Source organism: Salmo salar, chromosome 02 (genome assembly GCF_965601325.2).
Source record: "Salmo salar chromosome 02, fSalSal1, whole genome shotgun sequence".
Taxonomy (NCBI): Eukaryota; Metazoa; Chordata; class Actinopteri; order Salmoniformes; family Salmonidae; genus Salmo; species Salmo salar.
In genome coordinates, this window is record NC_138292.1 from 91444669 (window position 1) to 91572525 (window position 127857).

At 41.9% G+C, this 127857-nt stretch overlaps 6 protein-coding genes across 6 annotated transcripts; 1 reads left to right on the forward strand and 5 right to left on the reverse strand.

Moving 5' to 3' along the window:
• Window positions 1-6049: 6049 nt before the first annotated feature.
• Window positions 6050-26025, reverse strand: LOC123738754 (uncharacterized). Its single transcript, XM_082968156.1, has 2 exons — window positions 25403-26025; window positions 6050-15526 (listed from the first exon to the last, which is right to left on the reverse strand). The coding sequence occupies exons 1-2, from the start codon at window positions 25797-25799 to the stop codon at window positions 14643-14645; spliced, it is 1281 nt and encodes a 426-aa protein (XP_082824282.1). The 5' UTR covers window positions 25800-26025; the 3' UTR covers window positions 6050-14642.
• A 21696-nt stretch (window positions 26026-47721) lies between these two features.
• LOC106566132 (uncharacterized) lies at window positions 47722-56767 on the reverse strand. Its single transcript, XM_082968157.1, has 2 exons — window positions 56123-56767; window positions 47722-50319 (listed from the first exon to the last, which is right to left on the reverse strand). Exons 1-2 carry the CDS (start codon window positions 56523-56525, stop codon window positions 49514-49516), a joined length of 1209 nt encoding a protein of 402 aa, XP_082824283.1. The 5' UTR covers window positions 56526-56767; the 3' UTR covers window positions 47722-49513.
• Window positions 56768-59084: 2317 nt separating this feature from the next.
• LOC106566134 (uncharacterized) lies at window positions 59085-64685 on the reverse strand. Its single transcript, XM_082968180.1, has 2 exons — window positions 61436-64685; window positions 59085-59910 (listed from the first exon to the last, which is right to left on the reverse strand). The coding sequence occupies exons 1-2, from the start codon at window positions 61554-61556 to the stop codon at window positions 59303-59305; spliced, it is 729 nt and encodes a 242-aa protein (XP_082824306.1). The 5' UTR covers window positions 61557-64685; the 3' UTR covers window positions 59085-59302.
• A 95-nt stretch (window positions 64686-64780) lies between these two features.
• On the reverse strand, window positions 64781-68908 carry LOC145863026 (uncharacterized). The gene is made up of 2 exons (XM_082968148.1): window positions 68389-68908; window positions 64781-66419 (listed from the first exon to the last, which is right to left on the reverse strand). Exons 1-2 carry the CDS (start codon window positions 68666-68668, stop codon window positions 65152-65154), a joined length of 1548 nt encoding a protein of 515 aa, XP_082824274.1. The 5' UTR covers window positions 68669-68908; the 3' UTR covers window positions 64781-65151.
• A 12330-nt stretch (window positions 68909-81238) lies between these two features.
• On the forward strand, window positions 81239-95359 carry LOC123732701 (uncharacterized). Its single transcript, XM_082968153.1, has 2 exons — window positions 81239-82056; window positions 92427-95359. Exons 1-2 carry the CDS (start codon window positions 81663-81665, stop codon window positions 93551-93553), a joined length of 1521 nt encoding a protein of 506 aa, XP_082824279.1. The 5' UTR covers window positions 81239-81662; the 3' UTR covers window positions 93554-95359.
• Window positions 95360-110649: 15290 nt separating this feature from the next.
• On the reverse strand, window positions 110650-111619 carry LOC145863030 (uncharacterized). The gene is made up of 2 exons (XM_082968181.1): window positions 110927-111619; window positions 110650-110747 (listed from the first exon to the last, which is right to left on the reverse strand). The coding sequence occupies exons 1-2, from the start codon at window positions 111327-111329 to the stop codon at window positions 110719-110721; spliced, it is 432 nt and encodes a 143-aa protein (XP_082824307.1). The 5' UTR covers window positions 111330-111619; the 3' UTR covers window positions 110650-110718.
• Window positions 111620-127857: the final 16238 nt, after the last annotated feature.

Consider the following 127857-nt stretch of genomic DNA (forward strand, 5'->3'; position numbering starts at 1 on the left):
CTTCGCGTTCAATGATATAATTTACTTAGCTGCAGACTAATAATTAATATCAAAGACTTGTTCTTATTCTGTCAGTATCAATAGTCTAAAAGTTAACCACGTGGTATAGTTCACTTTCAGTAGAGTACTTGGATGGTCAAACCTATGGGCCAACTCGCAATGGAGTGGAGGCCTGGTCTAAAGAAATGTAGCTCAGGGTATAGTTTTATAGTGACCCTAGAACAGGCTTGTCAAATGACGCCTGGTCCTGTCTGTGTCCCTGGGGGGCGTGCCGATGGCTGAGTTAGAATTGGATTTCTGTACCAAGCTTATCACATTACATCAGTACAAAGCATCTCAATGTATTACAAATAGCTTTATCCTTATTAATACATTTTATACAACCATTATGATGCAAGTCTCATCGCTGAGGCTATTATATAAACAGTTTTATGGTAATATGGCTATATTGTCTCTTCTGAGTATCACAAAATTGTACCAAGCGGACCAGTTCGTAGCTGGATTCTTCACCAATCTTCCATACCTTCTCCAGAACACACCTGTCGCTCGGTTCTCCAATTCTATGAGTTGGAAGAATGTCCTTTGTCTCTCTATGAAACATGTGGTAGGAGACGCTCCTCTTAGAGTTTTTACAACCCTTTCACACAGGGCCTGGGTTGGGGGGAAGGTAGGTTGGGGGATGGTACAAAGGGGAGGGGGTCAACTGTCCTCCCTGTACCAAAAGAGGCCAACGTCATGACACTTCCTAAGTGGACAGTTTGATTTCACAGAAGTGTGATTGACTTGGAGTTACATTGTGTTGTTTAAGTGTTCCCTTTATTTTTTTGAGCAGTGTAGTATAAGATAGTAAGGTGTAGCTGTAATTGTTGTAAACCTGGACCCCATTTTAGAAGTATTGAAAGATGTAAATGTATTTGTTTCATTATCCTAGGAACTAACTATGAGATAGAAATGAGAAAATATTCCTGCAGGTTAAAATATTGTTGAAAAACATCTAATTGATTAGGTATGTTTGGGAATAGCATTGTGTGACTGTGATATGAGAGTTGTGTGACTGTGATATGAGAGTTATGTGACTGTGTCTTAATCTGAAGTTTGGATAGTAACAGAGATCTATAGTTCCTCACATATCTATAGTTCCTCCTAGAGATCTATAGTTCCTCACATAGATCTATAGTTCCTCCTAGAGATCTATAGTTCCTCCTAGAGATCTATAGTTCCTCCTAGAGATCTATAGTTCCTCACAGAGATCTATAGTTCCTCACAGAGATCTATAGTTCCTCATAGAGGTCTATAGTTCCTCATATAGAAATATGCTTAATCAGATGATTGACATGTAGATAATAAGCTTTCATATAACGTTATCTTGGGGTTCCTTCACTGCCCATCATAGAAGATCACGGGGTGGTATTGAGATATATGTATGATCATTTAGAAAGCAGCGGAAGGTCTATAGTTCCTGGGAGGCTTGATTTTGCCGTGGTCTCTGGGAGGTTAGAGAACCGTTGACGATCCGGTCATTATCCGGGAAACAAACGTATATGTTTTGGTTCCGCTGGGAGTATGTTTGGAGAGCTGCTTCGTAGCTATGGAGAGTCCTTGAAAAAAGCAAATGGAATGGTTGTCGTGTGTACCTGAGAATTTCTTACGTTTTATATGGATTCTGTGAATATATGAAAATATGATGAATTGTATGTTTGTATAATCGATTACTAGAGATTTTATGAAGTAATACAATTAGATACAATTTAAACAACCCATATGTAGACGAACGTAGGTTTTGAGTTGGTATCTTTAATGGATCATTTGATAAAGATGAGGTTTAAGCATTATTAAACAGTCTACAAAGTCTGGGCAGTTGGATGAAACTATAAAACGCTTATTGGACTTTCTCCATCCGGGTACTACATTTGAAATAAAACTGCCCTTAAGGTCGATTTATTGAATAAACTTTTTTCCATAAAGTTAGAGTGAGCCAAGGTAACTATTTAAATGTCTCTCAGACAAGGTGACTTTTATCAATATACACTCTAAAAAGTCAAGGTTCCTGGAGTATCCTGTAGGGGTTCTTCAAATTGAAACTGTGGGGGAACCCCTAAAAGTTATTTGAAGAACATTTTGTGGGAACCTCTAAGTTCTTTGAAGAACCCCTTATCATGGTTCCTCAAAGAACCTTTTGGGGTTCATTTTTTAACTCCCTGTCCACGCTCCCTCCGTTATAAAAACATATTTTAATAATAACAATATTGACAATATTGATTTAAATAATTCATTGTTTATTTAGTGGCACCACAAATGTGAATTAATATTTACAAACAAAACACATTACAATATTGCACCATTTCTGCAGACATGTCAGACCATAATAAATAATACATTTACTTTGTATAGTGATTTTCATGACATATAAAAAATATATAAATAATGATGTACAATAAAAACAACATTAAAAATGAATCATAGGTCAACTAACAATATTGTAGACTTGATGCTAAATACAGATTTTTCAGCTTTAGTGTGTATATCGTATCCCCTTAGTTATGTTAGGAAGTTTTCCATCTTTATGACCGGCCCTGGTAACTTCACCCCAACTTCTCTTATCCCCAGAACACAGTAACTTAACAACATAACTGTTTTTCTGACATTTTGGGGAAATTTAAGGGATACAGACCTAGCAGAGCCCCAAGTCCCATGGGCACGTCCTTGAGGGAGTGGATGTTCTCCCCATCAAAGGCCAGCGGGATTTCACTCTCATGATGAAATGGATTTCCACCGATGTGCAGTAAAGGAGTGAAGAGCGGTGAAATCTGTGTCAACAAAAGTAAGAAAAGATTACTACACATACAATTAACAAAGAACAGAACAAATGTTCAGCTGTAGTTTTATATAAGCATGCACACCTATGTTTATGAAGAAACACATGATTGGTGTATAGACATACCTTGTCATGGACATAAAGGCCACTCGGGTCCTCATTGAAGAGGTTGGGCAAGAGCAGAATCGCTGCTGTGGTCTCCAGTCCTAGTAAAGTAAAGCAATGATCTTACTACACTTGCTAATTTTTACAAAATACATTAGAGTAAGGGAAGGAATAAGAGCTGTTGTTGGCTTTATGGAAACGATATACAATATATGGGAAAGAATATAGTTGAGGAAATAATCCAAACCTAGTTGTGCCTAGTTAGGACATAACGTTAGCTAGCTAGCTAACGGTACTGTACTGTAGCTCATACAACGCCGACGGTCAAACGCGGCTTTCTAATATTTACGTTCATTAACTATAGTAACGTTATGGAAGATATTCACAGAAAACCAGCATTGTCTTTGTTATTCATTATTAGTATGTTATATTATTATAATAAATGATTTCGAGACATATTCAGAGCCAAACATCAACCCAACTTAACCTTTTTAACTTTTGTCGCATTCAAACTTGTCACCATCGTTTTCAGTTGTAATTGCGAAGTTCCCGGAAGAAGTCCAGCAACAACGGAGGTTCCTCGATGAACCCACCTTCTAACAAGTTCTTTGAAGTACCTTTTGGGGCTGTTTTTCATTGACCAAGAACCCTACGGTTCTTAGGGGATCTGAGAACAACTCCAGTTGAACCCTTCATTTTTAGAGTGTAGTCGGCTCTATTTACTCTCAGATTCAAACATGATGATTAGCATCAACGATCAAGTCAGCTGCTGCTGCTCCAATACAGTATGAGGTGAGACGGTGAACTGATGTTGAACTGGGCAGTCAGCTGCTGCTGCTCCAATACAGTATGAGGTAAAACGGTGAACTGACGTTGAATCATAATGACTAAGTTAATTAAAATGAATTACGGAAACTTAAAAAAAAATAGTATATGTCATATTAAATATATTACTCTATTGTTATCATATAGAAACATCATGGAATATTGTACATCATATTAGCATCAACATACATTATTGTTTCATTCAATTTCACATAAGGATATTTCATATTTTCAAGTTCAGAAGTCAGAACTCATCACCTGCTATGTAAAAGAGACAGAAGAATGCACAATGGTCAATGCTATCCGGGATCCTTGGAACATCCCTACCCTAAACCCTAACCTTAACCCCCTACCTTAACCATTTTAAATGTCAACTTCAACGGGCTAGGGACGTCCCAAGGATGTATCTCTACCTGAAAATACATGATCTAAGTGATTGATAGTTGGTATTCAGCAGTCATAAAGCCTTATTTACTTTAATAAACTACTAAAATAGTGATTTTGTCAGACAGCATAGACAGCAGCTCTACACTTTATTGACTGACTGATCCATTCATCCTTCCATCCCTCCTCAGCCTTCCTCTCCTCTGAAGACCCAGTGGTGGAGCTCAGTCAGAGAGCTGTTGAGGGACTGGTTAGGAAGAACACTTCTACAGCCAGAGAGGTGAGAGGTCACACATGGTTTAGATGGTAAATATTTATGTCCCCTTAGTGGTTCATCACGTCAGCAAAAGGGAATATGTTCCATTTATGTTTATTTAGTGCAAATTGTCCACTGGTATTGGTGTAATTTCTCACCACTTTTGGCTGTATGAAAGTGAATTTCCCCCCAGGCATACATACATGTTCTTTGTTATTACCCGAGCCACTGCCTGTTCACCCGCTATCATTCAGAAGGTGAGATCAGTACAGGTGCATCAAAGCTGGGACCGAAAGACTGAAAAACAGCTTCTATCTCAAGGCCATCAAACTGTTAAATAGCACAGAGAGGCTGCAGCCTACATATAGACTTGACATCATTGGCCACTTTAATAAATGGAACACTAGTCACTTTAATGTTTACATATCATTTCTCATCTCATATGTATAAACTGTATCTCAGTCTATGCTGCTCTGACATTGTATATCCATATATTCCTAATTCCATTCCTTTACTTAGATTTGTGTGTATTAGGTATTTGTTGTGAAATTGTTAGATATTAATTGTTAGATATTCCTGCACTGTGGGAACTAGAAGGACAAGCATTTCACTACACCTGCAATAACATCTGCTGAACACCTGTATGTGACCAATAACATTTGATTTATTATGAAGGTAATTTGTGTAAAATGTATTTTTCCCCACTCATTCACCCCATCTCTTTACATTGCTTATGCATAATCAGTGGCCTGACTGCATCCAGACTGTCAAAGGCCCATCCTGGTAGATCTGAACCTAATGCAGCTTGGAGTGATCAGATGACAGAAATCACATTTGGGTACCAGGTGTAACTGAGGCCATAGATGCTCCATATCCATTAGTTTGAGTGTTTTATATAATATTACTAAATGTGTTGCAGGGGCAGTCAAGAAATGGAACAGCAAGGCCACAGAACATGACATAATCAGAGCTGTGGGAGACCACCTCAAGCCCCTGGTAGAGCCGGGGGTGGTGTTTACCACTCCACCACGCCTTCAGCAGGCTGGAAAGGTGGGATTGATACTGTTTTCATGCTAAGATCGACCAAGATACATGTTGCTTTTACACGTTTGACAAGAGTCTTGATTGGTTGGTCATTGGGTTCATTTGTCTCACAATATGTTCAAATCAAATCAAGCTTTGTTTATACAGTACATTTAAGACATGGATGCAACACAATGGCTTCACAGGAGAAAAAAAAATGATAAATTCTTCTATGTTAAAGTATTCCACCCTGAAACTGTAGAATTGTGTGACATGTGTTAAGACTATAATCTGATGATGATGTATGTTTCAAAGTAGGTCAGAGAAATATTGACGGTTATGAGGGAACATGTCTGTGGGTTTGAAACAAGTTGATCTATTTCTCTGAAGACTGAGCTCTGAGAAGGGAAGTAAGCCAGGCGTTGCGAAAACCAGAGGTTTCCTGTTTTGAGCCAGACTTGTCAGTTGCAGACATGAAGATAGAGGAACCCGGTTAGACAGAAAGAGCTATCAAAGTAGAACATTGTGACAGTTAGTGAGGAGGGGCATTTATAAAGTGTATGATATGACCAAATGTGAGGTATAAAAGGCTATATACATTGTATGATTTTTAGAATAAAGGACTAATCTATTGCAGAATCTGAGACTTTGTCTAATTCTTTATTAATTGAAGCCTTACAACCTTCTGGAAATAGACAAAGCTTTGAGTAGTAGTTGAGTTCAACCATTGAGATAGCAAAATTCCCATGACAAATAAACAGATATTTAGTACACAAACATAAGATAACAGATGACTAAACTGAAAGACTAATGAGCATTGATTAAAATATTAATTGGATGCAATATCCAATGCAAAAATATAGGCTTGTTTTTTAGGAGGGGCTCTGAAAGTCACTTTGGGGGTGTCCACAGGAAGTTGACTAGTAACAACAACTGGGACCTAAAAGACACCCGCCAAATCTGCCCAAGAAGAGGCAAACAAAAGAAAAACCCACACAAAACTTACAGACAGGACGCAAACCAAAAAGGTGGAGCAACTAAAGGTGTTGACTCTCCACATGTATCAAGACAACTGGAGCACTGGGCCAGACACTCTTAAATAGAACCTGGACCAGCTCAGGTGAAACACCTTCCCACTAACGAGATGGACAAGCCAGCACAGGTGTAACACATACTGACTAACGAGGTGACACCAATCAGTGCGTCCTACGTGCTAACGAGCTAGACGTGCTAACGAGCTAGACGTGCTAAAGTCCAACCTCAAAACATAAATGGAAAAACCAAAGAATGTAACACCTTCCCCCTGTTAGGGTTGAACTGGCTATTTGTTTGCATAACCTACAGGGAGGGAAAACAATAGGATGTGACGCTCTCTTCTCTGTCTGCCCTGCGTGGTGTCACAGCGAGACCGTATATATACTACCAACCTATTTACCATACACGTGTTTGCAATAATTAAAGAACTGTAACGACCCGGTATTGTGTTCTGTGTTTGTGGGTGTGTTATGGTTCTCATGGCTACTAGCAGGGGTTAAATATGTCAGGACAGAGGGAAAGGTTGGGGGGGTATGATGGGTAATCCCGCGGGATTTGGAAATGCATAAATAGGGATTACTGTCTCATCTTCTTTCTTTTTCTGTTCGGGGCCTTGATCTGTTCCTATGGGAGTGACCCTTAACTCGACATGGTATAATTGTGTACGTTCGGCATTTAGTGGCGTGGGCTGTGGCCTGAACAATAGCCCAGTTTAGGAATACACCTGTGTTCTGACCTGCACACCTAGAGTCCGTCTCTTTTCCCTTTATGACCCAGCCGGGTCATTACATTGGCGTCAGAAGTGCTTTCGAACTAGGGGATCGAGACTAGGCGAGTTAGCTGTTCAGTATAGGGCGGGTTGGCTTTAGCGTGACTCGCATCTACGGTCATGATGCTTAGGGCGAGGCGGAAAATTAAGGAAGAGTCGGACAATGTGTCCGTTGTGGGCTCGGGGGTACCCGGTCGGGAGGGTCGGGCGGCGACTGCCGTAGAAGAGCTGGAGGGCCACATGGTGGGAGTTAAATTGTCAGTCAGCAAGATGGCAGAACTGGCGGGTTTTCCTTCACACCGCTCGAGAGCAGACGTCACGGCGACGGGGATATCGACGTCACCGGGTGCGGAAATGGCGGGGCCTGCTTATGTAAACAGAGATGGCAGCGGCCTATTGCCATTAGCCACGGTAGCGGCTAAACTACCAAAGTTCAATGGACAAGGTAAATGGGAAGTTTTTTTCACTCAATTCGAGTTGTTGACTAGAGCCGGGAGGTGGTCTGACGAGACGAAAGCGTTACAGCTTGCCCTGAGCCTGGCAGAGGAGGCGTCGGAATGCCTGTTAACGCTAGCCCCGGACGAGAGGGGCGACTACGGTGCGCTAGTGGAGGCATTGGGGGGTTGTTTCGGCAGCGACGCGCAGCCCAACATGCTGCGGATTGAACTGAGTAACAAAAAGAGACTTCAGGGGGAATCATTAAAGGCGTTTGCAAGTGGTATTCTGAGCCTGACCAGGCGGGCTTATGCAACTATGCCGATTGGGGTGCAAGACGAGCTGGCACGGGACAGTTTTATTAGAGCGCTCTCTTCCACCGAACTGGGTAAGCATGTTCAGATGGCGGACCCACCATCTCTGCGGGCTGCAGTGGAGATAGCCAGGAAGAGGGAGCTGATCTGGGGTGAGGGAGTGAGAGTGGAAGTCGCCAGTCAACCAGAGGTGAGAGCAGCGGTGGCTGGGGTGCCAGGGGTCACGAAACCAGAGTGGGTCGACGAGTTGGGCGGGCTAGTCAAGACTGCTTCGCTTGTCATGGAGAGGGGCTCCAGGCAGCGTCGCAGTGTCAGCTCAACTCCTATTGTCTGCTGGGGTTGTGGCCAGCCTGGCCACATTCAGCGGGAGTGTGGCAGATTCCCCCGTCACCAGGGAAACGACGGCGGGTTCTCGCGCAGGGGGCAGCGCAGACCCACCCCCCCACCCCCGAACCCACTGTAAGCAAAAGAGGTACCCAGCAGCGCAGACAAGAGGGTGGGGACCTGCTCCCCCAGGGTGTAGCTGCCGCCGTGTTTCCTAGTCCGGTAGTTGTGGTGGGACGTACCACCGTTGGGGACTTCTGCAATGTCATCGTCAAGGTAGAGAGGGTGGAATGTTTGGCCCTGGTCGACACGGGCTCTACAGTAACCCTGGTGAGACCAGACATACTACCTGTTGGGGTGCGGGTGGAGCCGACCCTTGTCCAGCTACGGACTGTCACGGGGGAGCTAGCCCCCATGTTAGGGAAGTGTCAGCTATCTGTGACTGTGGGGGGGAGAACTGTGGGGTGTCTGGCGTGGGTAGAAGCGGCGCAGGACCCCTGTATACTGGGAATGGACTTTTTGAAAAACTGTGGGGCTCAGTTGGACTTAGCGTCGGGCACTTTGAGGCTGTCGGGGGGGCCCACAGTGGGAATGTCGCCTTCGGGAGGGCCAGCAGGGGGCAGGGCTGTCCCTCCGTCTTCCTCCAAGCTTGCAGAAACTCCACCGGTCATCCCGGCTGCTCCCTTGGTCGTTGTGCCATTCCAGCAGCTGTCTCCGGCGGCGACGGCCTTCACTCCCCATCATGGTGCAAGCACAGGCAGCTCAGTAGCCCAAAACACACTGGCTCCTTCACCCCATCAGCCCGACGGGGGGAAGGAGGAAGCTATCGACGCCGTCGAGGCTGTGTGGCTGAAGAACTGTCAGGGTCTGGATGAGAGACAACAGAGACAGTTAAAGCAGCTGCTGTTGGACTTTAAAGATAGCTTTGCTTGGGGGGAAGATGAGGTAGGACAAACGCACCTAGTTCATCACGAAATAGACACTGGGGACGCCCGACCCATTAAAATTCGGCCCCGTCGTATTCCCCTTGCCAGGAGGGAAGCAGCAGACACAGCTATTGTTGACATGTTGCGGGCTGATTTCATTGAGCCATCAGATAGCCCATGGTCCGCGCCGGTCATCATGGTGCCTAAGAAAGGGGGTAAACTTAGGTTTTGTGTTGACTACAGGGGCCTAAATTCTGTCACCACTAAAGACTCTTATCCCCTACCGAGGATTGATGAGTCGCTAGACCACGTGAGAGGGTCCTCGTGGTTCTCCTCCCTTGATCTGCGCAGTGGCTACTGGCAGGTGCCCCTCTCGCCAGGGGCACGTGAAAAAACGGCCTTCTCCACAGATAGGGGCCATTGGCAGTTCAAGGTGCTGTGCTTCGGGCTCTGTAATGCTCCTGCCACCTTTGAGAGGCTCATGGACAGAGTGCTGGCGGGGGTTCCGAGAGATGAGTGTGTTGTGTACCTAGACGACATATTGGTGCACGTCACATCGTTTGAGGGGGCACTGGGGGCAATTAGGCGAGTGTTGGAGAGGATCTCGGGGGCGTGGCTAAAATTACATCCGGGAAAGTGCCATTTCATGCAAAGGGAGGTGGCGTTCCTGGGGCATCAGCTGGGTGGTGAGGGCATCAGCACGATGCCAGACAAAGTAGAGGCTGTGAGGGGGTGGCCAGTTCCAGGGGGGAAAAAGAGGTTAAGAGCTTCCTGGGGCTGGCATCCTACTATCGTAGGTTTGTGAAGGAGTTTGCGGGGGTAGCGAGGACACTGTTTTTCAGTGGACCGAAGAGCACCAGCGGGCGTTTGAGGCCCTCAAACGTGCCCTGATGGAGGACCCTGTCCTGGCCTCACCAGACCCGAACCGTCCGTTCATCCTGGACACCGACGCAAGCAATGAGGGTTTGGGGGCTGTGCTGGCTCAGCGTGGTCCTGATGGGGAACACGTAGTAGCTTAATACAGCAGAACTTTTGATAAGGCTGAAAAACGCTACTGCGTGACAAGGAGAGAGCTTTTGGCTGTCGTGGCAGCAGTACGCCATTTCAAGTACTACCTGGGGGGCCTGCCGTTTGTGGTCCGGACGGATCACTCCGCCCTGCAGTGGCTTCTCTCCTTCAAGGAGCCAGAGGGTCAGATTGCCCGCTGGCTGGAGGAGCTGCAACCCTACGACTTCCAGGTGGAGCACAGAGCCGGCCTTCGCCACAGCAATGCAGACGCCTTGTCCCGCCGCCCGTGCGCTGAGGATGGCTGTGGGTACTGCGCCAAATGGGTGGAGCGAGAGAGAGAACTGTGCAGGAAGGAGGGAGTCACCGCCACGGTGAGTCAGCTGAGTGTGACAGAGTGCCGGGAGCTTGAGGCTGTGGACGTTGGGGAGTGGAGGCGTCGCCAGGAGGAGGACGCAGAGCTGCGTCCTGTGCTGCGGTGGGTGGAAGAGAGAAGACGACCGCCGTGGGGGGAAGTAGCCCCTCTATCACCAGTCACCAAGGGACTGTGGGCTAAATTCACAGTCCTTAGAGTGGCTGAGGGAGTGCTCCAGAGGGGGTGGAAAAAGCCAGCGACTGGAGAAATTACGTGGCAGGTAGTGGTGCCCAAAAGGCTGCAGGGGAGCGTGTTACAGCAGCTTCATGGGGAAGTTGGCGCAGGGCATTTTGGGGTCTCCAAAACGTTAAAGCGCGTGCGTAAAGGCTTCTATTGGGCCAGGCACAGGAGGGATGTTGAGGACTTTTGTAGGCAGTGCGACGAGTGTGCTGCTAAAAAAGGACCTCCAGGTCAGTCACACGCCCTCCTACAACAATTCCCAGTAGGGGAGCCCATGGAGAGACTGGGGGTAGACATAGTGGGGCCGTTTCCAACCACAGACAGCGGTACAGGTGGATTCTAACCGCTATGGACTACTTCACCAAGTGGCCGGAGGCTTACGCTCTCCCAGACCAGGAGGCAGAGACAGTAGCTGATGCGTTGGTGGGGGGAATAATCAGTCGGTTTGGGGTGCCACAGTCTATTCACAGCGACCAGGGGAGAAACTTTGAGTCACGGGTGTTCTCAGAGTTGTGTAGACGGTTAGGCGCGGAGAAGACGCGCACTACTCCGCTTCACCCCCAGAGTGATGGGCTGGTGGAAAGATTTAACAGAACATTAGCACAGCAGCTGGCCATCGTTACCTCAAAACACCAGAGAGATTGGGACACCCACTTACCGTTTATTCTTATGGCATGTAGGTCGGCTGTTCAAGAATCGACTGCGTGCTCCCCAGCGCTACTAATGTTAGGTCGTGAGTTGCGCACCCCAGCCGAACTGACGTTTGGCCACCCTCCTGATAATGACGACGGGGTTTTGCCTGGCCCGAACTATGTGTGTCGTCTGCAGAACCGGTTAGAAGCGGCTCACACCTTCGCACGAGAGCAACTCGAGAACGCAGGGGTGCGCCAAAAGCGCCACTACGACTCGCGCGCTAGGGGGAGGCACTTCGGAGCGGGAGAATGTGTGTGGCTTCACAACCCCACGCGCAAGAAGGGGCGGTGCCCAAAGCTGGACAGTGCATGGGTGGGGCCGTGTCTGGTGATAGAGTGGGGGAGGTGACGTACCGGGTGGAGGTCCCCCCACGGAGCAGGAAGGTGGTGGTCCACCGGGACCGATTGGTACCCTACAGAGGGAGGAAAACGGTAGGAAATAGGAGTGAGGTCTCTGATGTGAGCCCACGAGAACAGTCTAACGAGGAGACTCTAGTGCAACCTGAGCCTGGGATGGGGGCTGCTTCTTCGGAGGGCGCTGGAAATGACATTGGGGCAGATGAGTGTTCTGGGGGTTCACCGGTGAGAGCCACGGGGAGGCCCAAGAGACTGATGCGACCTCCGGGTCGTTTTAAGGATTTTGTTGTGTAACCCTAGGGGCTAGGGTTTAGAAAGGGGGGGGGGCTATGTAACGACCCGGTATTGTGTTCTGTGTTTGTGGGTGTGTTATGGTTCTCATGGCTACTAGCAGGGGTTAAATATGTCAGGACAGAGGGAAAGGTTGGGGGGGTATGATGGGTAATCCCGCGGGATTTGGAAATGCATAAATAGGGATTACTGTCTCATCTTCTCTCTTTTTTCTGTTCGGGGCCTTGATCTGTTCCTATGGGAGTGACCCTTAACTCGACATGGTATAATTGTGTACGTTCGGCATTTAGTGGCGTGGGCTGTGGCCTGAACAATAGCCCAGTTTAGGAATAAACCTGTGTTCTGACCTGCACACCTAGAGTCCGTCTCTTTTCCCTTTATGATCCAGCCGGGTCATTATAGAACAAAGAAAACTTGAGTTACTCTTTGCCAAATAATTTGTTCTAATACCAGATTTGAATTGACGCGACTCGACACCCCTTAAGAGAATGCTTACCACCACAACTTCCATTCCTCATTATAATCAACTACAATGCTTCACCTTCTACAATATAAACATGTTGTCTACTGGATGTCAACAGTTAAAAACAAGAAAAAACACATTTCTAAGTATATATATTTTTTTGAAAATTTCACTAGCTTCTAGAACTCTCGTCTTCCTAAAACTCACTGGCTTCTAGAACTCTCGTCCCCTTGGAACGAGCCCAAACAAAACTCATCTCCAATACGGAAAAACGTGCAGTCAAAATAAATTGTGATCCATGGCAACGCACTGGCTAAACGCAAATATTTTTGACTGCCCACCCCTGAGACAATCAGCAACCAAGTTGTCCTTGCCACAGACATGTCTGATTTCAAGAGTTAACTCCTGCAATATCCGTAGTAACTTTCCACCTCACTGCAGAGCTTCTCTCACTTTTCAGGGTTCACTAGATAGGCATGTTGTTGGATCGGGGCCCAGTCCCCAATGTCATGCTCTAGTACATTTGGGTTGACACATCTGAGAATGAACCCTGATATTCTAAAAGCAGGGCAACAATGTCAATATAATTGTACCCAAAAATTGTCAGTTGGTTGGATAAATAATTATGATTACTAAATATTTCATGAATTGTAAATATGAAATATAAAAACCAAATGTACACCCCTTTGTTAATATGTATTGACAATAATGAACTTAATGGTGAGGCATGAAATAATAAAACATGTATATTTTGTCAGGCTGAATGTTTGAAATATGAGGTGATTTGAGTCATGATTCTTCAGTAGTGGAATAAAGACAATTAGCACTTGAGTGTTGTAAATAAATACTGGAGTGATGTAGGATTGTTGATAAAATTGATTATAGACCAAGTTATTATACTGCGTTCATGTGTATAGGCTGCAAGTACGTTGAAATGAAGTTGTTTTAAAGTCATTGAAAAAAAACGACCCAAAACAACATTTTCAACTTTCACATTCAACTAAACCGAACGCATATTGGATGTTGGGCATAGCCTTCTTTTCAATGTCTTTCCAATCACATTTTTTTTTTACAAGTTTCCAAATCAATAACCAATATGCAGAAACAGTTTGGGATAAATTGAAAACCTAAACATAAAATGTGCAATAAACACAAACATCTGCCACAATAATCATATTACCTGTATTTTTTTTAAACAAGCACCTTCTAAAACTGCAGAAACGCTGTTGTTTTGACAAGTAGCAATAAATCACTGATATCGATTAGGGGGGGGGGGGGGAAATCAGGTTGTACGTGATGTTGAAACTAACACAACTAAAAAACACATGGAAATGGGAGATATCTTTCACCTCACTGGTTAGAGGACAACCTGCAGAAGTCAATCAGCTACCATTTGGAGTGATGCATTTCAATTTAGGGGTCACTAAACAAAGGAATGCAACACTTATTTGTCATTACTCATCAATATCATGTTGAAATCAATTGTGCGAGAGGAGGGAGATGAGGTTGCACGTCCTGTTAAAACTAACGCAGCAAAAACCACTGGTTAGAGGACAATTTGTAAAAAACAGCTAGCTATATTTTGAAGTGCTGCATTTTGATTCAAGTGGGTCACCAACATGGTAAGCTGAACACAACTTTTTAAATGTTTTATTAGTCACTCTTTGTTAATCTCATATATAGTAACTCTTCCATTTCAGAGCCTGGATTTTGCCCCTGAGGCTAATATCCATATCATGCTGAAATCAATAGAACAGGGTTCAAACATTTAGGGTTCTACATTGTGACATCATTAAAATACTCCTACTACCATGTTAAAAACATTCTACATTGTGACATTATTGTGAGATTTCATTTCATTGATATCATGAAACGATTCCATGTATTTTTTTATGTTTAATCAGACATCTTTTATCAGAGTATTTCTTCCCACATTGATGACAGCTATAAGGTTTCTCTCCTGTGTGTATTCTCTGGTGTAAAGTCAGATGGCCAGATCTACTAAAACTCTTCCCACATTGATCACAGCTAGAAGATTTCTCTCCTGTGTGTGTTCTCTGGTGTAAAGTCAGATCTAGCAAAACTCTTCCCACATTGATCACAGCAATAAGGTTTCTCTCCTGTGTGTGTTCTCTGGTGTAAAGTCAGCTGGCTAGATGTAGTAAAACTTTTCCCACATTGATCACAGCTATAAGGTTTCTCTCCTGTGTGTATTCTCTGGTGTAAAGTCAGCTGGCCAGATGAAATAAAACTCTTCCCACATTGATCACAGCTATAAGGTTTCTCTCCTGTGTGCATTCTCTGGTGTAAAGTCAGCTGGCCAGATGTAGTAAAACTCTTCCCACATTGATCACAGCTATAAGGTTTCTCTCCTGTGTGCATTCTCTGGTGTAAAGTCAGCGGGCCAGATGTAGTAAAACTCTTCCCACATTGATCACAGCTATAAGGTTTCTCTCCTGTGTGCACTCTCTGGTGTAAAGTAAGCTGGCCAGATGTATAAAAACCCTTCCCACATTGTTCACAGCTATAAGATTTCTCTCCTGTGTGTGTCCGCTGGTGTACCATCAGGCTGTCTGGCCGAGAAAAACTCTTCCCACATTGATCACAGCTATGAGGTTTCTCTCCTGTGTGTGTTCTCTGGTGTATAGTCAGATGGCTAGATGCAGTAAAACTCTTCCCACATTGATCACAGCCAAAAGATTTCTCTCCAGTGTGAATTCTTTTATGTATTTTAAGTTTTACTGCAGAGTTGAATCTTTTCCCACAGTCAGAGCAGCAGTGAGGTTTCTTTCCTGTGGGTCTCTGCTGGTGTTTCTTGAGGAGTTCTGATCTGGAGAGACTCTTCTCTGCCTCATCAGCATCATGATGTTGTTGAGGCTCCCCAGAGGATCCACGATAGTCACGTCTCTCTCCTGTGTGAACGACAAAGTCAGACAGATGGTTAAAGGCCCACAACAGCAGTAATCCACTGTTTATTTGAGGTAAAAGGTGATGCCCAGAGCGTACCCATGAAGTTGTACAACAATTGATGTCTGTTAAATTATTTGACAATTATTTGCCGCCGTATGAAAATCAACCCAGAGGACCTCCAGGTGACTATACACAGATCTACCCTCTCATACCACTGACAGAAGAAAATGGAGATGCTACCACAATTATCCTCAAGGGGACTCCGATGAAGGAGGTGGAAGACACAACAGCAGCAACAAGCAGCATGAGAACATTAAAATTGGATGAAAAAAGAAAGCACAGTTCCTGGAGGGAGTTTCCCTCGCCACCCCAACTCACTCCACACAAAGGAACAGACTGGAAGATCCTAGACATATGGCCGCCTGTAGAAAACAGTCAGAGCCAGAGGAGAAACGGGGAAGACCACAGCCAGAGGAGAAACGGGGAAGATCACAGCCAGAGGAGAAACGGGGAAGACCACAGCCAGAGGAGAAACGGGGAAGACCACAGCCAGAGGGGAAACGGGGAAGACCACAGCCAGAGGAGAAACGGGGAAGACCACAGCCAGAGGGGAAACGGGGAAGACCACAGCCAGAGGAGAAACGGGGAAGACCACAGCCAGAGGAGAAACGGGGAAGACCACAGCCAGAGGAGAAACGGGGAAGACCACAGCCAGAGGGGAAACGGGGAAGACCACAGCCAGAGGAGAAACGGGGAAGACCACAGCCAGAGGAGAAACGGGGAAGACCACAGCCAGAGGAGAAACGTGGAAGACCACAGCCAGAGGAGAAACGGGGAAGACCACAGCCAGAGGAGAAACGGGGAAGACCACAGCCAGAGGAGAAACGGGGAAGACCACAGCCAGAGGAGAAACGGGGAAGACCACAGCCAGAGGAGAAACGGGGAAGACCACAGCCAGAGGAGAAACGGGGAAGACCACAGCCAGAGGAGAAACGGGGAAGACCACAGCCAGAGGAGAAACGGGGAAGACCACAGCCAGAGGAGAAACGGGGAAGACCACAGCCAGAGGAGAAACGGGGAAGACCACAGCCAGAGGAGAAACGGGGAAGACCACAGCCAGAGGAGAAACGGGGAAGACCACAGCCAGAGGGCCGAGACCAAAGGCCAGAAGAACCAACAGAGGGTTCAGCCACAGAACCAGAAGAGTCATCAGATGTCGAGGACACCATCACACACTATGGTTGTGAAACAAGAAAATCACAACCATAGAAACACATGCAGGGTATTTATTGCTCTCCAAATCCTACTGGTTCCCTTTGTGGACGGGGATGTGGACAATAATAAATGGGTGAAAGCAGTGACATACATAGGATTAAAGGGGAACACATCTGGCACATGGGTAATGCAACAGGTGACAGGTGTAAACTTTTCCAGGATGGAGGAAGGCATGGGAGCACATTTTGGATGGATGTGGGTATGCAGTGACAGGGGATACCTCACTTTACCTCCTGGATGGGGGGGGATGTTGTTATTTGGGGAGAACAGAAATGTACATGTTAAGAATTCTGGTCACCGACCTTTTCAATGAGACAGGTAAAACCAACTCTGGGGAACTGAAACGTGCCAAACGACTCATCCCAGACAATCAGGAAGACTATGGTCATGTCCTACGCCCAGGGGAGATTTTTGGTATGTCAGTCATACCCTCCTGGGGTGTGGCTGTCCTGGGAAAGTGGGTGAATAATTGAACCTATTATTTACAGGCCCATATGAGTTTAACGATCCCAGGATTTAGCCAACTCTCATTAGATGTCCAAAATCCGAAAGCTGTCGTCGGCTGCCATGAGTTGGCTTTAGATTATATTTTGGAGAAGGAAGGAGGACACTGTAACGTACTAGGTATTATTGATCCTGGTAATTGTGTTCTGCTCCTCCCTGACTCCTGAGAATATGACTGCCAAAATGGATCAGACCTCTGATCTTAGTAAAACTCACCCCACCCCCATTCCAGGACTCAGGAGGAATGGGAATATAGACAGACTCACCCCACCACCATTCCAGGACTCAGGAGGAATGGGAGTATAGACAGACTCACCCCACCACCATTCCAGGACTCAGGTGGAATGGGAATATAGACAGACTTACCCCACCACCATTCCAGGACTCAGGAGGAATGGGAGTATAGACAGACTCACCCCACCACCATTCCAGGACTCAGGAGGAATGGGAGTATAGACAGACTCACCCCACCACCATTCCAGGACTCAGGAGGAATGGGAGTATAGACAGACTCACCCCACCACCATTCCAGGACTCAGGAGGAATGGGAATATAGACAGACTCACCCCACCACCATTCCAGGACTCAGGAGGAATGGGAGTATAGACAGACTCACCCCACCACCATTCCAGGACTCAGGAGGAATGGGAGTATAGACAGACTCACCCCACCACCATTCCAGGACTCAGGAGGAATGGGACTATAGACAGACTCACCCCACCACCATTCCAGGAACCTCAGGAGTTGTTTCTCCCTTTAGCAGACCATCCCTGGGATCAAATGGATCCTGGGGTTTTGCCAACTCTGTTTGATTTCAGAGGAGAATATTATGATTGAACCTGTGAGACGTATTAGTCTCAGAGAGGGGAATGTAGGGGGTGGGTCCCAAAGACCCTCTCCATTATTGATTAAGGGGACTTTAAGATCCATATGTTTTGCTGCAGGCCTTATAATAAGATACTGTTGCTATGTGCCTAAACTCTGCCACTATACGTTGCACAAGCCATCTATATTAGTCTTTGTGGTTAAGCTCTGGCTGTTGTGAGAGTGTGCTGCAGGCTGGGTCTGAGTCAGACTGAAACTAGATAAAGAGAAGTAACCACTGTCTGGTTTTGACAGTTTGATCTTGTGTGACAGTTTACAATTCTAAGAAATTCAGAGAAGCTACTGTACTAGGTTGCCTTATAAGGTAACCTCAGCTTATTGATACACACATACATTGACATAGGTGATCATTCCACTAGGGAGTGATCACATGTATAAAATCAGCTGGGCCTTTAGGTGGGGAGCAGAACTTACTCAGAAACATGCCTTATGTTCCTGTTGTCAACATCTGTCTGCAATTACATTAAATAAAGGTTTGATTGGTTTACTTAAAGAAGATATTGTCTGACTGCTGATTTCACCAATAAGCTGGGGCGGCAGCGTAGTGGTTAGAGCGTTGGACTTGTAACCGAAAGGTTGCAAGTTGGAATCCCTGAGCTGACAAGGTACAAAATACGTCGTTCTGCCCCTGAACAAGGCAGTTAACCCACTGTTCCTAGGCAGTCATTGAAAATAAGAATTTGTACTTATCTGACTTGTTAAATAAAGGTACAACAAACAAAAAAAGCCAAAGAGGGACAAGGAACTTACCCCGACAACGTTAATGAGGAAACCGCTAGTTTTGGACGAAGGTTCTGGTTTTTACACAATGTGTTCTGAATATTACAACTTTGGATTATAATTGTAAGGCTCGTTTGAATCTCCTGCTTAATATAATGTTTGTGTTATTGCCGCAAATCAACTGCTTTATACATCAAGAAGTAAAATGCTCTTTGGCTAGCTTTTCCATCGGCCTTACAAGGAGTGTTTGTACACTTTGTGTATGCCAAATTGACCCATAACTTCACCTAACAACAACATAGACCTACTGTAGGACCCATAACTTCACCTAACAACAATATAGACATACCTGTCCTGATGACTCCTTGCTGTCCCCAGTCCACCTGGTTGTGCTGCTGCTCCAGTTTCAACTGTTCTGCCTGCGGCTATGGAACCCTGACCTGTTCACCGGACGTGCTACCTTGTCCCGGACCTGCTGTTTTCAACTCTCTCTCTACCGCACCTGCGGTCTCTAACTCTGAATGCTCAGCTATGAAAAGCCAACTGACATTTACTACTGAGGTGCTGACCTGTTGCACCCTCTACAACCACTGTGATATTATTATTATTTGACCCTGCTGGTCATCTATGAACGTTTGAACATCTTGGCCATGTACTGTTATAATCTCATCCCGGCACAGTCAGAAGAGGACTGGCCACCCGTCATAGCCTGGTTCCTCTCTAGGTTTCTTCCTAGGTTCCTGCCTTTCTAGGGAGTTTTTAGGCTGGATTTCTGTATAGCATTTTATGATATCAGCTGATGTAAAAAGGGCTTTATAAAAACATTTGTTGATTGACCTACTGTAGGACCAATAACTTCACCTAACAACAACATAGACCTAGGACTAATTTAATATTTCAGGTGAAACAAGGAAACTAAAATGTATTTGTCATGACATTTCATAACCTGATCACCAGATAATTTTGTGAATAATCCCACTAGGCTACTCTGTAATGTGTTGTCATTCTAAATGTCCTGAATAAAGGAAAATAGCTCTGTGTGTTGAACAATAGTTTATACATCAAGGAACAATTCTCTACATATTATGAGCTAAGTATCTCTGTGTTCAAACAGACTAACGAGACCCTACTGGAAATCAAGTAGACACTAACACATTATAAACATCAATTTGTTTAGGGAGGTTGGATCCAACGTGGCGCACGGCATAACTGTCTTTAAGATGGCGCCAGAGAGCAAGGCTGACTTTTTACTTATTCCCAACCAATTGTGTGTTTTTTTTTTTATCGTTTCTTTGCATTGTTAGGAACTTATTTATTTTTTGCTTATTTTGTACATAATGTTGTCGCTACCGTCTCTTATGACCGAAAAGAACTTCAAGACATCAGAACTGCGATTACTCACCACGGACTGGCAGAATCCTTTTTTTCCTTTAACGAGTCCGACGTGAACGATGTACTGCTTTCTCGGGAACAGGCCCAGATCCCCGTCAATTGCGTGAAGCGAAGGTGGAGAAATAGGGGCCAAAGGACAGGCTGCCTTCTGAGAATTCGTAGGCGATTGAATAAACCCCCACTTCCTTCCATTCTGCTTGCAAACGTGCAATCTTTGGAAAATAAAATTGATGACCTACTCGGAAGACTAAACTACCAACGGAACATTCAAAACTGTAATATCTTATGCTTCACGGAGTCGTGGCTAAACGATGACATTATCAACATACAGCTGGCTGGTTATACGCTGCACAGGCAGGATAGAACAGCGGCGTCTGGTAAGACAAGGGACGGCGCACTATGTATTTTGTAAATAACAGCTGGTGCACGATATCTAAGGAAGTCTCGAGCTATTGCTCGCCTGAGGTAGAGTATCTCATGATAAGCTGTAGACCACACTATCTACCTAGAAAGTTTATCTGTATTTTTCGTAGCTGTTTACATACCAACACAGACTGAGGCTGGCACTAAGACCGCATTGAATGAGCTGTATTCCGCCAAAAACAAACAGGAAAACGCTCACCCAGAGGCAGTGTTCCTATTAGCTGGGGACTTTAATGCATGGAAACTTAAATCCGTCTTACCAAATTTCTATCAGCATGTTAAATGTGCAACCAGAGGGAAAACAACTCTGGACCACCTTTACTCCACACACAGAGACACATAGAAAGCTCTCCCTCGCCCTCCATTTGGCAAATCTGACCATAATTCTATCCTCCTGAACCCTGCATACAAGCAAAAATTAAAGCAGGAAGCACCAGTGACTTGATCAATAAGAAAGTGGTCAGATGAAGCAGATGCTAAGCTACAGGACTGCTAGCAGACTGGAATATGTTCCGGGATTCCTCCGATGGCATTCAGGAGTACACCACAACAGTCATTGGCTTCATCAATAAGTGCATCGATGACATCGTCCCCACAGTGACCGTACGTACATACGCCAACCAGAAGCCATGGATTACAGGCAACATCCACACTGAGCTAAAGGCTAGAGCTGCCGCTTTCAAGGACCGGGACTCTAACCCGGAAGCTTATAAGAAATCCCGCTATGCCCTCCGACGAACCATCAAACAGGCAAAGTGTCAATACAGGACTAAGATCAAATCGTATTACAAAGGCTCTGACACTCATTGGATGTGGCAGGGCTTGCAAACCATTACAGACTACAAAGGGAAGCACAGCCGATAGATGCCCAGTGACACGAGCCTACAAGATGAGATAAACTAAGGCAAATAACACTAAAACATGCATGAGAGAACCAGCTGTTCCAGAAGACTGTGTGATCACGCCCTACGCAGCCGATGTGAGTAAGACCTTTAAACAGGTCAACATTCACAAGGCCGCAGGGCCAGACGGATTACCAGGATGTGTACTGCGAGCATGCGCTGACCAACCTGCAAGTGTCTTCACTGATATTTTCAACCACTCCCTGTCTGAGTCTGTAATACCAACATGTTTTAAGCAGACCACCATAGTCCCTGTGCCCAAGAACACTAAGGTAACCTGCCTAAATGACTACCGACCCGTAGCACTCACGTCTGTAGCCATGAAGTGCTTTGAAAGGCTGGCCACGGCTAACATCAACACCATTATCCCAGAAACCCGAGACCCACTCCAATTTGCATACCGCCCTAACAGATCCACAGATGATGCAATCTCTATTGCACTCCACACTGCCTTTTCCCACGTGGACAAAAGGAACACCTATGTCAGAATGCAAAAAAAATAAAAATGCATGAAATGAAATGTATGAAATGTATGTTTCAACTGTGTAACCCCATCAGAAACCAAAACATGAGCACGTATAAGGCCACTGTTTGTAAACAAATACTATATGGCTGAGGAGTAGGGTCGAGCCAAGCGTTCTGACCTCACAATGACAGTAAAGCACCCAAGCTAACTGGCTAAGGTTGGATAGCTTGCTAGACACAAATGAGAGAGAACCTCACTCTTACCATTTTACTTGCCCTAGCAGAGCTGGTTAGGCGGTTTTCATGTTATCCAGAACGTTGGTGAATAACTGTGCTGCTGGCAACAATTTAAATTGAGCTTTTTTGCAGACGTTTACTGACACCGGCCATATTCAACGGGTGTTGAGCGTCAGTAAATTCATCAGTTATTCTGCGCTCTGGTACTCAGACAAGAGTGCTCTGAAATCGGAGTAGAGAGCCAGAGCGAATTTATGAACGCACCCAAATTAACAATGTCCATTGAGAATGCACACGACCCCTTGGCTAAGAATGACGTTAATAATCAAGTCAAGTTGGGTAGTTAGTTAGAATATAGTTAATATACTGGCAAGTTTGATGTATAAGTAGCTGATAAGAGAATTATCTAATAAAGGTAAATGAATCAATAATCCATTATGAATTAGTAGTTATCCTCTCTGGGCTAGGCGGGACTAATTCGTCCCACCTACGTAACAGCCAGTTGAATCCTGTGGCGCGATTTTCAAAACCTTTGAAATGCTATTACTTCAATTTCTCAAAGATATGACTATTTTACAGCTATTTAAAGACAAGACTCTCGTTAATCTAACCACACTGTCCGATTTCAAAAAGGCTTTACAACGAAAGCAAAACATTAGATTATGTCAGCAGAGTACCAAGCCAGAAATAATCAGACACCCATTTTTCAAGCTAGCATATAATGTCAAAAAAACCCAGAAGACAGCTAAATGCAGCACTAACCTTTGATGATCTTCATCAGATGACAACCCTAGGACATTATGTTATACAATACATGCATGTTTTGTTCAATCAAGTTCATATTTATATAAAAAAACAGCTTTTTACATTAGCATGTGACGTTCAGAACTAGCATACCCCCCGCAAACTTCCGGGGAATTCGCTAACAATTTACTAAATTACTCACGATAAACGTTCACAAAAAGCATAACAATTATTTTAAGAATTATAGATACAGAACTCCTCTATGCACTCGATATGTCCGATTTTAAAATAGCTTTTTGGTGAAAGCACATTTTGCAATATTCTAAGTACATAGCCCAGGCATCACGGGCTAGCTATTTAGACACCCGGCAAGTTTAGCACTCACCAATATCAGATTTACTATTATAAAAGTTTGATTACCTTTTGTTGTCTTCGTCAGAATGCACTCCCAGGACTGCTACTTCAATAACAAATGTTGGTTTGGTCCAAAATAATCCATCGTTATATCCGAATAGCGGCGTTTTGTTCGTGCATCCCAGACACTATCTGAAATGGTAAATCAGGGTCGCGCGCATGGCGCAATTCGTGACAAAGAAAAATCTAAATATTCCATTACCGTACTTCGAAGCATGTCAACCGCTGTTTAAAATCCATTTTTATGCCATTTTTCTCGTAAAAAAGCGATAATATTCCGACCGGGAATGTCCATTTAGCTAAACAGAGGAAAGAAAACACAGCTTTCGGTCGACGCGGGCACGAGCCTGAGTCTCACAGTACTGTAACCAGCCACTACCCAAACGCGCTACTTTTTTTCAGCCAGAGCCTGCAAAGCCACGATTCTGAGAGCCTATGGCAGCCGTAGGAAGTGTCACGGGACAGCTAAGATCCTCACTCTTCAATAAACAGAGACAAGAAGAACGACACCTTGTCAGACAGGCCACTTCCTGCATGAAACCTTCTCAGGTTTTTGCCTGCCAAATGAGTTCTGTTATACTCACAGACACCATTCAAACAGTTTTAGAAACTTTAGGGTGTTTTCTATCCATTTGTAATAAGTATATGCATATTCTAGTTACTGGGTAGGAGTGGTAACCAGATTAAATCGGGTACGTTTTTTATCCGGCGGTGTAAATACTGCCCCCTAGCCCTAACAGGTTATGTAGCATGGATAATGAATAATTAAGGTACTGAATGGTTAGTCACATAAGGTCTAGTAGAGGGCCAGGACAAAATGTGTGCGTGTGTGGTTATAGCAGGGACATAAGAGAACAGTAGGCATCTGTTTTACCCGACCTAGAAACTTGGAGAGACTTTGGAGAAAACCGGGAGGTACTTCCAAGGTTTCTCTAATCTCGGGGGGAGAGCACAGACAGCGCTGGATAGTGATTAACGGTTGTGAGAAATCCGAGGAGTGTTTCATATATCTAGTGTTTGTGAAAATGTATGTGCGTTAGCAGGGAGGGAACTATAAAATGTCTTTGTTATTTGGACCTCAGAACTTTCTCTGAATAAAGCCGAATTAACCTTTTGCAGATGCTGAGTCTTTGCCTAATTATTAACCCATTGTCTTACAAACCTTGGGAATTAGTCAAGGCTTATTGATTGTTAATTATTATCATTGGGATAGAAAATTCCTTTGACAGTAGCCAACTAGGTAGCTAGCTGACATACTGGTACATACTGCTGTAAAGATATGCTATGCGGTTTGTAAGGATAGCGTAGCTAACGTAATGTGTAACGTAACTTATTTGAAAAGTCATTACATTGCTCAACATTTTCTTAACATTTGTCATAATTAGTTAAAGCAATGAATTCATTTGTATCCGCTCTCTCGTCGGATTTTGGCTGCATATTTTCCGCCATTTTCTTCAAATCTGAAAATAGTTGAAGCCACGCCCATTTCCAGAAGAATTGCATTATGGGCCCTAAAAGCACAGAAATAGTGTCCTCTGCATATATACTTTGTATTTTGTTGAATGTAGTACGACATCCGGGAACTTTTGGCATACTAACTATATCCATACTATGACCAATAAGCATACTATATACTCAACTCACAATTCACATCACAAATAGTGCGGTTAGTATGAGTATTCTAACACAGCTCAGGTCTCTGGGCTGCCATTTTGTTTCTGTTTCTTATTGATCAAGTCACTGGTGCTTTCTGCTTTCATTTTTGCTTGTAAGCAGGATTCAGGAGGATATCAATGTCTATAAATAAATAATAAAACATTTAAATATTGATGTAGCAATTGCAGATTTCCCCTTTAACACCACACATCAGTTCAACAACTGCAGAGTTTGTGCCTCTGTTTTTAAGACAGTACTTACTAGTATTAACCAGGGTCCGTTCATAGTTAGAACCATTGGACGCCTTAACATGCCTTTGGGAAACCGAGCCCAGATATCCAGTTTCCTCCTCTTCTTCCTTTTTCGATGCGACAGTCCCCCTCTCCCTCTCTTTCACTCCAAAAAATGCATCCTCCTCTTGTTTCACTGTAACATCCTCCTCTTCCTTCACTCTGAAGGCCTCTTCTTCCTCTTTTACTGTAACATCCTCTTCTTTCACTCTGAACGCGTCTTTTTCTTCTTTCACAGTAATGGCCTCACCCTCTACTTCTTGTTTTACTGTGATATCCTCCTCTTCCTTCTCCTCTTTGACGAGAGCTTCTTTCTCCGTCCAGCAGATCTTCACTTCTTTATCAGGAGAGTAGTTTAGTGTACTCATGGTCGGAGATGTTAGCTAGTTAGGCTAATGCTATCTTAACCAGCCCGCTACCTGACTAATAACGACAACACCGTAAATATGAAATTAAATCTGATGACTAACTAGACGACCGAAGTGGGTTTAAAACACAGTAGCTAATATACACTAAAGAGTTTAATTGGTTCGGCTATTTTGTCTAGCAAGCTACCGAGGTGGCTGAATAACTGTTGTTGCTGTTGAAAGAAGCGTTCCGTCCACTACATTATACGTCACACCAACAGCATTACCTTAAATTCCCACACCGCCATCTGCTGACTGGAATGGGTAACGCAGTTGAGTAAAATGTTTATTTTATTTTCAGACAACAAGTTAAAGTGTAGGAAGCGTTAGTTTTTACTCACCAGTGTAACAACACAGTGTGGTTAAAGACTTAGTAACGTAGTTGTATTCACGATCTGGTTACCTGTAAGTACAAACAGTTATGTTTTTGTGTTATTACATATTTATTAATTTATTTTGGGATACCTTCTAAACTACCCACAATGCAATATTCCCAAGTCATATGAAGTATCTACTCTGTACTACCGAGTTTGTATGCTAGTGTAACGGTGTAATTATGTTGTTACATTCCTGCATAAAATGGGTATTATTCCTCCTGGTCTATTAGTGTGTTTACATTGTCTAATACAATCAAATCAAAGTGCATTTGTCACGTGCGCCGAATACAACAGGTGTAGACCTTACAGTGAAATGCTTACTTACAGGCTCTAACCAACAGTGCAATTTTTTAAGTAAAAAATAGCTATTAGGTGAACAATACATAAGTAAAGAAATAAAAACAACAGTAAAAAGACAGTGAAAAATAACAGTAGAGAGACTATATACAGTAGAGAGGCTATATACAGTAGAGATGCTATAACAGTAGAGAGGCTATATACAGTAGCGAGGCTATATACAGAAGAGAGGCTATATACATGGGAGAGGCTACAACAGTAGAGAGGCTATAACAGTAGAGAGGCTATAAACAGTAGAGAGGCTATAACAGTAGCGAGGCTATAACAGTAGGGAGGCTATATACAGGCACCGGTTAGTCGGGCTAATTGAGGTAGTATATACATACATGAATGTGTAGTTAAAGTGACATACATATATGATAAACAGAGAGTAGCAGCAGCGTAAAAGAGGGGTTGGGGGGGGGCACAATGCAAATACTCCGGGTAGCCATTTGATTACCTGTTCGGGAGTCTTATGGCTTGGGGGTAAAAGCCCCCCTTCGCGTGAACGCGCACGCACTCAATTCTTCTTCCGCCATCTGCTGACTGGAGTGGGTAACGCAGTGTAGTAAAATTTATTTTCTATTTTGGCTTCGGTGTTGTGCCGAATTCTTCATTGCTGCGACTTGCTTGCTAGTTGAAGTTTCTGATCACGTCAGGCTGCGTTTCATTTTATTTTTCATGACGGTTTGATCGTGGGGAGGCACTAGTAATGTCTGCAGTTTTCGGTTTGGCTATTTGTTTCAAGTGTATTAGTCTATTAATTATTCATTTCGGTTGCCTATCCTGATGTGAAGTTTGTTCTATAGAAAGTATTTGACTCTAGCCACAAAATTAAGGAAATTAGAAGGGGGGGGGGGGGGATTTCAGCAAGGCTATTTTACATTTTAGTCATTTAGCAGATGCTCATATCCAGAGCGACTTACAGTAGTGAATGCATACATTTCAAACATTTCATGTAATTTAATTTTTTTCGTACTGGCCCCCTGTGGCAATCGAACCCACAAACCTGGCATTGCACACACCATGCTGGCGTAGCACACACCATGCTGGCGTAGCAAATACCATGCTCTACCAACTGAGCCACAGGGAAGGGCCTGTTGGAATTCTATCTTGGGACTGCAAGGCCTGGCACACGTCATAATCATTTTTGGTGACCTATCATGCCCTCTGATGTGCCACAGGAAGTATTAGAGTCTAGTCACATTAGGAAGTGGTTATTTCAGAAATAATAGTTTTCAGAGCCCTCTACTGTTCTCTCTACCCATCCCTCAATCCCCCATCCCATCCTGCTTTTCCCTCTTATGGCTTTTCCAACAACAACAAAAAGTACACTTTTTCTGTCTTAGGTATTAAGAATGTAGGTACAGTAGTAATAATAAAATAATAATAACAATAATAAATCTAAAATGTGTACTCTGGGCGAAAAAGAACGTTCAAATATATAAGTCAACATGAGTGCATATCCATAATCACAGTAAACGGTTATAATAATAGACAAACAACAATAAATAAATGTATAATAATATCATAAACAAAACTATGACTGAATGTGCCTCCATGAAGAATCCCCTCCCCAATAGGTCCCTTCACCTCCACCATCCCATCAGCCCACAATAGGACACGCCCAGCACCTCCATCATCCCCATCAACCTCCCCCCACCCCTCAACCACAAAACACTATAATGACAATAATAATAGAAATTAAAATACAAAAAAATATATGTAACAGTGTAGGTTCCGTCCCTCTCTTCGCCCCAACCTGGGCTTGAACCAGGGACCCTCTGCACACATCAACAACTCACACCCCACGAAGCATCGCACTATTGTAAAGTGGTTGTTCCACTGGATATTATAAGGTGAATGCACCAATTTGTAAGTCGCTCTGGATAAGAGCGTCTGCTAAATGACTTAAATGTAAATGTAAATCATTATCCATCGCGCCACAAAAGCCACAGCCCTTGCAGAGCAAGGGGAACAACTACTTCAGGTCTCAGAGCGAGTGACGTCACCCGCTTGAAACGCTATTAGCGCGCACCACCGCTAACTAACTAGCCATTTCACATCGGTTACATATAGACCAAGATATATATACACATCAATGTACAGTACATATAGATCAACATATTGACAGGACACTCAACATGTACAGTACATATAGATCAACATATTGACAGGACACTCAACATGTACAGTACATATAGATCAACATATTGACAGGACACTCAACTTATCTCTTTTCCTCCATCAGATATGCAGCTGACATTTCCACCTGGATGACATCACATAATCAGCAACACGGAGATGCTCTTCATCCGAGGGAATGCCCACCCATTCTCATTGTTACATTATTTACATTCCAGCCCTAAGGAATGCCCACCCATTCTCATTGTTACATCATTTACATTCCAGCCCTAAGGAATACCTGCCCATTCTCATTGTTACATCATTTACATTCCAGCCCTAAGGAATACCTGCCCATTCTCATTGTTACATTATTTACATTCCAGCCCTAAGGAATACCTGCCCATTCTCATTGTTACATCATTTACATTCCAGCCCTAAGGAATGCCCACCCATTCTCATTGTTACATCATTTACATTCCAGCCCTAAGGAATACCTGCCCATTCTCATTGTTACATCATTTACATTCCAGCCCTAAGGAATACCTGCCCATTCTCATTGTTACATTATTTATATTCCAGCCCTAAGGAATACCTGCCCATTCTCATTGTTACATCATTTACATTCCAGCCCTAAGGAATACCTGCCCATTCTCATTGTTACATCATCCCAGATGATCACATGTCATATACATTCCAGCCCTTGTCAGCTCCAGATTTGACTATTTCAACTCCCACCCTGCATTCTCAGATTCCCCTCCACTGATTAGCACCCTGGACAGGCTCCCTACTGCACCTCACATTATGTTCAGGATTCTAATTCTAGCCTACAGGGCCAGAAAATGACCAGCTCTTTCATAACTCTCGGCCTGGATAAAGTGCTGTACTGTTGTTCTTTCTCTGTGATCTACAGTTGCGTCATTCTTGAAGTCGTCTTCTCTTTCAGGATTCAGTGGACAACCACCAAGACTTGGCTGTGTGCTGTTGCCTAATTGGTTGAATGAGTTGAGCTGCAGGCATCATAACTGCAAAGTCCCTTGTTGTTTGTAAATGCTGATTATATAACTACCTATTCAAAAAGCACTTTGATACTGATTTACTTTTGTACTAGGAATACATTTCTCCCTGTTGCTCTATGTTTATAATACAAACATGTTGTTGTGCTTTTACTCTCGCAGTGAACAGGTTAGGTAGCAGTTTTCTACTGATCATACTGCATATAATATACTGTATATGTTACATTTTAGAATATGGTCGATTCCATCATGTAATACAACATCTACCATAACATGTATTTATGGTTTCAGCATATACTGTACAAATTGATAACTTTAAAATCAATCTGATTTGCTAAAGGTACATTTATTCTCCCCTGATCCTCTTTATTCTCCCCTGATCCTCTTTATTCTCCCCTGATCCTCTTTATTCTCCCCTGATCCTCTTTATTCTCCCCTGATCCTCTTTATCCTCCCCTGTCCCTCTATTCTCCCCTGATCCTCTTTATTCTCCCCTGATCCTCTTTATTCTCCCCTGGTCCTCTTTATTCTCCCCTGATCCTCTTTATTCTCCCCTGACCCTCTTTATTCTCCCCTGTCCTTTTTATTCTCCCCTGTCCCTCTATTCTCCCCTGATCCTCTTTATTCTCCCCTGTCTTCTTTATTCTCCCCTGATCCTCTTTATTCTCCCCTGTCCTCTTTATTCTCCCCTGATCCTCTTTATTCTCCCCTGTCCTCATTATTCTCCCCTGTCCTCTTTATTCTCCCCTGTCCTCTTTATTCTCCCCTGATCCTCTTTATTCTCCCCTGTCCTCTTTATTCTCCCCTGTCCTCTATTCTCCCCTGTCCTCTTTATTCTCCCCTGATCGTCTTTATCCTCCCCTGACCCTCTATTCTCCCCTGATCCTCTTTATTCTCCCCTGATCCTCTTTATTCTCCCCTGACCCTCTTTATTCTCCCCTGATCCTCTTTATCCTCCCCTGTCCCTCTATTCTCCCCTGATCCTCTTTATTCTCCCCTGATCCTCTTTATTCTCCCCTGATCCTCTTTATTCTCCCCTGAACCTCATTATTCTCCCCTGATCCTCTTTGTTCTCCCCTGAGCCTCTTTATTCTCCCCTGATCCTCTTTATTCTCCCCTGATCCTCTTTATTCTCCCCTGTCCTCTTTATTCTCCCCTGTCCTCTTTATTCTCCCCTGATCCTCTTTATTCTCCCCTGATCCTCTTTATTCTCCCCTGTCCTCTTTATTCTCCCCTGATCCTCTTTATTCTCCCCTGATCCTCTTTATCCTCCCCTGTCCCTCTATTCTCCCCTGATCCTCTTTATTCTCCCCTGTCCTCTTTATCCTCCCCTGTCCCTCTATTCTCCCCTGATCCTCTTTATTCTCCCCTGATCCTCTTTATTCTCCCCGATCCTCTTTATTCTCCCCTGATCCTCTTTATTCTCCCCTGAACCTCATTATTCTCCCCTGATCCTCTTTATTCTCCCCTGACCCTCTTCCTTATTTCTACATTTAGTTAACCTCAAATAACACAACAGGTTTGGTTTGTCTTTTTTAATCATAACATATGGTATTGTCTTGCCTCACAGATATCATGATATACAATAAAGACAGAATGAAGTGATTTATTTTCCATCACTGTGGCTTGTCCAAGATCCAACGTATTCCACATCCAGACACACTCATTGTTCTTCTGACTATAAGGTGATATGGCTCCACTGCTATGGAAAACACACTGTATATTATCAGCATCACAGATGATAAAGATTGTAATGATAAGTTTGTATTTACACGTCACCATGTATTTTCCAAAACAATATATAAACGTGGGCGTCTTTCTGTGGGTTGCTGAAGACTCTTTTTTTGTGAAAGAGTGCTTCGTTTTACTGTTAATGGCTTTTATACTGTGGAGTATTTTTATTTTTTGAAGTGTCACAACATATCATGGAAGACGTCAGGCCTACCTACACTACGCCATACTTCTCATTTGACCTTTCAGTAAAGCAACAACAAGAAGCTTCATTGATGACTGACATTAGGCAAGGTAATCCAAATTACACAACTGGCAGAAATGTCACAACGTTGCAGATTATTACAACACAGTTGATTGATTTAATTTGGAAAACTGATGTTTTCAGAAGAATGGATCCTGCAACTGATAGTAACTTTGTCAATTACAAAAGCAATGGTGGCTGTCCTGTGGGCTTGACCAAGGAGGAAAAAAAAAACATTTTTTTCTGAAAAATGCCATTGATTTTGTTGTTGAAGGCGAGATTTACAAGTCCACTTTATCTGTGGATTGTTCCGTTATTAATTGGTCTAAAACTATCAACCCGTTGTCTTATCTACCGCCATGACTATAATATTTATTATATCGTCTTATAGCAATTTGAAACTGTTATGACACAAGGCCGAGTTGAGTCGTTTACACCCAATCTTCCTCAGAGATCAGCCTTTTAATAGCAAATCTCGTGTCAATTCGATGTTGTTTTGTTAATTTGTAGTTGGCAAAACGTTTTTGTGACGTCAGATCTACTAGTGTTCAACCTAAAACATCATTTAATTTAACATTGGGATTAATAATGCATCGTTTACACTCACCTGTGCATATGACTAAATAGCGGACTATCAAATCCAAACGGCTGAGAGATTTATCTCAATGTCATAGTTTCATAGATTCTAACCTTTATCAAAATATATACAGACGTCACCGGCCGTCTAGCCACCGCCGATCCACTTTTCATTTGTTTTGTCTTTGTTTTACACACCTGATTTCTCTCCCACAATTACTGTTTCATTATTTAACCCTCTGTTTCCCCATGGTTTTTTTGTGAGTGATTGTTTATTGTATTTTGGATCTGTCATGGTGTGCGTGTATTTTTTACTTTGGATTTTTGACATTTTGAGTAAAAGTACATTGAGTACTCATATCTGCTGTCCTGCGCCTGACTCTCTACACCAGCTACACATAGGACCCGTTACAGCTATAGTACAGCAGGTACAAAGACACCTCCCGTGCCTTCTGGACAAAGGTAGTCTGTGCTGCTGAGGAGGCCAACAACATCTCTGTTGAGTTTCATGCAAGCATAGGGGCTCATTGTGGACAAAAAAAAACAAGAGATGCAATCTCAAAAATATTTTATTGGCCAGGGCTGACATAGACAAATGGGTAATTATAAATCTAACGTCCTCTTATCTGAATAAAACTGGCTATTCTAATTTGATACTTCTTGTGAAAAAATATGCTAATGTTTTTGTGTTTGTTTTAATAGTTGGCAATTGCTATTGAGAACTATTGAAACACTTCTGAAAACTATAGCTCTATCAGTCCTAATATTTTTCCTCCTTCAATCAGGTGTCACAATGTGTACCTTGTCAGGCCAGCATGACATCTATAAAACAGGAGGTGGAGTATACTCCAATAATGCTATGTGGCTTTACGATTACATTCCTCCTTTTACAAAATGTAATATATTTATTTTGAGAATATAAAGTCATAATGTTAACATTTACATTTAGTGTTACTATGTTATTACATAACTTTAGCTTAGCTGTCAAAACAACATTGCAGTTACACAGTAACAGCTATGTAATTGTAGTTTATCAGTATAGGTTATAGGTGGATACACGGTATAGGACTGAGTATAATCTGATTGGTCCCATTGGGAGCTGCCTCACATGTATTCAAATTGGACATGGATAGTTTTCCAGGTGCTACTGTCTGGACCTGGGGGCGACCAATCATGTGTACTTTCTGGAGTAATAGACTCAAACACTATTGTGAAGGTGTGAGGTTTCACAGTAGACCTGTGGGGGATTGTGTGAGTGTGGAGACCTCTCCCCCAGTCACTCTTCTGATTTATTGCCCTGGTTACCTGGAGAGCCACAAAAGCCAGTTGTTTTTCTGTAGTTCAATAGTAATATCCTCTAAAACTATCTGATGACAAACAAACTTTGCTGCCCTGTTTCCAATTATCCACATGGCTAGGAGAACCTATTCAAGTAAGTAAGTAAATAGATTATGAAAATGTAAAAAAAACAACGATGTATTATTAGCTAACTAGCTACAGTGCAGGCTAACTCAAATGAGCTGCTAAGTGAGCTAGCTATCTAGCCAACTTCAAATACTGTATAGATAGATAGCTAATTGAATGAAATATCACCATCTACCTAACTTCATATTAGCTATCTTGATGTATTTATCACTGTAAAAAACAAACTCCAAATGCATTTGTAGGTAGCAGCCATGGAGGAGGGTGAAAGGATAGCAGCCCCAACTGTCAGTGAGAGAGGAGGCTATTCTGGATAGGGCAGGTACTTTTGTGTAGTTCCTGTCCCTAGAAGTGAGGATGGAGATAATAGTAACATAATATTCAGTGTGGTGTAATTTGACTATAATGAAGTCTGTTTCTTGTGAGGTTTTCTGTCCTCAGATAAAGAGCTCTATGAAAGCCAGTCTACATATGAAGAGGTCCCAATGAAGAGCAGTGGTTCTCTGTCCTGGGGACTCAAAGATGGGCACATTTTTGTTTTTGCCTTCACACTGCACAGCTGATTCAAATGATCAACTCATCATCAAGCTTCAAGTGGTATTTATGTATTCATTTGTGATGCTATCCTTGATATGATCCTGTTATTGTCACATGCTACACATGTACATATGTGTGCCCATGCATCTATCAATCCAATGTTATCATGATTTGTTATCAGGGATATTATACTTTAGTAATCCACAATGACCTGGTGATGTAACAGTCTAATAATTACATTGTCTTCCATATTCCTACAGAGACCTTGTAACTGTAGATTCCTTCAAAACGATTGCCTACAGTTACCGTGGACACTGCAAGGTTGGGTGACCAGGGTCATCTGGGACTGCCTCCTGGAGGAATTCAGGTGTGTGAAGGCTACCTGTGTCCTGCGTAACTTCATGAGGATGGACATGAGGACCAGGAGGGGATCTGCAGCTCGCCGCCGTGTACCAGAGGAGAAGTCTGCTGCTCTGCAGGATGTTTCAAGGATGGGGTCCAACAACGCAGCAAGAGAGACAATCCGTGTGCAGGAGATCTTCACCTCCTACTTCTTCAAAGAGGGTGCTGTTCCCTGGCAACACCATAGACGTCACTATGCACAACCAAAGGCTCTTTTAAGAGCCATTCACATTGCAATAAGAGTATTCTTCCATTTACTGAGCTATGTCAACTGCAGTTATTCAATTCACAGTTTCTCTCCCTTTGATTTCTACTTCTCAGGTGAGGATGCTGTTTAGGTAAGGGTGTGATGTCTGTACAAAAACAAAACAGGCTATTTTAAATCACCCATATTGAAAAAATGTAGAACAATTAGACACCCTATAACCCACACCTACACACTCATGTATCAATCTGATTGATGGATTGTGTTGCGCAGTAAACATGCTCAGGTGTATAACTGTGGCTCCTTCCATCTTCAAAGAATAGGCAAGAGGGCCAACCATGGAGAATAGTAAGACACTTCATTATTTCTATAACTACACTGTATTGTTTGTCCTTGTGGGTCCGTTCATGTTTTTCAGCATAAAGTACTCTGCAGCCACTTAATGTGGTGTGGACACCAGGTGAGGCCACACACAGATTCCTGTTGAACACTGTCGCTTTAAGTACCTTATTTTCTCAATAACAGTCTCTCTCCTTCACTTCATCTCTCTCTCCCCTTCTCCCTAAATCCTCTAGGTTATATCAGCTGTGTCGGTGAACCCCTCCTGCATCTGAACTGGCTACATAGAGGGCACAGCATGATCAGAGGTGAGAGGTCACTTGGTCAGGTCAACAGGAAGTATTATTAAAGAGATGCTTTACATTGAAATACAGATAGAGATGCAGTAGTCCCAGAGTTAATGATCCCAGGTCAGTTTATATTATACAGGAAGTATTATTAAAGAGATGCTTTACATTGAAATACAGACAGAGATGCAGTAGTCCCAGAGTTAATGATCCAAGGTCAGTTTATATTATACAGGAAGTATTATTAAAGAGATGCTTTACATTGAAATACAGACAGAGATGCAGTAGTCCCAGAGTTAATGATCCAAGGTCAGTTTTACATTTCACCTCCTGATTGATGACTAACAATGTTAGAATAAAAAATAAAAACACAAGGTTTAAACATGCTCTCTCCTTCTGTCTCTCGTCTGCAGGTATGTTTTGATGTGAGAGGATGCCAACCCCCAGTCCCATCATCGCCACCTCACCTGCTTTTAAGAACCTTTGGGCCGACGAGAGACACTATTATGTAATTGTGATGAACTGAGAGAATATTTAGGTAGCACTGTGATTCATTAATCATGTGCTGCCTTCCCTGCTCCTATGTGCTTACCTCTTTCCCTTTCTGTCTTTTACACCTCTCTCACCACCTCCTCTTTCTTCCTCTGTTTTTATATAATGCACAACAGATGTGCATTGAAGTACAGAATAAACTTGTATTTATAACACTTGGATAATGAGCTTTTCAATAAAGCATTTCACATTCTCTACTGGTTGAAATGAAGTGTAATGTGATGAAATACTCCACCTATCCTGTGTTTATCAGATCAATGCAGATGAAGAGCATTAGATGTTGAGATGAACCAGTGTTAGAGTATTTACATGATGCATAGGAAGTGTAGTGTTCTGTTTTTTAACATTATATTTCTGTATATATGAATTAACTAGTTAAATCCTGTTTCTAGTCTATTAGTTACAATGTGTAACCATTGATGTCCCAGGACCAAGATTGGTAAACACTGTTGAAGGGTATAATTGTAATACATACATGCAGACACAGCGTCATTCAAAGACTGGAATTTGATACTCCTGGTATTGGATATGACTGAAAAATAATCTCAAAGACATTCATACCTAAACTGCACCTTTATTTGCCAAGGTAGAGTACATGATCAGTGAATATATTAAATGTACAGGCTACAATGTGGGGATCTCATGCATGGTAATAACTACATGTATATACGACTTGCATCCTTGGCACAACATGATATTATATTCTACTCAATCCATAGGCTTCATTAATGTCATTCAGGCTGTTTTGAAGTTGATACAACTGGCTATGATAGCTGAGGTTCATAGCTAGGTTCTGAACTAATATGTATACCAAACGTTTGGGTCCATACACAGATCGGCTAGATAGCTAGCTACACATCCATAGGCATACAGGTATTTTAAATAATCCACTGTACAATAAGCAAGAACATAGCTAGCTACGTTATTTCATCTAGCTGAATGGCAAATATCAGCAAGGCAAGCTTACGAAATTGTACATTCAATTTACAGTAAATTCTTCAGCTAGCTAGATTATATACATCCACTGTTTCACAAAACTACCGCCTGGTTTGCTGGTTGTTTCAGGAGTCCCTAAAACAACCAGAATGACAATTTCATACTCATGTCACAACACCCATAAAGCTAGTCAGCTAGCTGGCTAATGTTAGCTAGTCAGCTAGCTGGCTAATGTTAGCTAGTCAGCTAGCTGGCTAATGTTAGTTAGTCAGCTAGTTGGTTAATGTTAGCTAGTCAGCTAGTTGGTTAATGTTAGCTAGTCAGCTAGTTGGTTAATGTTAGCTAGTCAGCTAGTTGGTTAATGTTAGCTAGTCAGCTAGCTCGTTAATGTTAGCCAGTCAGCCAGCTGGCCAATGTTAGTCAGCTAGTTGGTTAATGTTAGCTAGTCAGCTAGTTGGTTAATGTTAGCTAGTCAGCTAGCTGGTTAATGTTAGCTAGTCAGCTAGCTGGTTAATGTTAGCTAGTCAGCTAGCTGGTTAATGTGTCACCCCCTTTGAAGAGGGGGATGACCGTGGAAGCGTTTGCATAAAGGAGTTCTGTATCTATAATTCTTAAAATAATTTATGTTTTTTGCGAACGTTTATCGTAATTTAGTAAATTCACTGGAAGTTTGCGGTGGGTATGCTAGTTCTGAACGTCACATGCTAATGTAAAAAGCAGTTTTTTTATATAAATATGAACTTGATTGAACAAAACATGCATGTATTGTATAACATAATGTCCTAGGAGTGTCATCTGATGAAGATCATCAAAGGTTAGTGCTGCATTTAGCTGTGGTTTGGGTTTATGTGACATTATATGCTAGCTTGAAAAATGGGTGTCTGATTATTTCTGGCTGGGTACTCTGCTGACATAATCTAATGTTTTGTTTTTGATGTAAACGCCTTTTTGAAATCGGACTGTGTGGTTAGATTAACGAGAGTCTTGTCTTTAAAATGGTGTAAAATAATCATATGTTTGAGAAATTGAAGTAATAGCATTTCTAAGGTATTTGAATATCGCGCCACGGGATTCCAATGGCTGTTGAGTAGGTGGGACGATTTCGTCCCACATACCCTAGAGAGGTTAAACACTCTGGATATGTTAGCGAGTTATTGCATTTAAATGACTCTGTTTTATCATCAATAACGTACCTGAAAAAGGGGAGAAATAATCACGAGTGTGATACGGTATTGTTTCCTCACTGAGAACTTTTACTGCAATAAGGAAAAGACCGCGATTTCCCCGCGAACTTGGGTGGAGACCAGAGCAATCGATCTCAGGCTCATAGATTAAGAGCATTTAGTAGATCACAGATTAACACTTTTCCCCTTCAATTAGGCACCACAAAATAAAGTAATCAATATAACGTTTACACATTCCTTTTACAATTCTTACCCTTTGTACGCTTGATGGATTTTAACACAATTATATGAATGTTATCCATCTCTATCAACTAATACAGAATGCATGATCTTTTTAACATTAGATGTTTTAAGATCCTCACATACTATGAACTTACTAATACTTTTTAATGTATAACAGGCTATGAGTATTTCCTTTAACCTGTCACAATAGCTAGAACCTCCATCAGAAGCTAACCATCAGAAGCTAACCAGCTAATTAGCTACTAGCTATTTAGTCATTGTTAGCCACTGCTAGAGGTCTTTACCTTTTTAGCTCAGACACCAGCCGCTTTTAGCCTGGATAATACCTGCCAGTCTGCACAGCGCGATATCAACACTGAGCATATCGGACTGTTTTTCTCCACTACATCACCGTATTCCTGCCGTAAGCTCTGGACCATTACACCGGATAATCGCAACTAGCTGGCTGCTACCGAGTGGTCCAGCCCCGAAGCTAGCCTTGAGCCAGGCCCATCTCCCGGCCTGCTCAATGGACCCTATGATCACTCGGCAACACAGCTGACGCCTCCCGGACTCTTCACGAAGACGACTAGAAGCCACTACATCACCGGATTCCTGCCGTAAGCTCTGGGCCTTTGCACCGGAGTGGCTATAGTGGCTAATGCCCTTGTCCTGAAGCTAGCACCAGTTAGCCTCGAGCCGGGTGTATCTCCCGGCTAGCAAACAAAATTACTCCAGCTACAATACCTCTTTTGCCAATTGGCCTGGACCCTTTGTCGACACAGAGCACCGCCGATCCATCACGACTGGTCTGCCGACGCAATTCCGTCTGATGTGCCTTCAACTGGCCTTTGCCAGACGTCGGGGATGCCCTTGTCCCGAAGCTAGCACCAGTTAGCCTCGAGCCAGGCGCATCTCCCGGCTAGCGTAGTAACGACTACCTAACGGCTTCCCTGGTTCATATATTCCTGTTCACTGGACCATATGATCACTTGGCTACATAGCTGATGCCTGCTGGACTGTTCATGAATCACGGTACTCTATTTTGTTTATCTGTCGGCCCCAGCCTCGAACTCAGGCCCTGTGTGTAGTTAACTGACCCTCTCTGCCCATTCATCACCATTTTACCTGTTATTGTTGTCTTAGCTGATTAACTGTTGTCTTACCCGTTGTTGTCTTAGCTAGCTCTCCCAATCAACACTTGTGATTGCTTTATGCCTCACTTTATGTCTCTCTAATGTCAATATGCCTTGTATACTGTTGTTTAGGGTAGTTATCATTGTTTTATTTTACTGCGGAGTCCCTAGTCCCACTCAGCATGCCTCAGAGAACTATTTTGTCCGACCTCCCACACATGCGGTGACCTCACCTAGCATAACTAGTGCCTCCAGAGATGCAACCTCTCTTATCGTCACTCAATGCCTAGGTTTACCTCCACTGTACTCGCACCCTACCATACCCCTGTCTGTACATTATGCCTTGAATCTATCCTACCACGCCCAGAAATCTGCTCCTTTTGTTCTCTGTCCCCAACTCACTAGATGACCAGTTCTGATAGCCTTTAGCCGTACCCTCATCCTACTCCTCTGTTCCTCAGGTGATGTAGAGGTTAACCCAGGCCCTGTGTGTCGCCAGGCACTCTCATTTGCTGACTTCTGTAACCGCAAAAGCCTTGGTTTCATGCATGTTAACATCAGAAGCCTCCTCCCTAAGTTTGTTTTACTCACTGCTTTAGCACACTCCGCCAACCTTGATGTCCTTGCCGTGTCTGAATCCTGGCTTTGGAAGGCCACCAAAAATTCTGAAATTTCCATCCCCAACTACAACATTTTCCGTCAAAATGAGAGGAGTTGCAGAGATGGCCTGCAAAGTTGTATCATACTTTCCAGGTCTAAGCCCAAACAGTTCAAGCTTCTAATTTTAAAAATGTATCTCTCCAGAAATAAGTCTCTCACTGTTGCCGCCTGTTATAGACCCCCCTCAGCTCCCAGCTGTGCCTTGGACACCATATGTGAATTGATTGCCCCCCATCTATCTTCAGAGTTCGTTCTGTTAGGTGACCTAAACTGGGATATGCTTAACACCCCGGCCGTCCTACAATCCAAGCTAGATGCCCTCAATCTCACACAAATTTTCAAGGAACCCACCAGGTACAACCCTAAATCCGTAAACATGGGCACCCTCACAGATATTATCCTGACCAACTTGCCCTCCAAATACACCTCTGCTGTTTTCAATCAGGATCTCAGCCTGCATCCGTTATGGGTCCGCGGTCAATCGACCAACCCTCATCACTGTCAAACGCTCCCTAAAACACTTCTGCAAGCAGGCCTTTCTAATCGACCTGGCCCGTGTATCCTGGAAGGATATTGACCTCATCCCGTCAGTAGAGTATGCCTGGTTGTTTTTTAAAAAGTAATTTCCTCACCACCTTAAATAAGCATGCCCCTTTCAAAAAATGTAGAACTAAGAACAGATATAGCCCTTGGTTCACTCCATACCTGACTGCCCTCGACCAGCACAAAAACATCCTGTGGCGTACTGCACTAGCATTGAATAGTCCCCGCGATATGCAACTTTTCAGAGAAGTCAGGAACCAATACACACAGTCAGTTAGGAAATACAATGCCCATTTCAGAATACAAAAAAGAACTGTCGGACAGCAAGATCCCGTATTTAAGTTGAAGTTCATCACATGACAAGCGTAATGTTATGACTATAACTACTGTTCCATTTCAGTCGGTCAACTTCGGTACAACATACTATGGGAAAATACAATCATTCCCCATGCCGACCCAAACAGATACTAAATGAAACGGCCCCTGGCAGACCACCCAGACCTGACCCGCAATTTGCGTCAGTTTTGCCAATTTATTCATTGTCTTTGTTTGAAACACTCCTGTCAATGTTGAGTAAGGACGCACACCTAATTACGCATATAGAAGTAGGACTAGTCTACCTGTCCTGTGTGCAAATGTAGGCCTGTAAATGTGCCCATTTGGGGATGTCTGATAGTATTTCTGATTGTCTTAATGCAACACCACTAATGAGTTGTGGAGCTTCTCAAAGCAAATTTCTCTTCACCTCAAACAGCAAGTAAACAAAGTCTAATCAAAATCAATTGCGAATGACAATAGTTCCTCAAAGTATTTTTGTAAAATATTTCCAGCTCTCGCCCTTTCGATAACCACTCGGCATAAAAGGGAAAAATGTAATGCTCTGATCCAGTGGAAATGTCATAAAATACCTGATTACATCTCATTCTTTTCACAAATAGCCGACAGCTGTGTCTGTCCCAAACTCACTGGCGCCGGGAAACTGAGGGGCCAGAATATTTTATACAATGTTGCAAGCTTGCTATCTGGAGTTTTGGGCCGGCCCAGTTGATAGTTGTTTACATTTACATTTTAGTCATTTAGCAGACGCTCTTATCCAGAGCGACTTACAGTAGTGAATGCATACATTTCATACATTTTTTTCTTCTTCAAGTTCATTGTAGACAGGTCGTGTGCAGCCAATGTGATTTATAGAATATTTATTTTTAAATCAGGATATTTTCCACCTGCAGGCTGCAATGTTTTTATTTGTTGGCTTTATGTCGGCTATTTTTACATAGTTGGCAATGGCAATAAAAGTTACTTTTAGATTTGCATAATTTTCATTTAGATAGAATGTAGATTAATCATAGACAATGATTTTGAGATACTATTATAAATTAAATGAAACTGTTCCACAAAAATGAGCAGATGAAAATCATACCATTTCTACCAATCTGCGTGCAAGTTAAGATAAATTGGCACACCAAATGGAAAAAGTTGGACGACCGCTGGTGTAGTCAATTACTGAAATCTTCAGGAGCATAACGGCAGAATTTACGAAGTTCAGCAGCAGCGGGAGGAGGGAAGAGTTTTCCCCCTTCTGGTTAGGTTATATTGATGACTGGCTCCCTCTAGTAACTTGTGTATCTGTAATTATTTAATCAAAGAGCGTGCTTAAAGCATCAGACAAATTACGCACATATAGTTGATTTTATTAAAACACATGGGGTGATTGGTAGAAAGAACAGATGACTCTTGGTTGACCAAGATGTATTTTAGTTGGGGACAGCACTAGAACATGATTTAAGGGATCCCGAGTGGCGCAGCGGTCTAAGACACTGCATCTCAGTGCTTGAGGCGTCACTACCGGCCTTGATTGGGAGTTCCATAGGGCGGCGCACAATTGGCCCAGCGTCGTCCGGGGTAAGCAGTCATTGTAAATAAGAATTTGTTCTTAACTGACTTGCCTAGTTAAATAAAGGTTACATTTAAATAAATAAAAAGTGTTTTATGACAAACTGTTTTCTACAAATCCGTCAAGGCACCAACTTTGAGAAGGTTTTTAAACAAAGGTTTCAAACGAATTAATGAATGTAATTGAATCTAGGTATGTTTCGCCTTTAATGTAATGGCATGAAAAAAATTGGCTGAATATTATACAATGACTTATCAACAGCTCTAATAATTTGCCCCCCACAGGAAATCTTCACTGGCAATTCTAGAATATACTATATAGCCTAGAAACCTGGTTAAACTATCATTATGACATCATGGATGAATTCTAGAATATACTATATAGCCCAGAAACCTGGTTAAACTATCATTATGACATCATGGATGAATTCTAGAATATACTACATATCCTAGAAACCTGGTTAAACTATCATTATGACATCATGGATGAATTCTAGAATATACTATATAGCCTAGAAACCTGGTTAAACTATCATTATGACATCATGGATGAATTCTAGAATATACTATATAGCCTAGAAACCTGGTTAAACTATCATTATGACATCATGGATGGCCAGTCTTTGTATTCATAGTGTAGTGAATTCAGGGGGTAGCCCTGAGCTGGACTCAAACCTGGGTCCACTGACTGTCAAGTCAACACCTTATAACTGTTATGTCAAGATGTTGGGAACTTCTTGACGAGGTCCCTAGGTTTTGGGTTACGGTTGCTATAATAGCTTTCTCTATGAATGTGAGAGTGGTTACAATTCTCCAGCCCCCATCCCTCAGCTGCTTACCAAACCAAGTCTCTGGGCAGCCATTTTGTTTCTGTTTAAAACCTAGGTTGTCCCTTTAAACAAGCCACACAATCAACCAATCAATCTGCAGTTCAAACAATAACAAAGTTGTAATTCCACCACTGTTTTGGTAACAAGATGATGGATGGGTCTGGATTAATGTAACTACAGACAGACCTATGGATGCAAGGACTGACCATCCATGATATCAACATTATAGTTTTAACCATGTTGAGGCTATACAGTGTTGATTTACATTGTTTCCTAACATTGGAGCAAGAAAATTTGGGGTTCTGATGGGGTACAACAGTTGAACTAAGCTCATGAGGCATGTGTTATATTCTTCAAGAATCAATGGCTATAAATAAATAATTTAAAAGTCAAAATATGGATGTAGCAATTGCAGATTTCCCCTTTAACACCAAACATCAGTTCAACAACTGCAGAGTTTGTGCCTCTGTTTTTAAGGCAGTACTTACTAGTGTTAATCAGGGAACGGTTTCTCAAAACCATCTTATGGCTAAGTTCACCGTTAGAACCATTGGATGCCTTAAGATGCGTTTGGGAAACCGGGACCAGATATCCAGTTTCCTCCTCTTTCTCTGCCTCCTCTTCTTTCACTGTAACAGCCTCACCCTCTACTTGTTTTTGTAATTCAACAGCCACCTCTTTGACGAGAGCTTCTTCTTCCTTCGTCCAGCAGACCTCTTCTTTAGCAGGAGGAGAGTAGCTTAGTGAACTCATGGTCGGGGATGTTAGCTAGCTAGGCTAATGCTAACTTATCCAGCCCGCTAGCTGAATAATAACAACAAAGCAAATATGAAATTAAATCGGATAACTAACTAGAAAACAGAAGTGGGTTTAAAACAAAGTGGCTAAGATACACGAAAGTGTCTAAAGAGCTTTATTGGTTCGGCTATTTTGTCTAGCAAGCTACCGAGGTGGCTGAATAACTGTCGCTGCTGTTGAAAGAAGCGTTCCGTCCACTACATTATACCATCAACATTACCTTAAAGCCCCACATCGCCATCTATTGACTGGAGTGGGTAACGCAGTTGAGTAAAACTTCTATTTAAAATGTGCAGACAAGTTCAATGTTGGAAGCATGAGTTTTTGGTCCCTGGGATAGAAATGTATAAAGTTGACATTACATCATAAAATCCACCTTTTACATCGTACATTAGCAATTTATGTTTTAGTAACTACTGTTGTTGGTTTGGTGTCAAATAAGCCTCTCTTTATATGTTATTTGCCGAATCTGTTTTCCATGTGGGTTTTACACTAGCTAAAGTTCCCTCTTTCAAGTTGGTAGCTAACTGGAAAATCTAATCAAATCAAAAATCTAATTTTATTGGTCACGTACACATGGTTAGCAGATGTTAATGCGAGTGTAGCTAAATGCTTGTGCTTCTAGTTCTGACAGTGCAGTAATATCTAACAAGTAATCTAACAATTCCCCAACAACTACCTAATACACACAAATCTAAAGGGGTGAATGAGAATATGTACATAGAAGCATATGGATGAGCGATGGCCGAGCAGTAGTGGCGGACTGGCCGTAGGGAGCACCGGGACATTTCCCAGTGGCATGAGGGTCGTTTTGGCCTGCCGTGAATAGTCAACTTGACCAGTGATAATATAGCAAGCAGGAATGAGTTGACGGAGAATCCACGTATCAGGCGCAACTCTCACTCTCTCGCTGCAGTGTCCCCGCGCAAAAATGACATCAGGTCTCTCCACGACGCACATAGCAACCGTCTACCTGCTTCTCCACCGATAACATTTTAGACAAGTCGCACGGCGAAATGGACGGTCAGAAAATGAAAGATGGAGCAGAGAGGGAGAGAATTAAAAAAAGAGAAAGGCCCTTGCCACAGACGCAGCTAAATGCTGCAAAATAAGCGACATATTCGCCAGTAAGGGACCAGGTCAGTCAAAAACACACACACACACTACACCCAGCATGGCTAGCTAAAACACACACTGATACACACACGATACCCAGCATGGCTAGCTAAAACACACACACTGATACACACACGACACCCAGCATGGCTAGCTAAAACACACACTGATACACACACACACACACACACGACACCCAGCATGGCTAGCTAAAACACACACACTGATACACACACACACACACGACACCCAGCATGGCTAGCTAAAACACACACACTGATACACACACGACACCCAGCATGGCTAGCTAAAACACACACACTGATACACACACACGACACGACACCCAGCATGGCTAGCTAAGTAGCTTAGCTAATAATAGTGACACAACCGCCGGTAGACTAAACAGTTTGCACGTCTTACGTCTTCGTGGAGGAATTATATCATTGCAATGAGTGCAACATAGCGATCATAATATGACATTGAAGGCAATATGTTTCAACTAGTAGTAAATCTAGACTATGGACTTGCCAGGATTTAGTCACGACTCATGCCACACAAGCTGGGGAAAGTGCACATACACTGTACACCGAAACAGGCTACAGTAACGTAACCATAATACATCCATGAACGGAACACAGTAGCCTGTGTGACACCGCACAGGAAATGACAAAGATCATTAACCCATTAGTACCAGCATTACAAGTTATATTAATATAAGGCTCTGGGAAAAATTAACAAACCTGTTCCACTCTGCGGTCCCCTGTTGATTTACAGTTTTTAAGTATAGTATTTAAGATGATTGACGAGAACAGTATCATCCAACCATCGGGTAACTTGTTTCATGCGCATCAAAGGTGAGGGTGAATTTCAGATGTTCACTGCTTGTATTGATGAAGGAGTGGAATCGATGAAGTTCCTCTGCTGTCCCCTGGAATAGATGGAACACGTTATCAGTGAAGACATTTACAGAGCCCGATGAGGTGCTAGAATGGATTGTTAGGGTTGACAATCACATTCCTCTCTAACAACCCCACATACAGTTTGGCATAATAAGATGCTGTTTTTAAACTATAATGACCATAATGCACTGCGTGCCTACTTGTCTTGTCTGTGTTTCTTTTACACCTGCTATGTAAAAGAGACAGAAGAATGCACAATGGTCAATGCTATCTGGGATCCTTGGGACATCCCTACCCTAAACGCTGACCTTAACCCCTACCTTAACCATTTTAAATGTCAACTTCAACGGGCTAGGGACGTCCCAAGGATGTATCTCTACCTGCAAGTACATGATCTAAGTGATTGATAGTTGGTATTCAGCAGTCATAAAGCCTTATTTACTTTAATGAACTACTAAAATAGTGATTTAGTCAGACAGCATAGACAGCAGCTCTACACTTTATTGAGTGACTGATCCATTCATCCTTCCATCCCTCCTCAGCCTTCCTCTCCTCTGAAGACCCAGTGAGGGTGGAGCTCAGTCAGAGAGCTGTTCAGGGACTGGTTAGGAAGAACACTTCTACAGCCAGAGAGGTGAGAGGTCACACATGGTTTAGATGGTAAATATTTATGTCCCCTTAGTGGTTCATCACGTCAGCAAAAGGGAATATGTTCCATCATCCATGTTTATTTACATTAGTGAAAATTATCCACTGATATTGGTGTAATTTCTCACCCCTTTTGGCTGTATGAAAGTTAATTTCCCCTCAGGCACACACATTTGTTATTTGATATTATGAAGGTCATTTGTGTTAAATGTACTTGTCCCCACTCATTCACCCCATCTCTTTACATTGCTGATGCATCTTCAGTGGCCTGACTGCATCCAGAATATGTCCAAGGCCCATCCTGGTAGATCTGAACCTTAAGCAGCTTGGAGTGATCATATGACAGAAGTCACATTTAGGTGCCAGGTGTAACTGAGGCCATAGATGCTCCATATCCATTACTTTGAGTGTTTTATATAATATGACTAAATGTGCTTCTGTGTTGCAGGGGCAGTCAAGAAATGGAACAGCAAGGCCACAGAACATGACATAAGCAGAGCTGTGGGAGACCACCTCAAGCCCCTGGTAGAGCCGGGGGTGGTGTTTACCACTCCACCTTCAGCAGGCTGGAAAAGTGATACTGTTTTTCATACTAGGGAATTGATCTGTTTGATCCATTTGTTAGTTTGTTTTCAGTAGTTGAATCCTTTGACATATTGTTGATTTCAACAAATGAACTAGGTTGGTTGAAAAGTGATACTAAACTTACATATCATGCACTATTTTGACAGTGGAAGATATACTGAATTTATACTCTGTTTCATACTAAGATTGACATAAGATAAGTTGATTTTGCACATATTTGTTCATTGGTTTAGCAAGAGTGTGTTATTGGTCAGTCACTGGGTTCATTTGTTTTACAAAATGTTCAAATCAAGCTTTATTTATACAGCACATTTCAGACATGGATGCAACGCAATGGCTTCACAGGAAAAAACAAATATTTAGATTAACAACTGAAAGACTAGTGATCATTCTAAGAAAATTCCATTGATTAAAATAATTGGATGCAACATCCAACCCAAAATATAAGCTTGTTTTACCACATTGTTGTTACGTTCCCCAGCAAAAAAACCCCCAGTAATGTCACTTAAATAGAAAAGAGAACTAACAAAGAATCACTGACAACAACCACAACTAAACAGGTGGGGTTTTAGGAGAGGATCTGAAAGACACTATGGGGGTGTCCACTGAAAGTTGACTAGTAACAACAACTGGGACCTAAAAGACACCCACCATGAGACCCACTAAATCTGCCCAAGAAGAGGAAAACAAAAGAAAAACCCACACCAAACTTAAAGACAGGAAGCAAACCAAAAAGGTGGCGCAACTAAAGGTGTTGACTCTCCACATGTATCAAGACAACTGGAGCACTGGGCCAGACACTTAAATAGAACCTGGACCAGCTCAGGTGAAACACCTTCCCACTAACGAGATGGACAAGCCAGCACAGGTGTAACACATACTGACTAACGAGGTGACACCAATCAGTGCGTCCTACGTGCTAACGAGCTGTACGGGCTAACGAGCTAGACGTGCTAACGAGCACTACGTGCTAACAAGCTATACGTGCTAGCGTCCAACCTCAAAACATAAATGGAAAAACCAAAGCCTGTAACACCGTCCCCCTTATGACAACACATTTATCCAATGTTTTTTGTTGGACAAGTTTGCTCACCACCAACAGAAAACAACTTCCATTTCACATTATAATCAACTACAATGCTTCACCTCCTACAATATAAACATGGTGTCTACTGGCTGTCAACAATTAAAAACAGGAAAAAACACATTTCTAAATATATATATTTTTCTACAATCTTAATTTCTGAAAAAACTCACTAGCTTCTATAACTCTCGTCTTCCTAAAACGAACTCTTCTTGTTAGTTGACCAATTTATTATATACAATATATTATACGTCCATGTGTATAGGCTGCAAGAAAGTTGAAATTAAGTTGTTTTCAAGTCAAACGACCTGAAAATACATATTTTCAACTAAAACCGAACGTATATTGAATGTCAGGCCTTGTCTTCTTTTCAACGTCTTTTCAATGACATGTTGCTAGGTGGGATAGCCCCAATGTCAAACACAGTTTTAACGTGTCCAAATCAATAACCAAAATGCAGAAACAGTTTGTGATATATTGAAAACCCAAACATAAAATGGGCCATACTATTTACACAAACATCTGCCACAATAATCATATTACTTGTATTTTTTAAACAAGGTCCTTATAAACTGCACAAGCACCAAAACTGTTGTTTTGACAAGTAGCAATAAATCACTGATATCGATTAGGGGTGAAATCAGGTTGTACTGTTGTTGAAACTAACACAACTAAAAAAACACATGGAAAAGGGAGATATCTTTTACCTCACTGGTTAGAGGACAACCTGAAGAAGACAGCTAGCTACATTTTGAAGTGTTACATTTTGATTTGGCCAACGTGGTAAGTCTTACACAACACTTTTTGTTAAATCTCATAAACGGTACTCTTCCAATTCAGAGCCTGTATTTTCCCCTGAGGCTAATATCCATATCATGTTGAAATCAATAGAACAGGGGACAAACGTTTAGGATTCTACATTGTGACTTCATTAAAATACTCCTTCTACAATGTTAAAACATTCTACATTGTGACATTATGTCATTGATATCATGAAACAACTCCTTCATGTATTTTCTGATGTTTGATCAGAAATCTTTTATCGGAGAACCTCTTGTCACATTGATCACAGCTATAAGATTTCTCTCCAGTGTGTGTTCTCAGATGTACTATCAGGCTGTTTGGCTGAGTAAAACTCTTCCCACATTGATCACAACTATAAGGTTTCTCTCCTGTGTGTGTTCTCTGGTGTGTCTTCAGACAGCCAGATGTAACAAAACTCTTCCCACATTGAGTACAGCTATATGGCTTCTCTCCTGTGTGTGTTCTCTGGTGCACTATCAGGCTGCTTGACTGAGTGAAACTCTTCCCACACTGATTACAGCTATACAATTTCTCTCCTGTGTGTGTTCTCCGGTGTACTATCAGGCTGCTTGACTGAATAAAACTCTTCCCACATTGATTACAGCTATATGGTTTCTCTCCTGTGTGTATTCTCTGGTGTGATTTCAGGTTGCTTGGCTGAGTAAAACTTTTCCCACATTGATCACAGCCATAAGGTTTCTCTCCAGTGTGAATTCTCTGATGTATTGTAAGGTCTACTGAAGAGGTGAATCTCTTCCCACAGTCAGAGCAGCAATGCGGTTTCTCTCCAGTGTGTATTCTCAGGTGTACTTTCAGTGAATTTGATCTTAAGTAACTCTTCCCACACTCAAAACAGTGGTGAGGTTTCTTTCCTGTGTGTTCCCGTTGGTGTTTCTTGAGGAGTTCTGATCTGGAGAGACTCTTCTCTGCCTCGTCAGCATCATGATGTTGTTGAGGCTCCCCAGAGGATCCACAATAGTCACGTCTCTCTCCTGTGTGAACGACAAAGTCAGAGAGATGGTTAAAGTCCCACAACAGAAGAAATCCATTGTTTATTTGAGGTGATGCCCAGAGCGTACCCATGAAGTTATACAACAAATGATGTCTGGGAATTTGACACTTGTCTTAAGACAGTCAAGTGAGCAACAATAGTCATATTTTGTCTTGTTTTCACATATTACAGTTACTGAACCCCTAAGCAGTGTGCCAGACGACTTTTGGTCTCCAATATAGGCCCCTTTCTGTGTTTGCTAAAATTGCGTCACGAGGGCGACACACACACAATTTGGTTGCAATCTCCAAGCTAATGAGGAAACCACTAGTTATGGATGTAGCATATCTGGTAAAGAGGAAACCACTAGTTATGGATGTAGTATATCTGGTAATGAGGAAACCACTAGTTATGGATGTAGTGTCACGTCCTGGCCAGTAAAAGGGGTTATTTGTCATTGTAGTTGGTCAGGGCGTGGCAGGGGGTGTTTGTTTTGTGTGGATGGGTATTGTGGGTTTAGGTTCTAGTTTTCTTATTTCTATGTTTATCTAGCTTTTCTAGTTCTATGTGAGTTTTGTCAATGACCTCCAATTAGAGGTAGCTGGTTGTTGTTGTTTCTAATTGGAGGCCATATTTAGTTGTGTTTGTTTTCACTGGGTTTTGTGGGTGGTTGTTTCTAGTATAGTCTATGCACCTTACTGGACTGTTTTCGTCGTTTGTTTTCTATTGTTTAAGTGTTTTCTTTAATAAATAAGAGGATGAGCACTTTACCCGCTGCGTTTTGGTCCCCCTTCAACGACGAGCGTTACATGTATATCTGATAATGAGGTAACCACTAGTTATGGATTTAGTATATCTGGTAATGAGGAAACCACTAGTTATGGATGTAGTATATCTGCTAATGAGGAAACCACTAGTTATGGATATAGTATATCTGATAATGAGGAAACCACTAGTTCTGGATTTAGTATATCTGGTAATGAGGAAACCACTAGTTATGGATGTAGTATATCTGGTAATGAGGAAACCACTAGTTATGGATGTAGTATATCTGCCTGGAGCAAAAATGGTGAGCAAAGATTTTAGTTTTTCACAATGTATTCTGAATATTACAGCGCACCATCAGTGCAAGATCAGGAGTGCTACTCAAGGAAACTCACATTAAGCTCTGTGTCTATTCACTAATTCACCACCGTGGGGGAAAACTCAGGGGAGTTCTCATAGGCTGACAGCAAATATAGCCTCCATTTACAGGTTGCTTATGAGTGCATTTCACATTACTTTTGGATTAGAATTGTAAGGCTCGTTTGAATGTCCTGGTTAATATGTTTGTGTTATTGCCACAAATCAACTGCTTTATACTTAAAAAACACTTCAACCAGTAAAATGCTCTTTGGCTAGCTTTGCCATCAGCCTGACAATGAGGATTTGTACACAAAGTGTTAAACACATTGGCCCATACAATAATACAGACCTGTAGGACACATAACATCACCTAACAACAACGTAGACCTACTGTAGGACCCATAACATCACCTAACAACAACATAGACCTACTGTAGGACCCATAACTTCACCTAACAATAACATAGACCTACTGTAGGACCCATAACATCACCTAACAATAACATAGACCTACTGTAGGACCCATAACTTCACCTAACAACAACATAGACCTAGGACTATAAATCATTTAATATTTTAGGTGAAACATGGAAACTAAAATGTCTTTGTCATGACCTGATCACCAGATAATGTTGTGAATAATCCCACTAGGCTACTCTGTAATGGGTTGTCATTCTAAATGTCCTGAATAAAGGAACGTGACGGAATTGCGCATCACATTTAACAAACCAAACATTGAAATACCCTTATAGAAGGTAAAGTAAAAACCCAAACCGGTCCGTGCATCAATACTGGTATATAGTAAAATATGGTTTACCGCCCATCCCCAAGGCTAGGTTGAGAGTGGGCAGACATCGTAAACATCACACTCAGGCAGAGAAGACGTTTGATCCAACCAAAGACCCAATCCATCTCTACTATTAGTTCATGTTAGTAAACTGTAAACAAACTGTATCCTTTCAGTTGAGCGTACTAGCACTACGCCTGTCTACCAATCCATCTCTACTATTAGTTCATGTTAGTAAACTGTAAACAAACTGTATCCTTTCAGTTGAGCGTACTAGTGCTATGCCTGTCTACCAATCCATCTATACTATTAGTTCATGTTAGTAAACTGTAAACAAACTGTATCCTTTCAGTTGAGCGTACTAGTGCTACGCCTGTCTACCAATCCATCTCTACTATTAGTTCATGTTAGTAAACTTTAAACAAACTGGATCCTTTCAGTTGAGCGTACTAGCACTACACCTGTCTACCAATCCATCTCTACTATTAGTTCATGTTAGTAAACTGTAAACAAACTGGATCCTTTCAGTTGAGCGTACTAGCACTACGCCTGTCTACCAATCCATCTATACTATTAGTTCATGTTAGTAAACTGTAAACAAACTGTATCCTTTCAGTTGAGCGTACTAGCACTACGCCTGTCTACCAGAAGTTGATGCTGTTGCTATGCAACCTCGCTACCAATCTATTCCTAGTATTTACTGAATATCTGTCTACCAAGTTGTTAAGTTGTTTGATCTCCATTTGTACCACCTCCACCTTGCTATGAATAGAGTCTACAGCACCTTTCATCCCTTTGTACCACCTCCACCTTGCCATGAATAGAGTCTACAGTACCTTTCATCCCTTTGTACCACCTCCACCTTTCCATGAATAGAGTCTACAGAACCTTTCATCCCTTTGTACCACCTCCACCTTGCCATAAATAGAGTCTACAGTACCTTTCAGCTCCGTGTTCTCTCTCCTTAGATCATCAATCTGACGTTGGCTGAATTCTAGACTGGCACATAATGCATTGATGTCCTCTCGTAATATATCCAAGTCAACATCCATATCAGTAAACCTCTCCCCACTCGCCCTCTTACTAGGGGATGGTTTGGTTCCATCGCTGATACCTATTGGCCAACTTGGTTTTGTTTTGTTGATTGGGTTGGTTGTCCTTAACAACGATGATGCTGGAATCCTCTGAAACCAGCGACATGTTTCTTTGAGTTCGTAAGTATCTCTCGTCAATGAATCGTTCAAGCTCTTCAATGGATACTGAATCCTCCAGCGTGTTTACAGGGATAGTTAAACACTGCGCTCAGGTACACTCAGACGAGAGTGCTCTGAATTTGGAGTAGATAGCCAGAGTGAATTTATGAAAGCACCCGAATGTCCATTGAGAAAGCACAACGACTATACCATTTAGCTAAGCTAAGAATGACGGGAATAATCAAGTCAATAAACGTTGGGTAGTTAGTTAGATAGAATATGGTTAATATACTGGCAAGTTTGATGTATAAGTAGCCAACTAACGTTAGGTAGCTAGATAACATACCGATACATACTGCTGTAATAACATGCTAACAAATTGTCAGCCAAAATAACGTGTGAGGTAACTTATTTGAAAAGTCACTACTTTATTACATTGCTCAACATTTTCTTAACATTTGTCATAATTAGTTAACCTGTTGGGGCTAGGGGGCAGTATTTGCACGGCCGGATAAAAAACGTACCCGATTTAATCTGGTTACTACTCCTGCCCAGTAACTAGAATATGCATATAATTGTTTGATTTGGATAGAAAACACCCTAAAGTTTCTAAAACTGTTTGAATGGTGTCTGTGAGTATAACAGAACTCATTTGGCAGGCCAAAACCTGAGAAGATTCCAAACAGGAAGCGCTCTCTCTGACCATTTCATGGCCTTCTTGATCATCTCTAACCAAAACAGGGGATCTCTGGCATGACGTGCCATTTTCTAACGCTCCCATAGGCTCTCAGAAGGTGCCAGAAAGCTGAATGGTGGCTTTGCAGGCCCTGGATGAAAAACATTAGCGCATTTTGTAAGTGGTCGATCTGAGAACAATGAGACTGGAGGCGCATGCCCGAGCCGATACCATGTTTACTTTCTCTCTCTTTGAACGAAAACAACCACTCCCGGTCGGAATATTATCGCTTTTTTACAAGAAAAATTGCATAAAAATTGATTTTAAACAGCGGTTGACATGCTTCGAAGTACGGTAATGGAATATTTTGAATTTTTTTGTCACGAAACACGTCGGGCGCGTCACCCTTCTTTACCCATCGGATAGTGTCTTGAACGCACGAACAAAACGCCGCTATTTGGATATAACTATGGATTATTTTGAACCAAACCAACATTTATTATTGAAGTAGAAGTCCTGGGAGTGCATTCTGACGAAGACAGCAAAGGTAATCAAACTTTTCTAATAGTAAATCGGAGTTTGGTGAGTACCACACTTGGTGGGTGTCAAAATAGCTAGCCTGTGATGGCCGGGCTATCTACTCAGAATATTGCAAAATGTGCTTTCACCGAAAAGCTATTTTAAAATCGGACATAGCGAGTGCATAAAGGAGTTCTGTATCTATAATTCTTAAAATAATGGTTGTTTTTTGTGAACGTTTATCGTGAGTAATTTAGTAAATTCACCAGAAGTGTTCGGTGGGAATGCTAGTCACATGCTAATGTAAAAAGCTGGTTTTTGATATAAATATGACCTTGATTGAACAAAACATGCATGTATTGTATAACATAATGTCCTAGGATTGTCATCTGATGAAGATCATCAAAGGTTAGTGGTGCATTTAGCTGTGGTTTGGGTTTATGTGACATTATATGCTAGCTTGAAAAATGGGTGTCTGATTATTTCTGGCTGGGTACTCTGCTGACATAATCTAATGTTTTGCTTTCGTTGTAAAGCCTTTTTGAAATCGGACAGTGTGGTTAGATTAACGAGAGTCTTGTCTTTAAAATGGTGTGAAATAGTCATATGTTTGAGAAATTGAAGTAATAGCATTTCTAAGGTATTTGAATATCGCGCCACGGGATTACACTGGCTGTTGAGTAGGTGGGACGCAAGCGTCCCACCTAGCCCATAGAGGTTAAAGCAATGAATTTGTATCGGCTCTCGTTGGACTTCGGCTGAATATTTTCCTCCATTTTCTTCAAATCTGAAAAGCCACGCCCAGGTCGCAGTTGTAAATGAGAACTTGTTCTCAACTGGCCAACCTGGTTTATGAAGAATTGCATTATGGGCCCTAAAAGCACGGAAATAGTGGCCACTGCTCGTATACTTCGTGTTTTGGCGAATTTAGTACGACATCCAGGAACTTTTGGCATACTAACTACATCATACTATGACCAATAAGCACACTATATACTCAGTTAACATCACAAATAGTACGGTTAGTATGAGTATTCTAACACAGCTTAGGTCTCTGGGCTGCCATTTTGTTTCTGTTTAAATCCTTGATTTAAAAAAAGCCACACAACAATCTGTCAATCTGCAGTTGAAACAATAACAAAGCTGTAATTCCACCACTGTTTGGTTATAAGTTGATGATGGGGCTGGAGAAATGTAACTACTCTCAAATTCATAGACGGACCTACGGATGCAAGGACTGACCATCCATGATATCAACATTATAGTTTTAACCATGTTGAGGCTATACAGTGTTGATTTACATTGTTTCTAAACATTGGAGTAAAAAAAGCTTATTTGGGGTTCTGATGGGGTACAACAGTTGAACTAAGCTCATGAGGCATGTGTTATATTCTTCAAGAATCAATGGCTATAAATTAATAATTTAAAGGCCAAATATGGATGTAGCAATTGCAGATTTCAACAACTGCAGAGTTTGTGCCTCTGTTTTTAAGACAGTACTTACTAGTGTTAATCAGGGAACGGTTTCTCAAAACCATCTTATGGCTAAGTTCACCGTTAGAACCATTGGATGCCTTAAGATGCGTTTGGGAAACCGGGCCCAGATATCCAATTTCCTCCTCTTCCTTTTTCGATGTGACAGTCATCTCCCCCTCCTCCTCTTTCACTCCAAAAACAACATCCTCCTCTTCTTGTACAGTAAGATCCTCCTCCTCTTTCACTCTGAACGCGTCTTCCTCTTCTTTCACTGAAACGTCTTTCTCTTCTTCTTTCACGGTAACAGCTTCACCCTCCACTTGTTTTTGTATTGTAACATCTTTCTCCTCCTCCTCCTCTTTCACGAGAGTTTCTTTCTCCGTCCAGCAGACATCTTCTTTAGCAGGAGGAGAGTAGCTTAGTGAACTCATGGTCGGAGATGTTAGCTAGCTAGCATTAGCGACTAGTCTAGTTCTAAGCTAACTTAGCAAACCAGCTAGCTGACAAACAACGTAAATATATAATTAAATGGGCCAACAAGTACATACGACAGAAGTGTGTTTAATACACAGACTAATATACACCAAAACAGTATAAAGAGCGTGAATGTTGTAGCTATGTTTGCTAGAAAGCTACCGAGGGGTCTGACTAGCTGTTGTTGTTGAAGGAGCGTCCCGTCCACTAGATTATACGTCACACTGGCAGCATCGCCTGAACCTAAAAGACGCACATCGCCATCTGCTGACTGGAGTGGGCAACGCAGTTGAGGAACCAAACGTTTATTTTTCATTTATTTCATAAAAGTGTAATATTATATTAAGTCGATCAAAAAGAAGCATGTGTTGATTGATTCGTGTTTAATGAGTGAGAATTTAAAACAAACTTTACACCCACTACATATTTGCATTGAACCATACTTCTGACATAGTTCATTTTGACCCCAGAGGCATATCTTTTATCATAGCCAAAATGTGGTTTATTCAATTCTATTAAATTTTTCATAACTTTGTCAATCAACTTGTTGTTAGTAAATCTAAATCATGGTTTAGTGTTTCTGTATCAATATGGACTTTTAACAAATTCAAATCCTTTGGAGTCATTTTGACCCCAGACAAAAGCACCTTTGATAAATAGGACGTTTATTTCAAATCAAAATCACATTTTATTGGTTACATCACGTGTTGAGCAGATATTATTGTGGGTGTAGTGAAATGCTTGTGTTTCTAGCTCCGACAGTGCAGTAATATCTAACAATTGCACAACATATACCCAATACACACAAATCTAAGTATTTGAATCTAGGTTTCTCTATAGACATGATCCATCGCACCAGAGGGTGGAGGGGCACCTGTATCAGTGGTTTTGACAAGATAGACACCTGCAGACACACAGTATAGTGCCTCCCATGTACTCTCCTAAGATTGGACTTTTCTATATCACGTATCACATGACAGTGTGTAAACTTTGATTTGGTCATGTACAAAACTGCGGTAGAAAGGTAAAGTATTCAGACCCCTTCACATTTTCCACATTTTGTTACGTTACAGCCTTATTCTAAAATGTACTTTTTTCCCCCCTCATCAATCTACACACAATGCCCCATAATGACATCACAATACCCCATAATGACAAAGTGAAAACAGGTTTTTAGAGATTTTTGCAAATGTATTTACTTAGGTATTCAGACCTTTTGCTGTGAGACTCGAAATTGAGCTCAGATGCATCCTGCTTCCATTGATTATCCTTGAGATGTTTCTACAACTTGATTGGAGTCCACTTGTGGTAAATGCAATTGATTGGACATGATTTGAAAGGCAGACATCTGTCTATGTAAGGTCCCACAGCTGACAGTGCATGTCAGAGCAAAAACCAAGCCATAAGGTCCAAAGGAATTGTCCATAGAGCTCTGAGACAGGATTGTGTCAAGGCACAGATCTGGGGAAGGGTTCCAAAAAATGTCTGCAGCATTGAAGGTCCCCAAGAACAAAGTGGCCTCCATCATTCTTAAATGGAAGAAGTTTGGAACCACCAAGACTCTTCCTAGAGCTGGACACCCAGCCAAACTGAGAAATAGGGGGAGAAGGGCCTTGGTCAGGGAGGTGAACAAGAACCCGATGTTCACTCTGACAGAGCTCCAGAGTTCCTCTGTGGAGATGGGAGAACCTTCCAGAAGGACAACCATCTCTGCAGCACTCCACCAATCAGGCCTAATGTAGCAATGATTAAATTGTCAACATTTATTTCAATGGACAATTCAGTGAACTGTTCTGTGAAAGGTGTCGGCTAGAGATGACATGCAGGAGCTTGTAGGGATTTGTAGTCTTGCATGTCGTCTACTTTGACGCTAATTAGCATTTTAGAATCCGAGAGTAAAGAGAGACAAATATAGGCAGCAGCTATTCTTCCTGCGGTTTATTATGGATCCCCATTAGTGCCTGCCAAGGCAGCAGCTACTCTTCCTGGGGTTTATTATGGATCCCCATTAGTTCCTGCCAAGGCAGCAGCTACTCTTCCTGGGGTTTATTATTGATCCCCATTAGTGCCTGCCAAGGCAGCAGCTACTCTTCCTGGGGTTTATTATGGATCCCCATTAGTTCCTGCCAAGGCAGCAGCTACTCTTCCTGGGGTTTATTATGGATCCCCATTACTTCCTGCCAAGGCAGCAGCTACTCTTCCTGGGGTTTATTATGGATCCCCATTAGTTCCTGCCAAGGCAGCAGCTACTCTTCCTGGGGTCCAGCTAAAATAAAAGCAGTTATACCATTTTAAAAACATTACAATAAATTCACAACACACTGTGTGTCCTCAGTCACCTTGACCTAGAGAGATTTACATGGTTATCAAAACGTCACACCACGGTGAGCCTAAACAAAACACAGCCCTATGGTAAAAATGAATGGTGGAAAAACGATGTGAACCATTTCCCTGTTTGACCTGTAGTTGTTATGGATATTATGACTCTACAGAGCCCCACAGTGGACGTGTCAAAATATGTTACATTGATAAAGCACCCTTTATTTAACCTCAATGTCATCTTGTTTTTACATGGCATTGTAGATTTTAACAGTACACAGGATGTATTTTGGATGTTTTCAGTGTATTTTTAACCCTTCCAGACAATGGATTAATCGCAATAAAAAAATTGTGCACTAACATTACACAAAGTGAACTCAAGTCTGACAGTCCAAACAAAATCACAAATTCTCAGTCAAAAACACAAGTCAGAACACAGCCTCTCTATTCTCTCATGTGATTTCAGGTCCTCTGACTGGGAGAATGTCTTTCCACAATGAGAGCAATGGTATGTCTTCTCCTCTTGTGTATTTGTATGTATTCTTTCATGCTCTTTCAGGTACCTTAACCGGGTAAATCTCTTTCCACAGTGGGAGCAGTGGTGCGTCTTTTTTCCTGTGTGTATCCTCTCATGCTGGTTCAGGTTTCCTAACTGGGCAAAATGCTTTCCACAATGGGAACATTGGTAAGGCTTTTCTCCTGTGTGTATTCTCTCATGCTCCTTCAGGCTCCCTAACTGTGTACAACTCTTTCCACAATGGGAACAATGGAAAGGCTTTTCTCCTGTGTGTGTCCTCTCATGCCTTTCCACGCTCCCTAACCACCTAAAACTCTTTCCGCACAAGGAGCAGTGGTAAGGCTTCTCTCCAGTGTGTATTCTCTTATGTGTTCTCAGGCTCCCTAACTGAGTAAAACTCTTTCCACACTGGGAGCAGTGATGTCGTCCTGCTGGTTTGAACGTCTCAGGGTCTGGTTCCTCTGAAGGACTCTTCCTGCTGTCAGAAGGAGAGTCTGGTCTCTCTCCTGTCAAAGACAAACAGATTATTTAATTAACTAAACAGAGACCTGAATGAAACCTCCACATGATAAAACTTCCTATGACGTTTAATCTAGACTAGATCCCTCAATCACCTGAAGTCAGTTTTCACAAGTATTATTAAACCCACTTCAAAATGCAGGTCTCTGTGTGCTTCTTAGGATGTCCAGGCAGGTGATTCACTTCCAACCGAAGTCTTGCAGGTGTTTACATGGTTTTACACATCTGCCAGATCATCAACAAATCTAATTTCAGTACCAGTGTATATATATATATATAAATATTTTTGGTACTTTTACACCTTTTTCTCACCAATTTCATGATATCCAATTGCAACTCCCCTACGGACTCGGGGGAGAGGCGAAGGTCGAGAGCCATGCGTCCTCTTTAACACGACCCTGCCAAGCCACAGTGCACATCCTGACACACTGCTCGTTTAACCCGGAAGCCAGCCACACCAATGTGTCAGAGGAAACACTGTCCAGCTGGCGACCGAAGTCAGCGTGCATGCTGACCGCCACAAGGAGTCGCTAGAGCACAATAGGACAAGGATGTCCCTACCAGCCAAACCCTCCCCAAACATAACGCTTTGTATTCAGGATATAAAGTTCATTTCTTTGCCACATTCTTTTGCAGTATACATTTTTTTGCCACATTCTTTTGCAGTATTACTTTAGTGCCAACAGTCTCTCTATTCTCTCATGTGATTTCAGGTCCTCTGACTGGGAATGGTTCCTTCTTTTCACTCTTTCATTTAGGTTAGTATTGTGCAGTAACTACAATGTTGTTGATCCATCCGCAGTTCTCATATCACAACCATTAAACACTAACTATTTTAAAGTCACCATTGGCCTCATGGTGAAATCTCTGAGCGGTTTCCTTCCTCTCCAGCAACTGAGTTAGGAAGGACGCCTGTATCTTTGTGGTGACTGTGTGTATTGATACACCATCTAAAGTGTAATTAATAACTTCACCATGCTCAAAGGGATATTCAATGTCTGCTTTTTTTTTACCCATCTACCAATAGGTGCCCTTCTTTGCGAGGCATTGGAAAACCTCCCTGGTCTTTGTGGTTGAATCTGTGTTTGAAATTCACTGCTCAACTGAGGGACATTACAGATAATTGTATGTGTGGGGTACAGAGATGAGGTATTCATTCAAATATCACGTTAAACACTATTATTGCACACAGAGTGAGTCCATGCAACTTATTGTGTGACTTTTTAAGCAAAACCTTTACTCTTGAACTTAATTAGGCTTTTAATTAAATGTGTAAACATTTCCAAAAACGTAATTCCACTTTGACATTATGGGATATTGAATCCATTTTAAATTCAGGCTGTAACACAACAAAATGTGGGACAAGTCAAGGGGTGTGAATACTTTCTGAAGGCCCTCCTATCCCCCCACCCAGCAATCTAAAAGCATTTACTCCAAAAACTGCATCCCCCTCTTTCTCCTCCTTTTTCACTGAAACGTCTTTCTCTTCTTCTTTCACTGTAACAGCCTCACCCTCTACTTTTTGTTTTACTGTGACATCCTCCTCTTCCACGACAATGTTCAGCCCCAGAGCTTCTTCCTCCGTCCAGCAGACCTCTTCTTTAGCAGGAGGAGAGTAGCTTAGTGAACTCATAGTCGGGGATAATAGCTAGCTAGTTAGCATTAGCGACTAGCCTAGCGCTAGGCAAATTTAAGACATCTGCCTGACTAACAACGTAAATAAGAAAATAAATGGGGCAACTCGCTATAAAACAGAAGTATGTTTAAAACACATAGGCAAGTATGGACAGAAACAGTCTAAAAAGCTTGAACGTTTAGGCTACGTCGCCTAGCAAGCTACTGAAGTGACTGACTCGCTGTTGTTGTTGAAGTGTCCCGTCCACTAGATTATACGTCACACTGGCAGCATCGTTATCAGCTGACTGGAGTGGGTAACGCAGTATAAGGAAAAGTTTATTTTATTTCCTGACAAAAAAGGGTATTTTTAAAATGTATTTCACTAAATAATAATATTATATTGATACGTCCAAGGAAAGCATGTGTTGATTGATTAGTAATGAATGAGAATTTAAACTTTACATCTAACGCTGCATTTAAGTCAATGTCATATTCATTCAGTCAAACAAACGCTCTGCTGCCTAGTTTAACAGTGATCTACGTTCTATGAAAGCTGCTGGGAGCAAACTGCAGAGTAGCTAGAGGAAAACAAAGCTAACTGTGCATCCTCAGGCCCTGGTATATCAACAGACTGCATACAAACCTAACTACATCCTCAGGCCCTGGTATATCACCAGACTGTATACAAACCTAACTACATCCTCAGGCCCTGGTATATCACCAGACTGTATACAAACCTAACTGCATCCCCAGTCCCTGGTATATCAACAGACTGCATACAAACCTAACTACATCCCCAGTCCCTGGTATATCAACAGACTGCATACAAAGAGGCACTGAACACGAAATGAAGAGCATTTACTTCACTGTACAATCTACCCCTTGATTCAGACCTGCCCCTCTGCTTCACACTGAGCCTCCCAGCTGCAGTTTCACCACATTCTCATTGACAACCCCAACAGGTCTCTGAAATGGTCCATAAAATGAGGTCAACTAGCTGCCCCTTGGACCCTATTCCCACAGGACTCATACAATCAGAAATCACTAAACACTTTCTTAATTCAGGCATTAACAACTTGTGGAGACCATCATAGTATAGTAGTGGAGCTAGTAGTGGAGCTAGTACAATAACAAGGTGTGGAGACCTTCATAGTACAGTAGTGGAGCCAGTACAATAACAAGGTGTGGAGACCATCATAGTATAGTAGTAGTACTAGTAGTGGAGCCAGTACAATAACAAGGTGTGGAGACCATCATAGTATAGTAGTGGAGCCAGTACAATAACAAGATATGGAGACCATCATAGTATAGTAGTGGAGCCAGTACAATAACAAGGTGTGGACACCATCATAGTATAGTAGTGGAGCTAGTACAATAACAAGGTGTGGAGACCATCATAGTATAGTAGTGGAGCTAGTACAATAACAAGGTGTGGAGACCATCATAGTATATTAGTAGTACTAGTAGTGGAGCCAGTACAATAACAAGGTGTGGAGACCATCATAGTATAGTAGTGGAGCCAGTCCAATAACAAGGTGTGGAGACCATCATAGTATAGTAGTGGAGCCAGTACAATAACAAGGTGTGGAGACCATCATAGTATAGTAGTGGAGATAGTAGTGGAGCTAGTACAATAACAAGGTGTGGAGACCATCATAGTATAGTAGTGGAGCTTGTACAATAAGGTGTGGAGACCATCATAGTATAGTAGTGGAGCTAGTACAATAACAAGGTGTGGAGACCATCATAGTATAGTAGTGGAGCTCGTACAATAACAAGGTGTGGAGACCATCATAGTATAGTAGTGGAGCTAGTACAATAACAAGGTGTGGAGACCATCATAGTATAGTAGTGGAGCCAGTACAATAACAAGGTGTGGAGACCATTATAGTATAGTAGTGGAGATAGTAGTGGAGCTAGTACAATAACAAGGTGTGGAGACCATCATACTATAGTAGTGGAGATAGTAGTGGAGCTAGTACAATAACAAGGTGTGGAGACCATCATAGTACAGTAGTGGAGCTAGTACAATAACAAGGTGTGGAGACCATCATAGTATAGTAGTGGAGCTAGTACAATAACAAGGTGTGGAGACCATCATAGTATAGTAGTAGTACTAGTAGTGGAGCCAGTACAATAACAAGGTGTGGAGACCATCATAGTATAGTAGTGGAGCCAGTACAATAACAAGATGTGGAGACCATCATAGTATAGTAGTGGAGCCAGTACAATAACAAGGTGTGGACACCATCATAGTATAGTAGTGGAGCTAGTACAATAACAAGGTGTGGAGACCATCATAGTATAGTAGTGGAGCCAGTACAATAACAAGGTGTGGAGACCATCATAGTATCATAGTGGAGCCAGTACAATAACAAGGTGTGGAGACCATCATAGTATAGTACTGGAGATAGTAGTGGAGCTAGTACAATAACAAGGTGTGGAGACCATCATAGTATAGTAGTGGAGCTAGTACAATAACAAGGTGTGGAGACCATCATAGTATAGTAGTGGAGCTAGTACAATAACAAAGGTGTGGAGACCATCATAGTATAGTAATGGAGCTAGTACAATAACGTGTGGAGACCATCATAGTAAAGTAGTGGTACTAGACTGATTTGAGAAGAAATAGGGAATTATTTCTAAGTGCAAGGGTGCCAATATATTTGGCTGCAGCTGTATCCAATCAAAGTCATTTAGAAATATCCAAATCATATATCAAATCAAATTCAAGGTTGGAGTGAAGAATAGCAAAATGAAATGAAGCTATATAATAACTTAATAGATTAGAGTCCTGTCCAGGGGAAGAACTTGTACATCAAGCTGCCTCACACTACAGAAACAGGAGGTAGGCTCCTGTTACTATACTGTGGTACTGTATAGACTAGAGTCCTGTTACTATACTGTGGTACTGTATAGACTAGAGTCCTGTTACTATACTGTGGTACTGTATAGACTAGAGTCCTGTTACTATACTGTGGTACTGTATAGACTAGAGTCCTGTTACTATACTGTGGTACTGTATAGACTAGAGTCCTGTCCAGGGGAAGTACTGTACATCAAGCTGCCTCACACTACAGAAACAGCTCCTGCTACTGTGAGCCGTTCTGGCTCAGACAAGCCAAGGCTACTTACTTCCTTATATAATCATTTACATTTAGCAATATCCAAATCATATTATGAACAACAGAGGGTTTATACTTGTATACAACCAATCAAAGCTAATAAAGAAAAACAAAATACACCTTAAAATATTTAATTGATTTTAGACATGATCAATATGAAAAAACAACAAAAACAGGCCTGTTGTTTTGGTCAGATTTTCATGTATGATTTCATTTAAACAATATGATTTAATGTGCCAAACTAAAACACTAATTTTCAGTCAAAAACACAAGTCAGAACACAGTCTCTCTATTCTCTCATGTGCTTTCAGGTCTTCTGACTGGGAAAATGTCTTTCCACAATGAGAGCAGTGGTATGTCTTCTCCTCCTGTGTATGTATTCTTTCATGCTTATTCAGATGCCTCAACCGGTTAAATCTCTTTCCACACAGGGAGCAGTGGTCTTATCCCCTCCTGTGTGTGTCCTCTCATGCCTAGTCAGACCCTCTAACTTGGTAAATCTCTTTCCACACAGGGAGCAGTGGTCTTATCTCCTCCTGTGTGTGTCCTCTCATGCCTAGTCAGACCCTCTAACTTGGTAAAACTCTTTCCACACAGGGAGCAGTGGTAGGGCTTTTCTTGTGTGTGTGTGTGTGTGTGTGTCCTCTCATGCTGTTTCAGGTTCACTAAACCCCTAAAATTCTTTCCACACTGGGAACATTGATAATGCTTCTCTCCTGTATGTATTCTTCCATGTAATTTCATGGACTTTAACAGGGTAAATCTCTTTCCACATATGGTGCATTGGTAAGGCTTTTCTCCTGTGTGTGTCCTCTCATGCTGTTTTAGGCTCATTAAACCCCTAAAACTCTTTCCACACTGGGAACAGTGATAAGGCTTCTCTCCTGTGTGTGTCCTCTTGTGCCGATTTAGGTTCCCTAACTGGGTAAAATTCTTTCCACAGTGTGAACATTGGAAAGGATTTTCTCCAGTGTGAATTCTCTCATGTGTTTTCAGGCTTCCTGGCCAGGTAAAAGTCATTCCGCAGTTGGAGCAGTGGTAAGGCTTCTCTCCATAGTGTATTCTCTTATGTATTACTAGGTACCCTAATTCATTAAAACTCTTTCCACACTGGGAGCATTGGAAAGGTTTTTCTCCTGTGTGTGTCCTCTCATGCCTATTCAGGTTCCCTAACTTGGTAAAACTCTTTCCACAGTGGGAGCAGTGATGATGTCCTCCTGTTGCTTTGGGCATCTCTGGGCCTGATTCTGCTGATTCCCCTGAAGGACTCTTCCCTGGGTCTGATTCCCCTGAAGGACTCTTCCCTGGGTCTGATTCCCCTGAAGGACTCTTCCCTGGGTCTGATTCCCCTGAAGGACTCTTCCCTGGGTCTGATTCCCCTGAAGGACTCTTCCCTGGGTCTGATTCCCCTGAAGGACTCTTCCCTGGGTCTGATTCCCCTGAAGGACTCTTCCCTGGGTCTGATTCCCCTGAAGGACTCTTCCCTGGGTCTGATTCCCCTGAAGGACTCTTCCCTGGGTCTGATTCCCCTGAAGGACTCTTCCCTGGGTCTGATTCCCCTGAAGGACTCTTCCCTGGGTCTGATTCCCCTGAAGGACTCTTCCCTGGGTCTGATTCTCCTGAAGGACTCTTCCCTGGGTCTGATTCCCCTGAAGGACTCTTCCCTGGGTCTGATTCCCCTGAAGGACTCTTCCCTGGGTCTGATTCCCCTGAAGGACTCTTCCCGCTGTCAGAGGGAGAGTCTGGTCTCTCTCCTGTCAAAGACAAACAGAGTATCTAGTTACTTAGTTGTCTACTGTGCTGTACTGTGTGGCCAAACTGGTGAAACATATAAGTCTATGATTGGTTCAGATTGGGTCTTGTTTGGGGGAGTTCATTAAAATAATAGCCAGTGTAAAAAACAGTGGTCACCAAGGCATTCCTAGTCAATCATCAAACATTTCTGTAAAAACCCAATGTGTTTCCCGTTTGCTCCAGCAGTATTCTAAAGTGTTGTGAATTTAGCAGTAAAAATATATATTTTACCGGCCTACAACACCCAGTTTCATCACTGCCCTCTCCTGAGACTGAAAGCCCAGAGACTTGCACTTTGCCCGGGTGTGTGGTTTTGTCTGGGGGCTAAAATGAACATTCGAGGCCATCAAGCTACTATGCTCGGAGATAGTTTTCATTTCAACTGAGGTCGTGGCTACGATTCAGACCTGAATACAAGAGGTTTCTGATACTTTCAAAGCAGATTGAACTAATCTGTGAAACAAGACTGTGCCTGTTATGGCCTCACTCAAAACAACAGTTACACACCATGATGATTGCAGCACTTTACACCTGACTACCTCTCTGGAGGCTGACGAAAATCACTGCTGATCTGATAAAGGTACAGGAGAGCTGTGTGAGCTTAGAGGGATTTTCTCACCGCAATATCCTAAAACCGATATTACATTTTTGGCCAATACCGATATCCAATATTTTCCTTGCCCCAAAAAATTATACCGATAACCGATATTAAAACTTTTAGCGGCCTTTTAAGCATTCTAGTACAGTTAAATAGTTAACACACACACACGGATGCAGCGGTCTAAGCCACTGCATCTCAGTACAAGAGGCGTCACTACAGTCCCTGGTTCGAATCCAGGCTGAATGATTGGGAGTCCCACAGTAGTTGTCAGTTATTGGTGTAGAGTGAACGACAAAGGAGAGGGATCCAATATGTGGATAGGAAGATACAATTTATCATTATTACTGGAAAATATTCATTTAAAATCCAGGAATTTTAAAACTTTAGCTCTCTAGGTCAAGCCAGTAGGTTACAGTAAGTTGTAACTCTCTAGGTCATGCCAGTAGGTTACAGTAGGTTGTAACTCTCTAGGTCATGCCAGTAGGTCACAGTAGGTTGTAACTCTCTAGGTCATGCCAGTAGGTTACAGTAGGTTGTATCTCTCTAGGTCATGCCAGTAGGTTACAGTAGGTTGTAACTCTCTAGGTCATGCCAGCAGGCTACAGTAGGTTGTATCCAAGTGGAAACAATTATCAACCCAATGTGGAAAGTGTTGAATTTGGTCAACAACAAAATGAATGGCTTATTTGCTACATGAGGTTTACTTGATCTAACAGAAGTTTCGTAATGATTAAGTTGTTATGTGGACACGTGACATACCGACAACTTTGATAAAAACACTATAGGAGTTGTCTCCAGATCGCTATGCATATTCATGCTAGTAGCTTAGCATCTCTCTCCATTGAATACAGGCGGTTGACGTCAACAACCCTCATAGAATATAAACAATAGATTACAATAATAAGATGTATCCACCAATCCAAAGACAGGATAGGTGGGAGATAGACAACCCACAGTGCAGCTTTGTGGACAACGACTCCCCTTGTTAGGGCAGAGAGACATCTTGTCAGTATATCCATAATCTTTGGTGTAGCCAACCCAACTCTCACATGGCTCTATTGGGGGTCACGGTGTGTAGTAAAACATCACTACATTAAAATCACTACATGCCGTGGCCCCCCAGTCTGCGGTCAGCAGATAGACCCTTCTCAAATATATATGTTAAGTCACTTTTTGGAAACGGAACGGAGAAAAGAAGGGGTAGCTTGTTCTCTACGTGGTCTGATTCTAGACATATCAGTCATCATCCCAGGGCCCTCCGTTGAAGAGGTATTGACGAGCCAACTCCGAATATCCAAAGTTAAAAACTAATTGAAGGCGGTACTTACTGGTGTTAATCAGATCTCCTATCTCCACCTCTTCATCTTTCAATGTGACAGTAATCTCTCCTTCCTTCTTCACTCCAAAAACAGCATCATCCTCTTCTTTCACTGAAACGTCTTCCTCTTCTTCTTTCACTGTAACAGCCTCACCCTCTACTTCTTGTTTTACTGTAACATCCTCCTCTTCCTTCTCCTCTTTCACGACAATGTTCAGCCCCAGAGCTTCTTTCTCCGTCCAGCAGACCTCCTCTTCTTTAACAGGAGGGGAGTAGTTTAGGGAGCTCATGTTCGGGGATGTTAGCTAGCTAGCTATCATTAGCGACTAGGCTAATGCTAACTTAACCAGCCAGCACCTACAGCTGACTAATACAAAATAACGTTATATTAAATTAAATAGGTTAACAAGAAGATACGACAGAATTGTGTCTAAAACACAGTAGATAATATAGACCGAAAGCGTATAAACAGCTTGAATCTTTCGGCTATGTTGGCTAGCAAGCTACCGAGGTGGTTGACGAGCTGTTTATGAAGAACCGTCCACTAGATTATACGTCACGCTGCAGCATCGCCTGAAAGACGCACATCGCCGTCTGCTGACTGGAGGGAAACGCAGTTGAGGATCAGATTTTATTTTCAGACAAAGATTATTTTACATGGATTTAATTAAATAATACTGTTATATTGAAACATACAAATACCTGAATGTGTTGATTAATTAGTGCGAATAAAACATGTTTACTACAGCACATTTAAGGCAGTTTCATTCAGTCAAACAACATCTAAATAAGTAGCCAGCTACTGTAGGTCTATACTGCTCCTACATGGTGTAACAATACATCATGTAGATGTATATAATGAACAGACTAGGTCTATACTGCTCCAACATGGTGTAACAATACATCATGTAGATGTATATAATGAACAGACTAGGTCTATACTGCTCCTACATGGTGTAACAATACATCATGTAGATGTATATAATGAACAGACTAGGTCTATACTGCTCCTACATGGTGTAACAATACATCATGTAGATGTATATAATGAACAGACTAGGTCTATACTGCTCCTACGTGGTGTAACAATACATCATGTAGATGTATATAATGAACAGACTAGGTCTATACTGCTCCTACATGGTGGAACAATACATCATGTAGATGTATATAATGAACAGACTAGGTCTATACTGCTCCTACGTGGTGTAACAATACATCATGTAGATGTATATAATGAACAGACTAGGTCTATACTGCTCCTACATGGTGGAACAAAAGTTTGGGGTCACTTAGAAATGTTCTTGTTTTTGAAAGAAAATCACATTTTTTGTCCATTAAAATAACATCAAATTGATCTGAAATAGTGTAGACATTGTTAATGTTGTTATGACTATTGTAGCTGGAAACGGCTGATTTTTTTTATGGAATATCTCCATAGGCGTACAGAGACCCATTATCAGCAACCATCACTCCTGTGTTCCACGGCCACGTTGTGTTAGCTAATCCAAGTTTATCATTTTAAAAGGCTAATTGATCATTAGAAAACCCTTTTGCAATTATGTTAGCACAGCTGAAAACTGTTGTGCTGATTTATCAAAGCTTTTGTAAACAGTGTTGTTGCATAACAATCAGGCAGTAGAACAACAATAATCATCACCTTCTTGACCAATCTTCCCTCCCCTTAACATTGGGTTGATTCAGACCCTGTCAGAGTACCAGGTGGACATTCCTGCCAGTGTACCAGGTGGACATTGGGTTTGATTCAGACCCTGCCAGTGTACCAGGTGGACATTGGGTTTGATTTAGACCCTGCCAGTGTACCAGATGGACATTGGGTTTGATTCAGACCCTGCCAGTGTACCAGGTGGACATTGGGTTTGATTCAGACCCTGTCAGTGTACCAGGTGGACATTGGGTTTGATTCAGACCCCGCCAGTGTACCAGGTGGACATTGGGTTGATTCAGACCCTGCCAGTGTACCAGGTGGACATTGGGTTTGATTCAGACCCTGCCAGTGTACCAGGTGGACATTGGGTTTGATTCAGACCCTGCCAGCATGGCCAAAACGCCTAACTATTAGATTTACTACCATGGTCTAGTATGTCACTGCATTAGACACCATTCACAATGCTGGCTGAGGTACTAGTAAAACATGACATATTATTTCCTAACCATTCACAATGCTGGCTGAGGTACGAGTAAAACATGACATATTATTTCCTAACCATTCACAATGCTGGCTGAGGTACGAGTAAAACTATGACACATTATTTCCTAACCATTCACAATGCTGGCTGAGGTACGAGTAAAACATGACGTATTATTTCCTAACCATTCACAATGCTGGCTGAGGTACAAGTAAAACATGACATGTTATTTCCTAATTGTCACAAAATCCCCTTTTAATCAACTAGTCTCTCACTGTTTAACCAGAATAACATGAGTTGTGCCCTTCAAACTGTTGGATTGTTAGTCCATAATCAACGAGTCTCTCACTGTTTAACCAGAATAACATTGTTTGCTGGGCTCCACGTTTGTGCCATCAATCCGCTGCAATTTATCCAGAACGCCGCAGCCCGCCTGGTGTTCTACCTTCCCAAGTTCTCCCATGTCACCCTGCTCCTCCGCACACTGGAAGCTCCCACCACTACTAGACCTACAAGGTGTTTGCCTACGGAGCAGGAAGGGGAACTGCTCCTCCCTACCTTCAGGCTCAAAACCTACGCCCCGACCGAGTAGTTTATAGTTTGGGTTCTGGCGGGGTACGACAGTTGAACTAAACTCATGAAACAATTTATATTCTTCAATAATCAATGGGTACATAAAATGAATTTATGAGTGGAAAAAACTGATGTAGCAACTGCATTTCACCACTTAAAAAAAAAAATGTAATGACAAAGTTGTTTTTGTCTTTTAGGCGATGCAGTCAGCGTGTGAAGTATAATCTAGTGGACGGGACACTTCAACAATAACAGCTGGTAGTGTCCAGAAACATCTTCTATTCTGACTAAAAATAAAAGTGACTTAAATGACAGTTCATTCAGTTCCTATGGGCAAAACACAAACTGCAAGTGCATGCAACAAGTTTGTATTCACAAGCTTAACTTTTGACTATTTTTCCAAAGACTTATGACTTCTCCAAATGGGGGGGACTAGATACATAAAGTGCTATCGTCGTTGTTTTTCAATGTTGGAGTTTGCTCTCACTGTCTGCTGCTGGTGAAGACGAGGATCTGATGCCTCTATCAATCACAGCGCGTCATTTGATTTCCCGCTCGTATTCTGGGCAAGACACGCCCCTGCTGAAGCTGAAGCGCTGTGATTGGCTGCTGGTCGTTAGTCTCGAGCGAGTGAGCGTCGTTGCCTTCCCGCCAAACTGCACCAGAGTGACCTCGAGCGCTTTGCCCGCCCTGAAATCAGAGAGTGAAACTGACCAGAGTTACTTCAGATAGTTTCCCCATCAGCTGGTGAAGATGGAGGACTCAGATAGGACACAGACAAGGTCATAATGTTGATATATCCTCTGAGTCCTATTTTCTGTTTTGGTAAACTAGTCACTAGTTGTTATTCAACGCTAGGTTACAGAGTGAATGATTCGCTAGCTAGCTATTTGTTATTCAACGCTAGGTTACAGAGTGAATGAGTCACTAGCTAGCTAATGTTAGGGTTTGACCAACTATTTGTTTGCATAACCTATATAATATAACAAAAAAGCTATGCTATAATATTAAGTTTATACTCTATATGATAAGATGGGATGGTGAGTCATATGGAAAGAATGCAGATGCTGTAAATCAGGGATGTGGAAGAGCTTGTTAAAAGATAAGGGCAGGATATGGGTGAAATGTATATGCGGAGGGGTGTCGGGGTTTTAGAGAACTGTGCATTGTGCAGTCACAAGATAAATCAACTGCCAAAGATAATAACTACGCCCGGCAACAGGAGGCGTCTCGAGGTTGGGACCAACCTGCACGCCAACGATAGGATGAGTAAGTTTAAACCACGCTCATCCTCCCTCTGACAGGCCAGCAGTGAGTGGGAACTATCTCTGTCAGAGTATTTAATGAAAAGCAAAGGATGTGTAACTCAGTTCTCTGTCTGCCCTGCGTGGTGACACAGTGAGCCCGTATATACGAACATCATATTTACAATAAATGTGTTTGCATTAATTAAAGTACAAAGAAATCAGAAGTTACTCTGTGTTAACTGTTTTATTCCAATACCAGATTGAATTGACGCGACCCAACAATAAGTTAACGTTAATGTTAGCTAATCAAGTCAGCAGCAATTGTAAACTAAGGGGCCTTATTTTGACATGAGTGTCACCAGTAATTCGTATCACTAAGAATCATTAGAAAGTAGTTGTTGAGGAGGATGTGTCCTCAGAGGAGAGGCTGAGTGGAGAGGAAACCTCATGCCCTGCGTGACCAACAAGGAGAGATTTCACTGTGCCAACCCTGGGAATAATATCTCAGAGTACCCAGCATTGAGGTTTGTCAGTTTTTATTGAGGTTAAGCTTAGCTGAAGGACCGGTCACCTGGCGGTCCGATCACCTGGAGGTAGGGATGCACGAGTACCGGTCCTGGGCAGGTCGAGTCCTGGTCGAGTCCCGGTACACACTACCAAGTAGTGTTGCTATGGGCGTCACTGCTATTAGCTTCACGACTGACGTTTGGACCAGCGATGTCAGCCCCATGAGCATGCTGAGTCTGACAGCACAGTCGGTCGACGAGGATTTCGTGTCGCCACCATGCTCGATGCTAGGTACAAGGACCGCTACTTTGATGCAGACAAGAAACCTGGTTTACGTCAAATGTTAGATTAGCTGGACAAGATGGAAACGGACACAGTGACAGTGCACACCGAGGAAGAGATGGAAACGGACACAGTGACAGTGCGCACCGAGGAAGAGATGGAAACGGACAGACCGGGCGGAAACTTCACTGCTTGACAATCCTGGTTGAGAATGAAACGACTGAACAAATGAACAACGGAACAGCACAGCAGCAGAAGAAAGTCTGGACTAAAGCACTTGACAACCTGGCACACTGTGGTAATGAGTAAAGCCCTTGACAACCTGACACACTGTGGTAGTGAGTAAAGCCCTTGACAACCTGGCACACTGTGGTAGTGAGTAAAGCCCTTGACAACCTGACACACTGTGGTAGTGAGTAAAGCCCTTGACAACCTGGCACACTGTGGTAGTGAGTAAAGCCCTTGACAACCTGACACACTGGTAGTGAGTAAAGCCCTTGACAACCTGGCACACTGTGGTAGTGAGTAAAGCCCTTGACAACCTGGCACACTGTGGTAGTGAGTAAAGCCCTTGACAACCTGGCACACTGTGGTAGTGAGTAAAGCCCTTGACAACCTGGCACACTGTGGTAGTGAGTAAAGCCCTTGACAACCTGGCACACTGTGGTAGTGAGTAAAGCCCTTGACAACCTGACACACTGTGGTAGTGAGTAAAGCCCTTGACAACCTGGCACACTGTGGTAGTGAGTAAAGCCCTTGACAACCTGGCACACTGTGGTAGTGAGTAAAGCCCTTGACAACCTGACACACTGTGGTAGTGAGTAAAGCCCTTGACAACCTGACACACTGTGGTAGTGAGTAAAGCCCTTGACAACCTGGCACACTGTGGTAGTGAGTAAAGCCCTTGACAACCTGGCACACTGTGGTAGTGAGTAAAGCCTCCCAAAATCCTAAATAAAGGCACTAGAACATCATGGTAGTTGTAGGCTAAACGTGTTTGACATGAATGTATGAGGCTATTTATTCAGATCCGTGTCATGTTGACACCACCATTTTCTTTTTCTTCCATTTAATAGTTGTTCAACAGTTGTCTGTATCGTCTTAACTTGTCTGTGGTATTGGTGGACAGAATGAAACAGGGCCCCATGTGTTACTATGGCTGTGGTATTGGTGGACAGAATGAAACAGGGCCCCATGTGTTACTATGGCTGTGGTATTGGTGGACAGAATGAAACAGGGCCCCATGTGTTGCTATGGCTGTGGTATTGGTGGACAGAATGAAACAGGGCCCCATGTGTTACAATGGCTGTGGTACTGGTGGACAGAATGAAACAGGGCCCCATGTGTTACTATGGCTGTGGTATTGGTGGACAGAATGAAACAGGGCCCCATGTGTTACTATGGCTGTGGTACTGGTGGACAGAATGAAACAGGGCCCCATGTATTACTATGGCGGTGGTACTGGTGGACAGAATGAAACAGGGCCCCATGTGTTACTATGGCTGTGGTATTGGTGGACAGAATGAAACAGGGCCCCATGTGTTACTATGGCTGTGGTATTGGTGGATAGAATGAAACAGGGCCCCATGTGTTACTATGGCTGTGGTACTGGTGGACAGAATGAAACAGGGCCCCATGTGTTACTATGGCTGTGGTACTGGTGGACAGAATGAAACAGGGCCCCATGTGTTACTATGGCTGTGGTACTGGTGGACAGAATGAAACAGGGCCCCATGTGTTACAATGGCTGTGGTATTGATGGACAGAATGAAACAGGGCCCCATGTGTTACTATGGCTGTGGTATTGGTGGACAGAATGAAACAGGGCCCCATGTGTTACTATGGCTGTGGTATTGGTGGACAGAATGAAACAGGCCCATGTGTTACTATGGCTGTGGTACTGATGGACAGAATGAAACAGGGCCCCATGTGTTACTATGGCTGTGGTACTGGTGGACAGAATGAAACAGGGCCCCATGTGTTACAATGGCTGTGGTATTGGTGGACAGAATGAAACAGGGCCCCATGTGTTACTATGGCTGTGGTATTGGTGGACAGAATGAAACAGGGCCCCATGTGTTACTATGGCTGTGGTATTGGTGGACAGAATGAAACAGGGTCTACTGCATTTGCTACTATGTTCTGCTACTGTAGTGTGCAACTTCAAGATAGCCATTTTTACTTAGAAAGATGGGACGTTTGGTTTCCATGAGTGTTGGAAGGAACTGCATTTTAGGACTCGTATAAACCAGCTGATCCAGCTGTGTTGATCTTTGTGTTTATTGTTAAGGGGAAAAAAGCTATAAAACGCATTGCTCTCCAAAGTAAGTATTTCATAGAATGCTTATTATAATAATGAATGCTTATTATAATAGACATGTTGTGTCTGTCGGCAGGGAGAAAATAAATCAGTCTGCCTGACCCCTCTGAGTTTATTAGTGGTCTCTAGTAGGAAGGCTGCAACCACAGAGATGGATAGAGGACTCATCTCTATATCTGTGCCATATAGAGTCTGTGACTGCATGGGCAATATCCATAGAGATAGATAGAGGACTCATCTTTGTATCTGTGCCATTTTAGCATCTGTGACCACATGGACAATATCCATTTTAAACTAGTCAATTTTCTTCATCATGATTGGCCGATCCCTCCTGATGGTTGGACATGACTCCAAAAGGGTTCACCAGGAGGGATCAGCCATTGAAGTTGGAAGTCCCACCCAGTTGCCTACATTAAAATGGTGGAAGCCCCTCAATGGTGCTGCCCGTGCTAATACTCTTTTGGCCACTAGAGGCCTCTATCATTCTCTATGGCATTAACGCACCTAGCAAACTATATCATGGTGACTGGTGCTCTCTTCAGCTAGCCAATCAGGAGGATTATCCAGACTAGCGGTGAGTAACCAATCGCAGCACTTCAGCTTCAGTGGGCGTGTTTTGTCCAGAAGACAAGTGGGGGAATCAAAACAACGCATCACAGACACCCAGCCCTAATGAATCCAATACTTTCATTGAACATGGAACACTCACAGAACCTTCTAAAACACTCCAATAGTTGTGCTCCTAAATGTATTCGTGTGCTCTTAACTTAGGAGCACATGTACTCCTTGTAATGAATATATTAATGTGCTCCTAAATATAAACTTAGGAGCACATGAACTCCTTGTAATAAATGTCAGCGTAGAGACATGAACTATAATAATAAATCATCTGTATCAATCAGCAGTTTATCTGTCAGGACAGTGTGGTGTGTAGTGATGTGTAGAGCCATGAACTATAATAATAAATCATCTGTATCAATCAGCAGTTTATCTGTCAGGACAGTGTGGTGTGTAGTGATGTGTAGAGCCATGAACTATAATAATAAATCATCTGTATCAATCAGCAGTTTATCTGTCAGGACAGTGTGGTGTGTAGTGATGTGTAGAGCCATGAACTATAATAATAAATCATCTGTATCAATCAGCAGTTTATCTGTCAGGACAGTGTGGTGTGTAGTGATGTGTAGAGCCATGAACTATAATAATAAATCATCTGTATCAATCAGCAGTTTATCTGTCAGGACCGGGCCTTTGGTGATTCTTGATGTTCAGTTGTACCACTGTTCATCATTACTATTGTATCTAAATGAATTATTTTAACACATTGGTTAAATGAGACGGGTCACAAAAACATTACATGGAGCAAATATCCCTCATTACTTCTTACTACTAATACATTTCTGGGTTTAGAAACATTACAAAGCCTGCTCATTCGTCATTTGTGGGGGGTTTTCATCTAACTACCGCAGTGGCTGGTGGACCAAAAACTAACCAAAAACAGACTTAGAAGACAATTGTCAAAGTGTGTAAAAGCATTTTAACATTCACTCTATTGACTATCTGACTGATGTTCACACAGGAGAGAGACGGGACTATCGTGGATCTTCTGGGGAGCCTCAACAACCTCATGATGCTGAAGAGGCAGAGAAGAGTCTCTCCAGATCAGAACACCTCAAGGAACACCAGCGGAAACCCACGGGGAAGAGAACTCACTGCTGCTCTGACAGTGGGAAGAATTACTCAAGATCTGTTTCACTAAAAGTACACCAGAGAATTCACACAGGAGAAAAATCTTATAACTGTGATCAATGTGGGAAGAGATGCTCTTCCTCATCAGAACTTACAATACACCAGAGAATCCATACAGGGGAGAAATCTTATAGTTGCTCTCATTGAAATCACACCTAAGAATTCACACAGGAGAGAAACCATATGACTGATCAATGTGGGAAAAGTTTTGCTACCTCAGCTAACCTGACCGCACACAAGAGAATACACACAGGAGAGAAGCCTTACCACTGCTCTGACTGCGGAATGAGCTTTATCACCTCAAGGGAACTACTTCTACACCAGAGAACACACAGGAGAGCAGCCTTATAGCTGTGATCAATGTGGGAAGAGTTTTACTCAGTCAAACAACCTGATATCACACAGGAGAACACACACAGGACAGAAGCCGTATAGCTGTGATCGGTGTGGGAAAAGCTTTACTCAGTCAAGTCACCTGAAATCACACCAGAGAACCCACACAGGAGAGAAGCCTTATAGCTGTGGTCAGTGTGGGAAGAGATACTCTGATTTAAGGGATCTGACTAAACATACTAACATACATGCAGGAGATCCAGAGTGTGGAATGACCTCCAACACCAGACCTGGGTAGTAGAACACAGAGTGTAGAATGACCTCCAACACCAGACCTGGGTAGTAGAACACTGAGTGTAGAATGACCTCCAACACCAGACCTGGGTAGTAGAACACAGAGTGTGGAATGACCTCCAACACCAGACCTGGGTAGTAGAACACAGAGTGTAGAATGACCTCCAACACCAGACCTGGGTAGTAGAACACAGAGTGTAGAATGACCTCCAACACCAGACCTGGGTAGTAGAACACAGAGTGTAGAATGACCTCCAACACCAGACCTGGGTAGTAGAACACAGAGTGTGGAATGACCTCCAACACCAGACCTGGGTAGTAGAACACAGATTGTAGAATGACCTCCAACACCAGACCTGGGTAGTAGAACACAGAGTGTAGAATGACCTCCAACACCAGACCTGGGTAGTAGAACACAGAGTGTGGAATGACCTCCAACACCAGACCTGGGTAGTAGAACACAGAGTGTAGAATGACCTCCAACACCAGACCTGGGTAGTAGAACACAGAGTGTAGAATGACCTCCAACACCAGACCTGGGTAGTAGAACACAGAGTGTGGAATGACCTCCAACACCAGACCTGGGTAGTAGAACACAGAGTGTAGAATGACCTCCAACACCAGACCTGGGTAGTAGAACACAGAGTGTAGAATGATCTCCAACACCAGACCTGGGTAGTAGAACACAGAGTGTGGAATGACCTCCAACACCAGACCTGGGTAGTAGAACACAGAGTGTAGAATGATCTCCAACACCAGACCTGGGTAGTAGAACACAGAGTGTAGAATGATCTCCAACACCAGACCTGGGTAGTAGAACACAGAGTGTGGAATGACCTCCAACACCAGACCTGGGTAGTAGAACACAGAGTGTAGAATGACCTCCAACACCAGACCTGGGTAGTAGAACACAGAGTGTAGAATGACCTCCAACACCAGACCTGGGTAGTAGAACACAGCATCATGAGGTTTTTATATAGTACTATGTTGGACATTTAGAAAAAGTGTGTTTGTGTTGGAAGGGTTGTTATTCACACTCATTATCTTTCCTGATTTAAGTCATCTTTATTTTATTTTAATCTTTAGTTTTTACTCACCACATGGAATGAATGTCAGAATCCTCTCAACTTAGATTCCCCAGTGTCTTTCGGTCTCTTCAGGGATTTGGTGAGAAACCTGGTCACAGAGCAATGGACGTGTTTCGCAGAACTTCTGATGACGAATATGACTGTCTTGATGAGTTGGTGAATTCTGATATTCTGGTTGATTGTGGCTGGTTTCCTGTCTGTGTGTTTGTATTTATTATTATATATTATAAATAATATATTATTTATTATTTATTATATAAAACAGAAATTCACCAATCAAAATACACGTTTTATCACAGCGCCAATATTATTTTGGTCTATTTGATTCTGACATATTACGTTTGTATCGTTTATTTGTTTATTTTGATGCTGCATACTTTACTATTTTCCAAATTCACTTCTCTCCAAAGAGGAAGACTTGAGGATATGACACATTTGCAACACTGCCATTTAGAATCTAATAGTGTTCCATTCCATCCTTTCCTCTATTTAGAATCTAATAGTGTTCCATTCCATCCTTCCCTCTATATAGAATCTAATAGTGTCCATTCTATCCTTTCCTCTATATAGAATCTAATAGTGTTCCATTCCATCCTTCCCTCTATTTAGAATCTAATAGTGTCCATTCTATCCTTTCCTCTATATAGAATCTAATAGTGTTCCATTCCATCCTTCCCTCTATATAGAATCTAATAGTGTCCATTCTATCCTTTCCTCTATATAGAATCTAATAGTGTTCCATTCCACACTTTCCTCTATTTAGAATCTAATAGTGTCCCTTTCCTCTATTTAGAATCTAATAGTGTTCCATTCCATCCTTCCCTGTATTTAGAATCTAATAGTGTTCCATTCCATCCTTTCCTCTATATAGAGAGCGGTGGCGTGCAGTTGCAGGCATTATCAGTTGCCCTACCAGGCAGTGATACAGCCTGACAGGATGCTCTCAATTGTGCAACTGTAAAGGTTTGTGAGGGTTTTAGGTGTCAAGCCACATTTCTTCAGCCTCCTGTGGTTGAAGAATCGCTGTTGCGCCTTCTTCACCACGTTTCTGTGTGGGTGGACCATTTCAGTTTGTCAGTGATGTGTACGACGAGGAACTTTAAACTTTCAACCTTCTCCACTGCGTCCCATTGATGTGGATAGGGGGGTGCTCCCTCTGCTGTTTCCTGAAGTCCACGATCATCTCCTTTGTTTTGTTGATGTTGGGCGAGAGGTTATTTTCCTGACCCCACACTCCCAGGGCCCTCACCTCTGCCCTGTAGGCTGTCTCATCATTGCTGGTAATCAGGCCTACTACTGTTGTGTCGTCTGCTAACTTGATGATTGAGGCTTGCGTGGCCACGCAGTCATGGTGAACAGGAAGTACAGGAGGGGGCTGAGTACCCTTCCTTGTGGGTATCAGTGAAGTGGAGGTGTTTTCTCCTATCTTCACCACCTGGGGGCGGCCCGTCAGGAAGTCCAGGACCCTGTTACACATGGCAGGGTTTCAGACCCAGGGCCTCAAGCTTAATGAAGAGCTTGGAGGGTACTATGGTGTTGAATGCTGAGCTATAGTCAATGAACAGCATTCTTACATAGGTATTCCTCTTGTCCAGATGGGAAAGGGCAGTGCGATGGTGATTATATCGTCTGTGGATCTAATGAGGCGGTAAGCAAAGTGAAGTGGGTCTAGGGTAACAGGTAAGGTAGAGGTGATATGATCCTTGACTAGTCTCTCAAAGCACTTCATGATGATGGAAGTGAGTGCTACGGGGCGATAGTCATTTAGTTCAGTTACCTCTGCTTTCTGGGTTCCCGAGTGGTGCAACGGTTTACAGCACTGCATCTCAGTGCAAGATTCATCACTACAATCCCTGGTTCGAATCCAGGCTGAATCACATCCGGCTGTGATTGGGAGTCCCATAGGGCAGCGCACAATTGGCCCTGCATCGTCCAGGTTTGGCCAGGATAGGCTGTCATTGTAAATAAAGAATTTGTTCTTAACTGACTTGCCTAGTTAAATAAAGGTTAAATAAAAATAAATAAATAAATAAATATATATATATACAGGAACAATGGTGGACATCTTGAAGCATGTGGGGACAGTAGACTGGAATAGGAAGAGATTGAATATGTCTCATAGCAAAGGGTCTGAATACTTATGTAAATAAGCTATTTTTGTTTTTTATTTGTAATAAATTTCCGATAATTTCAAAAAATCTGCTTTCACTTTGTCATTATGGGGTATTGTGTGTAGATTGATGAGGAACATTTTCTATTTAATCCATTTTAGAATAAGGCTGTAACATAACAAAATGTGGAAAAAGTCAAGGGGTCTGAATACTTTCCGAATGCACTGTATTGTAAACTAAAGTTTAAAAAAAGGTAATTAAATCCATGTAAAATAATCTTTGTCTGAAAATAAAATCTGATCCTCAACTGCGTTTCCCTCCAGTCAGCAGACGGCGATGTGCGTCTTTCAGGCGATGCTGCCAGCGTGACGTATAATCTAGTGGACGGTTCTTCATAAACAGCTCGTCAACCACCTCGGTAGCTTGCTAGCCAACATAGCCGAAAGATTCAAGCTATTTATACGCTTTCGGTCTATATTACCTACTGTGTTTTAGACACACTTGTGTCGTATCTACTTGTTAACCTATTTAATTTAACGTTATTTTGTATTAGTCAGCTATAGTAGCTGGCTGGTTAAGTTAGCATTAGCCTAGTCGCTAATGATAGCTAGCTAGCTAACATCCCCGAACATGAGCTCCCTAAACTACTCCCCTCCTGTTAAAGAAGAGGAGGTCTGCTGGACGGAGAAAGAAGCTCTGGGCCTAAACATTGTCGTGAAAGAGGAGAAGGAAGAGGAGGATGTTACAGTAAAACAAGAAGTAGAGGGTGAAGCTGTTACAGTGAAAGAAGACAAAGACGTTTCAGTGAAAGAAGAAGATGCGTTCAGATTGAAAGAGGAGGAGGATGTTACAGTAAAACAAGAAGTAGAGGGTGAGGCTGTTACAGTGAAAGATGAAGAGAAAGACGTTTCAGTTAAACAAGAGGAAGAAGAGGATGATGCTGTTTTTGGAGTGAAGAAGGAAGGAGAGATTACTGTCACATTGAAAGATGAAGAGGTGGAGATAGGAGATCTGAGTAACACCAGTAAGTACCGCCTTCAATTAGTTTTTAACTTTGGATATTCGGAGTTGGCTCGTCAATACCTCTTCAACGGAGGGTCCTGGGATGATGACTGATATGTCTAGAATCAGGACGTAGAGAGCAAGCTACCCCTTGTTTTCTCCATTCCGTTTCCAAAAAGTGACTTAACATATATATTTGAGAAGGGTCTATCTGCTGACCGCAGACTGGGGGGCCACGGCATGTAGTGATGTTTTACTACACACCGTTCCCCCCAATAGAGCCATGTGAGAGTTGGGTTGGCTACACCAAAGATTATGGATATACTGACAAGATGTCTCTCCGCCCTAACAAGGGGAGTCGTTGTCCACAAAGCTGCACTGTGGGTTGTCTATCTCCCACCTATCCTGTCTTTGGATTGGTGGATTTATCTTATTGTTGTAATCTATTGTTTATATTCTATGAGGGTTGTTGTCGTCAACCGCCTGTATTCAATGGAGAGAGATGCTAATCTACTAGCATGAATATGCATAGTGATCTGGAGACAACTCCTATAGTGTTTTTATCAAAGTTGTCCGTATGTCACGTGTCCACATAACAACTTAATCACTACGAAACTTCTGTTAGATCAAGTAAACCTCACGTAGCAAATAAGCCATTCATTTTGTTGTTGACCAAATTCAACACTTTCCACATTGGGTTGATAATTGTTTCCACTTGGATACAACCTACTGTAACCTACTGGCATGACCTAGAGAGATACAACCTACTGTAGCCTACTGGCATGACCTAGAGAGATACAACCTACTGTAGCCTACTGGCATGACCTAGAGAGATACAACCTACTGTAACCTACTGGCATGACCTAGAGAGATACAACCTACTGTAACCTACTGGCATGACCTAGAGAGATACAACCTACTGTAACCTACTGGCATGACCTAGAGAGATACAACCTACTGTAACCTACTGGCATAACCTAGAGAGATACAACCTACTGTAACCTACTGGCATGACCTAGAGAGTTACAACCTACTGTAGCCTATTGGCATGACCTAGAGAGTTACTACCTACTGTAGCCTATTGGCATAACCTAGAGAGTTACAACCTTCTGTAACCTACTGGCATGACCTAGAGAGTTACAACCTTCTGTAACCTATTGGCATGACCTAGAGAGTTACAACCTTCTGTAACCTACTGGCATAACCTAGAGAGTTACAACCTACTGTAGCCTACTGGCATGACCTAGAGAGTTACAACCTACTGTAGCCTACTGGCATGACCTAGAGAGATACAACCTACTGTAACCTACTGGCATAACCTAGAGAGATACAACCTACTGTAACCTACTGGCATGACCTAGAGAGATGTAACCTACTGGCATGACCTAGAGAGTTACAACCTACTGTAACCTACTGGCATGACGTGTCGACGAAAGCACCGGGCCAAATGGTGAAAGAGGTATTGTAGTTGTGGTAAATTTGTTTGCAAGCCGGGAGATGCGCCTGGCTCAGGGCTAGCTTTTGGGGCTGGGTCACTCAGTGGCAGCTAGCTAGCTGTGATGATCAGGGGTAAAGGTCCAGGGTTTACGGCAGGATTCCGGCGTTTTAGTGGAGAAAAACAGTCCGAGGCTGGCAGGTATTATCCAGGCTAAAAGCGGCTGGTGCCTGAGCAGAGGGTAAAGGCCGCTAGCAGTGGCTAACAATAACTAAATAGCTAGTAGCTAATTAGCTGGTTAGCCTCTAATTAATGTTTTGGCTATATTTAAAATAAAAATAGCGGATCCGTGTCACATTGAGATTAACATCGGGTTACCGGAAGGTATATTTAATTTAAAAATAGAAAAAGAGATTGAAAGTAAATTGGAATATATACAAAAAATACAAAAAAGAAAACGAGAGGATGACAAAAAACGTATGCACTGCTACGCCATCTTGGGGGGGTAAACTAAGTGTTTGCCAAATTGGCCCATTACTTCACCTAACAATAACATAGACCTACTGTAGGACCCATAACTTCACCTAACAATAACATAGACCTACTGTAGGACCCATAACTTCACCTAATAACAACATAGACCTACTGTAGGACCCTGTAGATGTTATGTCCCTGTATTGCTACTGCTGTATCAAAGGAATTATCTAAGTGAGTTTCAGAGATGAACAGCACAGTGCATTCCAAATTCAATAGGCAGGCAAGTAAACAAAAACGTTTTCAAATAAAAACTATTAGAGAAAATGTCAGGGCGTATAAAGCTCCCATCCAAGAGACTGTCGACCAATCGCGTTCACATTGTCATGCTGTGACACGCAGTTCCTAAACTAATTCTCACGAAATCCCTTTTTAAAGTCAGGGTATGAGTCGAGAAACATTCGTATTTTCCTTGAATGTGTCGCAATTGATAATCGATTCACATTTAGATGGAATAATTGACTATTTTAGCTGCCAGAGCCAGTCTACCTCTGAAAATAACATACAGTCCTTGGACCTTGAGGAGTAACGGGGGCAGAAATCAGCAGTAGAAACAATAACAAAGCGTACTCCCTGCCCGTTTCAGTAAAAAGCTGAGGGATGGGGCTGGAGAAATGTAACCAGCCATGATATCAACATTCTAGTTTTAACCATGTTTTGAGGACATACAGTGTTTGTTTATATTTACTGACAAACATTGGAGTTAAAAAAAAGCCTATATTTTGGGTTCTGATGGGGTACTACAGTTGAACTAATCTCATGAGGCATTTATAAGTGATTTATTCAAGAAACAGATGGGTACATATCATTAATGTATAAGTCCCAAAATGGATGTAACAACTGCTGATTGCCCCTTTAAGAGAACATCTTGGGCTAATCTAATAGGAGATATTGAGGACTACAGTATTTCAGGCATTGTCATTGGATGCATTTGATCAATTGTTAACGTTTTGTTGATGGTCCACTCTTGATGTTCTACACGTTACAGTGTAGCTTCAGCCATTCCTACAGAACAACATTAAAGTGTAGAACCCCTTTACTGCATATTGGTTCAACGACTGCAGAGACGGTACTTACTGGTGTTAAACAGATCTCCAACCTCCTCTTCTTCCTCCAATGTGACAGTCATCTCCCCCTCCTCTTTCACTCCAAAATCTGCATCCTCCTCTTTCTCTGCCGCCTCTTCTTTTACTGTAACATCCTCCTCCTCTTTCACTCTGAACGCGTCTTCCTCTTCTTTCACTGACACGTCTTTCTCTTCTTCTTTCACGGTAACAGCCTCACCCTCTACTTGTTTTTGTATTGTAACATCTTTCTCCTCCTCCTCCTCTTTCACAAGAGCTTCTTTCTCCATCCAGCAGACCTCCTCTTCTTTAGCAGGAGGAGAGTAGCTTAGTGAATTCATGGTCGGGGATGTTAGTTAGCTAGCTAGCATTAGCGACTAGCCTAGTTCTAAGCTAACTTAGCAAACCAGCTAGCTGACAAACAACGTAAATATATAATTAAATGGGCCAACAAGTACATACGACAGAAGTGTGTTTAAAACACTACGGCTAATATACACCAAAACAGTGTAAAGAGCGTGAATGTTGTAGCTATGTTTGCTAGAAAGCGACCGAGGTGTCTGACTAGCTGTTGTTGTTGAAGGAGCGTCCCGTCCACTAGATTATACGTCACACTGGCAGCATCGCCTGAACCTAAAAGACGCACATCGCCATCTGCTGACTGGAGGGGGCAACGCAGTTGAGGAACCAAACGTTTATTTTTCATTTTTTTCAGAAAAGTTTAATATTATATTAAGTCGTTCAAAGAGAAGCATGTGTTGATTGATTCGTTTTTAATGAGTGAGAAATTAAAACAAACTTTACACCCACTACATATTTGCATTGAACCATACTTCTGACATGGATCATTTTGACCCCAGAGGCATATCTTTTATCATAGCCAAAATGTATTTTATTCAATTCTTCCAATTTTTCATGACTTTGTCAATCAACTGGTTGTTAATACATCTAAATCATGGTTTAGTGTTTCTGTATCAATATGGACTTTTAACAAATTCAAATACTTTGGAGTCATTTTGACCCCAGACAAAAGCACATTTGATAAATAGGACGTTTATTTCAAATCAAAATCACATTTTATTGGTCACATACACATGTTTAGCAGATGTTATTGCGGGTGTAGTGAAATGCTTGTGATTCTAGCTCCGACAGTGCAGTAATATCTAACAAGTAATATATAACAATTTCACAACATATACACACAAATCTAAGTATTTGAATCTAGGTTTCTCTGTAGACATGATCAGTCCCACCAGAGGGTGGAGGGGCACCTGTATCAGTGGTTTTGACCAGATAGACACCTGCAGACACACAGTATAGTGCCTCCCATATACTCTCCTAAGATTGGACTTTTCTATGCCACGTATCACATGACTGCGTACAAAACTGCTAATGCGGCGGGAGCCTAGTGGTTAGAGCGTTGGACTAGTAACCTAAAGGTTGCCAGTTCAAATCCCCGAGTTGACGAGGTACAAATCTGTTGTTCTGCCCCTGAACAAGGCACCCACTGTTCATAGGCCGTCATTGAAAATAAGAATTTGTTCTTAACTGACTTGCCTAGTTAAATAAAGGTTAACATTTTTTGTTGTTGAAAACTCTACACAGTCCCAAAACAGGTTTTTAGACATTTTTACAAATGTACTTAACTATTCAGACCCTTTGCTATGAGACTCGAAATTGAGTTCAGATGCATCCTGATTCCATTAATCATCCTTGAGATGTTTCTACAACTTGATTGGAGTCCACCTGTGGTAAATTAAATTGGTTGGACATGATTTAGAAAGGCACACACCTCTCTATATAAGGTTCACAGTGCATGTCAGAACAAAAACCAAGCCATGAGGTCAAAGGAATTGTCCATAGAGCTCTGAGACATTATTGTGTCAAGGCACAGATCTGGGGAAAGGTACCAAAAAATGTCTGCAAGAACACAGTGGCCTCCATCATTCTGAAATGGAAGAAGTTTGGAACCACCAAGACTCTTCCCAGAGCTGGCTGCCTGGCCAAACGGAGCAATCGGGGGAGAAGTGCCTTGGTCAGGGAGGTGACCAAGAATCCGATGGTCACTCTGACAGAGCTCCAGAGTTCCTCTGTGGAGATGGGAGAACCTTCCAGAAGGACCATCATCTCATTAGCACAATCAGGCCTTTATGGTAGAGAGGCCAGACGGAAGCCACTCCTCAGTAAAAGGCATATGACAGCCCACTTGGAGTTTGCCAAAAGGCACCTAAAGGACTCTCAGACCATGAGAAACAAGATTCTCTGGTCTGATTAAACTAAGATTGAACTCTTTGGCCTGAATGCCAAGTCTTACGTCTGGAGGAAAATTTGCACATTCCCTACGGTGAAGCATGGTGGTGGCAGCATTATGCTGTGGGGATGTGTTTCAGCAGCAGTGCAAATTGTCCACTGATATTGGTATAACTTCTCACCACTTTTGGCTGTATGAAAGTTAATTTCCCCTCAGACACACACATTTGTTCTTTGATATAATGAAGGTCATTTGTGTAGAATGTACTTTTCCCCACTGCTTTATTTTTTTTTTCAAGAGAAAAACTGCTGATGCACATTTCTAAATGACACCTTGTCTATTCTTCTATTCTAACTCTCAACAGTAAGTTTAGACCCCGACTGATTTAAAAATATATATATATATATTATTTATAACAAACAGCCCCAGGAAGGGGTAACATTAAAGTATTAGAACATGAAGGACAAACAATACAGCATCAAGACACTATCAAACATGTATCAGTCTGTCCACAACAGAGCCATCCTTATGTGTGAGGGTGCTTGTGCATGATAGTGATATAAAATATATGTCGTAGTTTCCTTTTTCATGATCACAATCTAGTGAAACCCGAACCCTCCAAGATCCCCCCCACAGTTCCCCAATAGCTGTTCCTCAACCCTCCAAGATCCCCCCCCACAGTTCCCCAATAGCTGTCCCTCAACCCTCCAAGATCCCCCCCACAGTTCCCCAATAGCTGTCCCTCAACCCTCCAAGATCCCCCCCACAGTTCCCCAATAGCTGTCCCTCAACCCTCCAAGATCCCCCCCCACAGTTCCCCAATAGCTGTCACTCAACCCTCCAAGATCCCCCCCACAGTTCCCCAATAGCTGTCCCTCAACCCTCCAAGATCCCCCCACAGTTCCAAATAGCTGTCCCTCAACCCTCCAAGATCCCCCCCACAGTTCCCCAATAGCTGTCCTTCAACCATTTGAGACCCCTCCCACAGTCCCCCCTGATAAAAAAGACAATTAATTCCATTCCCCACCTCCAAGAACCCCCCCAATGCACCAACAACCAAGAGAATGAACTAAAGAGAAAAAAGGAAAAGACAGAAGAAAACAGCAAACAATGCAAAAAAATTATAAAACAAAATAATACATTTAAAACAAAGGACATCAAGGACAACTAAAATCATAACAGCAATGCCAACTGTATATGTTTTTGTGCATGTCTGGCACTATTACATGTATGTGTGTGTTCTTGTATGTGTTTGTTTGAATGAGAGTGTGTGAATATGCATGTGTTCCAACACCTGCACGGCATCAGCCTCAGGCAAATTGGCATACGTTGGAAAAAACACTGCCACTTAGTGTCATTCAAATGTACTTTTTATTATGTTTGATTTTGACTTAAAAAAATAAAAAATACTTGTATATTTTGACCATCTCCTATCATCTACCATGAGGTAGTCACCTGGAATGCATTTCAATTTACAGGTGTGCCTTGTTAAATGTTAATTTGTGGAATTTCTTTCTTTCTTAACCTCTCTAGGGTATGTGGGACGAAATCGTCCCACCTACTCAACAGCCAGTGGAATCCCGTGGCGCGATATTCAAATACCTTAGAAATGCTATTACTTCAATTTCTCAAACATATGACTATTTTACACCATTTTAAAGACAAGAGACTCGTTAATCTAACCACACTGTCCAATTTCAAAAAGGCTTTACAGCGAAAGCAAAACATTAGATTATGTCAGCAGAGTACCCAGCCAGAAATAATCAGACACCCGTTTTTCAAGCTAGCATATAATGTCACATAAACCCAAACCACAGCTAAATGCAGCACTAACCTTTGATGATCTTCATCAGATGACACTCCTAGGACATTATGTTATACAATACATGCATGTTTTGTTCAATCAAGTTCATATTTATATCAAAAACCAGCTTTTTACATTAGCATGTGACGTTCAGAACTAGCAAACTTCCGGTGAATTTACTAAATTACTCACGATAAACGTTCACAAAAAACATAATAATTATTTTAATAATTATAGATACAGAACTCCTTTATGCAATCGCCATGTCCGATTTTAAAATAGCTTTTCGGCAAAAGCACATTTTGCAATATTCTGAGTAGATAGCTCGCCATCACGGGCTAGCTATTTTGACACCCACCAAGTTTGGCCCTCACCAAACTCAGATTTACTATAAGAAAAATTGGATTACCTTTGCTGTTCTTCGTCAGAATGCACTCCCAGGACTTCTACTTCAATAACAAATGTTGGTTTGGTTCAAAATAATCCATAGTTATGTTCAAATATCCTCTGTTTTGTTCGTGCGTTCAAGACACTATCCGAAGGGTGACGAAGGGTGACGTGGCCGACGCGTTTCGTGACAAAAAAATTCTAAATATTCCATTACCGTACTTCGAAGCATGTCAACCGCTGTTTAAAATCAATTTTTATGAGATTTTTCTTGTAAAAAAGCGATAATATTCCGACCGGGAAACCCTGTTTTCGTTCAAAGACGAAAAAATAAAAACATGGTGTCGGCTCGTGCACGCACCCCAGTCTCATTGTTCTCTGATCGACCACTATCCAAATGCGCTACTGTTTTTCAGCCATGGCCTGCAAAGTCACCATTCAACGTTTTGCTGCCTTCTGAGAGCCTATGGGAGCCGTAGGAAGTGTCACGTTACAGCAGAGATCCTCAGTTTTCAATAAAGAGAGTGTAGAAGGCCAATAAATGGTCAGAGAGGGCACTTCCTGTAAGGAATCTTCTCAGGTTTTTGCCTGCCATATGAGTTCTGTTATACTCACAGACACCATTCAAACAGTATTAGAAACTTTAGGGTGTTTTCTATCCAAATCAAACAATTATATGCATATTCTAGTTTCTGGGCAGTAGTAATAACCAGATTAAATCGGGTACTTTTTTATCCGGCCGTGCAAATACTGCCCCCTACCCTAGAGAGGTTAATAGTATGTTGTACCTAGTTTCCCTCCTTCAGGGAACAGTAGTTATAGTCATAACATGTGTATTTAATAGTATGTTGTACCTAGTTTCCCTCCTTCAGGGAACAGTAGTTATAGTCATAACGTTAAGCTTGTCATATTATGAACTTTATCTTAAATACTGGATCTTGCTGTCGGACAGTTTTTGTATTCAGATCTCTGAAATGCTCTCTAACTACGTAACATTTATTGTCTCCTTATGTTACGCTGGGAAAACAGTTTTCATGGGCACAGAAATCCTAAATCATTTCAGTTTACTAAATCCAATGGTTCTAACCGAGAGTCACCTTAACTTTATTGACAACACCCAAATGGATACTGTCATTAATGCGGTTCTTAAATAATTACGCATAATACTTAATACTGTAGCTGTTTAATTACAGTCACATGTTCAACTATCATCAGCTGATCCAGGAAATCATTTTCTGCATGCCAGTCAAATGTAATTCTTCATTCATTACACCGGTAAAGACAGTTATGCTGTGCTCCACGTTGGATCCAACATCCCAAACAAATCGATATTTATAATGTGTTGTTGTCTACTTGATTTACAGTAGGGTCTCGTTAGTCCGTTTGGAAACGGAGATACTTAGCTCATAATGTGTAGAGAACTGTTCCTTGATGGATAGGCTATTGTACAACACACAGAGCTATTTTCCTTTATTCAGGACATTTAGAATGACAACACATTACAGAGTAGCCTAGTGGGATTATTCACAAAATTATCTGGTGATCAGGTTATGAATTGTCATGACAAAGACATTTTAGTCTCCTTGTTTCACCTAAAATATTAAATGATTTATAGTCCTAGGTCTATGTTGTTGTTAGGTGAAGTTATGGGTCCTACAGTAGGTCTATGTTATTGTTAGGTGAGATTATAGACCATTTTGGCATACACTTAGTGGACAAAACCTCATTGTCAGGCTGATGTCAGGCTGATGGAAAACTAGCCAATGATCATTTTACTGGTTGAAGTCGTTTTTAAATATAAAGTAGTACATTTTCGACAATAACACAAACATTATATTAAATCAGGACATTCAAACGAGCCTTACAATTATAATCCAAAGTAGTGTCAAATGATAATAATAATCATAATCAACCTGGAAATGGAGGCTATTTTTGCTGTCAGCCTATGAGAACTCCCCTGAGTTTCCCCCACGGTGGTGAATTAGTGAATAGACACAGAGCTTAATGTGAGTTTCCTTGAGTAGCAGTCCTGATCTAGTGCTGTAATATTCAGAATACATTGTGAAAACTAATCTTTGCTCACCATTTTTTAAATATATATATTTTTTTCACCCCTTTTTTCTCCCCAATTGGTACTTACAGTTTTGTCTCATCGCTGCAACTCCCATATGGACTCTGGAGAGGCGAAGGTCGAGAGCCATGCGTCCTCCGAAACACAACCCAACCTAGCTGCGCTGCTTCTTGACACAATGCCCATCCAACCCGGAAGCCAGCAGCACCAATGTGTCGGAGGAAACACCGTACACCTGGCGACCTGGTCAGCGTGCACTGCGCCCGGCCCGCCACAGGAGTCGCTAGTGCTTGATGAGACAAGGATATCCCTGCCGGCCAAACCCTCCCCTAACCCGGACGACGGTGGGCCAATTGTGCGTCGCCCCATGGGCCTCCCGGTCGCGGCCGGCTGCAACAGAGCTTGGACTCGAACCCAGAATCTCTAATGGCACAGCTTAGGCCACTTGCTCACCATTTTTGCTCCAGGCAGATATACTACATCCATAACTAGCCGTTTCTGCATTAGCAGGGAGGTGTTTCTGCAATCAAATTGTGTGCGCATCGCCCTTGTCGCAATTTTAGCAAACACAGAAAGGGGCCTATATTGGATACCAAAAGTCGCCTGGCACACTGCTTAGGAGTTCAACACCTTTTACTTATTTCTAGTTACTACTAATGTGAAAACAAGACTAAATATGACTATTGTTGCTCACTTGACTGTCTTAAGACAATTGTCAAGTAATTTTAACATTCATTACAGACGTCAATTGTTGTACAGTATCATGGCTACGCTGTTTGCATCACCTTTTTCAGTGGATTTCTGCTGTTGTGAGCCTTTAACTATCTGTCTGACTTGTTCACACAGGAGAGAGACGTGGCTATCATGGATCCTCTGGGGAGCCTCAACATCATGATGCTAACGAGTCAGAGAAGAGTCTGTCCAGATTCTATCACCTCAAGAAACACCAGCAGAGACCCACAGGGAATAAATCTATCTGCTGCTCTGACTGTGGAAAACATTGCAAATCTTCATCAGAACTTAAAATACACCAGCGAACACACACAGGAGAGAAATCTCACCACTGTTTTGATTGTGGGAAGAGTTACTTAAGATTAAAAGCACTAAAAGTACACCTGAGAATTCACACTGGAGAGAAACCTTACAGCTGTGATCAATGTGGGAGGAGTTTTACTACATCTTTCTCTCTGACTCTACACCAGAGAATACACACAGGAGAGAAACCGTACAGCTGTACTCAATGTGGGAAGAGTTTTACTCAGTCAAGCAACCTGTTATCACACCAGAGGATACACACAGGAGAGAAATATTTTAGTTGTAATCAATGTGTGAAAAGTTTTATTTCATCTAGTGACCTGACTGTACACCAGAGAACACACACAGGAGAGAAACCTTATAGCTGTGATCAATGTGGGAAGACTTATATTTCATCTTGCCATCTGAGTAGACACCAGCGAGTACACACAGGAGAGAAACCTTATAGCTGTAATCAATGTGGGAAGAGTTTTACTCGGCCAGACAGCCTGATATTACACCAGAGAACACACACAGGAGAGAAACCTTATAGCTGTAGTCAATGTGGGAAGAGTTTTGCTGCATCTGGCTCTCTGACTCTACACCAGAGAACACACACAGGAGAGAAATCTTATAGTTGTGGTCAATGTGGGAAGAGATTAACCTCTTCATCAGGCATTAAAATTAATCAGAGAAGACACACAGGAGAGAAACATTTTAGCTGTACTCAATGTGGGAAGAGTTTTACTTCATCTAGCCATCTGACTCAACACCAGAGAATACACACAGGAGAGAAATCTTATAGCTGTGATCAATGTGAGAAGAGTTTTGCTGCATCTGGCTCTCTGACTCGACACCAGAGAACACACACAGGAGAGAAATCTTATAGGTGTGTTCAGTGTGACAAGAGATTCTCCGGTAAAAGACATATGATCAAACATCAGAAAATACATGAATGAGTTGTTTCATGATATCAATGATATAATGTCACCATATAGAATGTTTTAACATTGTAGTAGGAGTATTTTAATAGTGTCACAATGTAGAACCCTAAACGTTTGCCCCTGTTCTATTGATTTCAACATGATATGGATATTAGCCTCAGGGGGGAAATCCAGGCTCTGAAATGGAAGAGTACTATTTATGAGATTTAATAAAAAGTGACTAACAAAAAAAGAGTTGTGTTACACTTACCATGTTGGTTACGCACTTGAATCAAAATGTATCTGGCTGTTTTCTACAAGTTGTCCACTAACCAGTGATGTACACATTATTCCCAGATTCCGTGTGGTTTTTGAGCTGTTAGTTTTAACAGGACGTGCAACCTCATCTCCCTTCTGTCACACAATTGATTTCAACATGATATCGATGAGTTATGACAAATAAGTGTTGTGTTCCTTTGTTTAGGGACCCCTAAATTTAAATGCATCACTCCAAAATGTAGCTGACTGTCTTCTGCAGGTTGTCCTCTAACCAGTGAGGTAAAAGATATCTCCATTTCCATGTGTTTTTCGTTTTGTTGTATTAGTTTCAAGAGCAGGTTCAACCTGATTTCCCCCCAAATGGATATAAGATTTGTGTTTTGCGTTTAGCTAGTGCTTTGCTATGGATCTTTATTTATTTTGACTGCACGTTTTTCCGTATTGGAGATGAGTTTTGTTTGGGCTCGTTCCAAGGAGACGAGAGTTCTAGAAGCTAGTGAGTTTTAGGAAGACGAGAGTTCTAGAAGCTAGTGGGATTTAGAAAGAGGAGAGTTCTAGAAGCTAGTGAGTTTTAGGAAGACGAGTGTTCTAGAAGCTAGTGGGATTTAGGATTCTATAGAAAGAAAAAGGAGAAACAAATAATACTATTGTATATTATTATTTAGAAATACGTGTTTTTTTTCTTGTTTTTAATTGTTGACATTCAGTAGACACCATGTTTTATATTGGTGAAGGTGAATCATTGTAGTTGATTATAATGTGAAATGGAAGTTGTTTTCTGTTAGTGGTGAGCAAACTTTTCCAACAAAAATATAGGATATATTTGTTGTCTTAAGGTGTTACAGGCTTTGGTTTTTCCATTTATGTTTAGCGGTTGGACTTTCACGTCTAGCTCGTTAGCACGTCTAGCTCGTTGGCACGTATAGCTCGTTAGCAGGTATAGCTCGTTAGCACGTAGGACGCACTGATTGGTGTCACCTCGTTAGTCAGTATGTGTTACACCTGTGCTGGCTTGTCCATCTCGTTAGTGGGAAGGTGTTTCACCTGAGCTGGTCCAGGTTCTATTTAAGAGTGTCTGGCCCAGTGCTCCAGTTGTCTTGATACATGTGGAGAGTCAACACCTTTAGTTGCTCCACCTTTTTGGTTTGCTTCCTGTCTTTAAGTTTGGTGTGGGGTTTTCTTTTGTTTGCCTCTTCTTGGGCAGATTTAGTGGGTCTCATGGTGGGTGTCTTTTAGGTCCCAGTTGTTGTTACTAGTCAACTTTCAGTGGACACCCCATAGTGTCTTTCAGAGCCCCTCCTAAAAACATGTTTATATTTTGGGTTGGATGTTGCATCCAATTAATATTTTAATCAATGGATTTTCCTTAGAATGCTCATTCGTCTTTCAGTTGTTAATCTTATGTTGGTTGTGGTAAATATTTCTGTTTATTTTCATTGTTTTATTTTTTTTCCTGTGAAGCATCCATGTCTGAAATGTGCTGTATAAATAAAGCTTGATTTGAACATATTGCAAAAGAAATTAACCCAATGACTGACAATCAACAGACTCTTGCAAAACCAATACGTATCTTGGTCCATCTTATTATGAAAAAAGTATAAATTCAGTATATCTCCCACTATGTCAAAATAGTGCTGGTATGTACATTTAGTATCACTTTTCAACCAACCCAGTGCATTTGTTGAAGATAAATGTTTAATTCAACAATACGTCAAAGGATTCAACTACTGCAAACCAAAACAAACAAATGGATCAACCAGATCAATCCCACTTTTCCAGCCTGCTGAAGGCGTGGTGGAGTGGTAAACACCACCCCCGGCTACCAGGGGCTTGAGGTGGTCTCCCACAGCTCTGATTGTCATATTCTGTGGCCTTGCTGTTCCATTTCTTGACTGCCCCTGCAACACAGAAACACATTTAGTCATATTATATAAAACACTCAAAGTAATGGATATGGAGCATCTATGGCCTCAGTTACACCTGGCACCTAAATGTGACTTCTGTCATCTGATCACTCCAAGCTGCATTAGGTTCAGATCTACCAGGATGGGCCTTTGACATCGTCTGGATGCAGCCAGGCCACCAAATATGCATCAGCAATGTAAAGAGATGGGGTGAATGAGTGGGGAAAGGTACATTTGACACAAATGACCTTCATAATATCAAAGAACAAATGTGTGTGTCTGAGGGGAAATTAACTTTCATACAGCCAAAAGGGGTGAGAAATTACACCAATATCAGTGGACAATTTGCACTAATGTAAATGAACATAGATGGAACATATTCCCTTTTGCTGACGTGATGAACCACTAAGGGGACATAAATATTTACCATCTAAACCATGTGTGACCTCTCACCTCTCTGGCTGTAGAAGTGTTCTTCCTAACCAGTCCCTCAACAGCTCTCTGACTGAGCTCCACCCTCACTGCGTCTTCAGAGGAGAGGAAGGCTGAGGAGGGATGGAAGGATGAATGGATCAGTCAGTCAATAAAGTGTAGAGCTGCTGTCTATGCTGTCTGACAAAATCACTATTTTAGTAGTTTGTTAAAGTAAATAAGGCTTTATGACTGCTGAATACCAACTATCAATCACTTAGATCATGTATTTTCAGGTATAGATACATCCTTGGGACGTCCCTAGCCCGTTGAAGTTGACATTTAAAATGGTTAAGGTAGGGGTTAAGGTTAGGGTTTAGGGTAGAGATGTCCCAAGGATCCCAGATAGCATTGACCATCATACATTCTTCTGTCTCATTTACATAGCAAGTGTAAAATAAACAGACAAGACAAGAAGGCATTATGGATTATGGTCATTGTAGTTTATTAGGACACGGTTGATTGGCTATCAGACAAGGTTCATTACACTGCTAGCTGGTAGGACTGCTTTGCTGGATTATACTATAGCTGAGATCCCAATACCCATGTAAACATAGCTTACTGACAGATCAATGAGGTTAGATCCCAATACCCATGTAGACATAGCTTACTGACAGATCAATGAGGTCAGATCCCAATACCCATGTAGACATAGCTTACTGACAGATCAATGAGGTCAGATCCCAATACCCATGTAGACATAGCTTACTGACAGATCAATGAGGTCAGATCCCAATACCCATGTAGACATAGCTTACTGACAGATCAATGAGGTCAGATCCCAATACCCATGTAAACATAGCTTACTGACAGATCTATGAGGTCAGATCCCAATACCCATGTAAACATATCTTACTGACAGATCAATGAAGTCAGATCCCAATACCCATGTAGACATAGCTTACTGACAGATCAATGAGGTCAGATCCCAATACCCATGTAAACATAGCTTACTGACAGATCAATGAGGTCAGATCCCATGTAAACATAGCTTACTGACAGATCAATGAGGTCAGATCCCAATACCCATGTAAACATAGCTTACTGACAGATCAATGAGGTCAGATCCCAATACCCATGTAGACATAGCTTACTGACAGATCAATGAGGTTAGATCCCAATACCCATGTAAACATAGCTTACTGACAGATCAATGAGGTCAGATCCCAATACCCATGTAGACATAGCTTACTGACAGATCAATGAGGTCAGATCCCAATACCCATGTAAACATAGCTTACTGACAGATCAATGAGGTCAGATCCCAATACCCATGTAAACATAGCTTACTGACAGATCAATGAGGTCAGATCCCAATACCCATGTAAACATAGCTTACTGACAGATCAATGAGGTCAGATCCCAATACCCATGTAAACATAGCTTACTGACAGATCAATGAGGTCAGATCCCAATACCCATGTAGACATAGCTTACTGACAGATCAATGAGGTTAGATCCCAATACCCATGTAGACATAGCTCACTGACAGATCAATGAAGTCAGGTCCCAATACCCATGTAAACATAGCTTACTGACAGATCAATGAAGTCAGATCTCAATACCCATGTAGACATAGCTTACTGACAGATCAATGAGGTCAGATCCCAATACCCATGTAAACATAGCTTACTGACAGATCAATGAGGTCAGATCCCAATACCCATGTAAACATAGCTTACTGACAGATCAATGAAGTCAGATCCCAATACCCATGTAGACATAGCTTACTGACAGATCAATGAGGTCAGATCCCAATACCCATGTAAACATAGCTTACTGACAGATCAATGAAGTCAGATCCCAATACCCATGTAAACATAGCTTACTGACAGATCAATGAGGTCAGATCCCAATACCCATGTAGACATAGCTTACTGACAGATCAATGAGGTTAGATCCCAATACCCATGTAGACATAGCTTACTGACAGATCAATGAGGTTAGATCCCAATACCCATGTAAACATAGCTTACTGACAGATCAATGAGGTTAGATCCCAATACCCATGTAAACATAGCTTACTGACAGATCAATGAGGTCAGATCCCATGTAAACATAGCTTACTGACAGATCAATGAGGTCAGATCCCAATACCCATGTAAACATAGCTTACTGACAGATCAATGAGGTCAGATCCCATGTAGACATAGCTTACTGACAGATCAATGAGGTCAGATCCCAATACCCATGTAAACAGAGCTTACTGACAGATCAATGAGGTTAGATCCCAATACCCATGTAGACATAGCTTACTGACAGATCAATGAGGTCAGATCCCAATACCCATGTAAACATAGCTTACTGACAGATCAATGAGGTTAGATCCCAATACCCATGTAGACATAGCTTACTGACAGATCAATGAGGTCAGATCCCAATACCCATGTAAAAATAGCTTACTGACAGATCAATGAGGTCAGATCCCAATACCCATGTAGACATAGCTTACTGACAGATCAATGAGGTCAGATCCCAATACCCATGTATTGCGAACAGGTTGATTATAGCGGTAGTTGTTTCGATAGTGAAGTACTTTACAGTTATTTTGACCGCGGTGGTTATTGGAGTTGTGGTTTCCTGGAAGAAACCGTTGTTGTGCATCATCTTTCAACGCTCCAATACCTGATAATGACCAAACCTGTAGAGGCTATTTGGGAATTAAACTTTTATTAACATGAAAGTGTTGCTTCATAGTAGAAACATCTGTTGTGTTGGTAGAATGTGGAAAGACCCACCTCATTGGTTAATATTCACTGTAGTAGAAACATCTGTTGGGTTGGTAGGATGTGTAAAGACCCACCTCATTGGTTAATATTCACTGTAGTAGAAACATCTGTTGTGTTGGTAGAATGTGGAAAGACCCACCTCATTGGTTAATATTCACTGTAGTATTACCATCTGTTGGATTGGTAGAATGTGGAAAGACCCACCTCATTGGTTAATATTCACTGTAGTAGAAACATCTGTTGGGTTGGTAGAATGTAGAAAGACCCACCTCATTGGTTAATATTCACTGTAGTAGAAACATCTGTTGTGTTGGTAGAATGTGGAAAGACCCACCTCATTGGTTAATATTCACTGTAGTATTACCATCTGTTGGGTTGGTAGAATGTGGAAAGACCCACCTCATTGGTTAATATTCACTGTAGTATTACCATCTGTTGTGTTGGTAGAATGTGGAAAGACCCACCTCATTGGTTAATATTCACTGTAGTAGAAACATCTGTTGGGTTGGTAGAATGTGTAAAGACCCACCTCATTGGTTAATATTCACTGTAGCAGAAACATCTGTTGGGTTGGTAGAATGTGGAAAGACCCACCTCATTGGTTAATATTCACTGTAGCAGAAACATCTGTTGGGTTGCTAGAATGTGGAAAGACTTGACCAACAACATTTGATTTCTGAAGGTAATTTGTGTAAAATGTACTTTTCCCCACTCATTCACCCCATCTCTTTACATTGCTTATTTATATTCAGTAGCCTGACTGCATCCATACTATCAAAGGCCCATCCTGGTAGATCTGAACCTAATGCAGCTTGGCTTGATCAGATGAAGGAAGTCACATTTAGGTGCCAGGTGTAACTGAGGCCATAGATGCTCCATATCCATTACTTTGAGTGTTTCATATAATATGACTAAATGTGTTTATTTCTGTGTTGCAGGGGCAGTCAAGAAATGGAACAGCAAGGCCACAGAACATGACATAAGCAGAGCTGTGGGAGACCACCTCAAGCCCCTGGTAGAGCCGGGGGTGGTGTTTAGCACTCCCCCACACCTTCAGCAGGCTGGAAAAGTGATTCTGTTTTTCATACCAAGAGGGACCAAGAGTCTATTGATTGTTCATTGGGATCATTTGTTCAAATCAAATCAAGCTTTATGTATACAGCACATTTCAGACAGGATACAACACAATGAATTTTTTTTATTTAGTACACAAACATGATAAAAAACACAAGACTGACAACTGAAAGACTAATGAGCACCTTAAGGAAATGCCATTGATTAAACAATTTATTGGATGCAATATCCAACCCCAAAATATAAGGGGTTCTGAAACACACTCTCAGTGTCCACTGAAAGTTGACTAGTAACAACAACTGGGACCTAAAAGACACCCACCATGAGACCCACTAAATCTGCCCAAGAAGAGGAAACTAAGGAAAAACCCACACCAAACTTAAAGACAGGAAGTAAACCAAAAAGGTAGAACAACTAAAGGTGTTGACTCTCCACATGTATCAAGACAACTGGAGCACTGGGCCAGACACTCTTAAATAGAACCTGGACCAGCTCAGGTGAAACACCTTCCCACTAACGAGATGGACAAGCCAGCACAGGTGTAACACATACTGACTAACGAGGTGACACCAATCAGTGCGTCCTACGTGCTAACGAGCTAGACGGGCTAACGGGCTAGACGTGCTAACGAGCTAGACGTGCTAACGAGCTACACGTGCTAACGAGCTATATGGGCTAAAGTCCAACCTCAAAACATAAATGGAAAAACCATCGCCTGTAACACCTTCCCTCTTAAGACAACAAATATATCCTATATTTTTGTTGGACAAGTTTGCTCACCATCAACAGAAAACAACTTGCTGTCAACAATTAAATACAAGAAAAAACACGTATTTCTAAATAATAATATGCAATCATATCATTTTTTTCTCCATTTTCTTTCTATAGAATCCTAAAATTCACTACTTTTAGAACTCTCGTCTTCCTAAAACTCACTAGCTTCTAGAACTCTCGTCTTCCTAAAACTCACTAGCTTCTAGAACTCTCGTCCCCTTGGAACGAGCCGAAACGAAACTCAAATCAAATTGTATTAGTCATGTCTGATTTCAAGCGCAAACTCCTGCAAAATCTCGATAGGCATGTTGTTGGATCGGGGCCCAGTCCGCAATGTCATGCTCTAGTACATTTGGGTTGGCACATCTGAGAATGAACCCTGATATTCTAAAAGCAGGGCAACAATGTCAATATAATTGTACCCAAAAATGGTCAGTTGGTTGCATAAATCATTGATTACTAAATGTTACATGAATTGTAAATATGAAATATCAAAACCAAATGTACACCCCTTTGTTAATATGTATTTGCAATAATAAACTTAATGGTGAGGCATGGAATAATAAAACATGTATCTTTTGTCAGGCTGAATGTTGGAAATATGAGGTGATTTGAGTCATGCTTCTTCAGTAGTGGAATAAAGACAATTAGCATTTGAACGTTGCAAAGAAATACTGGAGTGATGTCAGATTGTGAATAAAATTGATTATAGGTGTATAGGCTGCGTCCATGTGTATTTAAAAAAATGTAATTAATTGGGAAATCAGGAAACTACCACAACTAAAAAAACACATGGAAATGGGAGATATATTTTACCTCACTGGTTAGAGGACAACCTGCAGAAGACAGTCAGCTACATTTTGGAGTGATGCATTTAAATTTAGGGGTCGCTAAACAAAGGAACACAACACTTATTTGTCATAACTCATCGATATCATGTTAAAATCATTTGTGCGAGAGGAGGGAGATGAGGTTGCACATCCTGTTAAAACTAACAGCTCAAAAATCACACGGAATCTGGGAAGAATGTGTACATCCCTGGTTAGAGGACAATTTATAGAAAACAGCTAGCTACATTTTGAAGTGTTGCATTTTGATTCCAGTGGGTCACCAATGCTGTAAGTGTAACACAACTCTTTTTTTGTTAGTCACTTTTTGTTAAATCACATAAATAGTACTCTTCCATTTCAGAGTCTGGATTTTCCCCCTGAGGCTAATATCCATATCATGTTGAAATCAATAGAACAGGGGACAAACGTTTAGGGTTCTACATTGTGACATCATTAAAATACTCCTACTTCAATGTTAAAACATTCTACATTGTGACATTAATTCATTGATATCATGAAACAACTCCTTCATGTATGTATTTTCTGATGTTTGATCAGATAACTTTTATCAGAGTATCTCTTCCCACATTGAACACAGCTATAAGGTTTCTCTGTGTGTCTCCGCTGGTGTATAGTCAGATGGCTAGATGTAGTAAAACTCTTCCCACATTGATCACAGCTATAAGGTTTCTCTCCTGTGTGTGTTCGCTGGTGTACAGTCAGATAGCAAAATGTATTAAAGCTTTTCCCACATTGATTACAACTAAAAGGTTTCTCTCCTGTGTGTTTTCTCTTGTGTACTGTCAGATTGCTAAAATTAATAAATCTCTTCCCACATTGATCACAGATAAAAGGTTTATCTCCTGTGTGTGTTTTCTGGTGCATCTTCAAAATATGTGAAACAGATTTTTTTTTCCTCCACAACCTGAACAGTGGAATGGTTTCTCTCCTGTGTGTAGTTTACAGTGGGATTTCAGGGAGCTTGACTGAGTAAAACTCTTCCCACATTGATCACAGCTATAAGATCTCTCTCCTGTGTGTGTTCTCTGGTGTAATATCAGATTGCTAGATGTAGTAAATCTCTTCCCACATTGATCACAGCTAAAAGGTTTCTCTCCTGTGTGTAGTTTACAATGGGATTTCAGGGAGCTTGACTGAGTAAAACTCTTCCCACATTGATTACACCTATAAGATTTCTCTCCTGTGTGTACTCGCTGATGTATTTTAAGGTCTGATGAATATTTGCAACGTTTCCCACAGTCAGAGCAGCAATGAGATTTCTTCCCTGTGGGTCTCTGCTGGTGTTTCTTGAGGTGTTCTGATCTGGAGAGACTCTTCTCTGCCTCGTCAGCATCATGATGTTGTTGAGGCTCCCCAGAGGATCCACGACTGTCCCGCCTCTCTCCTGTGTGAATGACAAAGTCAGACAGATGGTTAAAGGCCCACAACAGCAGAAATCCACTGTTTATTTGAGGTAAAAGGTGATGCCCAGATCATACCCATGAAGTTGTACAACAATTGACATCTGTTAAATTATTTGACAATTAAGACAGTCAACTTAGCAACAATCATATTTTGTCTTGTTTTCACATTAGTAGTAACTAGAAATAAGGTATTAAAATTGTTGAAACTCTAAGCAGTGTGCCAGACGACTTTTGGTCTCCAATATAGGCCCCTTTCTGTGTTTTCTACAATTGCAGCACGAGGGCAATGCACACACAATTTGATTGCAGAAACTCCTCCCTGCTAATGAGGAAACCACTAGTTATGGATGTAGTATATCTGGTAATGAGGAAACCACTAGTTATGGATGTAGTATATCTGGTAATGAGGAAACCACTAGTTATGGAAGTAGTATACAGTGGGGCAAAAAGGTATTTAGTCAGCCACCAATTGTGCAAGTTCTCCCACTTAAAAAGATGAGGCCTGTAATTTTCATCATAGGTACACTTCAACTATGACACAAAATGAGAGAAAAAATCCAGAAAATCACATTGTAGGATTTTGAATGAATTTATTTGCAAATTATGGTGGAAAATAAGTATTTGGTCAATAACAAAAGTTTATCTCAATACTTTGTTATATACCCTTTGTTGGCAATGACACAGGTCAAACGTTTTCTGTAAGTCTTCACAAGGTTTTCACACACTGTTGCTGGTATTTTGGCCCATTCCTCCATGCAGATCTCCTCTAGAGCAGTGATGTTTTGGGGCTGTCGCTGGGCAACACGGACTTTCAACTCCCTCCAAAGATTTTCTATGGGGTTGAGATCTGGAAACTGGCTAGGCCACTCCAGGACCTTGAAATGCTTCTTACGAAGCCACTCCTTCGTTGCCCGGGCGGTGTATTTGGGATCATTGTCATGCTGAAAGACCCAGCCATGTTTCATCTTCAATGCCCTTGCTGATGGAAGGAGGTTTTCACTCAAAATCTCACGATACATGGCCCCATTCATTCTTTCCTTTACACGGATCAGTCGTCCTGGTCCCTTTGCAGAAAAACAGCCCCAAAGCAGGATGTTTCCACCCCCATGCTTCACAGTAGGTATGGTGTTCTTTGGATGCAACTTAGCATTCTTTGTCCTCCAAACACGACGAGTTGAGTTTTTACCAAAAAGTTCTATTTTGGTTTCATCTGACCATATGACATTCTCCCAATCCTCTTCTGGATCATCCAAATGCTCTCTAGCAAACTTCAGACGGACCTGGACATGTACTGGCTTAAGCAGGGGGACACGTCTGGCACTGCAGGATTTGAGTGCCTGGCGGCATAGTGTGTTACTGATGGTAAGCTTTGTTACTTTGGTCCCAGCTCTCTGCAGGTCATTCACTAGGTCCCCCGTGTGGTTCAGGGATTTTTGCTCACCATTCTTGTGATCATTTTGACCCCACGGGGTGAGATCTTGCGTGCAGCCCCAGATCGAGGGAGATTATCAGTGGTCTTGTATGTCTTCCATTTCCTAATAACACACTACTTTTGGATTATAACTGTAAGGCTCGTTTGAATCTCCTGCTTAATATGTTTGTGTTATTGTCGCAAATCAACTAATTTATACTTAATAAACACTTCAACCAGTAAAATGCTCTTTAGCTAGATTTGCCATCAGCCTGAAACTGAGGGTTTGTACATTAAGTGTTTAACAAATTGGCCCATAACTTCACCTAGCAACAACATAGACCTACTGTAGGGCCCATAACTTCACCTAGCAACAACATAGACCTACTGTAGGACCCATAACTTCACCTAACAACAACATAGACCTACTGTAGGACCCATAACTTCACCTAACAACAACATAGACCTAGGACTATAAATCATTTAATATTTCAGGTGAAACATGGACACTAAAATGTCTTTGTCGTGACATTTCATAACCTGATCACCAGATAATTTTGTGAATAATCCCACTAGGCTACTCTGTAATGTGTTGTCATTCTAAATGTCCTGAATAAAGGAAAATAGCTCTGTGTGTTGTACAATAGCCTATCCATCAAGGAACATTTCTCTCCACATTATGAGCTAATTACCTCTGTGTCCAAACAGACTAACGAGACCCTACAGTAAATCAAGCAGACAATAACACATTATAAACATCAATTTGTTAGGGATGTTGGATCCAACATGGAGCACGGCATAACTGTCTTTACCAGAGTAATGAATGAAAAAGCACTTTGGTTATTTTTTTTTGTTTCACCTTTATTTAACCAGTTAGGCCAGTTCTCATTTACAACTGCGACCTGGCCAAGATAAAGCAAGGCAGTGCGACAAAAAAACAACAACACATGGGATAAACAAAAGTAGTCAATAACAATAGAAAAATCTATATACAGTGTGTGCAAATGGAGTAAGGAGGTAAGGCAATAAATAGGCCATAGTAGTGAAGTAATTACAATTTAGCAAATTAACACTGGAGTGATAGATGTGCAGATGATGATGTGTAAGTAGAAATACTGGTGTGCAAAAGGGAGAAAAAAATATAAATAAAAACAATATGGGGATATGGTAGGTAGTTGGATGGGCTATTTACAGATGGGCTATGTACAGCTGCAGTGATCGGTAAGCTGCTCAGATAGCTGATGTTTAAAGTTAGTGAGGGAAATATAAGTCTCCAGCTTCAGCAATTTTTGCAATTCGTTCCAGTCACTGGCAGCAGAGAACTGGAAGGAAAGGCGGCCAAAGGAGGCGTTAGCTTTGGGGATGACCAGTGAGATATACCTGCTGGAGCGCGTGCTATGGGTGGGTGTTGCTATGGTGACCAGTGAGCTGAGATAAGGTGGAGCTTTTACTAGCAAAGACATATAGATGACCTGGAGCAAATGGGTCTGGCGACGAATATGTAGCGAGGGTCAGCCGACGAGAGCATACAGGTCGCAGTCGTGGGTGGTATATGGGGCTTTGGTGACAAAACGGATGTCACCGTGATAGACTGTATCCAGTTTGCTGAGTAGTGTTGGAAGCTATTTTGTAAATGACATCGCCGAAGTCGAGGATCGGTAGGATAGTCAGTTTTAGGAGGGTATGTTTGGCGGCGTGAGTGAAGGAGGCTTTGTTCCTCTGAGGAGATGGGAGAACCTTACAGAAGGACAACCATCTCCGCAGCACTCCACCAATCAGACCTTTATGGTAGAGTGGCCAGACAGAAGCCACTCCTCAGTAAAAGGCACATGATAGCCTGCTTGGAGTTTGACAAAAGGCACCTTAAGACTCTAAGACTATGAGAAACAAGATTCTCTGTCTTGATGAAACAAAGATTGAACTCTTTGGCCTGAATGCCAAGCATCACGTCTGGAGGAAACCTGGCACCATCCCTACGGTGAAGCATGGTGGTGGCAGCATCATGCTGTGAGGATGTTTTTCAGCAGCAGGGACTGGGAGACTAGTCAGGATCCAGGGAAATAATAACGGAGCAAAGTGCAGAGAGATCCTTGATGAAAGACCTGCTCCAGAGTGCTCAGGACCTCAGACTGGGGTGAAGGTTCACCATCCAACAGGACAACGACCTTAAGCACACAGCAAAGACAACGCAGGAGTGGCTTTGGGATAAGTCTCTATGTCCTTGAGTGGCCCAGCCAGAGCCCGGACTGGAACCTGATCTAACATCTCTGGAGAAACCTGAAAATAGCTGTGCAGTGACGTTCCCCATCCAACCTGACAGAGGGGTCTGAATACTTTCCGAATGCACTGTATACAGCAACACCTCCCCCATAGGCATTCCTGTCTTTTCTGTAGTTGTTATATTCCTGTATTGCTACTGCTGTATCCAAGGAATTATCTAAGTGAGTTTCAGAGATGAGCACTACAGTGCATTCCAAATTCAATAGGCAGGCTAGTAAACAAAAGTTTCCAAAGAAAAACTTTTCCAGAAAATGTCAAAACGTATAATGCCTGTCCAAGAGACTGTCGACCAATCGCATTTCACATTGTGATGCTGTGACACACAGTTCCTAAGCTAATTGTCACAAAATCTCTTTTAAAAGCCCGGGGGAACACAAGTAAGCTTCATTCACCAGAAGTTATGCATGCTAGCCAACGTTAGTCAGGAGGCTCTTTAGTCTAGCTAGGCTAGGTAGGGCTGGGCGATATGGACAAAATGTTCACTATTTTTTTATTCAAAAAGTTGGTGAAGCAGCAACTGTATTGGAATGAGAACAATATAGATGCTACTTCGAGAACACAAACTCTCATCTTTCACAGCAAAGAGCAGGGAGTCCAGGGGATCACTGGAGGAGCAATGGAGGAAGCATTGTGGGATTCTTCACGATGGTGAAGAACAGTGACTCTGTACAGTTGTTGAGACTGAGTGGACGATGGTAAAGAACAGTGACACTGTACAGTTGGTGAGACTGAGTGGACGATGGTAAAGAACAGTGACACTGTACAGTTGGTGAGACTGAGTGGACGATGGTGAATAACAGTGGAGTGAAAGGGGCTAAAGTTGGTAATGAACAGCAGTTTATGGTTGGAGTGGGAATCACCAGCAAGGATGTTTTTTTGGGTGACCCGTTAGAGGTCTCAAAGATGGTGAAGGATGAATTGGGTAAAGTGGAATCGGTTCGAGTGACCAGGAGCGGTATGATGCTGATTGTGTGTCAACAGCACAAAAGGAGAAGCTCTGTGACTCAACAAGATGTGGACGTACGATGTGGAAGGCTATGACTTTCAGAGTAGGGCACCGGTTAAAAGTGTCATCTCTGGTGTTGCGTTGGACATAGAGGCTGGGTGGTTTAGGTATAACATTCCAGGTATACGCACGTCAATAAAATGAATGATAGCAGGAAGGTTTTACTGTCGTTTGGTGAACTGATTCTCCCATCTTATGTAAAACCTGGGTATGTGAGATATGCGGTGAGACCCTATGTACAGAAGCCGCTGCGGTGTTACAATTGTAAAAGTTTGGACACGTGGCAAGTGTTTGTCCAAGGAATAAATATGTCGTAGTTGAAGAGTCAGATGAAGCATGTTGTTGTAATTGTGATGGGAATCACGTTCCCAAGATCCTGGAGTGCCCTGTACGGATGAAGGATGTCACAGTAGCTAGGATCAGGACCATCCAGCAGGTGTCCTATGTGCAGGCAGTGAAAATAGCTGAAGGAGTGAGTAGAGAGAAGGTAGTGGATGTCCCACAGTCTGCAGTGAAGCCATGCAGGAGAAAGATCCCAACACCCTAATAGTGTAGAAGGTGGACTGAGTTGTGTTTATAGCGCAAGTGAGAAATTGCACTAGTCAAACTGTTTATTTTGTATTCTATAATTTTAATTAGAATGATTTTTTCTTTCAAAAAAAATGTTTTGGGGGTATTTTTTACAACCCCGTACAGTAGGTGGCAGCAATACACCTGATGAGTGTAGTCTGACAATAAACCTCAGCGAAGAAAAAGACATGGTAAGAACCAAAGTGTTGGTCAGTGTTTCCAGATGACCCTAATTAGATGTTACAATACAAGTTTTCTTACTTCATGTAGCCGGCTAGCTAGCCAACATATTCAAACTTCTTATTCCTCTCTGATAAGATACCGCTGCACAAACATGCTTATCTATGCCTACACCAGCACTGGCACTGGCACCAGGCAGTATTAGCCAGCTACGTTTGACTCTTAATACATTTAGCAAGCTAGCTAGCGATTAGCATTAGCGGCTAACATTATTTTAGCAACACCTTGCTAAGAAAAGACAAATGTTTGCCTTCAATGTAATGGCATGAAAATAATTGCCAGTATATTATACAATGACTTATCAACAGCTCTAACACTTTGACCCCCACAGGAAATCTTCACTGGCAGTTATAGAAAGACCCATTTACCATCTAGCCATTGATTCTTGAAGAATATAACTTATAAATGCCTCAAATGATTCAACTGTATTACCCCATCAGAAACCAAAACATGAGCTCGTATAAGGCCACTGTTTGTAAACCAATACTATATGGCTGAGGAGTAGGGTCGATCCAAGCGTTCTGACCTCACAAAGACAGTAAAGCACCTAAGCTAACTGGCTACCGTTGGATAGCTTGCTAGACACAAATGAGAAAAAACCTCACTCATCATTTTACTTGCCCTAGCAGAGCTGGTTAGGCTGTTTTCATGTTATCCAGAGCGTTGGTGATTAACTGTGCTGCTTGCAACAATTTAATTTGAGCTTTTTTAAAAAACTTTTACTGACACCTGGACATATTCAATGGGTGTTGAGCGCTAGTAAATTCTTCAGTTATTCTAAGCTCCGGTACACTCAGACGAGAGTGCTCTGAAATCGGAGTAGAGAGCCAGAGCGAATTTAGGAACGCACCCGAATTAACAATGTCCACTGAGAAAGCACACGACCCCTTGGCTAAGAATGATGTGAATAATCAAGTCAATAAATGTTGGGTAGTTAGTTAGAATATAGTTAATATACTGGTAAGTTTGATGTATAAGTAGCCAACTAACGTTAGGTAGCTACAGTTGAAGTCGGAAGTTTACATACACTTTAGCCAAATACATTTAAACTCAGTTTTTCACAATTCCTGACATTTAATCCTAGTAAAAAGTCCATGTCTTAGGTCAGTTAGGATCACCACTTTATTTTAAGAATGTGAAATGTCAGAATAATAGTAGAGAGAATGATTTATTTCAGCTTTTATTTCTTTCATCTCTTCCTGAGCGGTATGACGGCTGCGTGGTCCCATGGTGTTCATACTTGCGTACTATTGTTTGTACAGATGAACATGAACCAGACTTGTGAAGGTCCACCATTTTTTTCTGAGGTCTTGGCTGATTTCTTTTGATTTTCCCATGATGTCAAGCAAAGAGGCACTGAGTTTGAAGGTAGGCCTTGAAATACATCCACAGGTACACCTCCAATTGACTAAAATGATGTCAATTAGCCTATCAGAAGCTTCTAAAGCCATGACATTATTTTCTGGAATTTTCCAAGCTGTTTAACCTCTATGGGCTAGCGTCCCACCCCTGGTACACCCTATCAACAGCAGGTGAAATATCAAGGGCGCCAAATTTGAAAACAATTAAATGTCATAATTCAAATTTCTCAAACATACAACTATCTTACACCCTTTGAAAGATAAACATCTCCTTAATCTAACCACGTTGTCCGATTTCAAAAAGGCTTTATGGCGAAAGCATAAAGTTAGATTATGTTAGGACAGTACATTGAAAATAGCTGTGTGTAATGTTTTGTCAATGCAAAGACAGGCGTCACCAAAAGCAGAAAACCAGCTAAAATTATGCACTAACCTTTGACAATCTTCATCAGATGACACTAGTAGGACATTATGTTAGACAATACATGCATTTTTGGTTCTATCAAGTTCATATTTATATCCAAAAACAGCGTTTTACTATGGCGTTGATGTTGAGGAAATATTTTCCCTCCAATACCGCCAGTCAATCAGCACAACAAATTAAATAATTACTATTCGAAAACATTGGTAAAATATTATATTGTCATTCAAAGAATTATAGATTAACATCTCTTGAACGCAACCGCATTGCCAGATTTAAAAATAACCATACTGGGAAATCACACTTTGCAATAATCTGAGCACTGCGGCCAGAAAAACAGGCTTTGCGATACAGACTAAGCGCCATGTTGGAGAGATCTAAAATCAAAAATACTATGTAAATAATCCCTTACCTTTGATTATCTTCATCAGAAGGCACTTCTGCTTATTTGGGGTTCTGATGGGGTACAACAGTTGAACTAAGCTCATGAGGCATGTGTTATATTCTTCAAGTCAATGGCTATAAATAAATTATTTAAAAGTCCAAATATGGATGTAACAATTGCATATTTCCCCTTTCACACCTCAGTTTAACAAGTGTAGAGTTTGTGCCTCTGTTTTTAAGACAGTACTTACGAGTGTTAATCAGGGCATGTTCATCGTTGGAACCATTGGATGCCTTATGATGCCCTTGGGAAACCGGGCCCAGATATCCAGTTTCTTCCTCTTCTTCCTTCTTCGATGTGACAGTCATCTCCCCCTCCTCTTTCACTCCAAAAACTGCATCCTCCTCCTCCTTCACTCTGAACGTGTCTTCCTCTTCTTTTACTGTAACATCCTCCTCCTTCACTCTGAACACGTCTTCCTCTTCTTTAACTGTAACGTCTTTCTCTTCTTCTTTCACGGTAACAGCCTCACCCTCTACTTGTTTATGTATTGAAACAGCCTCCTCTTCCTCCTCCTCTTTGACGAGAACTTCTTTCTCCGTCCAGCAGACCTCCTCTTCTTTAGCAGGAGGAGAGTAGCTTAGTGAACTCATGGTCGGGAATGTTAGCTAGCTAGGCTAATGCTAACTTAACCAGCCCGCTAGCTGACTAATAACAACAGCGCCGTAAATATGAAATTAAAACGGATAACTAACTAGACGACAGAAGTGGGTTTAAAACACAGTGGCTAATATACACTAAAGCGTCTAAAGAGCTTTATTGGTTCGGCTATTTTGTCTAGCAAGCTACCGAGGTGGCTGAATAACTGTTGCTGCTGTTGAAAGAAGCGTTCCGTCCACTAGATTATACATCACACCAACAGCATCGCCTTAAATTCCCAGACCGCCATCTGCTGACTGGAGTGGGTAACGCAGTTGATTAAAATGTACATTTTATTTTCAGACAAAAAGTTAAAATTTAAGGTGTAGGAAGCATGAGTTTTTACTCACCAGTGTAACAACACAGTGTGGTTAAAAACTTAGTAACTTAGTTGTAGTCACAATCTGGTTCCCTATAAGGACAAACAGTTATGTTTTTGCGTTGTTACATATTTCTTAACTTATTACCGGATATCATCTAATCTACCCACAATGCACTATTTCTCAACGTCATATGGAGGGATCTACAATGTGCTACAGAGTTTGTATGCTAGCTCGGTATCTAGCTCCAGCTTGGCAACATTAGCCACACCTCATGCTTTCATATACTGTGTGGTTTGATATCTAGTGGGAATGCATTAGCACGTTACGTTTGATACCGGAGCTACGAGACCTGCGTCCAAATCGCTAAGCAGTAAACTTCAAAGCAGTGTACCGATGCCTGTATCACTTTATCAGCAGCACGTCATCAATGGCGTCTGAAGCTTCATTTCATCAAACAACCACCTGATTGGTTTGGTATTGGGCTTGTTCGACACTGCAGGTGACTGCCGACTGACTGATCTACAAATTCCCTGTTGCTGCTGTTGAAAGAAGCGTTCCGTCCACTATATATACGTCACACTAGCATCGCCTTAAAGCCCCACATGATGTATTGTTACACCATGTAGGAGCAGTATAGACCTAGTCTGTTCATTATATACATCTACATGATGTATTGTTACACCATGTAGGAGCAGTATAGACCTAGTCTGTTCATTATATACATCTACATGATGTATTGTTACACCATGTAGGAGCAGTATAGACCTAGTCTGTTCATTATATACATCTACATGATGTATTGTTTCACCATGTAGGAGCAGTATAGACCTAGTCTGTTCATTATATACATCTACATGATGTATTGTTACACCATGTAGGAGCAGTATGGAGGTACAGTGGGGGACAAAATTGTTGACACCCTTGATAAAGATGAGCAAAAACGACTCTATAAAAGAAATTCTAATACTGAGCTATATTGTGTCAAAAATACAGGGAAATTATTTTATTTTATAGGAATACAATAGCTCAGAGAAAGAGATTTAGTTTAACATGTAATTCTCAAAATGTAGGGGTCTGAATTATTGCCACCCATGTTTTCAATACTCCAGCACCTTCCCCTTGGGAGAATAACGACACTGAAATGTTTTATGAGATTAGAGAACACATTGGGTGGGATCTTAGACCATTCCTCCAAACAGATTCTCTCCAGGTCTTTGTTTTATTTAGTCTGTGCTTTTGGACTGCCCTGTTCAATTCAAACCACTGGTTTTCAATGGAGTTCAAGTCCGAAGACTGAGATGGCCATTGAAAATGTTGATTTTGTGCCCAATTAACCAGTTCTTTGCTAGCGAGCTACCGAGGTGGCTGCAGTTGTTGAAGAAGCGTTCCGTCCACTAGATTATACGTCACACTAGAAACATCTCCTGAAAGACACATATCGCCATCTGCTGTCAGGAGGGAGGAAACGCAGTTGAGGAGGGAAAACAATTTTTATGGTTGTACAGTCGTCTCAAATAAAACTGTGAAGGACCTCGGCGTTACTCTGGACCCTGATCTCTCTTTTGAAGAACATATCAAGACTGTTTCAAGGACAGCTTTTTTCCATCTACGTAACATTGCAAAAATCAGAAACTTTCTGTCCAAAAATGATGCAGAAAAATTAATCCATGCTTTTGTTACTTCTAGGCTGGACTACTGCAATGCTCTACTTTCCGGCTACCCGGATAAAGCACTAAACAAACTTCAGTTAGTGCTTAATACGGCTGCTAGAATCCTGACTAGAACCAAAAAATGTGATCATATTACTCCAGTGCTAGCCTCCCTACACTGGCTTCCTGTTAAGGCAAGGGCTGATTTCAAGGTTTTACTGCTAACCTACAAAGCATTACATGGGCTTGCTCCTACCTATCTTTCCGATTTGGTCCTGCCGTACATACCTACACGTACGCTACGGTCACAAGACGCAGGCCTCCTAATTGTCCCTAGAATTTCTAAGCAAACGGCTGGAGGTAGGGCTTTCTCCTATAGAGCTCCATTTTTATGGAATGGTCTGCCTACCAATGTGAGAGACGCAGACTCAGTCTCAACCTTTAAGTCTCTACTGAAGACTTGTCTCTTCAGTAGGTCCTATGATTAAGTATAGTCTGGCCCAGGAGTGTGAAGGTGAACGGAAAGGCTGGAGCAACGAACCGCCCTTGCAGTCTCTGCCTTGCCGGTTCCCCTCTTTCCACTGGGATTCTCTGCCTCCAACCCTTTTACAGGGGCTGAGTCACTGGCTTACTGGTGTTCTTCCATGCCGTCCATGGGAGGGGTGCATCACTTGAGTGGGTTGAGTCACTGACATGGTCTTCCTGTCTGGGTTGGCGCCCCCCCTTGGGTTGTGCCATGGCGGAGATCGTTGTGGGCTATACTCGGCCTTGTCGTAGGACGGTAAGTTGGTGGTTGGAGACATCCCTCTAGTGGTGTGGGGGCTGTGCTTTGGCAAAGTGGGTGGGGTTATATCCTGCCTGCTTGGCCCTGTCCGGGGGTATCATCGGATGGGGCCACAGTGTCTTCTGATCCCTCCTGTCTCAGCCTCCAGTATTTATGCTGCAGTAGTTTATGTGTCGGGGGGCTAGGGTCAGTCTGTTACATCTGGAGTATTTCTCTTGTCTTATCCGGTGTCCTGTGTGAATTTAAATATGCTCTCTCTAATTCTCTCTTTCTCTCTTTCTGTCTTTCTCTCGGAGGACCTGAGCCCTAGGACCATGCCTCAGGACTACCTGGTATGATGACTCCTTGCTGTCCCCAGTCCACCTGGCCGTGCTGCTGCTCCAGTTTCAACTGTTCTGCCTGCGGCTATGGAACCCTGACCTGTTCACCGGACGTGCTTGTTGCACCCTCGACAACTACTATGATTATTATTATTTGACCATGCTGGTCATTTATGAACATTTTAACATCTTGGCCATGTTCTGTTATAATATCCACCCTGCACAGCCAGAAGAGGACTGGCCACCCCTCATAGCCTGGTTCCTCTCTAGGTTTCTTCCTAGGTTTTTGGCCTTTCTAGGGAGTTTTTCCTAGGGAGTTTTTCCTAGCCACCGTGCTACCGTGCTTCTTTCACATGCATTGCTTGCTGTTTGGGGTTTTAGGCTGGGTTTCTGTACAGCACTTTGAGATATCAGCTGATGTACGAAGGGCTATATAAATCAATTTGATTTGATTTTGATTTGATTTGATTTGATAAAAAGGGACATTGATCTGATTAACACCAGTAAATACAGTGAGTACTATCTAATAAAACAGGGACATTGATCTGATTAACACCAGCAAATACAGTGAGTACTATCTAATAAAACAGGGACATTGATCTGATTAACACCAGTAAATACAGTGAGTACTATCTTATAAAACAGGGACATTGATCTGATTAACACCAGTAAATACAGTGAGTACTATCTAATAAAACAGGGACATTGATCTGATTAACACCAGTAAATACAGTGAGGACTATCTAATAAAACAGGGACATTGATCTGATTAACACCAGAAAATACAGTGAGTACTATCTAATAAAAAAGGGACATTGATCTGATTAACACCAGTAAATACAGTGAGTACTATCTTATAAAACAGGGACATTGATCTGATTAACACCAGTAAATACAGTGAGTACTATCTAATAGAACAGGACACAAACTCTGCAGTTGTTGAACTAATGTGTGATTTTTTTTTTTTACTAAGTCTTTTTACTAAATATTCAGTGAAAGATGAGGAAGACGTGTTCAGAGTGAAAGAGGAGAAGGATGTTACAGTAAAAGAAGAGGAGGAAGAGAAAGAGGAGGATGCAGTTTTTGGAGTGAAAGAGGAGGGGGAGATGACTGTCACATTGGAGGAAGAAGAGGAGGTTGGAGATCTGTTTAACACCAGTAAGTACTGTCTCTGCAGTCGTTGAACCAATATGCAGTAAAGGGGTTCTACACTTTAATGTTGTTCTCTAGGAATGGCTGAAGCTACACTGTAACGTGTAGAACATCAAGAGTGGACCATCAACAAAACGTTAACAATTGATCAAATGCATCCAATGACAATGCCTGAAATACTGTAGTCCTCAATATCTCCTATTAGATTAGCCCAATATGTTCTCTTAAAGGGGCAATCAGCAGTTGTTACATCCATTTAGGGACTTATACATTAATGATATGTACCCATTGTTATTTTAAGAATTCACTTATAAATGCCTCATGAGCTTAGTTCAACTGTCGTACCCCATCAGAACCCAAAATATAAGCTTTTTTTACTCCAATGTTTGTCAGTAAATATAAACAAACACTGTATATCCTCAAAACATGGTTAAAACTAGAATGTTGATATCTGTCACGTCCTGACCCTGGTCAGAGGTCATTTTTCCTTTATGGTCAGGGCGTGACAGGTGGTAGTTTTGGGTTGTTTTGTGTTTTCTGTTTCTATGTGGGGTTTTTCTAGATTTCTATTTCTATGTTTTGGCCGGGTATAGTTTCCAATCAGAGGCAGCTGTCTATCATATTGTCTCTGATTAGAAGCCATACTTAGGCAGCCTGTTTTTCAGGTAGTTGTTTTCCGTTTTGTATAGTGTCCTGATGGAACTGTTTGGCTGTCGTTTTTTAATGTTTTTTTATTAAGTGTTTCATTAATAAATTAATATGAGCACTCTACACCCTGCGCCTTGGTCTCCTTTAGACGACCCCTGTGACAATATCATGGATGGTTGCATTTCTCAAGCCCCATCCCTCAGCTTTTTACCGAAACGGGCAGGGAGTACGCTTTGTTATTGTTTCTACTGCTGATTGCTGCCCCGGTTACTCCTCAAGGTCCAAGGACTGTATGTTATTTTCAGAGGTAGACTGGCTCTGGCAGCTGGAATATTTGACTATTTTATCTAAATGTGAAACAATTCAAAATTGCGATACGTTTCTTGAAACATAAATCGCTGTACTTTCATATCACATCAAAATAATTTCACATAATACTTTCATATCACATCAAAATAGGTAACCAGTTGCGATGCCCCAAACGGTAAACCAAATTCGTTTCTCGTCATTTCTCCTTCCTTCAGGATTCTTTTTTCTTCTTTGGAAGAAACTGGACTGGGGTGTGGACCTCAGTTCATCTTTCAATCACCCACGTGGGTATATACCAAGACAGTCGTGAAGAGGGCACAACAAAACCTTTTCCGCCTCAGGAGACTGAAAAGATTTGGCATGGGTCCCCAGATCCTCAAAAGGTAATACAGCTGCACCATCGAGAGCATCCTGACCGGTTGCATCACCGCCTGGTATGGCAACTGCTTGGCATCTGACCGTAAGGCGCTACAGAGGGTAGTGCGAACGGCCCAGAACATCACTGTTGCCAAGCTTCCTGCCATCCACGACCTATATAATAGGCGGTGTCAGAGGAAAGTCCACAAAATTGTCAGACTCCAGTCACCCAAGTCGTAGACTGTTTTCTCTGCTATCGCACGGCAAGTCTAGGACCAAAAGCCTCCTCAACAGCTTCTACCCCCAAGCCTTAGGACTGCTGAACAATTCATAAAATCACCACCAGACAATTTACATTGACCCCCCCACCCCCCTCCCTTTTGTGCACTGCTGCTACTCGCTGGTTGTTTGTTACCTATGCATAGTCACTACGCCCCCACCTTCATGTACAGATTACCTCAACTAGCCTGTACCCTTGCACACTGACTCGGTACCGGTGCCCCCTGTATATAGCCTCGTTATTGTTATTCTCATTGTGTTACTTTTTATTATAACTTTTTATTTTAGTCTACTTGGTAAATATTTTCTTCTTCTTGAACTGCACTGTTGATTAAGGGCTTGTAAGTAAAGCATTTCACGGTAAAGTCTAAGTTGGTGTCTTGACTGATTTGTAAAAACGGTTTATCATAAAACACTATATATATATTTTTTAAATGTTGCTGACACCCCTCCCCAGAGGTGTCTCATTATTGGGATTCATTGCTGATTCCTACCTGTAGCTCACTATGAGGTGTCTAGTGATACAGGTTAAGGGCCCTGTTGGAGATTGGTGGTTGGTAGCGGAGTCGAGGGAACAAGCAGGGTTGGACACGGCCATGTTATTATCCCACACACAGTCTCTGTGGTTCATATGAACCCCATTCCTGGGAATTAGATTTGATTACAAATCGCCCCTGTCTGTTACCACAGAAGGGTTCAGTCTGTCCCATTCCCAGCTAGGTTACGAGGCGCTTTGTCACCAGTACCTATGACTGGTTGATAGGGGAGTGGTTTCAGTCTGTCCCATTCCCAGCTAGGTTACGAGGCACTTTGTCACCAGTACCTATGACTGGTTGATAGGGGAGTGGTTTCAGTCTGTCCCATTCCCAGCTAGGTTACGAGGTGCTTTGTCACCAGTACCTATGACTGGTTGATAGGGGAGTGGTTTCAGTCTGTCCCATTCCCAGCTAGGTTACGAGGTGCTTTGTCACCAGTACCTATGACTGGTTGATAGGGGAGTGGTTTAGTCTGTCCCATTCCCAGCTAGGTTACGAGGTGCTTTGTCACCAGTACCTATGACTGGTTGATAGGGGAAACCTCCATGCTTATTATAGAAAAAGTAATTAGGGGGAAACTATTTAGAAAACTGAAATAAAATAACAAACCTGTTTAAAAAAAATCTAAACTATCTTTGACTCCAAAACTAAAATAGCCTAAAATAATAACCAGCATGAATTATGTGGGCAAAAATAGAATTGGGTTTTAAATATTTTTAATGTGGTTTTAAAGCTTCTGAACCTGGTGGCTGGTAAATGCTGCCATGGGATGGCAATGTTTCAAATAGACCTAGCTTGTATATCACTATCACTAGCTATCACCAGAAATACTTTAAGAAATGAGGATATTGGAAACTCCTTTCGTATTAACAGCTTAAAGAAAAGAACATTGGCATGAATTACCCTCCGTGAACAAGAAGCACAACATTACAAATATTTTCAGAGATGTGAGATAATTAACTTGTTCTCTGTAATATTGTATAGCTTTGCAATCGTAACATTACGTACTTTCAAGGATAATAGGCATGTTTCTCGACTCATACCCTGACTTTAAAAAGGGGATTTCATGAGAATTAGCATGACAGCATGACAATGTGAACGCGATTGGTCGACAGTCTCTTGGACGGGCGTTATATTCGCTTTGACATTTTCTGGAATAGTTTTTATTTGAAAACGTTTTTGTTTACTTGCCTGCCTATTGAATTTGGAATGCACTGTACTGTTCATTTGAAACTCACTGAGATAATTCCTTTCATACAGCAGTAGCAATACAGGGATATAACATCTACAGAAAAGACAGGAATGCTTATGGGGGAGGTGTTGCTGTATACAGTGCATTCGGAATGTATTCAGACCCCTTGACTTTTTTCACATTTTTTTACGTTAAAGCTTTATTCTAAAATTGATTAAATTCTTCCCCCCCCTTTCATTTAGCTCATTTATTTGGCACACCTGCATTTGGGGAGTTTCTCCCATCCTTCTCTGCAGATCCTCTCTAGCTCTGTCAGGTTGGATGGGGAACATCACTGCACATCTATTTTCAGGTCTCTCCCGAGATGTTAGATCGGGCTCAAGTCCGGGCTCTGGCTGGGCCACTCAAGGACATTCAGAGACCTCTACCGAAGCCACTCCTGTGTTGTCTTGGCTGTGTGCTTAAGGTCGTTGTCCTGTTGGACGGTGAACCTTTACCCCAGTCTGAGGTCCTGAGCACTCTGGAGCAGGTCTTTCATCAAGGATCTCTCTGCACTTTGCTCTGTTAATATTTCCCTCGATCCTGACTAGTCTCCCAGTCCCTGCTGCTGAAAAACATCCCCACAGCATGATGCTGCCATCACCATGCTTCACCGTAGGGATGGTGCCAGGTTTCCTCCAGACGTGACGCTTGGCATTCAGGCCAAAGCGTTCAATCTTGGTTTCATCAAGCTAGAGAATCTTGTTTCTCATGGTCTTAGAGTCTTAATGTGCCTTTTGTCAAACTCCAAGCAGGCCGTCATGTGCCTTTTACTGAGGAGTGGTTTCCATCTGGCCACTCTACTGTAAAGGTCTGATTGGTGGAGTGCTGCAGAGATGGTTGTCCTTCTGGAAGGTTCTCCCATCTCCACAGAGGAACTCTGGAGCTCTGTCAGTGACCATCAGGTTTTTGGTCACCTCCCTGACCAAGGCCCTCCTCCTCCAATCGCTCAGTTTGGCCGGGTGACCAGCTCTAGGAAGAGTATTCCATTTAAGAATGATGGAGGCCACTGTGTTCTTAGGGACCTTCAATGCTGCAGAGTGTTTTTTGGTACCCTTCCCCAGATCTGTGCCTCAACACAATCCTGTCTCGGAGCTCTACGGACAATTCCTTCGTCCTCATTGCTTGGTTTTTGCTCTGACATGCACTGTCAACTCTGGGACCTTATATAGACAGGTGTGTGCCTTCCAAATCATATCCAATCAATTGAATTTACCACAGGTGGACTCCGAACAAGTTGTTGATGCATCTCAAGGATGATTAATGGAAACAGGATGCACCCGAAAGCAATTTCGAGTCTCATAGCAAAGGGTCTGAATACTTAAGTAAATAAGGTATTTCTGTTTTTGACCTGTTTTCACTTTTTCATTATTGTCTGTGGATTAATGAGGATTCTATTTTTTAAGTCCATTTTAAAATAATGCTGTAACATAACAAAATGTGTAAAACGGGAAGGAGTGTGAACTTTCTGAATGAACTATGTTTTATTTCATTTTTAAAAATGTAACCTTTATTTAACTCGCAATCACGGCCGGTTGTGACACAGCCTGGACTCGAACCAGGGTGTCTGTAGCGACGCCTCAAGCACTGAGATAGTGTCTTAGACCGCTGTGCCACTCAGGGGGCCCAAAATTATATTCTAGTGCTGTCCCCACCTCTAATAAATCTTGGTCAACCAAGAGTCGTCTGTTCTTTCTACCAATCGATTGGTTATGTGTATTTTTCCATATATAGACACACCCCATGTGTTTTAATAAAATCAACTGTCTGTACTGAACTGGTCTGATGCTTTAAGCTGTTTGATCAAATAATTAAGACACACAAATGACTGGAGGGAGCCAGAGATCAAGATAACCTAACCAGAAGGAGAAGAATTCTGCCGTTATGCTCCTGAAGTTTCCAGTAATGGGCTACACCAGCGGTCGGCAACCTTTTCCATTTGGAGTGGCAATGTATCTTACCATTTCTACCGATCTGGTGCCAGTTATGATTTTTTGGAACAGTTTCATTTAATTTATAATAGTATCTCAAAATCATTGTCTGTGATTAATCTACATTCTATCTAAATCTAAATGAAAATTATACAAATCTAATACAAATCTAAAAGTAACTATTATTGCCATTGCCAAATATGTAAAAATAGACTACATAAAACCAACAAATAAAAACATTGCAGCCTGCAGGTAATAAATATCCTATAAATCACTTTGGCTGCACATGGCCTGTCTACAACAAACTTGAAACATTGTATCAACTATCAACTGGGTCGGCCCAAAACTCTAGGTAACAAGCTTGCAACATTGTATAAAATATTCTAGGCCCTCAGAGTTTCCCGCGCCAGTGAGTTTGGGACAGACACAGCTGTCGGCTATTTGTACAAAGGATAAGAAGCAATCAGGTATTTTATGACATTTCCACTGGATCAGAGCATGACATTTTTTCCCTTTTATGCCGAGTGGTTATCGAAAGGGCGAGAGCTGGCAATATTTTACTAAAATACTTTGAGGAACTATTGTCATTTGCAATTGATTTTGATTAGACTTTGTTTACTTGCTGTTTGAGGTGAAGAAAAAATTACTTTGAGAAGCTCCACAATTCATTAGTGGTGGTGCGTTAAGACAATCAGAAATACTATCAGACATCCCCAAATGGGCACATTTATAGACCTACATTTGCGTGCAGGACAGGTAGACTAGTCCTACTTCTATATGTGTAATCAGGTGTGTGTCCTTACTCAACATTGACAGGAGTGTTTCAAACAAAAGACAATTAATAAATTGACAACTGACGCATCTTGCGGGGTCAGGTCTGGGTGGTCTGCCAGGGGCCGTTTCATTTAGTATCCGTTTGGGTCTGCATGGGGAATGATTGTATTTCCCCATAGTATGTTGTACCGAAGTTGACCGACTGAAAGGGAGTGTAACTTTATGACTATAATTACTGTTCCCTGAAGGAGGGAAACGAGGTGCAACACCTGTTTGACCCCACCCCTTCCTGGGTCGGTGAAGAGCGGTATTAAATTGAAGGAATAAATCCGAGCCTCACGCTCATCACCTGTAGAAGGCGGGGCTTCCAGCGAGGCGAGGATTTAATAGTATGTTGTACCTAGTTTCCCTCCTTCAGGGAACAGTAGTTATAGTCATAACATGTGGATTTAATAGTATGTTGTACCTAGTTTACCTTAACTTTATTGACAACACCCGAATGGATACTGTCATTAACGCAGTTCTTAAATAATTACACATAATTCTTAATACTGTAGCTGTTTAGTTACAGTCACATGTTCAACTATCATCAGCTGATTCAGGATATCATTTTCTGAATGACAGTCAAATGACAAACATCATGACATGGGTATATTTGTTGTTAGGTGAAGTTATGGGCCAATTTGGCAAACAGTGTTCAAACCCTCATTGTCAGGCTGATGGAAAAGCCAAAGAGCATTTTACTGGTTGAAGTGTTTTTAAATACAAAGCAATTGATTTGTTATGATGACACAAACATTATATTATAGGTTATTATAGGTTGATTTATAGTAGGGTCTTGTTAGTCTGTTTGGACACAGAGATACTTTGCTCATAATGTGTAGAGAACTGTTCATTGATGGATAGGCTATTGTACAACACACAGAGCTATTTTCCTTTGAAGTTCTGGGTACTACAGTAGGTCTATGTTATTGTTAAGTGAAGTTATGAGTCCTACAGTAGGTCTATGTTATTGTTAGGTGAAGTTATGGGCCAATTTGCAAACAGTGTACAAACCCTCATTGTCAGGCTGATGGAAAAGCCAAAGAGAATTTTACTTGTTGAAGTACAAAGCGGTTGATTTGCAATGATGACACAAACATTATATTAAGCAGGACATTCAAACGAGCCTTACAATTATAATCCAAAGTAGTGTGAAATGCACTCATAAGCAACCTGGAAATGGAGGTTACTCCCCTGAGTTTTCTCCTGTTCACATTCAGAATACATTGTGAAAACCTAAAATCTTTGCTCACATTTTTGCTCCAGGCAGATATACTACATCCATAACTGTCGGTTTCCTCATTAGCAGGGAGGAGTTTCTGCAATGAAATTGCATGTGCATCGCCCTCGTGCCGCAATTTTAGCAAACACAGAAAGGGGCCTATATTGGAGACCAAAAGTCATCTGGCACACTGCTTAGTTTCAGTAACTTTAATAACTTATTTCTAGCCTACAATCATCGATGTTTCTGCTAATGTGAAAACAAGACTAAATATGACTATTCTTGCTCATTTTAAGACAATTGTCAAATAATTTTAACATTCATTACAGATGTCAATTGTTGTACAACATCATGGCTACGCTGTTGGTATCACCTTTTACAGTGGATTACCGCTGTTGTGGGCCTTTAACCATCTGTCTGACTTTGTTGTTCACGCAGGAGAGATATGGGACTATCGTGGAGCCTCTGGGGAGCCTCAACAACATCATGATGCTGAAGAGGCAGAGAAGAGTCTCTCCAGATCAGAACACCTCAAGAAACACCAGCAGAGATCCACAAGGAAGAGAACTCACTGCTGCTCTGACTGTGGGAAGAGATTCACCTCCCCAGCAGGCATTAAAATTCATTGGAGAATCCACACAGGAGAGAAGCCTTATAGCTGTGGTCAATGTGGGAAGAGTTTTGGTCAATCTAGCTATCTGATAGTGCACCACAGAATACACACATAGCTGTGCTCAATGTGGGAAGAGGTTTATTACATCTAGTGATCTGACTCTACACCAGAGAACACACACAGGAGATAAACCTTATAGCTGTGATCAATGTGGGAAGAGTTTTGTGGCATCTAGAAGTTTGACTCTACACCAGAGAATAAATAACAAAATAAACAATGAATTATTTAAATCAATATTGTCAATATTGTTATTATTAAAATATGTTTTTATAATGCATGGAGGGTGGACAGGGCGTTAAAAAAAAATGAACCCCAAAAGGTTCTTTGAGGAACCATGATAAGGGGTTCTTCAAAGAACTTAGAGGTTCCCACAAAATGTTCTTCAAATAACTTTTAGGGGTTCCCCCACAGTTTCAATTTGAAGAACCCCTATAGGATACTCCAGGAACCTTGACTTTTTAGAGTCTATATTGATAAAAGTCACCTTGTCCGAGAGACATTTACATAGTTACCTTGGCTCACTCTAACTTTATGGAAAAAAGTTTATTCAATAAATCTAGCAACTCCTCTCATACTGGGAAGAACCCCCCCAGGCCTTAAGGGCAGTTTTATTTCAAATGTAGTACCCGGATGGAGAAAGTCCAATAACCGTTTTATAGTTTCATCCAACTGCCCAGACTTTGTAGACTGTTTAATAATGCTTAAACCTCATCTTTATCAAATTATCCATTAAAGATACCAACTCAAAACCTACGTTCATCTACATATGGGTTGTTTAAATTGTATCTAATTATATTCCCAGTATTACTTCATCAAATCTCGAGTAATCTTTATACACACATACAATTCATCATATTTTCATATATTTACAGAATCCATATAAAACGTAAGAAATTCTCAGGTACTCACAACAACCATTCCATTTGCTTTTTCAAGGACTCTCCACAGCTACAAAGCAGCTATCGAAACATACCCCCAGCAGAACAAAAAAATAAACTTTTGTTTCCCGGACAATGACCGGATCGTCAACAGTTCTCTAACCTCCCAGAGACCACGGCAAAATCAAGCCTCCCAGGAACTATAGACCTTCCGCTGCTTTCTAAATTATCATCCCGCTCTCAATACCATCCCGCGATATTCTATGATTGGCAGTGAAGGAACGGAACACCAAGATAACGTTATATCAAAGATAATTATCCAAATGTCAATCATCTGATTAAGCATATTTCTATATGAGGAACTATAGATCTATCTCTATGAGGAACTATAGATCTATCGCTATGAGGAACTATAGATCTATCGCTATGAGGAACTATAGATCTATCTCTATGAGGAACTATAGATCTATCTCTATGAGGAACTATAGATCTATCTCTATGAGGAACTATAGATCTATCTCTATGAGGAACTATAGATCTATCTCTATGAGGAACTATAGATCTATCTCTATGAGGAACTATAGATCTATCTCTATGAGGAACTATAGATCTATCTCTATGAGGAACTATAGATCTATCTCTATGAGGAACTATAGATCTATCGCTATGAGGAACTATAGATCTATCGCTATGAGGAACTATAGATCTATCTCAATGAGGAACTATAAATCTCTGTGAGAAACTATAGATCTCTAGGAGGAACTATAGATATCTATGAGGAACTATAGATCTCTGTGAGGAACTACAGATCTCTAGGAGGATCTATAGAGCTCTGTGAGGAACTACATATCTCTAGGAGGAACTATAGATCTCTGTGAGGAACTAAAGATCTCTAGGAGGAACAATAGATCTCTAGGAGGAACTATAGATCTCTAGGAGTAACTATAGATCTCTAGGAGTAACTATAGATCTCTGGGAGAAACTATAGATCTCTGTGTGGAACTATAGATCTCTGTGAGGAACTATAGATCTCTAGGAGGAACTATAGATCTCTGTGATGAACTCTAGATTTCTGTGAGGAACTATAGATCTCTAGGAGAAACTATAGATCTCTGTGAGGAACTATAGATCTCTTGGAGGAACTATAGTTCTCTAGGAGGAACTATAGATCTATGTAAGGAACTACAGATCTGTTACTATCCAAACTTCAGATTAAGACACAGTCACACAACTCTCATATCACAGTCACACAATGCTATTCCCAAACATACCTAATCAATTAGTTGTTTTTCAACAATATTTTAACCCGCAGGAATATTTTCAAATTTTCTAATTTCTATCTCATAGTTCCTAGGATAATGAAACAAATACATGTACATCTATCAATACTTCTAAAATGGGGTACAGGTTTAAAACAATTACAGGTTTAAAACAATTACAGGTGCACCTTACTATATCATAAATGGTCTTAACTAGTAAACACAGATTCTAGTTTTCATCCAGTTTGCACAGATAGCTGACTCAGCCTCAGATTTTGACTGGGCCCTGTTTACACCTCCACAAAGAAATACACTCAGAGCCTACGAGGATTTTCTAAAAACTCCACTTTGCGTGCTTCGCTCACCTCTTTCTTTTTAAACTACGTTCGAGATGTGGTATCCTCTCGGCTGGCTGCCTCTCAGATCAAATGTGGGACCATCTGCTCCGTTCCCGAAGTGTGGTCTCCCTGAGATCCCAAGTTAGAGGGATCCCTGGTGCACCATTTACCCAGGTCGTCAGGAGCGGTCACCAAGTGAAGATTCACATCCTCAAATGTGGTTGTTAATTTCTTTAATATCAATTGAGGAGACAAACTTATCACACAAGTCAGAGTTATTCTTAAACTATCTTTACTCACTTATAAGGCAGCAGGTCAATACAACACAAACAAATAAAGTGAATCAATTGAGTGCTCTATGATAATGATGGCTGGTCGACGAATCACCCCCAGATGATTCATTGAGAGATGAATCACCCCCAGATGATTCGTTGAGAGATGAATCACCCCTAGATGATTCGTTGAGAGCCTTGAGACAAAAGTACAAATGTCTTTTATAGCCAAGATACACCCCTTTCAACCTACATGACGAACAACAGATGTATAGAACGGGTCACAAGGTTAAGATTTGTATGAAAGATACTGTCTGCTGAGAATAATAAGTATCTGCTGTAAAAACACTACTCTTTGTGTTGAGATCAGGGTCTGGCCCTGGGGTCATCTCTCCCTGGTACCATATAGAACAGAAACATTAACTCATGCTCTGGAATGCGGTCTCTTTAGGTTTTATCAACCAAAAGACATTGTAAATCTCTAGTCAGTGTTTGCTCCCAGAGGCCCATCCTCAGTAGAACACACAGACACAATAGTTCTAAGAACCCTCTATTCTGTTGCATAAAACAACCATTTGATGCAATAAAATTATTATAACATAATCTTGCAGTTTTGCTCTCACAGTGTCCACTGAAAGTTGACTAGTAACAACAACTGGGACCTAAAAGACACCCACCATGAGACCCACTAAATCTGCCCAAGAAGAGGCAAACAAAAGAAAAACCCACACCAAACTTAAAGACAGGAAGCAAACCAAAAAGGTGGAGCAACTAAAGGTGTTGACTCTCCACATGTATCAAGACAACTGGAGCACTGGGCCAGACACTCTTAAATAGAACCTGGACCAGCTCAGGTGAAACACCTTCCCACTAACGAGATGGACAAGCCAGCACAGGTGTAACACATACTGACTAAGGAGGTGACACCAATCAGTGCGTCCTGCGTGCTAACTAGCTAGACGTGCTAACGAGCTAGACGTGTTAACGAGCTAGACGTGCTAACGGGCTAGACGTGCTAACGAGCTAGACGTGTTAAAGGGCTAGACGTGCTAACGAGCTAGACGTGTTAACGGGCTAGACGTGCAAACGAGCTAGACGTGCTAATGGGCTAGACGTGCTAACGGGCTATACATGCTAAAGTCCAACCTCAAAACATAAATGGAAAAACCAAAGCCTGTAACACCTTCCCCCTTAAGACAACAAATATATCCTATATTTTTGTTGGACAAGTTTGCTCACCACCAACAGAAAACAGCTTCCATTTCACATGATAATCAACTACAAAGCTTCACCTTCACCAATATAAACATGGTGTCTACTGGCTGTCAACAATTAAAAACAAGAAAAAAACACGTATTACTAAATAATAATATGCAATAGTATTATTTTTTCCATTTTATTCTTTATAGAATCCGAAAACTCACTAGCTTCTAGAACTCTCGTCCACTTTTCATTTAACCTTTATTTAACTAGGCAAGTCAGTTAATTAAGAACAAATTCTTATC

Bases quoted from the DNA above. Each gene is read 5' to 3' on its own strand.
- LOC123738754 (XM_082968156.1), bottom strand. From the start codon at position 25,799: ATGAGTACACTAAACTACTCTCCTGATAAAGAAGTGAAGATCTGCTGG. The intron at 15,527-25,402 runs GTAAGTACTGTC...TCGTTCACACAG, and splicing joins ACGGACCCTGGTTAATACTA to GAGAGAGACGTGACTATCGT.
- LOC106566132 (XM_082968157.1), bottom strand. From the start codon at position 56,525: ATGAGTTCACTAAGCTACTCTCCTCCTGCTAAAGAAGATGTCTGCTGG. The intron at 50,320-56,122 runs GTAAGTACTGTC...TCGTTCACACAG, and splicing joins CCGTTCCCTGATTAACACTA to GAGAGAGACGTGACTATTGT.
- LOC106566134 (XM_082968180.1), bottom strand. From the start codon at position 61,556: ATGAGTTCACTAAGCTACTCTCCTCCTGCTAAAGAAGAGGTCTGCTGG. The intron at 59,911-61,435 runs GTGAGGCTGTTA...TGTCTTTGACAG, and splicing joins AGTAAAACAAAAAGTAGAGG to GAGAGAGACCAGACTCTCCT.
- LOC145863026 (XM_082968148.1), bottom strand. From the start codon at position 68,668: ATGAGCTCCCTAAACTACTCCCCTCCTGTTAAAGAAGAGGAGGTCTGC. The intron at 66,420-68,388 runs GTAAGTACCGCC...TGTCTTTGACAG, and splicing joins AGGAGATCTGATTAACACCA to GAGAGAGACCAGACTCTCCC.
- LOC123732701 (XM_082968153.1), top strand. From the start codon at position 81,663: ATGAGCTCCCTAAACTACTCCCCTCCTGTTAAAGAAGAGGAGGTCTGC. The intron at 82,057-92,426 runs GTAAGTACCGCC...TTGTTCACACAG, and splicing joins AGGAGATCTGAGTAACACCA to GAGAGAGACGTGGCTATCAT.
- LOC145863030 (XM_082968181.1), bottom strand. From the start codon at position 111,329: ATGAGTTCACTAAGCTACTCTCCTCCTGCTAAAGAAGAGGAGGTCTGC. The intron at 110,748-110,926 runs GTAAGTACTGTC...GTACCCCATCAG, and splicing joins ACATGCCCTGATTAACACTC to AACCCCAAATAAGCAGAAGT.